The following is a 144,179-nucleotide window of genomic DNA, read 5'->3' as shown; positions in this document are numbered from 1 at the left end:
CATCCTCTTTGAATCTTTTTTTATTGGATGAGAAAATGAAAATGACTTACTTTCAACCTCAAAATCATGAATAAGAGAATCTTGCAAGGTCAAATCACCCCTGGTGTACCTATCCAAGAATGTAATCCACCCACCATGCACCTCTTTATCACTATCTTGTACTCTTCCTTGCCATACAAAATGCAATATGTATCCATAATGGAAATGGTGTGTGCATGCATCATATCCTGTCTGTCAATGCACTTTATATCTCTCATCCTTGCAGCATCAATGCCCTTCATGTTTTCAATTTTCTCAACCATGTGATCTATAATCATAAAAATGCCCCATGGTGGCTCCGTCCTAATCAACCAAACATGGAATAAACTTCCAAAACTAGCCTTGTCTCTTGCCAAAAGGATGCATCAAACACAATGCTCGAGACTCTCGAGGGGGTCACTATGTATAAATTGTGTATATCGTATGCGTTCAAAGACTATTTTTAAAACTCCTTAGCTGTAAATTGTTGACAAATAAAATACACCCGTTTCCTATTCTATCTGTAAAAAAAATCTCCAAGTCCATTTTATGGTACCCTTTTGTATGTGAAAATGTGAGAAAAACCCCTTGTGATGCACTGTCACCACATAATTAATAAGTGACCCCCCTACTCGCGACCTCAAAAGTTTTAATAGTCTTGGGTGTCTTTGTCTTCATGATTTTTCATCATCCATGAGCTTGTGCACACCTTGCATGCATCTTTCATCCACGAGATTGGCCAACATAAGGAAGTAGTAGGAAGTAGTACAAAAATCGTGTGGCTATCAGCTTCCTCAAATCCTTCTTGAATCTGGCTAAAAATTGCCAACACAACGGAATTTCTTGTAACAAAATTGACAACCTCTATTGCATTCTCAAGCACCTTATCAATTCAACCAATTTTAAAAAATAACCTTATGTAATGCGTTCTGTAATAAAAAATAACCCTTCTGTATCTATATTTTTACTATTTCAATTTAAAATTTCCTTATGTTTGTATAGTTTAACTTTACATGGAACAATTAACCCTTACGTTGAGCTCACTTGCTATCTTACATATTTTTTAGTGAACCCCCCACCCACCAAACCAAAGGCCAAAGGCCAAGGGCTAGCTTGAATCGAGCTCGAGGGTGTGTATATAAAGGGTAGAGGTTGGGTGGAGAGATAGGTTCTAGACTCCTTCTGGTCTCACAACAGCATCAAAGCTAATTTGGAAAAAGCAAGCCATGGAGCTATTTTGGGGAAGGGGCATGCATGAACGATGTCCATCTTTGGCTCTCAATGAGGAGGAAGATGTAGACATGGTCACTTAGACAGAGGCGGAGCAATAGGTCGACCACAAACATATCGCAAGGGGGTGGTCCCATTGCGTTTACACTTGGGAGGAAACCAACTTTTGACATAGTTGCTCCTTCTCTAAAGCTTTGTGGTGAGCATGACAAGGAGTCTCTTTCTTGCTGCATTGTTGACTAGGCACCATCGTTGGAGATCTTTGTTTTCTCATGCGGGCACCCAACATTGGTCGCCCTTTGATTTCAAAAATTGCCTAAGGGAGGGTGTTCATGTCCCCTCTCTTTTCATCTCCTCTTTTCTTGCAAGCGAGGTACCAATCACCCAGTTGAAGGTTGTAAGCACAATCGCAACCAAGCTTCGCATTTGAATTTCTAAGAAGCTCAAAAAATTCCAAAATTTTGAGAATTTTGAAAAGTACACATCTTTTTTATATTCTTCATTTTGAGACGCTTTTGATTAGAAAAATAGCATCAACCATGGGTTGCGCCATATAAAGCCAGTCATTTCTAGTAAAACCTTTTTGGCGTCTACAAGTTGACGATTTCTAGTCATCAGATTAGACACAGCCCTTTTCGACAAGATTTCCAGTAACGGCAAAGATTGCGATTGGGCAGTGGTTTCTAAAGTTTGCAATCAACATCGATGATTGACTACGACTTAAGGGTATCGAATTAACAAGACTAATCGATTTTGGTGCGATTGTTCATAAACAGCTCCCTCGATCTAGTTTTGATAGGCAATTTCCCTCTAATGAACATCTTTTCTCTAGCTACCACAACACGTTATGCCATAGATTCGAATATTGACATGCAACATACATTTGATTCTGAAAATCTTGCACCAATTTTGCTACTGCCCCGCGGTCAGCTACTCTCATGAAGGGTGTCCACCCGGCAACAGGGCCAGATGATAGCATTGAATTTCTTGATATCCAAGAGTCTAGAGCACTGTAAACAAGCATCACTATTTTAGAGTCTACTTTTGCACATTTGAATGCAAATGTCACCAAAATGTCTGATATGCTCAATTCATGCAATAGTTAGCCAAGGGCCAAGTTAATGAGAAGACTAGGGTTTTTGTGACACCCAAGCCTAGCCAGAGCACCCCTAGTCTGCACGAGCAAGACTCCAATCTAGAGGGGTTGCACCGTCTCTCTCAAAAAGAGGTAGATGACTTTTTAAAGAATACCAAGTCACCAATTTTTAGAGGAGAGGAAAGCGAGCACAACAAAGATACTGTGAATATATTTTTGAGCAAATGGATCGGATTCATGATCTTAAATGCACTCTAGACACAGTCAAGTCACTGCAACAAGTCTGACACTAGAGGGATGGGATGGGATTCATGATCTTAAACGCACTCTAGACACAATCAAGGCACTGCAAACAAGTCTGACACTCGAGGATAAGCCCTACAAATGGTGGATTTTTCTCAATGAGAAGGGTATCATACCATAACCTTGATCAGCCTTCAAGAATGTGTTCAAATTTGAATTTCTATCCACAAATAAAGTGGATAGGATTTGAACATGAAAAGGACGTGTGATACCCTTTAATATCCAACGTTACATCCATCACTTGAGTATTTCACACCTTGGCATCATGGCCATTAAACATTACTCCCTTGTAATGGTGGAAACTTGGAGTCTGGGGCAAATTAAGTCGTTTCACTAACTTACAGTTCATGAAATTGTGGAAAGCACCATTGTCTACCAAGATTCTCACCTTGTGACCTTGGATAAACCCATGCATATGCACCAATTTATGTGGACCAAAGGTGGGTTTTTACATTGAGACTATGATACAACACTCATGCACTACTTTGGTGTGTGTTACTTTGACATTGGAAAAACAAGAGGAGGACTTTAGAGGTAGCAATTGCACCATGTGCACCGTTTTCCCCTTACCTTGGGTAGCAAACAAGGGGAAATCCTTTTTGCCATGTCCACTCCGTAAACATGTAAAAAATAACTTTTCCTTCTTAGCCTTCTCCAACTCTTCACTAGAGAGATGGGCTCTAGGTCCCTTGGATTTCTTGGATGCGTCACAATGTAGCTACTATGAATGTTCTCTTATTATGATCATGATGTGTTCATGTATTTGCATGTGCAGTTTCAAACACGGTAGTGTTATGCAATACTTTTTCATAAGGATTGTCATGTATAGGCACTTGCACTATAGCCTCCTCAAGTTTTTTGGGGTCCTAGTTTTAATATGCTTCTTAAGTTCTGGTGTCAACCCACAAATGAACCCATGCACTTGGATTTCTTGGATGCGTCACAATGTAGCTACTATGAATGTTCTCTTATTATGATCATGATGTGTTCATGTATTTGCATGTGTAGTGTCAAACACGGTAGTGTTATGCAATGCTTTTTCATCAGGATTGTCATGTATAGGCACTTGCACTATAGCCTCCTCAAGTTTCTTAGGGTCCCAGGTTTTAATATGCTTCTTAAGTTCTGGTGTCAACCCACAAATGAACCCATGCACTTGTTGAAAACGTATCTAGAATTTCCAACTTGAGAATCACATCATAATAGTGCAAGATATACTCTAATAGTGTCTTTATGTTTATGCATACAGTACTTATCCCATGTAGACCAATTATCACTTTGAAGAAGTACGCAACGTCTCTAGGAAAGCATCGTGCCTCTGATTGTGAGAATTCATAGAGAAGTCAAGTGAATCATAGATGAGTTGAAGCAAAAGACACACAAAGAAGAATAAAACTCTAGCTGAGAAAGTCTCATCCAAAAAAAAAAAAACAAGATCAAGTCAAAACTCTTGGGTGTGTGACGATTATGTATAGCCTCGCTCCCAATTACACAGATACAATACTCATTCTTCATGTTAAAAACCCTAATCATTTACTTCAATTCTTTGTTGAGACCATTTCATGGAAGATCAGGAACTTCATCGGAATTTCTTAAATGCTTATTTGAAGAGGGAAAACCCTAATTGGTGGCCTCATAGCCTTGAACATGGGATGAAAGTAGCACAGGATTGTCCTAGCACCTCCACTAGAAATGTTGTATCTTCTTTAGGTGGCCAAAATGAGATGATTTTTGCCTCTATCAGCACCCTCAAATTGAGCAACAATGGCACCGTCATTGATGTGATATTTTGAGTCATTTTTTAATTTGGGATATTTTTTACCATTTTATGGTAATTTTTAACTAGAAAGTGTTTTTTGTCGTAACAAGCCCAAAAAAGCTGGAAAAAAAACCGAAATTCATGGAAACGAACACGGCTTGGAGAAAACGAAGAAAGCTCAAGGCACATAATAGAGAGTGTGTTACTTAGTGTGCAATAGAAAAATAGATAGCCCTAGAGTGATGGGCGTATATACAATGCACGGGGGAAAAAACCTCCTAAAGAGGGAATGTAATGGAATTAGCCTATTCAACTTGAGAATAGCGGAAATTAATGAGAATACTTTCGAGAAATAACTTTGTGAGCATAGCGGGTAGACATAATTGAAGATAGCCACATAATCATAGCAATTAGTTAACTTGGCCTGAACAATACTTTTGCAAGAGAGAGAATTTAGAGAACATGACAACAGTTGAGGACCGGATTTATGTGGAGCCGGTCCCCCCTCCAATAGGCATTTGTATTATGATTTCTCCCATTAAGAGAGACTTGTTACAATACATTCTTTGTGTTCCTTGTGACCTAGGTGATGCAATGAAGATGGAAAGCTTCATGCATCACAATCATAGCATAACATGAACTTGAAGAAAGCTTTAATTTTCCCAAGACCTCAAACACCTTCGAAGGTGGAGAGAGCTAGCAGGGAATGAGGGTAAGGAAAAGGAAGAAGAAACATTTCACAGGAGAAAGAACTAGTTCCTCACTTATCATACTCTTGTTGCTAGCATACATAATAGCATAGTAATGAAGAAGAAGGAGATGTCAAGCTTAAGCATTGAAGCATGGCTCTTGGTTGGATTTGCACTCCATAGCCAAGAGTGTTGGTGTAGGCTCTCAACCTCTACTTGCTTGGAGAAGGAGAGGGAGCTCTTGCACTTTTCATAGTACACAATGAGAGTGATTGTGAGTGTGTGTGGGTGAGTATACCCCTCAAGCAAGCCCCTAGCTAGCTTGGGTCGACCCCCCCTTGTAGCTCATGCTTGAAGCTCATTGGACCCTCCCAGGCCTAGCCAATCATGAGCAGGAGGCATTACAAGCAGTAGGGGTAGCCTTGAGACAAGTGTCCCCCTTTCCTTTTTGAGAGAGAGGGCTAGATAAATGCTAAAACAATTAGATAATTCATGTAATTTATCATTGGACCCCTTTGAAGCTTAGCCAATAGGCTTCAAGAAACACATGAAGGTAACATGGGTAGGGGCCTGACATGTGTCCTTGCTGCCTCTTCAAGTTGGGCTTCCCTTGTGTGTGTGAGTGGGTGTTCTCTCTCTAGCCCCTAGGAAAAGGGCTCGCCTCCCCTCTTGTAGGAATGCTTTTGACTTTAGGTGATCAAGCACCTTACTCACCAAGCATGACAAAGCACTTGAACTAGGGGGTGTTCCCACAAGCATCTCAGGCAAGCTTCTCAAGGCACCTCAAGTACCTTAATCATGCAGCAAGTCAAGCACCTCAAGCATGGAGCCAGTCAAGCACCTCAAGCATGGAGCCAGTCAAGCACCTCAAGCATGACAAACACCTCAAGCAGGACAAACACATCGAGCTTGGGCCGGGTTCCCACCTCAAGCTCAGTCCTAGCTTACCTAAGGTCAAAGGACTTTTACACACATTTATTGGAGGTCTTCAATGAATCTAACCCGGTCTTATGCTCCATTGGTTAGCCTTTCTCTTTGATAGACCATCTCCCTTTTGGGCCCCTTTACCATTGGCCCCATGTTGAAATAGATCTATAAGCACATATCTATATCTTAACACTTGTTCCCGTTTATTCTCCCACATTAAGTGATCAATTTAATATGAGAAAATCATTTGGGTTGGTTTGATATTAGATTTTATGACATTACCTCTCTCTTGAAATCATAGTCGTCCTCGACTATGAGGTAGAAGAGATAAAGTCTTAGTCATTAGTCAATCGTACTTAGCGGGTAAAGGATCCCTTTTTACCCTATGACATCTTTCCAAGATGGATGACTAATCCATTTGGTTCTTGGGAGACATAGCTGCCGCAAGAATGTCTGCTCTTTAGTCCATTTCATTCTCCCAAAGTAGAGTGACAAATTCTACTTGGTGTTTGAGAGACGTCGTCATCACAAACATGATTCTAAGCATGCATACTAGTTAAATTTGTGCACAATTAAAAAGAGGACTAGTCATATAAGACAAAAACATGAGTCATTTAAAAGAATTTTGTACATTTGCTTACTCTAATGTAGCATTGTAAGCATTGACAAGGTTCATACTATCCTTAAGTTGTACTCCTTGCATCCATTTAGCATCTTCAAAAGGATAATTTTTGAACTTAATAAGATACCGTCGGATTATCTTACCATGTCGTAGTACCTTGTCTTCATGCCGAAGGACAGCTTCGGGTTGTAGCACCTCTTCTTGGTCTTCGACTTCGGGAGGGTCTTCAATAATTGGTTCAATTAGTGGCTCTCCTTTGTAGGGCTTAAGTAAGCTTACATGAAAGGCATTGTGTATAAGCCAATGGTTGGGCAACTTGAGTTGATAAGCCGTCTCATTGATAGGCTTTAAGATTTGGAAAGGACCATAGTATCTTTTTGCTAGTTTAGCATAATACTTTTGATGGCCCGTAGGATTTTTGCCCGTCGTTTGCCTTAATCGAGCCTTAGGAAACTTGAGTAAGACCCAATCATTTTCTTTGAACATTAAGGCTCTTCTGTGCTTATCAGCAGCAGCTTTTTGCCTTTTTTGAGGGATGGCTATAGCCTCCCTAATCTTTTGAAAAGATTCTTGTAGGTCACGGCTATACTCATCGGCTGCGAAGATCTTCCCATGTACTTTCAGTAGCAAGGGACTTTAGGTCTTCCCTCTATGATCTCGAAAGGTGCTTTCCCCGTAGAAGTATGTACAGTATTATTGTAGGCATACTCTACTAACGGTAAATACTTTTCCCATTGTGAGCGTTGATCTACTTCGGTAACATAAGTTTTGAGTAGATCGAGTATCGTAAGATTGGCTATCTCACTTTGGCCATCCGTTTGTGGGTGATAGGCCGAAGAGAAATTCAATCTTGTTTCTAGATTTTCAAAGAGACCTTTCCAGAAATTACTGGTCATTCTAGGATCTCTATCTGACACGATGGATGTGGGTAATCCATGGTGCTTGAAAATTTGAGATATGAAGAGAGTTGCCATTTGGTGTGCCTTAATAGTCTTTTTGACAAGAATGAAATGTGCTTGCTTGCTAAACCTATCGATTATTGTCCATATTCTTGTATTCCCATGGATAGACTTGGGCAATCCAAAGATGAAATCCATGGATATACTCTCCCATGGTGAATTTGGAATAGGCAATGGCTGAAGTAATCCAGGTTGCTTCCCTCTATCATACTTGGTCTTTTGGCATACGACACATTTTGAAACATACTCTTATATGTCCACTTTCATGGTAGGCCAATAGAAATACGTCTCTACTCTTCGGAGAGTAGGTTGAATACCTCTATGCCCTGCATATGGAGGAGCATGGGATTCATACATAACCTTCTCATGAAGGGAATGAGTAACACATAACCTATTGCCGTGGAGAAGATAACCATCCTGCAAGGTGAATGGTTCCTCTTTCTTCCCCAAAGCAAGGGCTGACATTATGTCTCTAAAGTCAGGGTCAGTAGCATACTCATCTATCATAGAGGATAGATCATTGTGAGTAGCTATAGACACCGCATTAACTTTTGGTCGTCGTGAAAGTGCATCGGCAACTTGATTGTGCTTACCAGCTATGTGAGCAATATGGAAATTAAATTGCGAAAGAAAATTTGCCCACCTCATTTGTTTGTCGGAAAGCTTGGTTTGCGTCATGAAATACTTGAGACTTTGGTGGTCGGTTCGTAGGATAAATGGAGTCCCCAATAGGTAGTGCTTCCATGTGTCTAGGGCATGTAGAACAGCTAAAAGCTCTTTCTCATAAATGCCCAAGACTCGTTCATCACCATTGAGCCTTCGGCTCTCATATGCTATGGCATGCCTTCTTGAAGCATAACCGCTCCAAGGCAATCACCACAAGCATCACATTGGACCTCAAATGGCTTTGAGAGATCTGGAAGCAAGAGGACTGGTTGGGAAGTAAGCTTCTCTTTGAGTTTTTCAAAAGCATTTTGCTCCTTAGCAGTCCATACAAACTTAACATTCTTCTTAGTTAAGTCGTGTAGTGGTCTTGCTACTTGAGAGAATTTTGCTATGAAGCGTCTATAGTATGCACACATACCAATAAAGCTTCTTAGCTCATGTAGATTTCTTGGGTTAGGCCATGCTTTTATTACCTCTAACTTTGATGGATCCATACGAATACCATCGTGAGAGATAATATGACCTAGATATTGAATCTCTTGAAGGAAGAATTCACTTTTCTTTTGGTTGAGATAAAGCTTGTTCTCCCTCAATGCTTGAAAAATCACTTGGAGATGCTGCTTATGTTCCTCCAAAGACTTGGAGTAGATGATGATATCATCAAAGAACACTCCAGTGAATTTTCGATATGGTCTAAAAATTTTCTCCATCAAACGATTGAACGTAGCTGGTGCATTAGTCAAGCCAAAAGGCATGACTAGATATTCATAAAGACCAAACGTTGTGCGAAACGCGGTCTTTAAGATATCTTCATCCACTATCCTTATTTGATGATAGCCACTCTTAAGGTCAATCCTACTGAAGTAGGTAGAGCCTTGTAGCTTATCAAACAGATCTTCTACCCGAGGTACGGGAAATCTGTTTTTGATAGTGATATGGTTTAGTGCTCGATAGTCCACACACATACGGTATGTACCATCTTTCTTTTGCACTAAAAGGACTGGAGAACAAAAGGGAGAGGAACTAGGCCTCACCATCCCTTTGTCTACCAGCTCTTGTACTTGCCTCATGATCTCCTCTTGTTGAGCTTGTGAGACTCGATAAGGAGGCTTGTTAGGTGGTGAGCTTCCAGGAAGGAGCTCAATACGATGGTCATCATCCCCTCGTTTTGGAGGTAAGTCCATAGGGATATCATCGATGAACACATCTTGGAATCCTTTTAGAAAATTAGACAAGTCTAACTCTTCTTGATTCCTATCATTTACATTTGATGAAACATTAGTATCTTTTGGAGACTCTTTGACAAAAATCATGTACGCAGAAACTGAGCTCTTCATTGACTTATCAAAAGAAAGTGGATTTACAAGTGGAATAGTGCGACCACGCTCACTAGCATCTATATACATGTTCTTTCCCCTGTAAGTGAAGTAAATTCTCCTTTCAGGGAACTTCATGTTGGCAGCCATGCGATCAAACCATGGTGCCCCTAGGATAACATCCTGATGTTGGAGAGGAGAGATGAAGAAGTCTTCTTTGTCGACATAGCTTTGGACATGAAGCCTCAACTTCCCAATCAAGGGAGTAACGGAGGCTTGTTGTCCCTTGAAAGCTGCATCAGCTATTACTATATCTCCCATCTCAAAAGCTTGAATTCCCAACTTGGTGGCCAACTTTATTGATCTGAAGTTGAGAGTAGAGCCAGGGTCAAACAAGATGAAGGCATCATGCTCTCTTACCTTTCCCCAAGCATAGGAGAGTGATGATCCTTTGCAATGAGCATCCTCTTTTGGAGCTTCGATGGTGGAAGCTCTAGGAGTCTCATTGCGAGTATTCTTCTTGGGGCAAGAACGATAGCCATGTCCTTGCTCTCCACACTTGAAACACTTATGGTCCTTGCGAAAAGCTTCAAGCTCTTCAGGAGAGAGTTTGTTTTTACCTTTGTAAACTCCCTTCTCCTTGGACCGATTGTTGTTGTTGTTGTTGTTGTTGGAAGTGCCTTGGGAGTTATTTTGAGCATTGGATTTCCCCTTTGCATCATTTTTATCCTTGTTTTCCATGGGCTTGACATTACGTCTAGCCCTTTGATGGAAATTGATGCGTGAAGCAACCATGGTGTGGTGGATTACTTCGGTAATAGTACCGGGCCGTTGAGAGTTGATGTATTCGGCCATCTCTTCAGGTAATCCCGCACAGAATTGCTGTCTTTGCTCGGCAAAGTCTATCTTTTGAAAGACAGTAGCTTTGAGATGTAAATCCCAAAACTTGTCTACATACTTGTTGATAGACTCATGAGAGAGAAGCTTCAAGCCGCGCCATTCGGTAAGAACTTTATCTTTAGTATCGCTTGGCAGAAATTGGTTCATGATGGAAACTCGTAGAGTTTTCCATGTCTTTGGGGCTTCTCCATTGCCACGAAGGCTAGCCCACCATTGACGAGCTGATTTTTGGAAGTGCATAGCTACATGGCGTAGCTTGGAGGACTCTGTGAAGCCCTCGTCCCCAAAGGCCGCATCAAATTGCTGGATGAAGGCCAACACTTTGTCGGTAGCACCAAAGGTGCCATCGTAGGTGAGAAAAGAGATACTCTTTCCTCCCTCCTTGAACTTCTTTAGCTTTTGTGACCTTCGCCATGCAAGAAATGATTTGTGATGTCCTCCCCTCTTGTATTCTCTAGGAGAATAGCCATAACTTTCATCAGAAGAGGAGGAAGGTGAAGAAGAAGGAGAAGAGGGTGACCTCTTCCTAGCCCTTTTCTTCCTTTGTTTCCTCTCTTGCCTTTCAGAGTGATGAGGAGAAGGACTATGGGTTGCTCTTTTCCTCTTGGGAGGAGTAGGCGATCGTCTAGACCACCTTCTTCGTGGAGCCACATCTTCAGAAGAACTTAGACTTTCATTGCTTTCTTTCTCTTTGGATTCCTCCTCTCGAATGGGAGAGAGTCTTCTTTTGGGGGTCCCTTCAAGAGGCCTCCTAAGCTCTCTCTCCTCTTGGAGAGGAAGGGAAATTCCATAGGCACGAAGTTGTTGAGTACCTTCGGCTTGCAAGGTAGGGTTGCCCATAGCTTGTTGCAACCTAGTCACAAGATAATTCACAAACATGGGAGCATCATCATTAGCACCTTCATGTGCAAAATCAAAGCTATCAATGTTCATTCTACTCTCTTGATTATTGTCAGCCATTTTAACAAAATTTTATGTATGTACTTAGTGTATGCTTTGGCAATTCAAAACCTTAGTTGCCACTCCTCTTAGCCTTTGAAAATTGGCTCTTAAGTATCTACACCCACGGCTCAAAGTGGTTAATTATAGAGAGTAGAGAAGTAGGTCTAACATAGCAGAGTTGCTAAGGGCTAGCTCCTTTCGGACTTCTTATGGCTCAATAATGGTAAAGCTGTAGGCAAGTCTAAAAAGTCTCCATTATTAAGTCCAAAGCTCCCGAGGTGTGCACCATCCCCCACATAGTGGGCTTAACAAAACCGATATTAGATCCCAGTTCCACTTACCCTATTATAATTAACAACATCAACCATTTATAGGCTACTTAAGGACCTCTCTTCTTAAGCAAGAAAAGAGAAACCAAATGCTCTGATACCAATGTAATGGAATTAGCCTATTCAACTTGAGAATAGCGGAAATTAATGAGAATACTTTCGAGAAATAACTTTGTGAGCATAGCGGGTAGACATAATTGAAGATAGCCACATAATCATAGCAATTAGTTAACTTGGCCTGAACAATACTTTTGCAAGAGAGAGAATTTAGAGAACATGACAACAGTTGAGGACCGGATTTATGTGGAGCCGGTCCCCCCTCCAATAGGCATTTGTATTATGATTTCTCCCATTAAGAGAGACTTGTTACAATACATTCTTTGTGTTCCTTGTGACCTAGGTGATGCAATGAAGATGGAAAGCTTCATGCATCACAATCATAGCATAACATGAACTTGAAGAAAGCTTTAATTTTCCCAAGACCTCAAACACCTTCGAAGGTGGAGAGAGCTAGCAGGGAATGAGGGTAGGGAAAAGGAAGAAGAAACATTTCACAGGAGAAAGAACTAGTTCCTCACTTATCATACTCTTGTTGCTAGCATACATAATAGCATAGTAATGAAGAAGAAGGAGATGTCAAGCTTAAGCATTGAAGCATGGCTCTTGGTTGGATTTGCACTCCATAGCCAAGAGTGTTGGTGTAGGCTCTCAACCTCTACTTGCTTGGAGAAGGAGAGGGAGATCTTGCACTTTGCATAGTACACAATGAGAGTGATTGTGAGTGTGTGTGGGTGAGTATACCCCTCAAGCAAGCCCCTAGCTAGCTTGGGTCGACCCCCCCTTGTAGCTCATGCTTGAAGCTCATTGGACCCTCCCAGGCCTAGCCAATCATGAGCAGTAGGGGTAGCCTTGAGACAAGTGTCCCCCTTTCCTTTTTGAGAGAGAGGGCTAGATAAATGCTAAAACAATTAGATAATTCATGTAATTTATCATTGGACCCCTTTGAAGCTTAGCCAATAGGCTTCAAGAAACACATGAAGGTAACATGGGTAGGGGCCTGACATGTGTCCTTGCTGCCTCTTCAAGTTGGGCTTCCCTTGTGTGTGTGAGTGGGTGTTCTCTCTCTAGCCCCTAGGAAAAGGGCTCGCCCCCCCTCTTGTAGGAATTCTTTTGACTTTAGGTGATCAAGCACCTTACTCACCAAGCATGACAAAGCACTTGAACTAGGGGGTGTTCCCACAAGCATCTCAGGCAAGCTTCTCAAGGCACCTCAAGTACCTTAATCATGCAGCAAGTCAAGCACCTCAAGCATGGAGCCAGTCAAGCACCTCAAGCATGAAAAACACCTCAAGCAGAACAAGCACCTCGAGCTTGGGCCGGGTTCCCACCTCAAGCTCATCCCTAGCTTACCTAAGGTCAAAGGACTTTTACACACATTTATTGGAGGTCTTCAATGAAGCTAACCCTAAGGTCTTATGCTCCATTGGTTAGCCTTGCTCTTTGATAGACCATCTCCCTTTTGGGCCCCTTTACCATTGGCCCCATGTTGAGATAGATCTATAAGCACATATCTATATCTTAACACTTGTTTCCGTTTATTCTCCCACATTAAGTGATCAATTTAATATGAGAAAATCATTTGGGTTGGTTAGATATTAGATTTTATGACAGGGAAAAAATGCCCCGGTGGTCCTAGAGTGTTCACACACATAACTACCACATGTATATGATAACAAATCCCCCGTAAGTGATGCAGTGAACAAGAGCTGGCACATGAGTAAACGGAAGTGCCATGCCCTAAGGACATGATCAGTCCACAAAGGGGAGTAAGCCCAAAGGTTTGCGAAAATCTTTGAGCTTCTCATGAGTGAATGCCTTTGTGAAAAGATCTACAAGGTTATCCTGTGTTGGCACATAAGCCAAGCTGATCTCTCCTGCTGAGAGCCTCTCCCTGACATAGTGGTAATGCACCTCAATGTGCTTTGTGAGAGCATGAAAAACTGGCTAATGCGCTTTGACTGTCATTATAGATAGTGTTGGTAGTGTCCTGTTCAACACCCAAATCAGCCATAAGGCATCTGAGCCATACACACTCAACCGTAGCTGTGAAGACTGCCCTGTACTCAGCCTCACAACTCGAAGTTGCCACAGTAGGTTGCTTCTTGCTCAACCATGATATACATGAGATGCCAAGCATGAAACAAAAACCACTTGTGGACAAGTGTGAAACAAAAACCACTTGTGGACACTTGCGTGTCAAAACAACCAACCCAATTTGAGTCCAAAAAAGCATGTAAGTCTGCAGCAATGATCCCCCCTTGGGATAAAACAAGCCAAGATGTAATGTTCCACTAAGATAGCAGAAAATCCTCTTGACAACCTGCCAATGCTTAGACCGTGGGCTATGTATAAATCTGCTGACCTGTGAGACTACAAACTGAATATCTGGCCTCGTGATGCATACATAAATGAGGTAGCCAACAGCAGTTTGGTAAAGAGTGACATCATCAAGATCGCCAGCATCATGTAGACTCAACTTCAAGCCTGTTTCCATGGGAGTGGCAATAGGTTTGCAATCCTCAAGTCCAAACTTACATAGCAAAGTTTCTATGTAACTTTTTTGACACAAGGCAATACCACCATCACACTGCTTAAAATGTAAGCCCAAATAATGATACAACAGCCCCAAATCTTTCATCTTGAAAGTAGCATTCAAATCAGCCTTAAATTCAGTGATATGTCTCTCATTTGGTCCAGTGATCAGCAAATCATCTACATAAAGAACCACAATGAGAAGTACGTCACCCTCATGCTTTACATACAATGTGCTTTCTGTTGGACTGTTACGAAAGCCTCGTTTGACCAAATGAGTGTCAGCTTTATCATACCATGCACAAGGAGATTGCTTCAACCCATACAAAGCCTTCTTACATCTGCACACTTTGTCCTCTTGTCCTTTTATGACAAAACCGCGAGGCTGCGTTACATAAACTTCCTCAAAAATGTACCATTCAAGAAAGTAGTAACAATGTCTGATTGATGTACATCCCAACCAAAATGAGGTGCCAATGCACATAGAAAATGAACAGTAGTCATACGACAAGTGGGAGCAAAAGTTTCTTCATAATCTATGCCTTTTTGTTGCGCATAGCCTTTTGCAACAAGTCGAGCCTTATGGCGATCAACTCACCATCCAGCTTGCGTTTCAACTTGTAAACCCACTTTGTACCAATGGCCTTTTTGCCAGAGGCAAATCACATAAAGTCCATGTGTCATTTTCTATAAGTGCATCATATTCTGATTGCATGGCAGCCATCCAATTTTTTGAATTCTATGCTTCATCAAAAGAGAGAGGTTCCTCAACATCATGTAAGATAGACACAGCCAAAGCATAACAATCTGATCCATAAGATGCATGGCAAGAGCCTGAACAAGTACGACTAGACAAAGGTGCATCCAATTTACTGTCATGCAATGTATGCACCAGCCATTTTGGCATACCTCTAGCCTGCTCATTTTCAGCCCTTTCCTCATCAAGTACATCATGTACATCTGCATCAGTAATAGGCTGATCTGTAACATTTTCGGAAACCCCCATAGGCTGTACATTTGCCTCATTGGAATTTACATTTGAACTTCCACCACTGAAAAGAGGCAACAAAGTGTCATAAATGTCCTGTGAGCTTACATTATTGTCTCTAGTACATGATAGCAAGGGTGAAACAGAATCTTCCACAAACACTACACCTCGTGAAACCAAAATATGCTTTGTTTGCGGATCATACAATCTGTAACCTTTGCTTTCAACACTATAACCAACAAAAATACATTTGACAGCCTTATCATCCAATTTTTTGAGTTGCACTTGTGGCACTAAACCATAAGCCAAACAACCAAAAACACGTATGCGCTCAATAGATGGCTTTCTATCATGCCATGCTTCATATGGAGTCATAGACTGCAACGCTTTCGTAGGACACATGTTAAGTACATAAGTGGCACACATGACAACCTCAAGCCAAAACGAATGTGGTAAAGCTTGACTCTTGACCATACATCGTGCCATTTTCGTATGTGACCTATTTTTCGTATGTGACCTATTTTTCCTCTTAACTATACCATTTTGTTCAAGCGTATAAGGCACTGTACATTCCTGTTTTATCCCACGAGTAGCCAGAAATGCATTAAATTCATGAGACATATACTCCCCCCCTCGATCGGAATGGAGGGTGCCCATAGTTCATTTCAAGATATTTTCAGCCATAGCCAGAAATTGTTTGAAGCACATAAAAACTTCGGACTTTGCTTTAAGCGGAAATACCCATGCATGCCTGGAGTAATCATCAATGAAAGTCACAAAGTACAGGTAATTGCCCAAGGACGGAGTTTGCATGGGCCCACAAACATCACTATGCACAAGCTGCAACCTACCTGTGGCCCTAACTGAACCATCCTTTGGAAACTTCAAACGCTGCATCTTACCAAAAATTCAGCCTTCACAACAAACATGTTTGACAGGTGCTTCAAGAGGCGGTAAAGAAGCAACCATATCAGATTTCTACAAACGTAGCAAACTGACAAAATTCAGATGCCCAAAACGTGCATGCCAAAGTTTTGCATCTAAAGTAGCCCTTGAATCTGCAGCTACATTTGCAAAATTTTGTCTACACTTTTCATACAAAGTGAGCTTATACAGCCCATGACACAAAAGGCCAAATGCAACAATTTCATCACCAAAACTGAGATCATGAACTGTACATCTGTCATCCACAAATTTGACTACAAGTCCAAGTCTAGCAAGTGCAAATACAAACAAAAGATTCTTCTTGATCCCAGGTACATAAAGTGCATCAACAAGTGTGAAAGAACTGCCATTTGCAGCAGTAAGCACAATCTTTCCAACTCCCTGAACCGGATAAGAGGCATTGTTGGCACAAGTGACTGAATTCCCGTGAGGGACAGACTCGAGAGAGGTGAACAATTCACGATGTGAGGTAATGTGCTTTGTAGCACCACTGTCAAAATACCACACATGTGAATCTGCAGCAACTGAGAAGCATGCATCATGGACAGGAGGATTGTAAGTGCACTCTACGCTAAAAGCCCATTCTGCATCAACAGCAGCATCATAGTCTCCTTTCACAGAAGACTCAACAATGGCTGCATTTGTAGTGGAACCACCCTCTTTCTTCTTAGCCTCTTTGGCCTTCAACTTAGGATACTACTTGACAAGTGATCATTAGCTTTACAATAATGGCAATGCATCTTTTTTTTGCCCTTATCACCAAAATTGACAGACGAAGTGCTGCCAGCAGAAGCATTGGGAACAGAAGTTTTGCCACTCGCAGCAGAACCATAAGAAGTGGTTGCATTACTGCTACCACCCTTTCTTTGAGAAGCAATAAAAGCCTCTTCAACTACATGTTGTCTAGTCTTGTTTTTTCTGGTACGTGACTCTTGCAACAGCAATGTGCATAATGCATCAAACTTGACAACTTCTGGATTTCCTTGGGTCATAAGTCTCCAAGTACTAGCAAAAATCTGGTAAGGCATCAAGAACAGTCTGCACAAGAGAACTGTCTGAAATGACTTCACCTGCAGAAATAAGTTGCTCCTTAATATCCTTGACACCAGCAAGAAAAGTGTCCATATCATCTTCCTCCTGCATAATCTTCGACTCCAGCTCTTTACGCAGCAAAGAAATTTTAGCCTCATTGCGGCTTGCATAAAGACCTGCTAGAATACCCCAAGCCTGTTTTGCTGAACAAATGTGAGGAACAATGGTGCGCTTCATAGACAACACAATCATTGCATGAGCCTGCGCATCCTTTACATCCCAACGAGCTTGTTCTGTTGTAGGCAAAACAACTCTAATAGCAGTAATCCTTGCAGCAAGACCTGCAACATCCTCAACATCGCCTACATCCTCAGAACCAGGGCGTACATCAATGCCCTGCACAATATTCCAGACGCCCTTTGATACAAGAACATGTTGCATCATATTATCCCACATAGGGTAATTGTCCCCATCCAACCTATCCTCAGCAGCAAACATCTTGAACACATCTATATTGGTGTCAGCCATGGTAAATGCTGCACCTAATGTGAAAACTGCCCGAAAAGAGGAGAAACGAAGCGGGAACAACACGTGCTATATAGCACAAATCGTAGAAGTCTGTAAGGCACCTGTTATGCAAAAAATGGCACTGACAAAAATTTTGCACGAAATGACAAAATTGCATGTGCAGACCTGCCTGTAGTGGAAACGAAGGCCGAAATGAGCCTGAATCAGAAATCTGAGCAGACTGACCTCTACAAGCTTTCCCAAAATGTTTGTCAACCTGCGAACACTCGCCAAACCTCACTAAAATCGGAGAAAGTGAGCAGGCGTGTGCTGGAGCAGCTGGCGACTAAGCCCGGGAGGACGCAACCTGCTCTGATACCAATTGTTGGAATTAGGGTTGCAAGGAATCGCACACAGCTTTGGAGAAGATGAAGGAAGCTCAAGGCACATAATAGAGAGTGTGTTACTTAGTGTGCAATAGAAAAATAGATAGCCCTAGAGTGATGGGCGTATATACAATGCACGGGGGAAAAAACCTCCTAAAAAGGGAAAAAATGCCCCGTCGTTCCTAGTATGTTCACACACATAACTACCACATGTATATGGTAACAATATTCCCTTGGAATTAAACTACATTTTCCACTTGCTAAGCACAAGTTGGACATGTCTTTTATGGATATGTTTATGGGTATGCTATGAAAAAGTTGGATTGTGTCTCTCAAGAAGGCTCTATAAGACCTTACCTCTTTGTAGCACTTCGAGTAGCCTTCACTTTGCTAGTTTCTAGTACCTTATATTCCATGTGCAAGCAACAGAAGAGAAATGTATGGAGAACTTTTTGGCTTTCTCAAACACGCCAAAGAGAAGAAAGGAGGCAGACATACATGTTTGTGTGAGTTCTTTTAAGTTTGTAAATGGGTCCCTTCATTTAAGGCCTCGTGTCGCTTCCTCTTATTTTATTTGTTTTAGATAGAATGTCTTACATGAGCCTTCACCTTGTTAAGGTTTTCAACCACCTCTTATAACATTGTCCACAAGTCTTGAGTCACTTTGGGTTTAGCGGTTGCTCAATGGTTTATCTCAAGCAAGACAAGCAAACCAGGGGTCTAGAAAGATGCAGTCATAAGATGTCAAGCTTTTACATATGGCCATTCATTGTTTCAAATATGGTTCGAGACATGGTAAGCAGTGGTACTAGATTAATTAAGGTATTTCCAAAAGTGGTGATGAAACTTTATTTACCCAATCACTTAAGAAATATTAAGAGGCCAGTAAATAATAGAGTTGCATGCTGTTAAGAATGTGTATAAAGCCAACACTACGGAGCAGAACGACATAGAAGCAGGTTGAAGGACAGAGAGGGGACCTTTTAACCTTGCTTTTGAAATCTCTTAAGGTCTACATGAAATTTAGAGATGATTCATTGCTACCCCTTAGCTTCCCTTTCTTCCCATTTAAGCTCTACGTTACACTAATCTAAGATCCCCCAATTCATAGCCTACTATGCATGTCATCTCCCCCTGTTTCAAAGTTTTATTTTGAAGAAAGGTGGGTTTTCTTTGAAGCATGCAAAGAGCTATGTGCTTGAAGAAAAATTCAAACCTAATTAATCATCTCTTAAACCTTTCATTTCTCAAACTCAATGGGTCATTGAAAATTCAATCCATATAGATGCAAAAGAGAGACATTTCTACGTAAAAGATCAACACTTTTAAAAGACAAAGCAAGAAATCGATTTGTTCACAATATGACCAGAATGCCCATGGCAGCAAACAAACACTACTACACTAAATTCATTATACACCGAGATGAATCTAGGATATGCCCAGACTCGCCTTTAAAGGAAAATGCAACGTATAGGATCATGGTAGTAATCCACAAGTCAATATCCCCACTAATGTCATCCGCGCCTAATAGTGGGTGTAGAACTAGGTACTAATATATATTCTCTCTCTCTCTCTCTCTCTCTCTCACACACACACACACACACACACACACACACACACACACACACGAGCATACATCAATATGAAGATCTTTGTACTAAGTTTCCATCATAACTCTAGTCTCAATCAATGAAGTAAAACAGGCAATAAATTCAAAAAACATTTGCACAAACTAAATATAATACTAAATCCACCATCCGCTACTAACATCTATCGAGTGTGCTTTAAAAAAGAACATGCACGACTACTACCAATAAAACTAAAGCAAGTTTTGGAATGATTCTCTGCTTAAATTTGAAATTGAAAGAGTTGCCATTAAAAGAGCTTGGTTTAAAGCAAAGTGTTTCTATTTGTTGAAAGCACATTCTTAAACAGACATTTTAAAAATTGGTTATTAATGCTATTGTGAAAACCACGAAGTCGCCTTCTGTCTGTATCATAGTTTTTCCTACAAAAACATTGTGGTGTTGTTCTTATACGCTTCTAAAGTTTGAACTTCCTATAAAACTAGTAGAGTAGTAAAAAACATCAACAGCTTGTAGATCGGGCCCGGCCAAGGAAGCCTAAAGTTTTCCCTGCGCGTGCGCTGCAAAGCCGTGCTACCTCGACTGTTAGCATCTTGCAAAATTTTGTACAGCTCGTCAGGGTTTTTGGTTAAGGTTTGTGGTGTGGTGTGTGTGTGTGTGTGTGTGTGTGTGTGTGTGTGTGAGAAGAGAGAGCATCTGCTAAACTCTCCAGTTTACTCGCATTTTGTTTTCACTAAGAAGGCTTGTATATAGAAATTTCTTTTCTAGTACAGTACTGTCGGCAGTGTACAGAGCTTCCTTTCTTTGAATTCCTAGGCTGAATTGATAACAGGTAGTGAGAATACATAAACGCCAACTTCCACTGTATGTCAGATTTCGGTGCATCTTTTATCAGCTCATACAAACGCAGAAAATATATGGCACCCAACTCTTTGGAAATGGGTGAAATCCGAGCTTGTTTGTTAGAGGATTTTGACGGTGCACAAAATGCTTGGGATGGGGAGGAACCCGCTACTCAAGTGCTCATTCATGTTCAAGCTTTGATGGACCTAGTGGTGCAATATGCTCTAAAAGCAATTATTCTTCTCTTCTCGGGCAAGATCCCTACAGTGCAAGACATTGGTAAGTGGGTAGACTTCCTTCTTAAACGCCAGGCAATTTGAGGCATTTACTTTGGTGCTAGAGGATTCTATGAAGTTTTGCTAGCAGACATTAATGCCTGTAATATGTTGCTTGAGTTGTCTCCTTTGTTTTTTGGTACTCAGAGGACACATGTATTGCCATGGTCCCTTACCAAGGACTATCAAAGCCTAATCCATCATAAGTGCCCAGTATGGGTGGAAATCCTTGATTTTCCACGCACTGGGCACACTTTCTTCCTATGCTTGCCTCTTATTTGGAAAAAGTGATTTGTCCTCCCAATTTTGATGCCAATACAAATCGCTTTTGTATGCTTTGGGATACGGGTGTTCTCGCCCTTGAAGGTATTACTGTCAATTTGGGGACCCACTCTTTGGGAAACGCCCTTTCGAGCTCAAATGGAAAAAATTTCAAATACACATTTTTTATATGGGAAATTTGGACATATGTAGTTTGAATGTTCTGAGCGTCGTTTGCAACCCCCTCCTTCAGATGTCCTAGGCTTGCAGTTTCTATTGAGACAGAATTCCCTAATCCTAGATCTATCGTTGTTGCGGTTTTAGTATTGCCTGATACTTTACCTGTGGATAAAGGCAAGGTCAAACCAACTGCTTCCCCAAATCCTCCGGGTAAAGGAAAGTTTATATCTCCTCCTGAAACCAAAAATAACGGGAAAGAATGTGGACTCGGCGGAAGGATCTCCTTGGGTGACCCCCAAGAAGACTGTTAAAATGCGTTCACAGCTCTCTTCTCGCAATTATGTACCTCATGAAGTGAAATTTGCGGGAAAAAAACCTCTTCCTTGTAATGATAATTGCACTCTTGCAGATGCATGGAATAAGGTGGTGCACTCTTATAGAGATGCAGTGGTCCATGGGACTTCTCAATCACCTACAAGCTTTGTTGCTTCTGAGATACGCATGCAGAATATTGTGGGTGAGTGGCGAGCTGTTGATGTTGATGTGCTTATTCGGTATGTCAACTTAGTCCCTTCCTTACTTTACCTCTGTACATATCTCGTGAATGCATAGTTTTGTTAAATGCATTTCATACAATGTGTGTGGGTTATGTAACCCTGAGAAGTGGACATTGACTCAGCACTACGTACATACATGTAAGGCAGACATTGTGGTTTTACAAGAGCATAATCAGTGTAAATATGTTGAGCAATGCTCATATTTTGCGGAATATCCTCGTTTGTTGGGCTTTTCACACCCACTTTTGGCGTATAATGATCCAGCGAGTTGTTGGATGGTGGTCCAATGCATGATCAATGGCCAGATTTCTGAATTTGGTGGTGTCTATGCACATACGGCCTCGAGACAACGAGCTGTATTGTGGCATGATATATCTTCTTATCCATGGCTTTCCAATGCGCTGCTTTGTGGTGATTTTAAAAATGCACTTGCTTTATCAGATAACACCACAGGACATTCGCACACGCTGAGCATAAAATTGCAGGTTGGTCGTTGCATGCACACAGATCTTTGCGGACCCTATTGCATCCCAATGTTTCGAAGTACACATTTCAACATAAAGCTCTCTTTGCATATCGTGCAAGATTAGATTGGTGGTATGTCCTCAACATGCAACAATTTGACAAGTTTGTATGTGAAATGAGCATAGACCGTTCTTTGCTTTTATTTGATCATGCTCCCGTTGTGATGTTGTGCTTTGGGCAAGTACACTATGATCAGCCTCTTTCTAAGAAACGTCTGTTGCACATCAACAATGTGTATCTTTTGCACGAAGCATTCCGTGAGATGATTTATGATGTTATTCCCCCTCTAGTTTCCCAAATGTATCTTGATCCTAAAATTATTTGGGTTTGCTTTGTTGTGCGTGTGCGGTGTGTAATTCAGGATTATGGTAAGCATTACATGTTTCAACTACATGGTGATGTTGAGGATGCCATGCATGTGTATCAACAGCTCCAACTTTTAGTTGACACACGTTTGTTGTTGGAAAGCAAATCAACAGCCCTTTGTCGGGTCCAAGTGTGTTTGCAGCATAATGATAAACGAAAATTGAAAAAATGGCAGACTCGTGCTCGCCATCGAGCGTTTGTGGACAAGGGATGTGCATCAAAACAGCTTTTTTAAGCACTTGCATCATTTAAGGGCTTCTCAAATTATTAAGCAATTTATGCTCCGACCAAAGAGCCTGGACAGCCTTAAAGCGTGAGCTTACAAATGCCATGGTGTTGTTAGTTTTAATGGCCATGTGGCCGATCGCCCATCATTAACTGCCACTAACACCAAGTACAATGTGTATTGTGCCTTAGTGCATAAGATAAGAGAAGAAAGAAAGGGGGCATACAGTACATTGGCTCTCCCCCTTCAACATGTGTGTGGCTATCGTTGTGTGCGTGTGAGTGTGTGCGTGTGTATTCTTCTTCCATTGTGCTCTGAGCTCCTCCCCATCATCTGGTATCAGAGCGGTTTTATTCCCGAAAACATTTCCGTGCACGTGCGCACTTTCAAGAGTGCAAACAGGATTCCGATTTTTCTATTGGCAAGTTCACCTTTCCGAGAGCGTTTTCAGCAGGTGTCCTGCGGTTTTACTCCCCTTTCGGAGATTCGAGCCATCAGAAACCCCATTCGAGCTACGGTTCATGAGCTGAAATTTTCAGCCCTCTTGTGGTAGTTTGTGCTGCAGTGCTTCCATAGCCAATTACAGGTACCTTTGTTGGAGTCTCTTCCATCTACGAAAGCCCACGGCTCATTCGGGAGTGTGTATCCTCTTTCGGAGTGGCCTCATACACACACATAGAGTGGGAGCTTGACAGCATTGTCTTCTTTGACTACAGGTACAGGTACAGGCTACAGGTTTCAGTGCTTGCGATATTATGGTTCCAGTGGGAGCATTTGTTTATGTGTACATGCATATGTTGACACTTTTGACAGTGTTTGAGCTCTTTTGAGAGCGAATTGACTCCCCGCAGGAATGTTTAGTTGCAGGCACATGCTTTTGACGCCTGTTTGAGCGTCTTGACAGACTTGTACGTCTTTGTGGATACTGCCATTGTACGCTTTTGTGGAGCCATCTTTTGGCTAGTACAGCAGTCCCGACCATTTCTGAGACTTGGTCCGCAAGATAGCCATTTCTGAGACTTGGCTATACATTTTTTGCTGCATAACCTACGTTGTTGAGCGTCGATAGCGTGAGGTTTTCATTGAGCTGGGGTATTCTCAAATGTGGAGATACCTTCAATGATACAGGTAGCTGGAGCATCCATTACGAGGCCTCGTCGTAGGATATATATAGAGTGGTATAGGTGCTTTTGACACCGAGTTGGCGGTCTATGGTCAGTTTGATTGTTTATGCACCTCAGTTGGTCTTTATGCAGTGTGCTTTTGAGAGGCATTGCTCTGTTCTATGCTTTGTGAGTGACATACTTGGTCATTTTGTCTCGTATTTTGATTGACATAGTCCCAAATACAAAGGAGACTCTGTCGAAATTTTCTCAGAATCTTTTGGTAGTTTTGTCACCATGTCTACTAGCAAATACCGTGACATTTATGACATAAAGAAGTTTGATGGCACTAATTTTCAGCTTTGAAAGAATCAAATGCAAGATGTGCTTGTCCAAAATAAACAGAAATTGCCTATTATTTATGCAACACGGACTGAAGAGATGAATTTGACTCAGTTTCAGTGAGAGGAGCTTGATGAGCTATGCAGATATACTATTAGATTGCACCTTGCTGAGTCAGTGTACTTTCCAGTGCTAGAATGTGAATCTGCCTATGCTTTATGGCAAAAGTTATGCAACACTTATGAAAAGGATACGGCAAGTAATAAGGTTTTCATGATGCGAAAACTGTTTAACCTTCGCATGAAGAAGTCAGCCAGCGTTGCCAGTCATATTAATGACTTTGATTCTCAATTTGCCCAGATTCGTGCACAACGGATCAATATTGATGACGAGATGAAAGAAATCTTGTTACTTTTTTCGTTGCCACCCTCATGGGATATCTTTTGCACAGCTGTCAGTAACTCTGCTCCTAATGGTACGCTAGTGTAATGTCACTAGTTCTATTTTCTCAGAGGAAATACGCCGCAAGGCTATGGATAGCTCGCATCATGGCGAAGCTCATTATGTGCAAAAGGATGGAAAACAGCGTAAAGGTCGTTCTTGGAATCGTGAATCCAAGAAAAAGGGCAATAGAGATGCTTCAAAGGGTAGATCAAAGTCTCATGTTCGTCGCAATGTTCAATGCCATTATTGTGATAAGTTTGGTCACATAAAGAAGGATTGTTATGCTTGGAGGCGTGACAAAAGTAAAGGCAAAGGCAAAGACAATGATGATAAAGAGGAGAAACCAAAGATTTCGGTTAAGATTGAAGAACTGAACATAGTGCAAGATGATTGTGATACACAAGACATCAATATATTGACTGAAAATAATGATGTATTATATGATGCACAACAAACTCTATCTTTGCAGAGTTCTATGCGAGCAGAACTACTTGTTAGTGGTGAAGTGTCCCATACATGGATTCTTGATTCGGACGCTTCGTTGCATGTCACACCTCATAGGCATTGGTTTACTACATATGAGGAAACCATTGGCACTGTTACGCTAGGTGGCAGCTACTCTTGTGACATTGTGGGCATAGGTGATATTGCTATGGTTATGGTAAATGGGGTGAGGTTTATCATACATAATGTGCATCATGTTCCAGCTTTGACACGAAATTTGATTTCGGTTGGACGTCTTGATGACTTGGGTTACAAAGTCACTTTTCATCAGCAATCTTGGCGTATTGCGAAAGGTCATCTTATTTTAGCCCATGGTTCTAAAGTTGGTACACTTTATCCTCTTTATGTATCTGACAAGAACAGTGTTCTTTCTGTAACCGAGCTGCCAGCTGTTGCTTTGTGGCATAGCCGGTTAGGTCATATGTCAAAGAAGGGAATGGAAACTCTTTCTCGTTTGGGCTACTTACCGTCTTTATCATTTTCTGATTATCTCTTTTGTGAACACTGTCAATATGGTAAGCAAACACGAGCACATCGTACACAGTCTTTTGACAAAGAAGAAATCCCTTAGAGCTTGTGCATAGTGATTTATGTGGGCCTATGCCTTCTAAATCCCATGGTGGTGCGTCTTATTATGTTACGTTCATTGACGATGCAATACGACATGTTTGGGTTTATGCCATGAAGTCTAAAGATAGACTTTTTCTTGTTTCAAAAATTTCTTATCTAGTGTGGAAACTCAATCTAAACATAAGTTGAAAGCTTTACGCTCAGACAATGGTGGAGAATATGTCTCCAAAGAGTTTGCAGACTTCTGTTCAAGTAGGGGAATTAAGCGCAAGTTTACAGCTCCTTATACCCTTGCACAAAATGGTGTTGCCGAACGAATGAATATGACCATCCAAGAGAGGATTATTTCTATGCTATCACAGGTTAATTTACCACAAGCGTTTTGGGCTGAAGCATTATACACTATTGTGTATTTGATCAATAGATCACCACATGCTTCATTACAGTTTCGTGTACCTTTGGAGTTATGGTCAGGACATAAGTTGTCTTATGAAAAACTCCATACATTTGGCTGCGAAGCTTATGCACATGTACCCAAGGAGTTGCGTGCTAAGCTTGATCCTAAGTTCAGGAAATGTATCTTTATTAGCTATGGTGTAGATGGTCAATTTGACTATCGTTTATGGGATCCGGAAAGTTGATCAGTAATCCCTAGCAGTGATGTTGTCTTCAATGAGACCAAGATGCATAGGCAGCCAACAAAAGAGGTTGAATTCCGGAAAGTTGATCAGTAATCCCTAGCAGTGATGTTGTCTTCAATGAGACCAAGATGCATAGGCAGCCAACAAAAGAGGTTGAATTCCGGAAAGTGACGTTTTCCGATGTATCACCTCCTGCACAGATAGCTCCATAGCCAACTACTACACATGCTAGTACAAGCTCTGATCAGCCGAGGAGATCTCAACGAGTCTCACATCCACCAGAACGGTTTGTTCCAGGCGTGGACTTTGTGTTGCTGACAGATAGTGGTGAGCCTTCTTGTTACAAAGAGGTTATGCTAGCCAATGATAAGATTCAGTGGGAACATGCTATGAAGAGGGAGCTATCCAGTATTGCAAAGAACAAAACATGGGAACTTGTTCCATTGCCAAAAGGTAGGAAAGCTTTGCCTTGTAAATGGGTTTACAAGAAGAAGATTGCATCCAATGTTGAGAATTACAAAGCTCGTTTAGTGGCCAAAAGTTTCAAGCAAGAATATGGTGTAGATTTCCAGGAAATCTTTTCTCTAGTGGTCAAGATGATGACACTAAGAATGTTGCTTGCTTTGGTTGCCACTGAAGATATGGAGCTTGATCAAATGGATGTCATTACAACTTTCTTACATGGTGATCTTGAGGAAGAGATTTATATGCAACAACTTGAAGGGTTTGTGCTCAAGGATAAGGAACATTTGGTCTGTAAGCTTCTGAAAAGTCTCTATGGCTTGAAGCAATCGTCCAGACAATGGTATCAAAAGTTTGATGCATTTATGCATTCCCTAGGCTATAAGCGCAGTAATGAGGATCCATATCTTTACATGAAAAGACAACCAAATGGACAGCTTATTATGCTTATCCCTTATGTAGATGACATGCTTATTGCTGGTCATTCTAAGAAGGACATTGCTGACTTGAAAACCAAGCTGAAAAGTCAATTCGACATGACAGATTTGATTGAAGCCAATCACATTTTGGGTATGCGCATTACTCGTGATCGTAAGAAGAGGTTGTTGTACCGTTCTCAAAAAGAGTATGTGCACAAGGTTCTTGATAGTTTCAAAATGTAGAAGGGGAAGGCCTTGAGTACTCCATTTCCTGCATATTTGAAACTTAGCAAGCGATTGTCCCAAATCTGCTGAGGAAAAAGCTGCGATGGCTAAAATTCCTTATGCTTCAGCTTGTGGTAGTCACATGTATGCCATGGTGACTACAAGACCTGACATTTCACATGCAATGGAAGTTGTCAGCAGATTTATGTCTAACCCTGGTAAAAAGCATTGGGATGTTGTCAAGTCGATTCTCAGATACTTGAGTGGCACTGCAGATAGATAGTTATGCTATGGTTGTGGAGAGTCATCCATTCAGGGATTTGTAGACAGTGACTATGCATGCTGTGTTGACAGTCGTAACATGTTAGATTTACACATTTGCTGGTTCTGCTATTTCTTGTAGATCTGTTCTTCAAGATTATACATCCATTTCTACCACAGAGGCAGAGTATGTTGCATTGAGTGAAGCATGCAAAGGAGCTATTCGGCTTGCTCACCTAGTGAAAGATCTTGGATTGGAGCAGTGCACACCAGTTCTTCATTGTGACAGTCAAAGTGCTATTGCCTTGGCTAACAATCCAGTGTTTCATTCCAGAATGAAACACATTGATGTGCGCTATCACTTCAGTCGTGAATGCCTGGCGAACAAGAGCCTTGATTTAGTGAAGATTCTTACATTAGAGAACACAGCGGCTGCACTCACTAAGAGTCTCTCCAGCCATCAGTTTCAACACTGTCGTGAGTTGATGGGCATTGGGTGAAGAGTGGTGCTCTTCCATTTTTATAGTCTCCCACATTGGCCATCAAGTAAGAGAATGTTAGGTTTAATGGCCATGTGGCCGACCGCCCATCACTAACTGCCACTAACCCTAAGTGTACAGCTATACACTTTTGTGAGCCACTAACACTAAGTACAATGTGTATTGTGCCTTAGTGCATAAGATAAGAGAAGAAAGAAAGGGGGCATACAGTACGTTGGCTCTCCCCCTTCAACCTGTGTGTGGATATGGTGGTGTGTGTGTGTGTGCGTGCGTATTCTTCTTCCGTTGTGCTCCCAGCTCCTCCCCATGTCCCATTTAGGAATGGTTTTGCCGCTCCCCCTATGGCATCCGTTGAAGTTATTTGTGCTCAACCATTTTTGTTATCTACAATGCATTCAATTGTCATGCCTCAAGATGCTTTGGCCATGGAGGCAGATTTTACAGAAAGTGACTTTCACTTAGCATTGCTTGCTCTCGAAAGATGGCGTTTGCCTGTTGGGATGGGCTCACTGGAATTTTTTATCTCCTTTTGGGAGCCTCCGAAAGAACCTTTACATGATGAATGTTGTGTGGGCGAAACAGAATTTGCCAATTTCTTGAAAAGGGGGTTTGTTGAAGTTGTTGCCTAAACCAGCGCTTTGTGAGTAGTTCTCGCATTGACGGTCGATTACTCTTATGCCGATTATCTATAAAATCTTGGCCAAAATCATTGTGAACAATATCAAGGAACCTCTTATGGCAGATATCCATTCCACGCAGTCTGGATTCATTCCTCGTTGCCAAATCTTGGATAATCTGGATAATGTATTGATTGGAATGGAATATGTCAAGTATACCCAACTAGATCTTCTCATAATGCAGATAGATATTGAAAAGGCTTTTGATACGATACAATGGGATCTCATTGCCGCTAAAATGCGGGCCCTTGGATTCGGTCCAAAGTTGGTCAATGTTGTATACTTCTTGTATGCTCACAGTACATCTTCAGGCCTCCTTGATGGGGAGATGACAGAACCTTGGCCTCTTGGATGCTATGTCAGACAGGGTTTCCCACTCAGCACCTTCTTGTATGCCATTGCCACTCCCCCTTTGTTATTGTATTTGGATCACTTGATTTCGCTCGGTCATCTTCACGGGCTGAAATTACCCAATGGAAAAGACTTCGTAGGGCAGGCCTATGTTGATGATTCGTTGTTCATGCCCCGCAATAACCTGGATGATGTGCATGAGATTATGCAAGCATTCGACACATTTGGCTTGGTAGCAGGCCTTAAGGTTAACTTTTGAAAATCCAAACTCTTGCATCTTGGTGTTTGTGATTGGCATCATCTTCAGTGGCCTAGTGAGATTCTCAATCTGCATGTGGTGGTCAAACACTTAGGATATCCTATTGGTTGGCAGGTAACTAATAGCCAGCAAATTGGTTGGGTTATGCAATGATTGAATGACAAATTGCACTATTGGAAATTGTCTACATGGCCGCTACATGTTCGACTTTGTACTGTGCAAAGTATCATAATGGCATATGTTCATTTTTATTTTCCGTTGTTCCACTGGCCTCGCTCTCGCCTCTCATTTCTTATGTCTAGTAGTGTATCTCACTTGTGGTGCACTAGCTCTCATACAAAAGGACTCCATTTGTTAGGAATGGAGAAACTTTGCACTCTGAAGCGTCTTGAGGGGCTGAATATTTTGGACCTTCGTCGCCATGCATTGGCAAGGAAGATTATGTTATTCCCTACTCTTACACGATAGTCTCAGCCATGGATAGTTATGATTGTTGATCTATGTCGGCACGTTACCACTCATGTCTTTGGTCATTGGCAAACTTCTCTTTGGGAGATTGTGTTTGGCAAGATGGTCGGTTATATTCCTAGTTGCTTGTTCACCTCTGGCTTGCTCTCTACTTGGGAAAGTTGTTACGAGTCATCTCTCTTGCCATGGCATACAGCAAGCATATGAGAATTCGTTCCGTTTGGAAAGCATTCACTGGAGTAGGGTTTTTCCTCTTACCCTGGTTGATCGTCACCTCATCAAGCTTACTTTCTCTCTGGTCGTGGCATATGCACGGTGGATGATGTGGTGGATTCATCTAGAAATTTGCTTACGTTTTCTCAGGCAGCAACACGCTTTGGGTTGGGCTTGCATTATCGTCAAATTTGGAGCCTGCTCCGTCGTTTGCCAATGGATATCATATACAGGATTGGAATTTATGGGACACTCCTTTGGATTCGATTTTTGCCCGCCATATGTATGCTTCTCTTATGAAGGACTCTTGGTTGGCTCATCCACTGTAATGCGCTCTCAGCTTTGCACAAATCTGATCAATGGTGGAGACAGACAAGCTCTTGCTACAATCTGGAAGTCCCATTTTTCTCTTAAGGAGCGTCTATTTCTTTGGTGTTGTTTGTTGGGAGTTCTTTCGGTTGGAACTCTCCTTGTGGCGCATCACATTAGCTCCTCTCATTGTGTCATTTGCTCCGCTGCTGATGAGATTGTCAGACATTCTCACTGCACCAAGGATTTCCTTTGCTGTGTTGTGCTTGTATGCACCTTCGATTTTTTCCACAAACGATTCTAGCTTTTTGGCATTCTTCCGACTTCCCTTCAACGATTTGCCATCTTCTTCACATGGGACAGATTTTGGTCGCTATGGCCTTTGTGGCACCATTGCAATTTTTGCATGTTACAACTGGCATGAGGCATATCCTTTTACCTCGTTTTAAGATTTCATTGAGGCAATCGTTGCATTTTGCCTTTGAAATTGGGGACATATCCTGAAAATCTTGCAAATTTTATAGTTTGCTTTTAGCGCTTTCACGTCGCAGAACACTTTTGTGTTCCTCCCTTATAACTGATCTTTTTGGTGGGTTTTCCTCGATTTGAGGTTTCCCACTAATGAATAAATCAAAACATATTTACTATGTAAAAAGTGTGTGTGTGTGTGTGTGTGTGTGTGTACGCGCGCGCGCGTGCGCATGTGCACGTGCTTGTGTGCTTGCGTTTTGTTAAGAATGTGTCTGAGAGAGAGAAATGAAATGATATTTTAAATTCTTCAAAATGCCAAAGAAGACAAATTTTTTAGAAACAGGTGAATTTGATACCATGTTTGAATGTACAAAAAAGAGATACTAAAATGAATAACTATGTCGGGTATGTGTGATCATTGATACAACGGGTGCCCAATTCAAGAGGTTGATATAATGGGTGATGAATTCATTCTCATATATACTCTGGATGTTGAGATAGTATGGCTCGGATCCTCTATTGTAGTCTTCGTCGATGTTGTGAAGCTCCTCTCCTTAGTCGTGGGCGTCTCGATCTTCCTAGCTCCAATGCTAAGTCAATGAGAGTACCATGGGTGTGAGTATGAGTTGAGCTTTGCTGTGGTGGTTGCTCCAATGTCTGGTGTGAACAAATTAGTAATCTGCCTATGGGATTGTCTCTCTCCAGATCTCCTCAGTAAAAAATCTCTATGTCTGTATAACTAAAGTAGAAACAATCCATCTCTGGTCTTGATAGCTCATGATTTTGGAGAAGGGTCTAAAGCCTTCTCTGAATAGACAGTGGAAGCAACCCCATATCTCGTAATACAATGTGCACGGACATATATAGTGCATCTCCGTATTGGGATCTGTATGGCATAGGCAGCATATCCTACTAGTTGTTGGTATCCCTTTGAATCTACCAGTCTCAATCTCAAGATGGTGTGAAGGTGTTCGTACCTGACCAATGGCACATTGTAAATGAGATAGATGTGTATCCATATGTTTGGGTCGAATCACAAACCCATCCCCTATGAGTTGGAGAAGATGCTCTAGACTCTCTATAGAAAGCCATCTTGGTGCCCAACTCGTGTGTTGGTTCTATCCATGTCCTCGTGGTGTCCAACTGGTCAGCCCTTGGCGAATGAGTCTAGTAATCTCCACCTGTGTAAGAGACAAGGATGATGCATCAAGGAAGTACTAGAAGGGAGGCAAGTTGTCCATGTTGAAGCCATGTATCTGGAACCATGATGACATATGTGCATACCAACATGATGTGTCTCCCTATAAAGCTAACTGTTTGGAGGACTCAAGGGCCAATTTGGGTCTTTGGTGGTAGTATCCCATAAGTTGTGCATAAAGGAGACTGATCTGGTAAGCATCTTTATCTCCATAGGGGGACTACTAACTCCGATTGAATGATCTTGTGTGACATGGAGGCCTTGGCTCTAATCAACCAAGAGATCATAGATACCAAGGACTTCTCCATACCTCTCCACCCATCCTGACCCACAGAGGGTCCCCAAACCTGAATCCATAGAGCAACCAAGATATCAAAAAGCCAGAGCTTTGTTCGAGGTTCCTGGAACTGAACCTGCGAACGCATCCTCTCCAATCATCCCAAGGCCGCATACGGTCACTTTAGTCTCTCCCGCTCTCTTCAAAGAAAACATTGGACCAATGAAGACTACTCCAAGATAAGTGTATGCATCTATGTACTCCACAGTCTTCTCATCATAATTGAATGTAGATGCTAATCTCCTTATCCATTGTGGTGTGGTGTTAAACATCATAACCTTGGTTTCACCAAGATTTACAGGCAATCCGCTCTCCTCCACAAAGTTGTGTAATGTATCCAAATGTCATTGTTGCCTAACCCTCAAGTCAGTCAGAGATCAACACAATATGGAATACATATCCCTGTCAGCCAGACAATTGTGTCACTATGTATGTCAATGTAATAAAAAACCTCATCAATATGCATATCAAATAGAGTAGGAGACAATGGACAACCTTGTTTCACTCCAATCAGGGATTTAATATTTACGTAATTACCACAAATTTTGTGTGATCACAAGGTCTTATTGACACATTTACATAATCACACTAAACATGATCACAAAGAAGTCGGGTTAGGGTAACCTGGAAACCCACAAAAAGTCTGCCAGGAATTTTAGTTTTCCCTATTGGCCCGCCGAGAAAACCAAGAAGCCCGGTAGGGCCGCAAAATAATATATATAGGGCCCCAATAACCGACTGGGTGTTTTCCTTGAGCCATCTTGAGAGAGAGAGAGAGAGAGAGAGAGAGAGAGAGAGAGAGAGAGACGACCGACTTTGCAAGTACATCGAGAGGAGAGAGGGAGAGAGGGGGTCGTGTGAAAGCATGCTCTGCATCGCAGTGCACGGCAACGGCGTACCTGACCACATGACCCGAGTACGTGTTGTGTGTGTGTATACGTTGTGTGATAGCGTGCCTTTTGTCGTATTGCACGGCAGTCATAAGGTACTTTATCACACAATGGGAGTGTATGCGTAAGTTGTTCTACGAAACACAACTTACCACGGGGGCATCACCTCAATGACGCGGGCAAGATGGTGTCCTTGTAGTAAGTATTGGCTTACTATCTGGGTACTACGTCGATAACGCGGCGAATCTAGTATCCTTATGATAAGTCAACTTCCCTTTCCCTTTTCAAAAAAATATATGGGTATCGATCGGTCACGCGGCTATATGATGCTCGTATGCAAACCATTATTTCTCCTTAGATTCGGACGGCATTCGATCAGTAACGTGGCTAATTGAGGGTCGTTTGTTAGAAGCATCTATTTTTGCATGAATGTGACATTCAAGTCGTTAATTCGACCATACGAACGTCATATAATTTGTATGTGCATGTGTAGTTCATTTTTTTAAGTATTTTAAGTATATGAAGTACCTAGTCGATAACGCGACCGTGAAGAGTATTTCATATACGAATGTTTGATTTGTTTGATATTGTTGTTTTTAAGGTTCCTATGAAAATATATACTAGCTAATCATATTCAAAAGAATGCTTTATTCATCACTCATATCGCTATTTTAAATGCTACATTTATATAAATTCTATGTAAGAAAGTATATGTACACAATTTGCATGTTAAATATTTATCTTTTTAAAGAGCAAGACGTTTTTTGCAATTTCCTAGCCCGGTTTATATACTTTCAATGTTTTAAATGAGCTAGAATAAAATTGATAATATGTACATTACAATGCATGTATCTTCCAAATGGCTTTATTTTTTAAGTGAATTGTAATAACATGTAAAATATAAACTCGGGTATTTTAATCTATCGAAAAATTTTGAATTGTTTTGAGTTTTTAACATGTTTTGTTAGATCTGGACAATTTTATTAGAAGTGACTTATTTTTATTGCATTTTACACAAGTAAACATACCATTTTAAAGTCAAAATGATTATCAATCTGAATAAATATAATCTTGCACAATTTTTTGAAGTCTTTAAGTCAGTGTATGCTTTATTTGAACTAGTGTGAGATTGCACGGTGAACTGTCAATTGCCTTTATGAATGTTTATCCCCTTAGAGAAACCAACATTACATTGATTAGTGGTCTTCTTTGAACATTTGACAAACCATCACTCATAATTGTAGATCCTAAAAGTGAAATATTCCCAAGTATTATTTTGCCAACACCCTCTTTGATTTCGATGTAACATTTGTCCAAGAGAACATTAGGTATTGTGTGATAAGAGGGAGCTAAAAATCCTGGGCCAAACTCATTGATTTTCTTCCAAGCAGCCTTTAATGATTGTTGTCTACCGTGACTAGAGCACTTCCGGTGAAGAATATTGCTTTGACGAGTGCAGTTTGTGCTTCTTCTAGAGATTGCATCCAAAAGCTTTGATACAATGATTTTTTACGCATTTGACAAGTCCACCTTCATTGTGACTTTTTAAAAAAACGTTGCTTGACATTTCCTCTCCTTGTGCAAGCTGTCCTCCAAGGTGAGTTGATGTAACCACACGATCAATAGAGTTAATATTTGGCTCTGATTGCTCTTGATTTGCATCCATAACAGAGCTATATATCTACTGTCTCTTGCGACCCATTTTTGGCAAGCTCTTCTCTCAAATGCTTTGCAATTCCAGGTGACTGAGAATGTTCACATTTCTTACAACTCTTTTTAAAGCTACCCAAAAAATGGTCCTTAATACGTGGTGCACCGCCTGATTTTGTTGTGAAGCAAAATTGACATTACCACCCCATATATCGACCGCATGTTGTGAGCATAATCCCACTCTTTGCCATGACCTTTTTATTCTTTGGCTTCTTTGTACCACTTGTGCCGACATTTCGCTTCATTGCTTTTAAATTAAAACCTAAGACAAAAGAACTAAATGTTCAGTTTTTAAAACAATTTTCTTCTTTTCAATATATATTAAATTTTTCATTCATTAGGAAAGTAATCAAATTTGTACGATATGCAAATCTCACGCAAGTCAATCCACATATCAATTGTTAAGTATGGAGCCTTGATTTACCCTTGTAATTTTCTGTGGTAAAAACGCACATTTGTAAGGCCCCCATTATGAGGAGAAACCATCGTGCATGAAGGAAAATCACTCACAGGAAACCAAAATTTTCACAATCAAAAATCAAGGGCAACTTTAAGGGCCTCGGAGACGGAAGCTCCCGAAACTTCTTTTTTCATCGCCGAAATATTCCTTTTCTCCGAAATATTATGACCGGACGACGACCGAAAAGTGGTCGGAAAACAACCGTCGGTTGGCCGGTGGCCGGAAGTCAATCGCCGGTGGGGCCGATGGCCGAATTCAATGACCGGTGGCTGAATTCAAAATCGGACTTGTCTTCTCAAAGACGGCCACACATGGACGGATTGGAGGGTCCGATTTGGACTTATTCACACAAGGGAGGCTACACATGGCTGCCTCTCATAAGAGAATGTGTAGCCTCTCATAAGAGAGGGCAACCCTTTTGGCTTATAAAAGGTCATTTCTACACGCATTTCATAGTGTGAAGTTGATGCAACAAGGTGAGTGTGAGGTGGTGAGAGTGAAGCAAGGCAGGAGCTCCATTAAGAGCATAATCCCTTTGTAAACTACTTCTTGTTTTGAAGTATTAAAGCCATTGAGTGGCTGCTTTTCCGTGGACGTAGCCCACATTGGGTGAACCACATATATCGTGTGTACTCTCTCTCTCTCTCTCTCTTTCTTTCTCTCTCTCTCTCTCTCTCTCTCTCTCTCTCTCTCTCTCTCTAATCTTGTGTATGTAAATTTGTCTCTCTCCATTAAGTAATCTACTCAATTATCTATTTAGCTACGTCTTATTTCCTAACATCAATCACGTACATTGTGAGCAAACATATATATTGTAATACACTTTCTGCACGACATAATAAATATAACAATGCTATAAATTTCTCAATGTTATTATTATTATGATGATTATTTATACATCATCTTTGATTTGCAAACAATAAGAAATATATAATTTCAAATGCTACAAAGAATAATCAACTTCTACACTAAACGATATCAATTGTTTACAAAAAACACACGAAAGCAATAAAATCTATGATTGTTTATGTCATACACTAATAATCTTTCATAATACATAATGCACTCTGTGTAAACCAATGCATGAAATAACACAGAAAAAAATTCAATATAATCACACAATTAAAGACTGCTTGTACCCAGTTAAAGATTGTAGCCCCGTTATACAACCAATTCAATACATAAAAGCTATTTTCAACCAATTAAAGATTATAGCTCTTATATTGTGCAGTGACAATGTATATCAACTCAAATCTATGATAGTGAAAAATGCAAGACTTCAAGGATCTTTATATACCCATTACACTAGTACAAGACATCCAACCCTTGACTATCAACTCGTCATTTGCATATGCTCACCTTCTAGAACCAATTACAACCCTCATTTGGACCAATGGCTTCGTCGGAATGAGCATCACTCTCCAAATTTTCAATTGTTTTGGTTTCGTACCTTTATATTCGGTAAAGGAATTAAATATTTTTAGAAGTCGTTACCAAACTCACGTTCAGCCCAAAAAAAAAAAAGGACCCGTGACTCTATAACCTTAGATCAATTTACAAAGAGATGACAATACCCGACACTCGGATACACTCCCTAAGGATTTGTTTAGTCCAAGCACCACGATAAGCACGTTGTTTACTTTATATAATTACGTCCGTCGGATTTTTTTATTTTTTCGATAGGTCCACCAGACATTGACTGTTATCCGACGAGCCCATCGAGAAAATAAAAAAACCCCGTAGACTCCGCAGGGAATATTCTTTACCCGACGGGCTAACCGGCTCTATGGGTTTTTGCAAACCATCATCAAAGCCACGTTAAGAATTAACGCGATCACGTATTTTTCTTGTGTAAATACTAGAGTTATTAATGTAATCACACGATTGTGATACCCGACACTCGGATACACTCCCTAAGGATTTGTTTAGTCCAAGCACCACGGTAAGCACGTTGTTTACTTTATATAATTACGTCCGTCGGATTTTTTTATTTTTTCAATAGGTCCACCAGACATTGACTGTTATCCGACGAGCCCATCGAGAAAATAAAAAAACCCCGTAGACTCCGCAGGGAATATTCTTTACCCGACGGGCTAACCGGCTCTATGGGTTTTTGCAAACCATCATCAAAGCCACATTAAGAATTAACGCGATCACGTATTTTTCTTGTGTAAATACTAGAGTTATTAACGTAATCACACGATTGTGATCACGTCAATGAAATCCCAGACTCCAATAGTGGAGTGAACTAAATCATATATCCCCTCTGGACTGTGTACATGTCCTACCACTAATCTATGTAGAGCCATGATCCCCCAAATCAACTCAATGAAATTCCACAAAGCTACAATAAATATGTCTTCCATGTGTCCTATCCTCCTCAATGATAGCTCTGAGTGTTAGAATATGGTCAAGAGTGGAGAAGCCTCTCCTGAAACCAGTATGTCCGTATACTCTCACTCCTTGCCTATCTACTCAATTGTTGCTCAAGAATAGATATATACAACCGTGCCAAATGTGTGTCCAATCATAATAGTAGGTTAGTTTCCAAGCCTGTAGGATCACTTGCCTTAAAGATAGGCACAATAGTAGACAATCTCCAAGTCTCAAGTAGACCCTCACACATGACACGATTGAACAAAACTGCAAGAACTTTTGCCAACATATCGCTAGCATGTATAAAGTGCTCTGCTATTGGACCATCGTATCATATGCCCTCTTGGTTCTCAACCTTTCAATGATCATCTTAGTGTTAAAGAAGGTACTCGTAGATGGGCATGGCTCAGGAGGATCTAAAAGGGTTGTCTGTCCAAGAACCGTATATAAGGATGTTAAATACTGACTCCACACATCAGAGGAAGTAATCACTAGGGGAGGGGACTGCTCATGAAAGAAACGCCATGCCTCTCTTGAGTATCTACTCAAGAACAACTAGTAGAAGTCTTGCTCCATTTGAGCTAGGAACGCTTGCTTCTTCTACCACACACGGTGTCGGCTATCCGAGATCGTCTGTGATTGATCACCCCTAGGAGAAGATCACGGTGTCGGCTATCCGAGACCGTTTGTGATTGATCACCCCTAGGAGAAGATCATCCCTTTGAAGATGTGCTCTTGTCTCTCTTCACTCCTCGTCATACCAACTATTCTCAGGCATGCTCCCAGAACAAGCATGCTCCCAGAATGGCATCTCTGATCAAGTTGAGTCTTTGGATATGCCTTTGTTGTTGCATCACGCAATGTCTCAGTCAATAAAGTGGTGCTCTCCTCCAGTGAGAGTCCTGGTGTGCTTACCGTTATACATAGACAACGATAGATTTCCTCTTAAAAAACAGACTTGGTCTCTTGTGTGAATGTATAGCAGGTATGTGTCCTCCTTCCTAACATGTGGGTTGTATTGTACTAAAAGGAGACGAAAAGTGTCAAGAGATCATGATCCACTACTATAGCCACTACTATGGATCCTATTGTGAAATTGTGAATGCTGGGGATAAAGCTCGTGTGCCATGACAGTCCACTATGCTGACCCCATGCATGTGCGGAAAGCATGGGAAACCGATTGCTCTAGGAAAACAACCCAGAAGCTATCCTCAAAGGCATCCACATCAAAGGCACCCACATCTAGCCCATTGGCACTTCTGAAAGAGAGAGAGACCGTACACGTGTGAGCAAGTGTGATTGTGTGTCTCAAGTGGCATGCGGGAATGGACATTCGAGAAGCATGGAAAGTTGCCTTTGCTCGACAAGCTGACCCCTTGGTTAAGGTAGGCCCTTGCTTAAGCTAACCCTAAAGCGTAAGCTTGGGCCTTGCTTCCTCAATAAACCAAGGAGCCCCCTTGCTTTTGAATAATCCTTACACATGGGAAGGGAGCCGGGGGTTTGGGGGGGCGGGGGGGCGAAATGGGAAGAGAACTGTCTTGATTTTCTAAATCTCAAGACTTGGGATTAAAGAACAATCAATGATTGAGGGTATCCGCTTATAAACAGCATTGCCTTTATCTCCAAAGCTAAAATAACCAACCAAACACTAAGGCCTTTGCCATTCGCAGCCCAAAAACTATGATCTGTACAATGTGTTTAACCACGACCCTTGAAACCACAAAACCACAGATTATGGCAAGATCATGTCCTTGTGAAGAGCTCACCATTTTGCCACCTACACCCATATGCCATCTGATGTGCAGCATTGCTGTACCATGTACCAATGTCAGGCCCCCTGCTTCTCCACCTTTCGAACGATTCACTACTCCTAATAGACCATTCATGGCCTTCCCTTTACCCGAAAAACAAAAAGAAAGATGGAGGGAAATCAAACCACGCATGATGCTAGCCATTGCTCCTCTTCGTTAAAGCATAGATACCTATATATAACAGGCCAAACCAAGCTATCATTATCTTTGTTTCTCACTTGAGTCACTCTGCAAGAATTCATTCAGAGATGGCACTAAAACAATCCTTTTTGTTACATCTCCCAAAAAGCAGCAGTGCTGAGTTGTTGCGTTAATTCCGACCAGCTCTTGAGCAAAGACACACTGCGACCCAGCAACAGCCTGCAAAATCAGTAATAAGTTAGCACTTTATAAAACTGCACCATGAAGCTGACAGAAAGGACTCACAAAAATTGAAAAAACAAGATGAGAGAAAAGATGCGCTGGTCGAGCACCAAGGCAGACGTTCCTCGGACATGAAATGTGATAGAGATGAATCAAGCATCTGATGCATAGTCACAAGAAACAAGAACTACTCTTTGAATAGGAAAGTCGAGCATAAATTCACTCAGTGATTCTCCCTATGATTCAAATAAGAAAAGAACTTCAAGGCATCTCACAAGAATTGAGGTATGCATTCTCTTTTTTACATTCTGAGGTGTCAGATCCGCATGGACAAGAAAATGAGAGCGGCACTCTCTTTCGAACGCAGTCTGTTTCAAAGAAAAAAAAAACACAGCACAGGTTGACGTACCTCAAAACTAGTACCTCCTAGCTGCAGCTTCACTGCTCCACTTCTGTAAACAAGAAGCTTTCCCATTTGTCCTGGCGGTAGGTCTTCCAACCAAGTAGACGGCCCACTGTAATCTGGTCTTGTAGAGTTTCTGCTTGCACCTTTCAAGTTGCTGTTCTCAGAGCCTTTTGCAGGAGCCCCTACATTGGGCTTTGCAAGGGGCAAAAGCGAGGGAAGTTGGAAAAAGAGATATCTGTCCTCGTCACTTTCTTGCTGCAAATCGGAGGTGAATGCATGTTAGCCTCTCCCTTATAAGCAAAAGAATATACCTAGCAGACCAGTGTAAAGAGAAAAACCATTAAAGCAAGCTCATCTGCAGTAGGAACAGAATCCTCCTCTAACTCTCCAGGCTGGTCTTCAGCATTCAGCTCTGAAAAATGCCAAACAAAAGAGAGGAGCCATAAGAGCCAAGAGCAAAACAACACAACTTTTGTTCTTTCTTCACTGGGATGTATGTGTTAAGTCCCACATTTGCATACCCAAAAAACAACAAGATCTTACCCACGCGCAGTTAGAGGCGGTTCACATGCAGTGGAAAGCTTATGTTGGGCTTATGCTTATGTTGAGGTACTAATGGGTTGTGCAATCAGAGGGTATGTTACTATTCTAAGTGCCTGGACATGCACGTCTTGCGTACAGGCTCACAAGGGTGCCAGAACACTTCCTAGGCTAACCTAAACCCTAGAAGTGAGAGTTACAGCTTGTCCACATGCACATATGCACGTGACAATCACAATTCCACAAAAGCAAGAAGATAGCTACCGTCTGGCCCTAGCTACGACAACTGCCTAGAATAGTGCAGCACTAAAGCTTGCTGGCTCTGGCCGCCAACATCATCTCCAAATCCCTCTTGTACGAACCGCTACCTACCTCTGTTGTCATCACCAGCAGCACCACCATTGACACTGGCTTGCTTGGATTGCTTGCTTGAATGCATGTTGATGAGCTGCAAAGGCCACAACACCACTGTAGAGCTTGTGCCTGCCAACATATCATCAAAGCCTCGTCTATTTGTGCTTGCGGCTGCCCTCGCTTATGCACCACTGACAGCTATGTGCTATAGTTGACCTCCGTCCCTATTGGCTCAAGTGGAGCACTGATGAATCCGTTCTGCTATATCTTTCTCGACCCTGCAGCTACCTTTGCTATCGACTTGAACCCTTGATATTATTGGCCACAAAAGGGCACAATCCTAATTCGATCAAGTTTTTCACAAGGTTCGAGTGTAGAGAGCTTGTGCACACACTCGAGCAAAACTTGTCAATGAATTTTGATCACAATAACACATCCCTCTTGTAAGAGTTATATGGTAAACTTGACAACCTTGATGCATTTATCTCAACACGCATGTTCAACACCACCAACTTCTTGAGTGTGTCCATAGCAAAACTCGCTACATATCAATGTTGATTGTAAGGAGTTCAGAAATTGCCCTAGCAAGTCATTGGTAAGACCACACAAAAATGCATGGTCACTTTTTCATTACAGTTTAAAAGGATAGACACTACCCAAGAAGCTACAAGTGCTCTTGTGGTAAGACCTCCTTCACCATTTTCACAGAGCATGCACAAGCCTTACAAAAGTGAGCACTCATAAATCATCAAAAGTTACAGATCCCAAAAAAAAGAGGAAAAATGGGATCAAAATTTAAATTCAACACGACAACATTCAAAGAAGCGGGAAAAATCAACATTAACATTAACAAAAGAAGCGGAGTTATGGTGGGAACTTTTTGGCCCAAAGGTAATTGGCATGGGAGGCGACAAGGAGCTAAGGATGAACTTTTAATCCCGACAATTGAAAGTGGTCCAACGCATGTGAAGCGAAGTTTTTTTTCAAAAAAAGAGGGCTGAAGTTAACCAAAATCAAAGATTATAGCATGCAAAAAAGTGGCCAAAAACAGAAGCAGAACAGGGGGGTTAATTGCAGGCATGAGCGAGATTGCTGGAGGATATTGGAGGCCACTATACTAATCCTCTGAGCGTCTGTCACACCCCATATCACTAAGGTATCATTAAAAAATTTCTAATGATTTCTTGTGCGGGTATTAAAGTCCCCCAAGAGAATGTCGTCACCAAAACTCCTGTATGTCCTCATCTAATGCCGAGAAAGGAGACTGTCCTCTAGGTGCGGCATACACTGATGTGCTCGGGGCAAAATAACATATAGCAATGTACAAGAATCTACTTATCTCAGCTCTCATCTCACCCACATGTATCTAGCCTGATCATCTCTCCGAATAATGTACACAAGCGGCTGTAACTTCTCTCTGAATAGGACTCCTACTCCCCCTGACCCTCTGCCTCTGTGCTCTGATATCGTCTCTGCTCGACAAGCTGTTTCCCGCCTATATCCAATCACATGTGGCATAAGCTGTCCCGATGCCCGGTGCGCCTCTGCGATGTCTCTCTTCATATATCTATCCTCAAATGCCCCTACATCAAGACGAAGTGACCCATACAGCTCCATGCTGCCATCTTTAGTGTGGTCCCACACGTCTTGCACCATCATGCGGAGCGTCGCCCCAATATCACCACCCTTCCATCTCTGTATAAAGCAATCTTACCTTTTTCCCTTGCCGCTCGAATATCCGGCATTACCTCCTGCATATAAGCAATCTGCGAGAGCGTGAGGTCATCTCCAAGAAAGATGCCCGTCTTCTTAAGATTTGGTCTCTTCTTCAAAAAGTTCTTCTTTGCTTCCATGGAGGGGAAACGAAGGGTAAGTGCCCTTTCCTTCAAGGTTTCCCTATTGCTTCCATTTTTTTTAGTGCCAACTCTCCAAGCTCTCGTATACGTCGGCTCATTAACCCTCATCATAGTCATGAGTTCTTTTACCTCTTCATCCACATTATCTATCTTTGAGGCCACAAATTCCCACATGTAAGGCACGCACCCGTCTCCTTTGCTCCTCTTCTAGTGTCAAGTTGACAATGGTGGGTGTGGGTGTGGGTGTTGTTTCTTTGCCTTTTCCTTTCTTAAGCCTCAATCTATTCTCGGTCTCGTCCGCTTTCTGTTGAGTCTTTGTATAACACCCACCCAGGAAGTCGTCATTTCTTTGTGTTGCTCCTCCCGAGCTCCTACCCCTCTTTGATGGCCTGCACTTGCTCTTTAATCGTGTCGAGTGTTTTTCATGACAAAAGTGTGTGTTTCGTAATCGCATTTTGCAAGCTCCTTCTTGAGTAATGCAAGGTTGTTTCCAATCCATACCGTACAGCCATACTGTACGGATCCGTAGGGTACGGATCGATCTGTATAAGTCAATTTTTTTAGGAGATAAGGCCATCGAGTGATTCGTGAGGGTTTCCGAGCCATTCCGTACACGTTTGGTTTTATTTATGACATTTGTACGCTCTATGATGAGCCTTTTGTAATAGCATGTAGGCTATCACCTATGGTACTTTGATGTTTTTTGTATTGGTGTGTTATTTTAGATCCATTTGAACTTTGATATGCCTGTTCAGTGTTCAATGCTCAATGTATCTAAAGTCTCTTGCAATAGTTACATATTATGACAGTATGTGGATGTCTTGTAAAACATGTCTTTGAATGTCTCTAAAAGTTGATGCATGTAATATTGTTTTTAATTGGAATGTCCTAGAAAGTTCGATAAATTGAAGGTTTTTTACAAGAGTACGTATTTTTACGTGCATAAAAATATTTTTTGTATGGAACAACGTACAATACGTACAGATCTACCACGTACAGTATGTTTGGAACCACCTTGGAGTAACACAATCTCCTCATCTTGAGCCATCACACGATCTTCAAGTGTGTTTATCTTGCTTTCCTAAGCCAACACGCGTTCTTCAAGTGTCTTTTTACAAGAGTACGTATTTTTACGTACATAAAAATATTTTCTATACAGAAAACATACAATACGTACAGATCTACCACGTACAGTATGTTTGGAACCACCTTGGAGTAACACAATCTCCTCATCTTGAGCCATCACACGATCTTCAAGTGTGTTTATCTTGCTTTCCTAAGCCAACACGCGTTCTTCAAGTGTCTTTATTGTGCCTAGGAAATTGCGATTAATCTTGCTAATGGTCTCGCACATTTCTTCCTTGCATTTTTGAATGGCCTACTCTAGTGGGTCGTCCTTGTCAATATGCTTCTTCATGTTTGAAGAACCGCAATAGGAGAGGGAGAGGTAGAAAGAGAAAGAGAGAAAGTCCTTGAGAGATAGAGAAAACCATACTATGTAAATAGGTGTTTCCACAATATGCATACATGCTTATTCCACATTTGTGTACAATCTCTGCAATCTTGAACCAATAGGTGTTCCCAGAACACGCATACATGTTTATTCCACACCTCTCTACAATATGTGAAATTTTGAGAATTTTGAAGCTTCTGAAAATTCTGAAAATTTCTGCATTGCTGAATTTCTGAGTTTCTGCTGAAATTTCTGGATTTTCTGAATTTATGCAAGGGGAGAGGGGCCGAGGAGCGCAACGGCAGGAAAACTGAATTTCTGAGTTTCTGCAGGACCAACTTTCTCCGCGGGAGGGGGTTTTTTTTGGGGGGGGGGGGGGGGGGGGGGGGGGGGGCGCACAGAGAGAGAGAGAGAGAGAGAGAGAGAGAGATTTGGAAAGGCTCTTCATGTTGATAACAAAGCTGCATATAAAAATGCCCAAGGGTGGCCCAGCAAAGACGTGACATACCCTCGAGGGAAAGACCCCTGACGCAAAAGATTGCTGCTGCTACTGACATCTGCTCCTGCACACAAGACGTCAGACTTGGCCTCAACATGGGCATCAACCCTAGCATGCTCTTAAAGCAAAGCTCTGGTGCATCTCCTCCTGGCAAGACAACAGACCGAAGGGAGAGAGAAGTGGCTCAAAGCTGCTCCTGTGTGGATGCCCTCTAGAGAACATGGAACCTCTCCTCCCCAAGGTCTGCACCTTGTACGAGATGCTCTGCATCTAGATGATCACATCCCTCTGTGTAGATGCCCTAGGGAGTAAAATGCAAGGAGGATCTCCCTGCTGCCCATCACCATTACACTGGTGCTTCTCAGTAGCCCGTGACTGATGAGCGTGACCAGCTACCCAAAATGCAAGGAAGGGCTGCACCCTTAAAACGCTAGGGTCTGCCCACCCACCTCACTAGGGCTGCCCCCAGGTGCGCCCGCGCCCTGCAGGCTGAGCATGTATACACACATCCAAGGACCAAGATGCCTCCTCCTAACATCAGAAAAGCTGTCTGACCCACTCTTCCAGCCCCCAGAACATGGAAATAGGGAAAAATAATAGGAGAAAAGTGCAAAGAGGGACTGAAACAGCCCCTAGGGCTTTGGGGAAGCATATGGCAAGGCTCAGAATTCCTCCACACCTGCAGGAGACTAAATAACCATGGACGGATCCAAAACTCTGGGCTACACATGGCTGGAAATGCCCCACATAAGAAGATTACCTCTCCCCGGCCGGGCACAGCCACAAAACAGCCCTCACCCCGTATCACCTATCCCTAAGAGATACCAGGCCCAACTGGACAAATCTAGAGAGATGCAGAACTACGTCCTTTGAACAAGCAAATAAGAGACTAGATGCAAAGAAGACCGCTCAACCTTGCTGCGACGAACCCATTTATGGGTCAGTTACAATGCCCCTTATAACATGAGACTCCTTGTTGCTTAAGACTTGCAAAAAGATAGAAGTCAGGGCAGCTAGGAGTATAAACGGGGAGGAGTTGGTTACTAGAGCTGGACTGAATGGTTTTGCTACACCGTCAGAGATGGACAAAGCTTTTGGCAGATTTGTGCAGACTTCTCGAAGCAAATTTGAGCTTCTATACATCCTGATGATTGATGTATCCTATCGTTGATATACCCTGAGGTTGTATGGGCGTTTTTCCCCTTGATGTCACTGTATATCTCTCAGGGTCGAAATTTATGTAATGCAAAGGGTAAAAGCCCCACTTTTGTGCACAGAGAGAGAGAGAGAGAGAGAGAGAGAGAGAGAGAGAGAGAGAGAGAGAGAGAGAGAGAGAGAGAGAGAGAGAGAGAGAGAGAGATTTTAGAATACCTATGCTGCCAGGTTTCCGCAACGGAAGAGTGATTGGATAGTACTTGGAGAGATCCTGCACAAACATTCAAAAGACTGAAGAACTTCAAATCCCCCCTAATTTACATGCTTAAGTTAACCACTACCTGGGTTTTCAGTCATTGCTTTCAGACGTGGCTATGGCAAGGTACATATAAGGAGACAACTCACATAAAGTTGGTAACAGCCATAACATCACAAACTCTTTACAACATAAACATGATCAGATGACTGTTAACAGAAAGGTGAGCACCAAAAAATAAAATGCCGTACATTAGCTTTCTGCCCTCTATTCTGGGAAGTTTGATTACACTTTATGGTCAATCTTCGCCCACCTACAACTAGACTCTATGGTCAATTAGTAACTGTGGCCTTGCAATCTCAAGGGAAGGCCACGCCTTCTTAAAAGAAAACTCCTAGATTTTAACATCAACATATTTAAGGTAATAGCACATACCCAAGTTTGGCTGAGACTAGATTTTATCTTCTCGTCTTTCTCATCGAGTATCATTCCATCCTTTATGCTCCCTGCAGAAAAAAAATTGATCGCAAGTAATGAGCTCAAACACTGCAGCTTTTCCACTACAAAACGTTAAAAATACAGTTCATAACCAGAAAGTATCATACTGACATAGACACATAGATGCTGGTCATATAGTGGGGCAGCCCAAAGAGTGTACCTTGTAGCATATGTACCTCTGATGATACCAAAAGAGCTTGACTATCTACTATAACAGCAGTGAGATCTTTTACTATCTAGAAGAAATCTTGATGGAAGTGGCCAGCAACTAAAAAACATCCTTTTTTGCCATATTTTTGTTTCACTAGAGTCTCTAAAAATCACGTTGTGAGCATCGCGACACTCAAAACAAAATTTTCTTGTCGATATCCTCATCCACGGGCACACACACCTCGCCTTGCTTGAAAAGTAAACCACCTCTAATGGAAAACTTTTCCACTACCTTTCTCTCCATAGCCAACCAACGGGCATCCGGATTGCCATTGCTCTCCGGGCAACGTCCATTAAGAAAAAGATAGCAGTCACTCGAGATTTTTTCAATGAACGAAAGAACACTCACCTCCGAGATCCTACTAAGGGCCTTGGCCACTGCATTGGTAGCGCCGTTAGGATAGCGCATCTCAAAATCGAACTCTTGCATGAGTTCGGCCCACCTTGCCTTGCGATCGCAAAGGTCGGGCTGATCACAGAGATATTTCAATGAATGGTGGTCAGTCCATACCATGAAGCAGGCACAATAAAGGTAATGGCGCCAAATTTCTAAAGCATAGATGTGTTGCTAAAATGGCTATTTTCTTATTTTCAAAGTAATTTTTATTTAATGAAATTACGACTATTTATATTTGTGCACTTGAGAACTGTTAAGTTAGGAACTGTAGATCTACAAGAATTGAGAAAGCCAGTAAATTTAGCTTGTAAAACTAGGAATCTCACCTTGTAGAACCAGAAATTCAGCACTTAGATTATGGAGATATAAGACAGAGTAATTAGGAAAATTAGAGAGACTAACAAATAGAGATGGGATCGGGAGAAATAGAGAGGCGGAGTTCCTCCCCTACACGGTACCGGCCCTTGCATGGGCGACCCTTTCACTATTTGTTTTATTTATGTAAATTCAGCAGTACAAAGCTCGTGATAGGTATGGAACCCTCCTATTAGAGTAGGCACAGAGAGAGAGAGAGAGAGAGAGAGAGAGAGAGAGAGTACCAACAACACACCTTACAATTGGGTAAACCAACTCTTTAAACAGAGGTGTGTGTGTGTGTGTGTGTGTGTGTGTGTGTGTGTGCACGCGCGCGCACTTGCACGAAGATTTTGAGGATGCATGTAGGGCCTAGGAGGGTCGAGAACCTGAGAAAAAAGTTGTCATTCCTGTTCAGCAATTGATGGATCCTATTGCCCAGTACGCGTTAAATGTTGTTATATTTTGATATATACCTTCATAAGTTCAGAATGGTAAGAGGGAATAAAGCACTCATAAAACTATAAAAGCAAGGGACACAAGAAAAGAAAAGGGAAAAAAAACAAACTAAATCACTTTATTAGCTACAAAACAAAACTAGATAAAACTAAACAATATTAACTTAAAAATGTTTTTAGAAAAGGCATGCACAAAATAAGTTGACGCAGCTTACTTGGCTAAAACTTAAAACAAGCACTCAACTTCAAACAAAAAAGGATAAGACATCTTAAAAACTTAATCCTAAAAATCAAACTCACACAACAACTTCTAAAGGAACAAATTTGTAAGTCCTAATGTAAGTTGTTATACTTTTCTTTCCCTGGAAAAATGCCTACGGCATAGGCTGTGGGACAACGGGTGGATTTCATGCTGAAACGCTAGGCGGTTCGTGGGGTTTATTTTGGAGCTCGAGGATTTTACGAGGTTTTGTTGGCCAATAGTGAGGCCAGAGAGGGCCTGCTTGAAATGTCGTCGTTGTTCTTTAACATGCAAATGACCATGTATTGCCATGGGCTCTCACTAAGGACTATCAAAGTCTCATTCGACATAAATGCTTAGAATGGGTGGAGGTGGTGGACTTTCCTGTACATGGCGTCACTTTCTTCCGTTTTTGGCTACCCAGTTAGGAAAAGTGATTTGTCCTCCAAGGTTGGATGGGACTACTAATAGATTTTGCATCTTGTGGGATACAGATGTCCCTACACCAATAGGCATAATGATAAATTCAAGTGACCCATTAGTAGGGAAACGCCCTTTAAAGTTGAAATGGGGAAAATTTTCCAACTCTTGTTTTTTATGTGATAAGTTTGGTCACATGCAATCAGAATGTCCAGAACCCCAATTGTAGCTTCCTCCTTCGGCATTACCCCCTGCATAGCCTTCTCCACCCCCCAAAGTCCCCTCCGGAAGACACAGTGATGCTTCGAGTTCGCCAGCGCCCTCCTTTATGGATAAGGAGAAAGGGAAACAAGTGTTGATGCCCACTGCACCTCCTCCTACAATTTCAAAGAAAGGGAAAAAGAAAAGGAAAAAGAAAGAGAGATATGAAAGGGCAAAGACAAGAACACACTGAGGGATGCTTGGATCGTTCCCAAAAAGACGATTAAGGTTCGAGCTCCAGCCTCCTCTAAAATTATGTGCCCCCGTTGAAGACGGCATCTCAAATGAAGCCTGGGGAATGTTCTGATCTACCAACTAATTCCCTTTTTCCTTTCTTTCCTTGTGTCCTCGAACCTGTGGGTAGCGTCTTTCGCTTCTCCTGTCCATTGGCACGTCAGTGTCAACATTCGAATCCTAAGACGCACTGTCATCTGATTCCTCTTTCTCTGGAATCCTTTGATAAACTTGCATTTGATTCTCTTAGTTCGTCGGAACCCTCTGATTCTCTAAATGTGATGAGCTATCATCTGGTTCCCTTGATTCATTCTTTTCACTGGCAGACTCTTCCCTTTTTGAGGTGGATACTTTCCTGCACGTCGCACAAGTCAATGAGCCGGCATACATTGCTTAGTCATGTCCCATAAGTCTCTGGAGTCAGACTCCTGATTTAAAGCATAGTCTTGAATCTCTTTAGCAAAACACAGCAAAACCGCTCAATCTGGTCTTTCAAAGTAGTCTTCCGAAATGAAGATATTGGCAAACAAGTATCCCAAAATCTCCGGGAGTAGTCATCCAATGTATCTTTCTCAGTCATTTTCAAGTGATGCCAAGTCATGATGACATATTCATCTGTATCGTTCCTTTCAAGTACGATGCCACCTGTCGCTCCCTAGAATGTTCGGAGAACCGCTCTCCAGAGAAGGCAACATCAGACTGTTGTACAAACTCAAGGGCTTGATGGGTGCTCTGGTAGCCTGAAAAAAATGTATGAAACCTGACGGCCTGACTCCCTTCCTTGAACTCCTTGGTTTTCGTGTTGATCTGGTCATTGTCAAAAGAGGACGAGCTCTCCTCCTCTGAACTGCTAGGTGGCCTTCCATGCCTTCTAGACTTTTTTAAAAATCTGCTTCAAACAAAATCTTGTCTTATATGCTTAGAAATCGAAAAAGCTTCTTAGCACCCTCGAACACTTCAAATGCGTCTTCCCCGTGTGTCGTTGTAGGCAAACTCCACCAAGGGCAAATACTTTCCCATTTAGTCTTCTGATCCGAAGAAGAAGACTTCAACAAATTCAAAACCATTGAATTGGCTATTTCAAATTGCCAATCTGTCTGCGGCGGGTGGAACGAGGACAAGAACTGCAACCATGTGCCAATGTTCTCCCACATTGCCGTCCAAAACAGCTAGTAGACCGGGGATCTTTGTCCGAAACAATGGACTCAAACATGCCATATATTCGAACAGTTTTGCCAATGGATCGGGCTTAACTATCTTCTTTACTGCAGAGCAGTGAGCCTGCTTACTGAATTTGTTGATGACCGTCCAAAGGCCATCATGCCCACTGTAACAGACTTGGACACTCCAAGTCAAGAATCAATCACCACAGCACCAAATAACCACTTCAAAACAATTCACAGATCACAATAGATTTGCAATGGCCCGGGGGAGTTCCGTCCCTAGAGATATTGGTCCCAAAGACTAGCGCCCCTTTCGGTATTTCTTTATGTATTAAAATCAATGTCAGAGTACAAAGAGCGGTTAGGGTTTCACTCTCAGACTCTGCGTCCAAATGCTCTGAGAAGTGAGGCCCTCACCGTGAATATAAAGATTACAAGAGATGCCCAAAAGCAAAGCCCCAAAAACTTCCAATCAAAAGCAGTTTCTCTCTCTCTCTCTCAATGAGAGCAAAATAAAGCAATTATGTCTTTCTCTCTCTCTATCTTCCAAAGCGTGGAGCAAAAGCTGCAAATTGCATCGCTCATGCTGATGCTTTTCACTTCCGCAAATCCCGGAAATCCGTACCTGCTGCCACGTGGCATTTCCCGCCTGATTAGGGTTTCCAGCCAACAGTTAGGGTTAGGGTTTCTAGAAATTAGGGTTTCTGAAAATTAGTGTTTCTGACATAAATTAGGGTTTGCAAGATTTTTAGGGTTTTTGGCAGAAATTTGGGTTTCTACTGTCGGTAGCCACGTCATCACTTTGTGACATACCCCCCTCTTGAAAGCATTGTAATCGACTGTGATTAAGCCTGCAAAACCGACAGAAGCCATAAACCGTCTTAGCAGACACTGACTGTTAGTACCTACGTACTAGGAACACACATCTAGCACATGTACCAAATCGACAGTCACATCACACGATATCACAGGACATCACATGACATTCAACATTCATTCGGATCTTAGACCATGATTTACTGGCAATGTAGCTAGCAATCGCATCTAGGTCCAATCGGGACCTCATCGATGTCCAATTGACTAACCCCTATTGCAACCATGTCTATTCGAGATCAATCAGACCAAAATGCTGCAGTCATTTCGTCTATCAATTCCTGCACTTAAGAGAAGTCAAGAACAAATCAGTATCATAATCAAGAATTCCATTTTATTAAAGCCATACAGCAGAATACTGTCAGCTTTCAGTATCCCTGAAGCTCAAAGAGACATCAGTGACTCTAGTATCTAAATCAAGGCATCTGTTGACAAAGGAGCGGAGTGACTCCCATCTTGTGTATCCCACTGCACCAGATCTCCGGCCTAGCTGAATTATGGGTGCCATTTGGAGTAGACTAAGCTAAACCAAAAGCATCGAGGTAAAGTTTCACAATCTGAGGAGTATCTGCTAGGTCCTACTCCTCCATCCACTTCGCATCCAATGCAGGATAGTACTTGAACTTAACCAAGAACCGCCTTCAGACTTTACCTTTAGTCTTCATATCCTTATGTGCCAAAATCTGTTCAGGAACAAGGATCTCCTCGTTTTCTTCCACTTCGGGTTGCTCATCAGGCTCCCCATCATCAGGCACATCACCCTTAAAAGGTTTCAAAAGACTCACATGGAAGTATCAGGCAGTTTCAATCGGAAGGAGACATCATTTATGTTTTCAGTGATCTGGAAAGGTCCGTAGCATCGCATACTTAGCTTTGGAAAAAGCCTCTCCTTTCCCTTTTTCTTTCGTAGGCGTGCCTTCTCAAAACGTAAGAGCACCCAATCATCCTCCTTCAATTTCAAGTCGCGACGATGGGGATTCGCTGTCTTTTTCTGTCGTTCTTGAGACTTCTGCAAAGTCTCGAGAACCTTAGCAAAAGCCGTATCCAAATCTCGCGTATAATCATCCGCTTCAAAGACCTTATCTTTCATGCTTAGAAAGGGTGGAAGCTTCGCAGCACCTTCAACGATCTCAAATGGCGCCTTCCCTGTCGAAGAGTGTAGCCTGTTATTGTAGGCAAATTCCACCAAAGGTAAGTACTTTTCCCATTGAGTCTTCTGATCAGAGATATAAGACTTCAATAAATCTAGAACCGCTGAATTTGCAATCTCAGATTGCCCATCAGTCTGAGGATGGAATGACGACGATAACTGCACCCGCGTGCTAATGTTCTCCCAAATTGCCTTCCAAAACAAACTCGTAAATCTGGGGTCTCTCTCGGAGACAATCGTCTCAGGCATGCCATGTAATTTGAAGATCTGGGCCACAAACAGTCTCGCTAAATGATCCGGCTTGACTGTTTTCTTCACTGGAATGAAATGAGAATGTTTGCTAAATCTGTCAATAACAGTCCAGATACCATCGTGACCACTCTGTGTTCTCGGGAGATCAAAAATGAAGTCCATCGCTATACTTCCCAGGGGCAAGTGGGTATGGGTAAAGGCTGTAACAATCCCTGTGCCTTATGCCTGTCAAACTTGACCTTCTGGCATACTAAGCAGCTGCGCACAAACTCTTCCACATCCTTTTTGAGTCTCAACCAAAAGAGGATCTCTCTACCCCCTTCATGGTGGTAGCAATGCCACGATGACCCATAAAAGGTGGACAGTGGCATTCAGTCATAACCTTTTCCCTCAATGGCTGTGTAACGCACAACATGGTTTCTCTCATCAAGTAGCCTTCCCGAATGGAGTATCCTGCTACTGTCTCCCTATTCCGTATCCGCGTGAAAATATTTGCAAAATCTGTATATGTGGTATACTCATCGACCATATCCTCGAAGCTACTATGATGTATCCCAGAAATAGCCAAAACCAACGGCTTCCGAGACAAAGCATCTGCCACCACATTCTTCTGTCCCTGCACATGGACAATCAGGAAGTGAAACTGTGACAAGATGTTCGCCCACCGCATCTGCTTTTCCGAAAGCTGCTTCTGTGACAAGAAGTAGCGCAAACTCTAATGGTCTTTAAAGACAGTAAATCCGCTCCGAGTAGGTAATGTCGCCACTGAGTAAGAGCATGGATAACCGCCAAAAGCTTTCTCATAAATCAGTGTTGTCATCTCCGGCCTAGAGAACAATCGGCTCTCGTAAGCAATGACATGGCCTTCTTGCATCAAGACCGCACCCAGACTACGACCACAAGCATCACAATATACTTGAATGACTTCTACAAATCCGGGAAAGTCAAAACTGGTCCCGTAGTGAATTTCTCTTTCAATGTCTGAAAGGCAGTCACCTCTGTGGATCCCCACGAGAAAGGGACTCCTTTCTATGTCAAGATATGCAAAGGGGAAGCAACATCTGCAAACTTTCGTATGAACCGCCTGTAGTACGAACACAGTCCCAAGAAGCTTCTAACTTCATGGACATTCTTCAAATTGGGCCAATCACGTATAGTCTCTATCTTGGCCGGATCCATTTGCACTCCTGCTGCTGAGACAATGTGTCCCAAAAAGTGTATCTCTGGTAGGAAAAAATTCACTTTTCTTTGCATTAATCACTAACTTGTGATCTCGTAATGCCTGAAAGACCTGAAGCAGATGATCTTTGTGTTCTGCCTCATTCTTGGAGAAAACAATGATGTCGTCAAAGAAAGTGCCAACAAATAGCCTGTACTCTCGAAAAATCATGTCCATCATCCGGTTAAATGTCGCAGGAGCATTGGTTAGGCCAAAAGGCATCACCAAAAACTCAAATAACCCAAAAGTAGTCCGAAAGGCTCTCTTGTAGACGTCTCTCGACGCGATTCGGACCTGATGATATCCACTCATCAGGTCAATCCTGCTAAAGCACGAGGATCCCTGTCACCTGTCAAGTATATCATCGACCCTAGGAATCGGAAATCTGTTCTTGATGGTGATTTTGTTGAGAGCTCTGTAATCGATGCACATTCTCCAGGATCCGTCTTTCTTCAAAACCAACAACACTGGAGAGCAATACGGTGAAGTACTAGGCTAGACAAGACCCTTTTCCAAGAGGTCTTTCACTTGGTTCATAATCTCTTCATTCTGTGCTCGGCTCACACGGTAAGGTGGCCGGTTTGGTGGTGTGCTTCCAGGTATCAGATCAATGGTATGATCTTCAGGACGAGCAGGTGGTAACTCGCCTGGTAGGCCCTCTGAGAAGCAATCGGCATGAGAGTGGAGAAAATCTTGGCGTTCTTTATCAAGTTTAGACATATTTGTTCTATCCTTATCGCTCAATTCTTTCAAAAAGATCTAGTAAACAAACAGACTGGATTTCATTAATTTTAAAATGGACGAAGCCGATACAATAGGGACAGACTCGCCCTTCAGTTTAATACCAAGTACAATTGTTCTGCCCTTCTCTATAGTCAAAGTCGCTTTTCTCACCCGATAATCGACCACGGCGTTGTTCTTGTGGTACAAGGGAATCCCTAAGAGAACATCACAACCCTCCAAAGGCATTATGAACAAGTCCTCATGCCCCAAATACCCCTGACAATGCAACCGAAGTTTGCCAATGACAAGTGTAATGGCTACGTCCTTGATCTTAATGCCTTAAGAGTTAGATGGCTACGGATATCCCATAATTCCCGATTATGGGCCATCCAAAGGACTTTTGTATGAATTGAGGTCTTCTATGAGAGGCTCAAACTTTAGAAACATTCAAGTTACTAGAGATAAAAGTGGCTCTGACCTTGAAAATGCGATAGCTTTTCAAAAGACTTTCATGAAGCATATCATTGAGAAGTTGAAGGAGAGATTTGAGGATACTTCTATTTTGAGCCATTTTCAACTTTTGTCCCCTTGTTGTTATCCTCCTACAAAAGATTTTCGAAAGGATCTTAAAAATTTTGGGGGCGATGCAATTGAGGAGATTATAAAGTTTTATGGACAAACCAAAAATTTGAAAGGGGGGATATTTGTTGAGCGTTTAGTTGATTCATTTTTGTTGAGAAAGGAACTTCAAGTCGAGTGCCGCTAGAACTGCCTCCGCAAGTGGTCCCATCCGATCGGGAGTGATCTTGAGCCGCGCCAATTCCGGTGAAATGAAGTTGGCCTTGGCTCCTCCATCAAAGAAGATTAAGGTCTCTTGATCTTTCGCTCTGCCCCAAGCTCGACAAAGTTCTGTACTCTCGTCCATGGTGTGTTGATCAGTACCCACACAATTTGGAACCAGTCCTGTTTTCATCTGCCTTTTCGTCCACGTTCCTCGGCTGCTCTCAAACTCTCAGGCCTGTCGTCGTCCTTATCATTCTGTTCTTTCTGTGCCTTTTTAGGGCAGTTTGCGGAGATGTGTCCATGTTCCCCGCATCCAAAGCACTTCCCCTCCTTGATGAATCGATCTTGCTCCTGAGGAGTAAGCTTGGGTCGTGCATCCTTTTTCTCTGGGTTGCTCTTTCTCTTTCTACTTTCATTCCCAAAAGTCTGTTCGACTCGTCGTGTCGTGGCCTCATCTGTGGGGTAGGTCAGATTGCCAGAGTGAATGGCAAAGCCCCGCTTCGCATGACTCATCAACTCTTGAATAGAAGCTGACTTCTGCTCCAAGCAGTGATCTCGGATCTCTGTAGGTAGACCCAAGGTGAACCACTCAATCTGTTCTCTGAACGAGATCTTCTTGAATGAAGAGGCGGGTAGAAAAGAGCTCCAGAATCTTTCACAGTAAGCATTGATTGTATCTTTCTTGGTCATCCGAAGATGGTTCGAAGCAGCTCGTATATCTCGTTCATACTCTTGCGTCAACCAAGAAGAAATAAAAAGCTTCTTAAATTTCAGCCATTTAACTGGCGCAGCCTTGTTTAGAAGAAGAGTGGACCACCCAGTACGAGCATTCCCCTTAAAGTAAGAGGCAGCTCTCCGAATCTTGGAGTGGTTTGAGTAGCGTCCTCCCGCGAAAGCGATGTCAAACTGCTGTATAAAAGACAAAGCCTTCGAAGCATCTGAGTATCCTGAAAAAGTATCAAATTTGATTGAGTGGCACCTTCCTTAAACTCTCGGACTTTCTTGCTTTTATCTTTGAGAAAGTCATACTGGTTGGCTTTGTAAAAATTCTTCTTGTTTGCATAAAAGTTTCCGTCATTGGAATCTGAGCTGTCTGTAGCCGAGTCCTCAGTAGAACTGTCAGTCTCTGGGCGAGATTTAGCCTTCTTTGCCTTTTTCTTGCCCTTTCCGAAGCTTTGTTTCTTGCTTCGCTTTTTACCTTTTCTATCTTCTTCGCTCGAATCTGAAGAGCTAGAAGAACTGTCAGAAGAAGAAGAAGAAGAAGAAGAACTGGGTACTCCTTCAAATCGAACACGCGTCTTCTGTTTCTTTGCCTTGTCAAATGTCGACTGACGACCCAAATATCCCGGGAAGTCAGTGCCTTTCTTCTGCTTTTTGCCGTGCTTTTTGGCTTTCTTTTGCGCGTCAAAAAGCTGAGCAATCCATGCATCAACCACCTCTTGTAATTCCTTCTCGGAATACTCAGGGGTGGTGTAGTGGTTTTCAGCCACTGTGCATGCACTTCCTGGAAAGAAGTCTCACTCATATATTTGCCAATTTCAGATCCTTCGCAAAACTGAGCATCATCTTTGTTGCATCGCCGATCAATTGACGACGCTTCATCTCTCTTTGCTCCGCCTGAGTAGGCCGAGGCGGGCCACTCTCTCTGCCGGAATCTTCGTTGTGATCCCTGCTCGCATCTCCAGATGCAGAGGGAGTCGACTGATCCTTGCGTGAAGCGGGCATCTCCAGATGCAGAGGGAGTCGATTGATCCTTGCGTGAAGCCATAGGTGCCGCGGAAAAAAAATTGGGGATCGGATTTCCCGTAGAAGAGAAATCGGCCGTGCTCTGATACCACTGTAACAGACTTGGACACTCCAAGTCAAGAATCAATCACCAAAGCACCAAATAACCACTTCAAAACAATTCACAGATCACAATAGATTTGCACTGGCGCGGCGGAGTTCCGTGCCTAGAGATATTGGCCCCAAAGACTGGCGCCCCTTTCGGTATTTCTTTATGTATTAAAATCAATGTCAGAGTACAAAGACCGGTTAGGGTTTCACTCTCAGACTCTGTGTCCAAATGCTCTGAGAAGTGAGGCCTCACCGCGAATATAAAGATTACAAGGGATGCCCAAAAGCAAAGCCCCAAAAGCTTTCAGTCAAAAGCAGTTTCTCTCTCTCTCTCTCTCTCTCTCTCTCTCTCTCTCTCTCTCTCTCTCTCTCTCTCTCTCTCTCTCTCTCTCTCTCTCTCTCTCTCTCTCTCTCTCTCTCTCTCTCTCTCTCTCTCTCTCCCCAGGATGATTCGCAGATTATTATGATCTCCAGGATGATTCGCAGCAAGCCATCAGTTCCACACGACATTATTAGAGCTGAGCTGGCTGCACCACCGATGTTGGTAGAGGCACTCTTTCAGACTGTTTGCCTTCTTCGCAGATTCAAAGATATGGATCCAGATAGGATCTCTCATAGAGCCTTCATTGCATCTAGAGAGATGGCACAGGCAGGGGACACTAGCTCATGGTATGCCCAGACAAGAGATTGGCTAGCTCAGCACGGTTTTGATATTGATAGACTACCACCACTCCAGTATGACACCCAGGCCCCGATCTATACCCTCTCACGCTCTGAGCGGAATAGGGTCATCAGACAGGAGATATGGCATACATATATTCAGAGGACATGGTGCAGGCCCACAGACACCCTACCTCCTAAAATGCTATATTACTATGAGCATTTTCTGAGGTTCTCAGAGCAGGGATTCATTGAGATTCCATCATACATGCAAGAGTACATGCCACACCGACTTCAGGTCAACATTGGCCAGCTACGAGTGTCATCACATCAGCTAGAGATTGAGAGTGGCAGAGCCAGAGGCATACCACGAGAGGAGCGTACATGCCGGATTTGCCAGACGGAGGTGGAGAGTGAGGAGCATTTTGTCATGAGATGCCCAGCATATACAGAGCTGAGAGAGAGATATGGCATTGGAGACTCATTACAGCAGCATATGATAGGCCGAGAGCAGAGGAGGTTTGGCCAGTTCCTGGTTGCGGCTTTAGAGGTTCGAGAGCAGTTGTTACAGCCACGCCAGAGTCAGGATAGCAGGACACAGACTACCATCACACAGTTTTTCCGACGAGCAGGACCAGACCCCCCCCCACACTACCTACACAGAGTAGAGGGCTTACCCTTCTGCAGGCAGAGTCTCAGAGGGCACGTCGGAGACCGAGGCTCCCAGGATACAGGACACATGGGTGTCACCAGAGGGAGATCTCGAGGATACTAACCTTACACCATCAGTATCTAGAGCAGAGTCATGTACCAGCACCAGGAGATCCAGCATTCCAGAGATACCTGAGCAGGCCACCACCGATGTACCACATTCTCTACCCTACATATGTTGCTTGTTTTTAGATACCCTCCCTATCATCTCATGGTGGTATCACCTTGCAGCCCCTAGTTGAGCCTGATGATGCGTGAGCACACCTCGACATGAGGACCCACACTATACATTGTACACCACATGCACCACCCTACCACACCCTCTTGCATAGTATAGGCTCATTTCAGTTTGTACCCTTTTTTTATTTTCCGATGCCTAGAGCATCAACACATGTATATGATATTGTCTCATAGGTCGAGTTCGGCCTTTCGAAGACGTTAATAAAGCTTTCTTTTCTTTCTTCTTTCTCCATGAGAGCAAAATAAAGCAATTATGCCTTTCTCTCTCTCTATCTTCCAAAGCGTGGAGCAAAAGCTACAAATTGCGTCGCTCATGCTGATGCTTTTCACTTCCACAAATCCCGGAAATCCGTACCTGCTGCCACGTGGCATTTCCCGCCTGATTAGGGTTTCCAGCCAACAGCTAGGGTTAGGGTTTCCAAAAATTAGGGTTTCTGCTGCTGTCGGTAGCCATGTCGTCACTTTGTGACACCCACTCTAGGTCTTCGGGAGATCAATTAAAATCCATTGCAATACTTTCCCAAGGGTGGGTGGGAATGGGTAAAGGCTGTAGTAATCGCTGTGCCTTAGGCCTGTCAAACTTGACCTTCTGGCATACTAAACAACTGCGAACAAAGTCGTCCACATCCTTCTTGAGTCTCGGCCAAAAGAAATAATGCTCCACACCTCTCAAAGTGGTGTCGATGCTGCGGTGACCCGTAAAAGGTGGACAAATGGCACTCAGTCAAAAACCTTTTCCCTCAACGGTTGTGTGACGCACAACATCGTTTTCTTCATCAAGTAGCCATCCCGTATGGAATATCCTATTACTACCTCCCCATTTTGTATTCAAGTGAATACATCAGAAAAATCCGGATCGGTGGCGTACTGATCAACTATATCCTCGAAGCTTCTATGATGAATCACGGAAATAGCCAAGACTAGGGGCTTCCAAGACAATGCATCTGCCACCAAGTTTTTTCTATCCCTGCACATGGACAATCTGGAAGTAAAACTGTGACAAGATGTTAGCCCACCGCATCTCCTTTTCCGAAAGCTGCTTCTGTGACAAGAAGTAGCGTAAACTCTGATGATCAGTAAAGACCATGAAATCGGCTCCGAGTAGGTAATGTCACCATTGAGTAAGAGCATGGATCACTACCAATAGCTCTTTCTCATAAATCTGTGCTGTCAATTCTGGCCTTGAAAACAATCGCTTTCATAGGCAATCACATGGCCTTCTTCCATTAAGACCGTTCCCAGACTACCACCACAGGCATCACAATATACTTATACTTCGAATGACTTTTGCAAGTCTGACAAAGCCAACACTGGTCCAGTAGTCAGTTTTTCTTTAAGTGTCGTAAAGGCAGTCACCTCTGTCGGTTCCCACGAGAAAGGGACTCCTTTCTAAGTCAATGTGCAAAGGGGAAGCTACCTCTGCAAACTTCCGAATGAACCTCCGGTAGTAAGAACACAAGGCCAAAAGCTTCTAACTTCATGAACATTCTTCAAGTCAGGCCAATAGCGGATAGTGTCACTTTTGGCCAGATCCATCTGTACACTTTCTGTTGAGGCGATGTATCCAAAAAATGTATCTTAGGCAAGAAAACTCGTTCTTTTTCAAATTTATAAGCAATTTATGCTTCCTCAGTGTTTGGAAAACCCACAAATGATCGGTATTCTATAAAAATCCAAAAAAGTCATCCTGAAAGCTGTCTTGTAGACGTCTCCAGATCTCATAATGTGGCCACTAGAATTATGAAGTCTGTCGAGTATATCATCATCGATCCTCGTAATGTAAAATCTGTTCTGGATCATTCTTTCTTTATCTAGGCCTCAGCTAACTCTATAAGGTGGCATGTTCGGTGGTGTACCACCACGAATCAATCATGTGATCTTCACGCCGTAAAGGAGGTAACTCGCTTTGTACGCCTTCAGAGAAACATTCAACCTCTATTGCAGAAAATTTTGTCGTTCCTTTTCGAGGTCAAACATATTCGACCTTCAATCATCATTCAATTCTCTCAAGAAAAGTCGAGTAAAGAAACTGAATTACATCAAGTACAATCTCTTTGCCCTTCATTTGTCAAAGTCGCTTTCTTAGCCCGATAGTCAACCACGGCCTTGCTCTTGTGGTACCAAGGGATTCCTCGGAGGACATCACACCCTTCCAAAGGCATGATATAGCAGTCCTCGTGCCCTAAACACCCCTGACATTGCAAACGAAGTTTGCCAATGATCGGTGTAATGGCAACATCCCGTCCAGGTGCGGGTAGAACTGCTCCGCCTTTGGCCTCAGCCTGTCGGGCGTAATTCCAAGTCGAGCCGTCGATTCAAGAGAAAAGAAGTTGGCTTGGCTCCTCGATCAAAGAAAATGAGGGCTTCCTGATCTTTCACTTTGCCCCAAGTGCGGCAAAGTTTTGTACTTTCATTCATCTGATTCAAGTCGGGCCCCACGCAATGTGGTACCAATTCTGCTTTCATCTTTCCTTTTCTTCTGCACTCGACTGCTGCTCTAAAACTCTCAAGTTTATCTTCTGGTGGTCCTTTGGTTCATCGACGTTTCAAGAGTTCTTGTCCATATCGTTCTGCGAGTACAATTTTTGCTTTTCTGCACTCTTGTCCTTTCAACATTCCTCCCTACCTGAGAGGAGAAGCAATGGCCACACGCCATCTCAAGTAAATCGTATCAATCGGGTAATCCTTTAGGTGTTTCGTCAATCTCGGGTTCCTGGAGTACTTAATCAATCTGTTCACACATATGCCAATCAGCAGTTGACGTTTGTACTCCTTTCTAGCAAACTTGTCCATCGAAAAAAAAATTGCCCAAATCTTCATTCCTTTCTTCAGTTCCCGCGCCGGATTTTCAACTTTTTTTGCCTTTCCACTAAGAGGTGTCATCTCTTTCAAATTCTTCACGAGAACCCATGTGTAATCTGGGATTCTTTATGGCTTTATATCCTGTAAGACAGAGCGATGAGGACGGGAGCACGCCCGATGCACGATGTATGAAGGGTGAAAGTGGCTAATAAGTCCGGGGTCGAGCCATGAAGATTCTTTCGCAAAAACTGTGCACGCTGCAAAAAGAATCGGATCCTCCGTAGAAGAAGAATCTTTCTGTACTCTAAGACCACTAACCGGCTTGGACACTCCAAGTCAAGATTCTACCACGACACAGCAAAGATTCACTTCAAATTAATTCACAAATCACAAGAGAGTCGACACGGCCCGGCGTAGTTCCGTGCCAAGAGATATTGGCCCCAAAGACTGGCGCCCCTTACCCCCCCCCCTCCTGCTCCAGTTCCACAGTCGACTCAGGAGACTTGTCCCTCGCCGGCGGCTAGGAGATCTCTTGGCAGCACCTTTGCCACGAGTCGCCTAGCAAAAGAGGGCCAGCCCTTCTTGCGGCCCCCTCTGCAGATTCAGACATCTTCCCTTGCAGCTATCCGTCGTGGTCTGACGAGCATTGACCTCCGACGCCGCTGGGATTTCTTCGACTACGGGTTCACTCGCTTTCTCGGCGATTCCGCAGCAGACCACGAGGCAGCCTGCTTCAGGGTCCATGCTTTGTTCCTCGCTGCTAGGGGAACAGAGGCCTTGGACTCGGCAGTTGGTTTCTCCTTCCCCCTCTGTGGTAGGACCGAGACAGAGTGGTCCCTCGACTCAGTGGTGGGATGGTTGCATACACAGATTCTCGAGTTCTCTCACCACATGGGAGAACTTAGAGTTACAAATTTACTGCAGACGTTGTGGCCACTGGCCAAGTTTGCGGTGACACCCCCAGACTCAGCAGGATGTAGGCACATTGTGGTGTACTTTTTTGCTGATACGCAGTGTTTGCCTTGCTATGTATACATTCATGAGGACTCCTGGACCGAGGAGGTTGCTTTACGCATGGCTCGCTCTGCTTGGGCTTGGACTAGGCACTCACTACAGTCTCGCCTATCTAGAGGACGCTCGGATGCGGATTACTCCCCATCCAAGCCAGTCTCGAAGATAGCCCGTCTTGCTGCTGCGGCAGCATCTGTTCTCTCTCGCTCCCCATGAGGATCGTCTCGTGGAACGTGCAGGGACTAGGTGGGCCCCAGTTTCAGCGACAGCAGGGCCGATTGCGTCAGGAGCTTCAGCGTTGCCTTGTGGGAGGAGAGATTGATCTCCTTATGCTACAGGAGCACCATCTGTCTGAGAGCCGCATTCGGCGATGTGGTCAGATTTTGCGTGGACGATATGATACCTTTTGGTCAGCTGCTTTTGGACCTGGAGGCATCTAGGGTGGGGTATGTATGACTATTGCGGACTCATTGCAGCAAGCCATTGTGGGCAAAGGGATTATTGTGCCAGGCAGGGCTCAGTGGATTACTATGCAGGTTCAGGGTGGCCTTGTGGGCTTCCTAAAAATCTATGCGCCCAATGTGGCGAGTGCTCGTGCAGAGTTTTGGTCACAGATTGTTGAGTCTTTGCCACAGGCTGACCATTGGTGTGTAGGGGGGGGACTTCAACATGTTGGAGGACCCTTCTGACAGGATTGGAGGCAGCCATGCTACTGTGCATGGAGTCGAGTTAGCAGCTTGGGAGAGGTTGTGTATGACTTTGAGGGTCTCGGATACATGGCAGCACTCTGGCTTTGTGAGGCCTCCAGAGAGTCTTGCCTTCTCTAGGTCGGACCGTAGAGTGGGTGGAGTGAATCTATCGCGGATAGATCGCTTCTACACTAGTGACCACTTCAGTGACTTGGGGGGATCAGTGGGCATCCACGCAGGGACATCCTTCTCGAACCATGCACCAGTGATCCTCACAGTGCCAGACAGGCAGAGGAGTGGGAGCACGATGCTTCGCATCCCAGAGCGGGTCTTGTTGGACTCAGCACTTAGAGAGAGGGTAGAGGCTCTTTGGACAGAGGGCATGGACAGCCAGGCTCTACCTGCAGACAGAGTGGCCTTAGGCCTAGCTCAGCTTAGCCACTTTTTTCTCCAAGAGTCTCTGGCTCGACGGGCTGCAGCAAGAGAGGAGGAGCAGCGTCTCAGACGAGGCATTGCTTCACTACAAAGGATGCAGGAGCAGCATCCAGACAGTCCATGGTTGGAGGAGCAGTTACAGCAGGCTCGACAGAAGCTTGCTTGCATAGAGGAGAGGCGTCATGAGTTTGCCTTTCACCGGCAAGCATCTCAGTGGACTCAGGTGGGTGACAGAGTGACAAGTGTTTTTTTTGAGACAGTGGGACCTCAGCACTCGCATGCCAGGGTCAATCGGTTGAGGAGACCCGATGGGTCAGTTGTTTGTGAGCCAAAGGATATGCGTGCAGTGCTACTGACTTTTACCGTGAGTTACTGTCGGCTGAGCCCCAGTCAGAGCGACAGGATGCATGCAGAGAGCAGGTTTGGGCACAGATGCCTTGTCTTGTGACTGAGGAGATGCGCCAGAGACTAGAGATGCCTCTTCAACTTGAGGAGCTGCACACGGCTCTTAGGGCCCTACCTCGTGGTAGCTGTCCAGGTGAGGATGGGTTGACTCCCAGTTTCTTCTTGGAGTACTGGGACCTGCTTGGCCTAGATCTTTGTAGTGCCTTTCAGTACATTCTGCACACAGGAGTGATGCCAGATAGCATGAGTGAGGGCTTGATTTACCTCATTCCAAAGGAGGGTGGCTCCTTGGATGAGATTCGACAGTGGCGCCCCATCACCATCCTCAACTCAGCCTACAAAATTCTTGCCAAGGCTCTGAGTTTGAGGATTCAGCCACTTTTGGAGAGCCATATACATGGGACTCAGACAGGTTTTGTCAAGGAACGCAGTATCCTTGACAACATCTTCACTTTCTGGGAGGCTTCTGCCCTGGCACGGCTCCTTCGGGAGGACCTTGTGATTCTTCTTCTCGATTTTGAGAAGGCATACGACAGAGTTGACTGGGACTTTCTAGAGGGCACTCTACACAGGATGGGTTTCTCAGATGCTTGGATCAGAGGGGTGTCAGCTTTGTACAGACAGGCTCACAGTCAGGTGCTTTTGGCAGGAGGTAGAGGTGAGCGCTTCATGCTCACACGATCTGTCAGACAGGGTTGCCCTCCTGCCCCCTTTCTCTTTCTGTTCTATGCGGAGGCGATGAGCAGATTTTTGGTGTCACGGCAGGTTGGTCTGAGGGGCTTAGCACTCCCTAAACGGGGAGATGAGCTTCTGGACGCTGAGTTTGCCGACGACTCAGCCTTGTACTTAGAGGGCCAGGAGGCCAATCTACACAGATGTGAGCAGGCTTTGGAGACCTTCTGCTGTGCATCGGGCGCACTGATCAACTGGAGAAAGACAGTGGCTTTCTCGGTTGGCAGTGCTCCTGTGCCAGATTGGATGCCAGGAGAGGGTTTCAAGTGGATTCCTCCAGGGACTGCAGTTCGGTACTTGGGTTGTCAGGTTGGTTTGGACTTGTGCCCCGAGCAGCAGATTGCTCCTCTTCTCTTGTCCATCAGGAGAAAGCTGTTACATTGGAGCTCAGCACGACTTTCGTTGGCTGGTAGAGTAGTAGTTGCCAACCAGGTGTTGTTGGCGACTATGTGGTACATCACTTCTTGCTAGATCTTCTCGAGTTCTTGTATCAGCCAGGTAGAGAGGCTGATTAGGAACTTCCTTTGGTCAGGTCGTGACACTCGGATTGCCCGAGCCAAGGTGGCTTGGTCGGTCATCACACTTCCTTGTTCTCAGGGAGGGCTTGGGATCATTGATCCAGCACAGCAGAGCAGAGCCCTTCTTGGGAAGTTCGTCGTCAGAGGACTTCTTCCAGGCGAGGAGCCCTGGAAGGAGTTCTTGCTACAGAGGCTTCGTGCTAGGGTGCCTCAGTCAGGAGGCCCTTGGCAACCTTCGACCAGATGGATCTTTACAGAGTTGCGCCAAGTTGGTTTGAGCAGAAGACTGGAGGGCCGATTCGCTGTGAGTCTGCTTTGATCTTGGAAGCTCTTACGGCGTGGCCTAGAGCAAAGACAGCCGACGTGCACGGAGGAGCGCCTACGGCAGCCCCTCGTCTGGAACCCCATGGTTAGCACTCAGAGAGGCCACTTGGTTGGGAGTCGGCCTCATGTTTCTTGGGGTCCCATGGCAGCAAGTCCAGCGCGTTCTCTAGGTGACTGGCTTGAGTTCACAGGTTTGTCTGAGGAGGTGCAGGGTGTCCAGCTACAGGGCATGAGAGGGGTGCAGAGCATGTGTCAGGACATCTAAGAGTCAGTTCCAGCTGAGTGGCTCATGCCTCTCGAGCCAGTAGCACCCCGGTGGATGGGAGCCTTCACACGACTGGAGGTTCTCATTTTAGTCAGGGCCTGCTCAGAGACTGTCCCAGCCCTGTTCTTCGAGCTTCAGGGTGGGGGACGATTATAGCGAGTTGCAGTAGAGGCCCCGCAGGTAGCAGAGTGCTGTTTCCAGAGGATCCGAGTTGTGGGCATCTGTGGGAGGACTTGCGTCATAGACCCTGACCCAGCAGCTCTTGAGACTAGACACTGGAGGCTATGGGCTTGGGAGTGTTGTCCACTGGCACGAGTACAGTGGGATCCTGGTGAGTGGCTATGGAGGGACCCTTTCTCTTCTACAGACCGCCCAGGAGTCCCCTTCTTTCAGTACACTGTTCGGCCTGGACGTCATATACTTGCCGCACAGAGAGAGGCCCGCCCCGCTGTAGCACATCATTGGCAGGAGGAGGGCCTCACAGTTGAGTTCTTGGCAGCCTTTTGGCAGAGGCTGTGGGACTCCAGACAGCCAAGGCGCGTCACTTTGTTCCAGTGGCTGGTTGCACACACAGCCACAGCAGTAGGGAGCTGGCTTGTGCATAGTGGTCTCTCGGCCGCATGTGCAGCCTGTGACCAGTTGGTGGAGAGTCAGCGTCACTGTCTTTGGGACTGTCCCTCGGCCCAGCAGGTGTGGCTACGAGTTCTTCGGCTGATGCCTGCCCTCTCCACAGCTCGACAGTACACTTGGGGGGCAGCGACTCGGTCCACCCTCACGGGCCCGGCACTTCAGTTTGAGCTATCTTCCACCAGCAGGATGATAGTGATGCAAGGGAGGCGACCTACACTCCAGCCTGCTACAGAGCTTACTCCACAGGAGTGGTGCAGTGAGAGAGAGGAGTGTTGGGAGCTCATCAGTGGCCTAGCTCTCTGGTTCATCGGGCGGGCCCGCTGTTTCCGCATCTTTGAGGCTCACCCTATGCCACCAGCAGAGACTGTTCGTGACTTTTGGCTAGAGCTGATCCATACTCTCAGAGGACAGCTTGAGGGACTACAAGGCAGCTCCGACCGCATGCGGGAGCGCCGCGAGGCTTTCCTTCGACTCTGGCGCCCTGGGCCTTTCTACACCATAGTCCAGGGGGTGCCCAGATGGCACTACTGTCCACCTGTGTGGCTCTTCCCTCCTCCCATCTCTTGATTTAGCCTCATTGTATATATGCTGTTTTTTCATTGGGAGAGTCTCCCCATCATGCTTGTTGTAGCCCTCTCTTGCAGAGGTGGATGTAGCCCTATGAGCAGTTTTCAGTAACTAATAGAAGGATCTTTTTCTCGGAAAAAAAAAAAAAGTAAATTTCTTTTAATCTTCTCTTAAAGGTGTGTGTGCAAGGGCACGTTCACACACACTCTCGGTGTAGAGCGAAGTGCCGGCTTTCGTGATTGCAAAGTTTTGGCAACTCACAATTGATACAAAAGAGGAAAGAGAGAGCAAGAGAGAGAGCTTCAAAACTCTCTTGGTCGCGGCGAAACGAGCGACGGCACATGCACTCTCAGCGCGCGCGTGCATGGGTACCACGTGTGAGCGTCAACGAGTGAGTCCGGGCATGGGTACCGCGCGTGAGCATCAACGAGTAAGCCCAGGCATCGAATCAGCTCTCCTTCGCAACAGCGCAGCTTCAACGTTTTTTCTCAGCATCAGCGATCGCTTCCGTCCAGTGGCGGCAGACGGCATCGACCAGGTCTTTTTTTTTTTGGCATTGTTTGACAGCTCGGCATCAGCTCGGCGCATCGGTTTCGACACCGATTTAGGTAGCTACAGCACTAGCGCTTCCGTCTGCCAGCAGCAGAAGGCTGCATCGAGCACTTTCCTGGCCTCGAGCGCAAGCAGTTGGGCTCTCCTCCGGCATCGCCTCGCCATCGGCTTTCTTTCCTCGACCATTCCGGAGCAGATTTGCTCTGACGGACATTCCCCGGCACCACAGCTTCCCGACCTCGACACAGCAAGAGACAGACGAGCGAGAGCGGCATTGGCTCTCCTCTAGCCCGCATCCGGAGCGGCACTGCTAGGCAACGTCTCCTTGGCGCCCCCCTCCCCCTCTACGTCATTTGGGCTTCGACGGATCCCCAGCTTTCAGCTTCAATAGCACACACCAACACATAGTGGCTCTGACGGACCATTCCGGAACAGTTTTCCCCGCGAGTTGGGCTCTCGGACGGCGATTTCGACCAAAGGCAGCTAGTTCATCGTGCTTTGTGTTGGGTTTCTGATCGATGTGCTTTCCGATCGACGAGGTAGTGCGTCAGTTTCCAAGGGGTTTGCTCATAGTTTGCGCATTGTGCTCATGTATTGTCACGATTGTGACTATGTTACAGTATTACATCTACTCCTAGTTGCAGATACGCAAAGTGCCATGCCAAGGAGAACCCTTACGCTTGGATGGTCACGACCCTTCGCTCAAGAGACATGCCTCTTCGCCAAAAGCCACACTCCTTCGACGACTGGTCACACCCCTTCGCTCTAACGTTGCGACTCTTCGTCCAATGGTTGCAGCTCTTCGCCGAAAGGATTTGTCTTTATGTCTAAAGTTGCGTCTCTTCACCATGAGACGTGTCTTTTCATTTGTGTCTTTTCGTCTCCTATATAAGAAGTCGATTGTACTCAGTTTTCAGGCATTCGTTCAATCAATCAAACACACATTCAGTCTATTGAGTCTCAGTTTGATCTTAAGTATGAAGTTTTAAGTCTTAATTATAGGACTAGCACCACTAATCCTCACAATGGTATCAGAGCAAAAAACTTTTCCCGGGACCCGAAGGTTGTGAGCCTCTCACCCTCGCCGCAACCCTCTCCGGAGTTGTATGGAAGCAAAAGAAAGATAGAATTCAACTTCTTCGTCGCTGGTATGAGGTGACTGATTTAATTCTACGCATATAAAAGCAACATAAACAGAACGGGACAGCACTTCTCCTGCGAATCTTTTCCCAAGGCGATGTGCCCCTTCGCAGCTGATTGCTGAATTTAGCGCGAGCTGATTTGGTGGGCTGAATTGTATCTCTCTCTTGCTCGTACCCCTTCAGCCAGCCACTTCTTCAAGTCTGGAGTTTTTTTTTACCCCAAGCATCAGCAACGCTCAATTTAATTAAACATCCTAAAGCTTTTATGCCTAGTGGCTGGCCACACTTGGCTGGACTTCCCCAATTTTTTAAAACCCATGTGAACTCACTCACTTGATCAATTAAAACCCCCAAATAAAATAACTTAACCAAAAAAAAAAAAAAAAAACCCACCAGATCAAAATAAACTCCAGCATTCAGCAACGTCACCCTCTCTTCCACTCTCCCGCACAAGCCTTGTGTGCACTTTGCGCGCGCGAGACTTTTTGCCATCATAGCCGGCGGCGACTTCCATATTCCGGTCCCATTTCTCTGGTATGTAGACGGGATTCCAAACACTGTTCTCCCAGAAAAACCCCTTGCATCCAAAGTGGTCATAATTCCCGAATTATCAGAGCCGGATGTAATAATTATTCCCAATTCCCCAACTCCAGAGCGCAAACTTATTCCAAAAGGATTTTTCGCTCTCGGAGCACCCGTCCCGGAACCTGTTCCCGACCCCGAGAACCTGGACCTGTTCGTTATTCCCTTTGAGGCGTAACCATGCCGAATTCTCAGGACGGAGGTGGTCAATCTGACGATGCTCTTACTCTCATCAAGGAGCAGATGGCCACACTTTCCACAAGCCTGGCATCACTTCACAGTCGTTGGGATCAGATGCAGACGCAAAACACTTCTCGAAGTCATCCTACTACTTCTCGGACTACACATGCAGCATCTTCCACACCTTCTTCCAAAGCTTCAGTGGACGAACCAAAACAAACCAACTGAGGAGGTAAACAATCGCGAACTTCAATTACTTTATAAGATTTTTAATGTTGCACAGAAGAAGAAGCTTGATGTTAAACTGCCGGAACCGTATAATGATTGCCTCGACAAGCACGTGCTGGACCAATGGCTATTCAAAATGGAGGTCTACTTGTCCAACACACAGATTTAATCGAAAGTAAAAAAGTTGCACTTGCTAGTTCTCTGCTCAAGGACACATCATTTCTTTGGTGGCAAAGACAGGTTGCTGATGGTAAACACACACCTTCTTGGGATAAATTCCGACGTCCTATTCGCAAGGCGTTCGAACCTGCCAATGCATGCCCGGTCCTCTCTTCGTTGCCTGAGCCAAACAGGTTTCTTGGTCGCGTACATCGCAGAGTTCCAAAGGCTAACTCTGGAGAGATAGACTCTTTAGCCTCTCTAATAAACTTCATAGCTTTATCGACCGACTCGAACCCAATCTGAAGGACGATGTGCATAAATACAATCCTACCACCTTGGATGCCGCAGTGGCCTATGTGGAGCGTCTTGGCAATAATCGACGCCCTACACGGAATTTTCTCCCTGGTGATAGATCTTCAAATAGTGCTCGCTTTTCACAGTGCAATCACAGAGACAAATATAGCCAAAGTCAGCAACATCAGTCTCAGTTCAGACAGCAAGCCACAGAGCCTTATTCAACTTCAAGGTTCTATTCTCAAGATCAACAATCTCAGAGCAGGTCTTCTTCAAATGCTCCACTTCATCATGGTAGAGGACGTGATTTTTCTCAAGATCGACGTTCTAATACTCAGCAAGGCTCTTCGTCAAATGCATCTTCGACTTCAAAGAAGGAAGGTTTGTGTACAATTTGCGGTGGTGACCATAGATGGTATCAATGTCAAAAGAAACCAAATCCGTCTAATTTGAATAGAAATTCCAACACGGAAACATCATCGAATGCTGAACAACCAACTTCTACTAAGGATAAAGGAAAATCTGTGATCAATACAATTCGTGTCTCAAAGGACACGAATTCTTGGCAAAGTACAATGTTTGAGAGTCCTCTCTCTGCTCAATGCTCCCAAGCCAATCTGAAAGAGAATGAGGCCCTGGCACTCCTTATAAAGGCTCTTGGCCTACCAAAGGCAGTCCGGCAGGACATGCCACGTCATCACTTTCTGACAGTTCCCCTAGCGTATTCTATTTTTCAGCCATTGGCCTTGCAGATCCAAGAACCTACAACAAGCTCAATGTTCGGGAAAAATGTGTCTCAGCTTTATATCGTGCCGTTTTCAATTTCAAAAATGCCACTTGGGAAAAAGAGGAAAAGGAGAAATTCAGTCTCAAAATAGAGAAAGATAGTGTAAAAGCTTGGCAAATAAATCTAATTTTTGAAAATTTCCTCTTGCCAAATTTAAGAAAAAGAATTTTATACGTTTGGAAAAATGATTTTTCCCAAACAATGAACAAGATCCCATGAGCAAGGTTGCATCCGTACGGAACCATACCATATAGTACAACCGTACGGTACAGTACCGTACGTACCGTATGGTGTTGTACGGTCATAAGAGAAAAATTGGAAGAAAAATAGCGTGCATCTTGGCGGACGATTATCACGAGCCCTTCTGTGTCGTCTACAGAGCAAATCGAAGAGTGTGCCAAGGGTTTCTTCAACTTACGATTTCCAGAGAGCAAGTTTCTAGAGAGAGCTTCACAGACAGTCACACAGAGGCTTCTATCTGAGACTTTCTTGCGTAGAGAGGTAACCTCCACTCTCCCGTATGCTCCTTGCACTCTTTTTTCCTACGTTGCACGTCTCTTCGCGACCCCCCTCCCTCTCTAAGAATTTTTCCTCCTCTCGCATTCCTCATGTATTTGCACTCTTCGCAAGAATCATCATGCCGCGCAAGACCAACCCCAACTGGTCGCTCCACACTAATGTGTTGAGCATAATCACGACCGCTTCCCAGCAAGGTTCCGGCACACGCTTATGGCAATGCAAGTATTGCGGGGACCAATACACTAGTACCATAACGCGAGTCAAGAAGCACTTGATCGGCAAGTGCACTGATCATATTGGAGCATGTGACAAAATACCACAGCCTTTTGAGGGAGCCGCTCATTGAGGAGTATTTTCCGGGTGGTGCACCTATTGTGTGATGTGTGTCCTAACATGCAGGATACTTTACACGATGCTTTTGTTGGAGAGATGGAGAGTCTAGGTACGCAGACATAGGTGGGAGAAGGTTCGGCAACCACGCAATCCCCTACTAGCACAAAGAGGGCACATGTTGGCGACCAAGATGATGACCTCTTGCCACGTGATAGAGGTACATCTGAGACACCAAAGGATACCACTTTGCCTAGTCGCATCTCTTCGCAGTCTTGGGTCAAAGAGCGTCAGAGGGTGGTAGACATGGAGATAAGTCGCACGCTTATTGAGTGCAACATATCTTTCAATGTTTTGCGCACATATCAGTGGAAAAGAATGGTAAAAGCGATTACACATATGGGGCCTACTGAGACATGGACCGGTCTTGGTTACACCAAGATGCGGACCACCATGTTAGCCAAGCAAAAGGCCTTAATTGAAAAGGCACTTACCCCTCTGAAAGCAGGACGGAGGGAGTTCGTATGCACCATTATCTCAGATGGGTGGGCCGACATTCGCAAACGGCACATAATTAATATTCTTGTGTCCTTTTGTTTGGGCACTTATTTCTTGCGTGTTGTGGATGTAAGGAAAGCAAGGGAGAAGATCACAGCTGAGTTTATATTTGGTCACATCAAAGCAGCAATAGAGGGGGTTGGCAAGGAGAATGTTGTGCAGGTGGTGACAGATAATACAGCTAATTGCAAGGAAATGGGAATGGTGTTTGAGGAAAAGTTTCCCGGCATAGTGTGGACTCCATGTGCTGCACATTCTTTTGGATTTGCATATGGAGGATATTGGGAAACTTTCATGGGTGCAACCCGTAGTTGCAAATGCTACAAAGGTCACCATGTTCTTCCGCAAAAAGCATGAGGCTCTTGTTATCTTCCACAGCCATAGCACTTTGGATATGGTACGACCTTCCAAAACCAAGTTTGCGTCATTTACTTGGTTTTGCAGAGGCTCAACTTCTTATTGGAATCATCAGCAACAAAAGCAGTAACATGAAGCTTCCAAAGGATCTCATCTTAAAACGAAATCAACCATATCAAGGTGGGCTTGCTTAGTGACACATATATCTGATCCTAGTCAAGTACTCGGTCGTGAACCAAATAAGACATTTTTTGAGATCGCTCGCTCGCTGCTGCTGCCGATCCCCCCCCTCGCAACTGCACTCCCCTAGCGCCCCCCCGCCCCCCGGTCGCCTGCTCCTCTTGCGCGTGCCCTCAGCCCCCACTGCCCACTACGCTGCCCTGCCCCTGGCCGCCCGCCCTCAGCCCCCGCTGCCCACTGCGCTGCCCCTGCCCGCCCGCCCTAGGCCCTCGCAGCCCGCTGCCCCCCTTTTCGCTGCCCTCTCCCTCGCCACGCTGCGCTCCCTGTCCCGCCCTCCCCCACCTGTCTTCACTCACTGAAACCCCTCCCCTCCCCCCCCCCCCAACCCCCCCGTCCGTGGCTCATTTCGTTCTACCTTTTCTCACGCCGTGGTTCTTCTGTCGATTGGCTTTGGCAGTGCTGGTTCTTCGACAGTGCTTGCCGGGGTCCCTTTGCAAAAAAAATTCTTTACCCACTCTTTCTCCGCCACAGCAGTAGACACAGATGGAGGCTCAAGCTCCGCCACAGAAGGACTCCACTGAAGCCCCTTCGCCCGACCCCACTGAGCCCACCATTCGACTTGCTCTATCACCGACAGAGCAGCAAGCCTAGCCGCAGAGGTAGAGCGCCTACAGGCGACTTCTGTCATCTGCAAGATTCTCGGTACCATACCGAGCAGAGGAGAGCTGCGTAATCTTCTCCACGCCCGCCTTCTCGCAGAGGTGGGCAAGATCTTGGACGTTCAGATCCTCGGACGAGGCTACTACCGGATCGAGTTCGAGACCCCGAGATGGCGTCCAAGGTCATCGCCATGAGTCCATTGACCATCCGAGCAGCTAGAGCCCACTTTCGACAGTGGAGACATGGTTTTGACCCTGCTTCAAATGTTCTGTTAGAGGAGACAGACATCCCCATCTCCGTCAGCTTTCCTGGTTTACGGAGGGAGTACCTACCACTTTTGTCCAGGATAGGCTCAACGATTGGGTCTGTCCTGGAGACACCTCGCACGGCAGCCTCAGTAGCTGCCAAGACGGCCGGCATTCCCTCAGTTCGCGTTCTGGTTAGGGACACTCACACTCTCCCAAAGGTCATTCTTCTACCTCGGGTGAGTGGAGGTTGGTTTAGACAGAGCGTCGAGTATTCGGGCCTCCCGAACCAGTGCTTCATTTGTTGACAGATGGGCCATCTTGCGAAGGCCTGTCCACGGAGGAGGCCTCGACCTACACCACAGACTCAGCCCCACCCTGCAAGGGCTGGCCAGCCAGCAGCCAACACAGGCAGAGACACAGAGCACTCATGCAAAGCCACCCTCCGAGCCTAGGGTTCCAACGGAGGAGGGATGGCACCAGATTCGTGGTTGACTACGGCAGGGGCCACAGCGACAGCCTGGCACTCAGAGTGGTCCTCAGGCGACTGCCCAACAGCAGTGGGTTCCCACGGGGAACCGTTTCGGTCCTCTTGAGCAGGAGGAGGTCCCTGCTCCAACCCCCACCTCACCTTCACCCTCGCTAGCCTCTCCTCCCCCAAAGTTCCCCTCCTCCTCATCATCCCTCCCCCCCCCGCCTCCTGCTCCCGCCGCCTCTTCCCCTCGCCCCTCTACCTCTGCCGCTCCCCTCCGCCCCTCTTCTCCCCCTCTTCCCCCTGCTCCTACAACCCCCCCTCCCGCTCCAGTTCCACAGTCGACCCAGGGGGCAGGGCCATCTCCGGCTGCTAGGAGATCTCTTGGCAGCGCCTTTGCCACGAGTCGCTTGGCGAGAGAGCGACAGTCTTTCTTGCGACCCCCTCTACAGGTACAGACATCTCCCTTTGCAGCAGTCCCTCGTGGTCTAACGAGCTTCGACATTCGGCGCCGATGGGACTTCTTCGACTACGCCTTTACACGTTTTCTCGGCGACCCCTCAGCAGACCACGAGCCAGCCTGCTTCGGGGTTCATGTTATGTTCCTTGCAGCTAGGGGGATAGAGGCCTTGGACTCGGCGGTTGGCTTCTCTTTTCCCCTTTGCGGCAGGGACCAGACTGAGTGGACTCTCGACTCAGTGTTGGAGTGGTTTCATACACAGGTCCTAGAGTTCTCTCACCACACGGGAGACCTAGGAGTTACAGACATGCTTCAGACTTTGTGGCCATTGGCCAAGTTTGCGGTGACCCCTCCAGATACAACAGGATGTAGACACATTGTGGTTCACTTCTTTGCTGATACGCAGTGCTTGCCATGCTATGTACACATTCATGAGGACTCCTGGACAGAGGAGGTTGCTTTACGTACGACTCGCTCTACTTGGGCTTGGGCCAGGCACTCGTTGTAGTCAAGCCTATCTAGAGGACGCTCGGATGCGGATTACTCCCCATCTAAGCCAGCCTCGAAGATAGCACGTTTAGCTGCTACGGCAGCATCTGTTCTCTCTCGCTCCCCATGAGGATCGTCTCATGAAACGTACAGGGACTTGGTGGGCCCCAGTTTCAGCGTCAGCGGAGCCGACTGCGTCAGGAGCTTCAGCATTGCCTTGTGGGAGCAGAGATTGATCTCCTTATGCTACAAGAGCATCATCTGTGTGAGAGCCGCATTAGACGTTGTGGTCAACTCTTGCGTGGACGATATGATACTTTTTGGTCAGCTGCTTTTAGACCTGGAGGCATCCAGGGTGGGGACTATTGTCGATTCTTTGCAACAAGCCATTGTGGCAGAGGGATTATTGTGCCAAGCAGGGCTCAGTGGATCACTATGCAGGTTCAGGGTTGCCTTGTGGGCTTCCTAAACATATATGCGTCCAATGTGGCGAGTGCACGAGCAGAGTTTTGGTCACAAATTGTTGAGTCTCTGCCGCAGACAAAACATTGGTGCATAGGGGGTGACTTCAACATGTTGGAGGACCCTTCTGACAGGATTGGTGGTAGCCATGCTACTGTTCATGGAGTTGAGCTGGGAGTTTGGGAGAGGTTTTGTACGACTCTGAGGGTTTCGGATGTGTGGCAACACTCTAGTTTTGTGAGGCCCCCAGACAGCCTGGCCTTCTCTCATTCAGACCGCAGAGTGGGAGGAGTGAATCTATCGCGGATAGATCGCTTCTACACTAGTGACCATTTCAGTGACTTGGGTGGGACAGTTGGCATTCTGGCAGGGACTTCCTTCTCGAACCATGCACCAGTGATCCTCACAGTGGCAAACAAACAGAGAAGGGGGAGCACGATGCTTCGCATCCCTGAGAGGGTCTTGCTGGACTCTGCACTCAGGGAGCGAGTAGAGGCGCCCCATCACCATCCTCAACTCAGCCTACAAAATTCTCTGAGTTTGAGGATCCAACCACTTCTAGAGAGCCTTATACATGGGATTCAGACAGGTTTTGTCAAGGAGCGCAGTATCCTTGACAACATCTTTACCTTTTGGGAGGCTTCTACCCTTGCGCGGCTCCGTGGTGAGGATCTAGTGATACTCCTCCTCAATTTTGAGAAGGCCTACAACAGAGTTGACTGGGACTTTCTAGAGGGCACTCTACGCAGGATGGGCTTCTCAAATGCTTGGATCAGAGGGGTGTCAGCTTTGTACAGACGGGCACACAGTCAGGTACTTTTGTCAGGAGGTAGAGGTGATTGTTTCATGCTCACACGTTCCGTCAGACAAGGCTGCCCTCTTGCCCCCTTTCTCTTTCTGTTCTATGCCGAGGCAATGAGCAGGTTTTTATTGTCGCAGCAGGTTGGTTTACGGGGCTTAGCACTACCTATTCGGGGAGATGAGCCACTGGACGCTGAGTTTGCTGATGACTCAGCCTTGTACTTGGATGGCCAGGAGGCCAACCTTCACAGGTGTGAGCAGGCTCTTGAGACCTTCTGTTGTGCATCTGGTGCACTAATCAACTGGAGAAAGACAGTGGCTTTCTCGGTTGGTAGTGCTCCTGTGCGGGGACTGGATACCAGGCAAGGGTTTCAAGTGGATTCCCCCAGGGACTACAATTTGGTACTTGGGCTGTCAGGTTGGTTTGGACTTGTCTCCCGAGTAGTAGATTGCTCCCCTCCTCCTATGTATCAGGAGGAAGTTGTTACATTGGAGCTCCGCACGACTTTCTTTGGCTGGCAGAGTTGTAGTGGCCAACCAGGTGTTGTTGGCTACTATGTGGTACATCACTTCTTGTTGGATCTTCTGGAGTTCTTGTATTAGCCAGGTAGAGCGGTTGATCAGGAATTTCCTTTGGTTAGGGCGAGACACTCTGACAGCCCGGGCCAAAGTGGCTTGACAGGTCATCATTCTTCCTTGTTTCCAAGGAGGGCTTGGGATCATAGACCCAGCACAGTAGAGCAGAGCCCTTCTTGGGAAGTTCATCATCCGAGGTCTTCTTCCAGGTGAGGAGCCTTGGAAGGAGTTCTTGTTACAGCGGCTTCGTCAGGCAGGAGGCCACTGGCAACCTTCGACCAGATGGATCTTCACAGAGATGCGTAGAGTTGGTTTGAGCAGGAGACTGGAGGATCGCTTCGCTGTGGGGTTGCTACGATCTTGGGAGCACTTGCGGCGAGGCCTGGAGCAGCGTCAGCCTACTTGCACGGAGGAGCGCCTACTACGACAGCCCCTTGTTTGGAACCCCATGGTTAGCACTCAGAGAGGTCACTTGGTTGGTAGTCGGCCTCATGTTTCCTGGGGTTCCATGGCAGCGGGTCCAGCATGCTCTTTAGGTGACTGGTTACAGTTTTCAGGCTTGTCAGAGGAGCTACAGGGCTTTCAGCTACTACAGGGCATGAGGGGGGTGCAAAGCATGTGCCAGAACATCTCAAAGGCAGTACCAGCTGAGTGGCTCACGCCTCTCGAGTCAGCGCCCAGATGGATGGGAGCCTTCCCGTGACTGGAGGTTCTCATCTCTATTCGTGCTTGCTGAGAGACTGTTCCCTCCCTGTTTTTCGAGCTACAGGGTGAGGGACGCTTACAGCGAGTTGCAGGAGAGGCCCCGCAGGTGGCAGAGTGTTGTTTTCGGAGGATCCGAGTGGTGGGCATCTGTGGGAGGACTTGTGTCATCGATCCTGACCCAGCTGCTCTTGCGACTGGACACTAGAGACTGTGGGCTTGGGAGTGTTGTCCACTGGCACGACTACAGTGGGATCCTGGAAAGTGGCTTTGGAGGGACCCCTTCTCTTCTGTAGACCACCAAGGTGTCCCTTTCTTTCAGTACACTGTTCGATTGGGACGTCACATACTGGTAGCACAGAGAGAGGCTCGCCTTGCTGCAGCACCTCATTGGCAGGAGGAGGGTCTCACAGCTGCGTTCTTGGCAGCTTTTTGGGAGAGGTTGTGAGACTCCAGACTGCCGAGGCGAGTCACTTTGTTTCAGTGGCTGGTCGCACACAGAGCTACAGCAGTTGGGAGCTGGCTGGTGCATAGTGGCCTCTCGTCCGCATGCACAGCTTGTGACCATCTTGTAGAGAGTCAGCGTCACTGTCTTTGGGATTGTCCCTTGGCACAGCAGGTGTGGCTTTGTGTTCTTCGGCTAATGCCCGCTCTTTCCACGGCTCGGCAGTACACAGGTGCTTGGTCCACTCTCACGGGCCTGGCACTTCAGTTTGAGCTATCATCCACCAGCAGGATGATAGTGATGCAAGGGGGCGACCTACACTCCAGCCTGCCCACAGAGCTTACTCCACAAGAGTGGTGCAGTTAGAGAGAGGTGTGTTGGGAGCTCATCAGTGGCCTAACACTCTAGCTCATCTGGCGGGCACGTTGCTTCCACATCTTCAAGGCTCGCCCTATATCACCAGCAGAGACTGTTCGGGATCTTTGGCTTGAGCTGGTTCATACTCTCAGAGGACAGTTCGAGAGACTCAAGGGCAGTTCTGACCGCATGCAGGAGCGTAGAGAGGCTTTCCTTCAACTTTGGCGTCCTGGGCCATTCTTCACCATGATCCAAGGTGTGCTCCGATGGCACTACCGTCCACCTATGTGGCTCTTCCCTCCTCCCATCCCTTGATCTAGCCTCATTGTACATATGTTGTTTTTTCATTGGGAGAGTCTCCCCATCATGATTGTTGTCGTCCTCTCTTGTAGAGGAGGTTGTAGCCCTATGGGCAGTTTCATTAACTAATAGGACCTTTTTCTCGGAAAAAAAGAAGTACTCGATCGTGAACGCCGCGACATTGGACAAGTTCCCCTCCGTGAGCCATGCCCTACATCTAAGTCTTTCTTGTCTGATGGTGGTAAAGTTGAAGATTTACTAGTCTTTCCTTGTGCAAAAGGATCCTTCGGAGGTCTAAAAGGCCACATTTGCCTCAACCTCAACTAGCAGCCTTAATATCCGCTGAGAAAGCTGAAGATTCAAAAGATTCGGGTTCTTCGGTGACAACCAACAAGCACATAACCCCTTCTTTGGCCGTGTTCCACGCTAAAAATTCGCCTCGTCACCGCCTTGGAGAATGAAGTCTTTGTCTCTAAGCAGATACCCGATGCAACGGTGAATGATAATTCTTCTTCAAACTTGAAGACTCGGGTCCTTACCTTCAACAATGAAAAGGATAATCAAATGCAGACTCTTGCAGCATGACTTTAGTTGCTGCAATTAAATCTTTAAACACAACTTGTTCCACTGATAAACCTTTACACGTAGATGTACCTACTCTATCTCAGTCTACGACATCCCTTCAGGAGAATTTTGTTGTTCTAGACAAAGCAATGGAATAGCTTGTAGATTCCCAATGCAAAGATAATCAAATGCAGACTCTTACAGCATGACTTTAGTCGCTGCAATTAAATCTTTAAACACAACTTGTTCCACTGATAAACCTGTACACATGGATGTACCTATTCTATCTCAGTGTACGATATCCCTTCAGGAGAATTTTGTTGTTCTAGACAAAGCAATGGAATACCTTGTAGATTCCCAACGAGTGGTCGTCGCTCGATAGAAAACTTAAGTTAGTTTACCAATAGTTTCACTCAAAGCACATTAAAATTCGATGTGATACTCATACTTTTGACAAAGATGAGACAAGCTGTAGATATGATCAGTTTTCAGTTTGGCAAAATAGTTATGGTCAAGAATAATGCTATGACATGGGATTTAACAACTAGAGCTTCGGATGCAAAAGCCCTATAGCAATACAATTTCCTTCTCCCGGAGTTTCTACAACTACCCCTGGGTTTTATTTTAAATGGGAGGGAATGTCACGATTGTGACTTAGTTGCATCATACACTTTCTCATGGTTGCACATACGGAAGTGACATGCCAAGGAGGACCCTACACTTGGATGGTCACGCCTCTTCACTCTAGAGACATGCCTCTTCGCCAAAAGCCACACTCCTTCGACAACAGGCTACACCCCTTCACCCAATGGTTGCAGCTCTTCGTCCAAAGGATGTGTCTTTACGTCTACAATCATGTCTCTTCACCATGAGACGTATCTTTTCATTTGTGACTCTTTGTCTCCTATATAAGGAGCCTATTGTACTCAGTTTTCAATCAATCAATCAAATATCTGTGCTCAAGTCTCTCAAGTCTCCTTGCCAGCTTTCAATCTTAAGAGCACATAGCTCAATAGGATGAAATGCTAAGTAGTAAAAGTAATCCTCACACTGTAGATTCTCAAGAGGTTTCTACAAAAATCAACAAGCATATCAAATGCATTAAATTCAGCCCTATGGGAAAATCTATGACACTTTGGTGTAGAGTTGCCACGGTTAGACGACGACGGGCCACTCCCTGGTACGACCAAAGTGTTGTCGTAGTTCTTCGCAAACTTGTAGATGTCTTAAGTGATGCAACAAGACTGTGTATTACCTCATTTTGGTACGCTAGCAGCAATCAAATAGATAAAGCATTTGTAGAATGACTTTTGGCTCCTCCAAGGCCTTTGTTTTGTGGACAAGGTCCTTGAATTCCTGTGAGTAAGCATCCAAAGCCTTCTCTCCCTATCTCCAACTTGAACGGTTTTTTGTAGCAGCTGATCTTGTTCACTTGCACGAAGCGAGGGCGAAAGGCCAATTGAAACTTTGTTGAGGTCGTCAGCTGAGATCCTAAGCCAACCCACCACATATAAGCCTTGCCTACAACATAATTTGAAATTGATCGATGCCCTAGGCATCAATAAAACAAGACATATCAAAGTAGGTTGTCCATTTCCCTAGCCAGGTGTCAGTGGCAGTCTCTTCGCACTCCTGCCACTCCCCTTTGAAGGGGTCGGGATGGAATTGAAGAGGCAAAGTGCTCAAGGCAGAGGCGAAAACTAGACCGAGGTGGTGCGCAACTCCGTGAGTTGCCGTTGCATCTCTTGCAATTGGCATTGAAGCACTGCAACGAGAGATGCATCAATGGTAGATGGAGAAGGAGAACCCTCAGCACAATGCCATGCGAGTGTGTGGAATCGGGAGGAGAGAGCAGTGTTGCCTCCATGGATTGTTGCGTGCTAGCGGCGCCATTCTCATGCGGAGAAGCATTGTGTGACGCCATGGCGTGTAGCTGTAGTAGACAAGAGTACGTAATAACTATGCACTTGGGGAATACGCCCAAGTATGTAGATAAGTAAGCAAAAGAAAGCCTACATAAGAGAGAGAATTTTTCATATTAAAGGGAGGTGTATGTGTACGAGAAGAGAAACGCGGAGATAAGAGAAGCCACTGCCTTTCTTGCCATTGCGAATATATTGGAGAACAGGGAGTGTTGATTGTTGATATAATTGGTAGTGTCACCATTGATGATGTCACAAAGTGATGACGTGGCGGACAGCAGAAACCCTAATTTCTGCCAGAAACCCTAAAATTCCTGCAAACCCTAATTTCTGACAGAAACCCTAATTTCTGAAAATCGCGGAGGCTGGAAAAAAAAAATTATAATGACCAGCGACGCGAATCTTGCTTTTTTCTCTACGCCATGAGAAAGAGAGAGAACTTGCTTTTTTTTTTAAAAAGAGAGACTCTCTGAGAGAGAGAGAGAGAGAGAGAGAGAGAGAGAGAGAGAGAGAGAGAGAGAGAGAGAGAGAGAGAGAACTGATGCTTTTTATTTTTAGAAGCTTTTGGGGCTCTACTTTTGGGCATCCCTTGTAACCTTTAAATTAGTGGTGAGGGCCTCACTTCTCAGAGCATCTGGACACAGAGTCTGAGAGTGAAACCCTAGCCACTCTCTTGTACTTTGAACTGATTAATATAAAAAGAAATACCGAAAGGGGCGTCAGTCTTTGGGGCCAATATCTCTAGGCACGGAACTCCGCCGGGCCAGTGCAAATCTATTGTGATCTGTGAATTGTTTTGAAGTGGTTATTTGGTGCTATCGCGATTGATTTTTGACTTGGAGTGTCCAAGTCTGTTTTACAATGGTATCAGAACACGACCAATTTCTCTTCTACGGGAAATCCGATCCCTGAATTTTTTTTCCGCGGCACCTATGGCTTCAGGCAATGATCAGTTGACTCCCTCTGCATCTGGAGATGGGGGCAGGGATCACAACGAAGATTCCGGCAGAGTATGGCCCGCCTTGGCCTACTTGGGCGGAGCGGCGAGAGATGGAGCGTCGCCAGTTGATCGGCGATGCAACAAAGATGATGCTCAATTTTGCCAAGGACCCAATTATGGCAAAATATATGAACCAGACCTATTTGGAAGAGGTACAGATGGAGTGGCAGAGAACCACAACACCACTCCCGAAACCCGCTCTCAAGAAACCTTCTGCCTCCAAGAAAATATACGGAGAAGGAACTGGAGAACGTGGTAGATGCACGGATTGCTTAGCTTTTTGACGCGCAAAAGAAAGCCAAAAAGCACGGCAAAAAGTAGAAGAAAAGCACTGACTTTCCAGGTTATTTGGGTCGTCAGTCAACTTTTGACAAGGCAAAGAAACAGAAGAAGCGTGTTCGATTTGAAGGAGTACCCAGTTCTTCTTCTTCTTCTTCCTCTTCTGATAGTTCTTCTAGCTCCTCGGATTCGAGCAAAGAAAACAGAAAAGGTAAAAAGCGAAGCAAGAAACAAAGCTTCGGAAAGGGCCAAAAAAAGGCAAAGAAGGCTACATCTCGCCCAAAGACTGACAGTTCTACTGAGGACTCGTCTACAGACAGCTCACATTCCGATGACAGAAAGTTTTATGCGAACAAGAAGAATTTTTACAAAGCCAACCAGTATGACTTTCTCGAAGATAAAAGCAAGAAAGTCCGAGAGTTTAAGGAAGGTGGCCACTCGATCAAGTTTGATACTTTTCAGGATACTCAGATGCTTCGAAGGCTTTGTCTTTTATACAGCAGTTTGACATCGCTTTCGCGGGAGGACGCTATTCAGAGCACTCCAAGATTCGGAGAGCTACCTCTTACCTTAAGGGGAATGCTCGTACTTGGTGGTCCACGCTTCTTTTAACAAGAGTGCGCCAGTTAAATGACTGAAATTTAAGAAGCTTTTAATTTCTTCTTGGTTGACGCAAGAATATGAACGAGATGTACGAGCTGCTTGGAACCATCTTCGGATGACCTAGAAAGATACAATCAATGCTTATTGTGAAAGATTTCGGAGCTCTTTTCTACCCGCCTCTTCATTCAAGAAGATCTCGTTCAGAGAACAGATTGAGCGGTTTACCTTGGGTCTACCTGCAGAGATCCGAGATCATTGCTTGGAACAGAAGTCAGCTTCTATTCAGGAGTTGATGAGTCATGCCAAGCGGGGCTTTGCCATTCACTCTGACAGGCTGACCTACCCCACAGATGAGGCCATGACACAACGAGCCGAACAGACTTCTGGGAATGAAGGTAGAAAGAAAAAGAGCAACCCAGAGAAAAATGATGCACGACCCAATCTTACTCCTGAGGAGAGAGCTCGCTTCATCAGAGAGGGGAATTGCTTTGGATGCGGGGAACAGGGACATATCTCCGCGAAGTGCCCTAATAAGGCAAAGAAAGAACAGAATGATAAAGACGACGACAGGTCTGAGAGTTCGAGAGCAGCTGAGGAATGTGGCAGAAAAGGCAGATACAAAAGCAGAACTGGTACCACATGGCTTGGGACCTGCACCGAATCTAATGAATGAAAGTACAAACTTTGCCGCTTTTGGGGCAAAGTGAAGGATCAGGAAGCTCTTTTGAAGGAGCCAAGGCCAACTTCTTTTCACTTGGAATTGGCGGCTCGATTTCGAATTACACCGAACAGACTGACGCCACAGGCAAAGGTAGTTCGATTGGCACTCGGATGGGATGTTGCCATTACACCGAGCATTGGCAAACTTTATTTGCAATGACAGGGGTGTTCAAGGCACGCGAGTGACGTTCTACTCAGGATCCCTTGGTACCGCAAGAACTACGCCGTGGTTGACTACCGGGCCGAGAAAGCGCCTTTGATAAATGAAGGGCTTAGAGATTGTACTTGATGAACTTCAGTTTCTTACTCATTCTTTTCGGAGAGAGCTGAACGCTGGATAAAGGTTGAATATGTTTTGACCTGATCAAAAGAACGCCTAGATTTTTCTCCACACCCATGCCGATTGCTTTTCAGAGGGCCTGATGATCAAACCATTGATCTGATACCTGGAAGCACGCCACCGAATCGGCCACCTTATCGTGTGAGCCGAGTACAGAATGAAAAGATTATGAACCTAGTGAAAGACCTCTTGGAAAAGGGTCTTGTCCAGCCTAGTACTTCACCGTATTGCTCTCCAGTGTTGTTGGTTTTGAAGAAAGATGGATCTTGGAGAATGTGCATCGATTATAGCGCTCTCAACAAAATCACCATCAAGAACAGATTTCCAATTCCTAGGATCGATGATATACTTGACAGGTTACAGGGATCCTCGTGCTTTAGCAGGATTGACTTGAAGAGTGGATATCATCAGATCAGGATAGCGCCAGGAGATGTCTACAAGACAGCTTTTCACATGACTTTTGGGTTATTTGAGTTTTTGGTGATGCCTTTAGGCTTAACCAATGCTCCTGCGACATTTAACCGGATGATGGACAGGATTTTTCGAGAGTACAGGCTATTTGTTGGCACTTTCTTTGACGACATCATTGTTTTCTCCAAGAATGAGGCAGAACACAGAGATCATCTGCTTCAAGTCTTTCAAGCATTACGAGATCACACGTTCGTGATTAATGCAAAGAAAAGTGAATTTTTCCTACCAGAGATACACTTTTTGGGACACATTGTGTCAACAGCAACAAGAGTGCAAATGGACCCGGCCAAGATAGAGACTATCCGTGATTGGCCCGATTTGAGGAATGTCAATGAAGTTAGAAGCTTCTTGGGACTGTGTTCGTACTACAAGCGGTTCATAGGAAAGTTTGGCATACCTTGACACAGAAAGGAGTACCTTTTTCGTGGGGACCCACAGAGGTGACTGCCTTTTGGACATTGAAAGAGAAATTGACTACGGGACCTATTTTGACTTTGCCGGACTTACAGAAGTCATTTGAAGTATATTGTGATGCTTGTGGTCGTAGTCTGGGTGCGGTCTTGATGCAAGAAGGCCATGTCATAGCTTACGAGAGCCGTTTGTTCTCTAGGCCGGAGATGACAGCACAGATCTATGAGAAAGAGCTTTTGGCGGTTATCCATGCTCTTACTCAGTGGCGGAATTACCTACTCGGAGCGGATTTTACTGTCTTTACAGACTGTCAGAGTTTGCGCTACTTCTTGTCACAGAAGCAGCTTTCGGAAAAGCAGATGCGGTGGGGAAACATCTTGTCACCAATCCACTTCCAGATTGTCCATGTGCAAGGACAGAAGAATGTGGTGGCAGATGCTTTGTCTCGGAAACCGTTGGTTCTGGCTGTTTCCGCGATATATCATAGGAGCTTCGAGGATATGGTCGATCAGTATGCCATAGATACAGATTTTGCAGATATTTTTACACGGATACGGGATGGGGAGACAGTAGCTGGATACTCCCTTCAAGAAGGCTACTTGATGAAAAAGACTATGTTGTGCGTTACACAGCCGTTGAGGGATAAGGTTATGACTGAATGCCACTGTCCACCATTTACGAGTCACCGCGGCATTGCTACCACCATGAAGGGGGTAGAGAGATACTTCTTTGGGCCAAGACTCAAAAAGGATGTGGAAGAGTTTATGCGCAGTTGCTTGGTATGCCAGAAGGTCAAGTTTGACAGGCATAAGGCCCAGGGATTGTTACAGCCTTTACCCATACCCACCCACCCCTGGGAAAGTATTGCAATGGAATTCATTTTTGATCTCCCAAGAACACAGAATGATCACGATGATTTTCCGATTACATGGCACGTCTGAGACGATTGTCTCCGACAGAGACCCCAGATTTATGAGTTTGTTTTGGAAGGCAATTTGGGAGAACATTGGCACGCAGTTGTAGTTCTCCTCATCGTTCCACTTGCAGACTGACTGACGAGCAATTTGAGATTGTCAATTCAGTGATTTTAGATTTATTGAAGTCTTGTATCTCGGATCAGAAGACTCAATGGGAAAAGAACTTACCTTTGATGGAATTTGCCTACAATAACACGATACACTCTTCGACCGGGAAGACGCCATGTGAGATTTTTGAAAGTGCTGCGAAGGTTCCATCCTTCTTGAGCACGAAAGATTAGATATTTGAAGCGGATGAATATTCGCGAGATTTGGATACGGCTTTTGCCAAGGTTCGCGAGACTTTGCAAGAGTCTCAAGAACGACAGAAAAAGGCAGCGGATCGCCATCGTCGCGACTTGAAATTGAAGGAGGATTGATTGGCTGCTCTTACTTTTGAGAAGGCACGCCTAAGAAAGAAAAAGGGAAAGGAGAGGCTTTTTCCAAGGCTTAGTATGCGATACTACGGACCTTTCCAGATCACTGACAAGATAAATGATGTCTCCTTCCGATTGAAACTGCCAAATAATTGGAGGATTCATAATGCATTGCATGTGAGTCTCTTGAACCTTGTTAAGGGTGATGTGCCTGATGATGGGGAGCCTGATGAGCAACCCGAAGTGGAAGAAAACGAGGAGATCCTTGTTCCTGAATAGATTTTGGCACATAACGATACGAAGAAAGGTAAAGTCCGAAGGCGGTTCTTGGTTTAGTTCAAGAACTTTCCCTCATTTGATGCGAAGTGGATGGAGGAGGAGGACCTAGCAGATACTCCTCGGATTGTGAAACTTTACCTCGATGTTTTGGTTTAGCATAGTCTACTCCAAACGGAACCCAGAAACTCAACTTGGCCGAAGATCTGGTGCAATGGGATGCACAAGAGGGGAGTTACTCCGCTCCTTTGTCAACAGATGCCTTGATTTAGATACTAGAGTCACTGATATCTCTTTGAGCTTCAGGGATACTGATAGCTGACAGTATTCTGCTGGATGACTTTATGAAATGGAATTCCTGATAATGATACTGATTTGTTCTTGACTTCTTTTGAGTGCAAGAACTGATAGCCGAAATGACTGCAGCATTTTGGTCTGATTGATCTCGAATAGACATGGTTGCAATAGGGGTTAGTCAATCGGACATCGATGAGGTCCCGATTGGACCTAGATGTGATTGCTAGCTACATTGCCGATAAATCATGGTCTAAGATCCGAATGAATGTTGAATGTCATGTGATGTCCTATGATGTCTGGTGATGTCCTGTGATGTTGTGTGATGTGACTATCGATTTTGTATATGTGCTAGATGTGTGTTCCTAGTACGTAGGTACTAACAGTCAGTGTCTGCTAAGACGGTTTATGGCTTTTGTCGGTTTTGCAGGCGTAATCGCGGTCGATTACAATGCTTTCAAGAGGGGGGTATGTCACAAAGTGATGACGTGGCGGACATCAGAAACTCTAATTTCTGCCAGAAACCCTAAAATTCCTGCAAACCCTAATTTCTGCCAGAAACCTTAATTTCCGAAAATCGTGGAGGCTAAAAATATATATATATATATATATTTATAATGACGAGCGACGCGAATCTTGCTTTTTTCTCTACGCCATGAGAAAGAGAGAGAACTTGCTTTTTTTTTTAAAAGAGACTCTCTAAGAGAGAGAGAGAGAGAGAGAGAGAGAGAGAGAGAGAGAGAGAGAGAGAGAACTGATGCTTTTTATTTTTAGAAGCTTTTGGGGCTCTGCTTTTGGGCATCCCTTGTAACCTTTAAATTAGTGGTGAGGGCCTCACTTCTCAGAGCATCTGGACACAGAGTCTGAGAGTGAAACCCTAGCCACTCTCTTGTACTTTGAACTGATTAATATAAAAAGAAATACCGAAAGGGGCGCCAGTCTTTGGGGCCAATATCTCTAGGCACGGAGCTCCGCTGTTACAAATGAGCCTATGAACTTTGCAGAGCTTCGGGACAAGTAAAAGGAGAAAAAGCCTTGATTACCTTTGATATTGGAGCTACATAGAATTTCCTTTTTGATAACTTTGCAGAAACCCTTGGCATTGCCTATCCCCAACTTGGAAAATAATATTCAGGTTGAAATGGCTTCTGGTGACATACATCCGTTACTCCTTTGATTGGTTCAAGCGCAAGACTACTCTTGACCTGTTCATTTTCACATCATGAAGCTACCACAATCTAAAGTCCTTTTGGGCATGCCTTGGTTCTATAAGAATTTTGTTATTCTTGATTCTAGAAGGAAAGCCATCACTCTATCGCAGAGGAGCCAGACAATCTCCTTCGATGTGAAATGGAAGGAGCATGTTTGCTCTTGACTCAACATTTGATTGTTATTTTTCTTTCTTTTTAATATTGATAATTTAAGGCTTATACAAACCAAGTGTGGATTTATGTATTGACATAAACCGCGAGAAGACATAGCGTGATAGGTATATGTGTTGGATAAACAATGGGGCTACATAAGAGAAAAGGTACAAACCAGCACTTGATTGATGTATTAGACTACGGTGCGATCAGACATGGCTAGATTTACGACGTGATCAGACATGGTTTACGAGGGTATGCTTCGTTGGGCATGCTATGGAACCATATATGACGTTAGTAGAAACAAACACCATATTGATTTGTCGTGCAAGGTCACTTGAGCACTTCTTGCATTGTACACAAGAACACCTGATATAAAAGATCATTGGATTTGATGTATCACCTCCTTGATCTATGTTTTGTGATTAATGTGATGTCAGTATTTGTGTCAGAGATGAACAACTACAAAAGTCTCTCTAAATCACGTGATGTGTGGCAATAATTGTGCACAATGTTGTGTGAGTTTCGTGTATGCAAGTGTAATCGTGCACGATTACTCTTCTTTAAGAGGAGGGTATGGGACAACTCCATGACGTGGCACATGGAGCAACAAAGGTAGCCAGCACTGGGAAAACATTGGAGCCATGTGCAACTACTGCAGCCCACGCTTCACACCACAAAACTCCAATTGTAGGAACAGTGATGACGAGGCAGATTTACGTATAGGACAGTTTTTGGAGCGTCAATCCGTTTGGGATTTGACGTTGGAGTTTTTAGGAGTAAAAGCAGAAGTTTTCTAGAGCCTATTTTTAAAGTGGTTTGCTTTTGTGATTGGCCAAGTGTCTTTAACTAGAAGGCCTAGCCTAAGTTATAACCCCGTGAGCGCGTCACTGCACAGGTTTACGTAAAATACTCTTGATTAATAAATAAAAAAATATTGCCAAGGACGCTCAGCTTGAGGGCCAATAATCTCTAGAGGGGAATTTGCCGCTATTGTTGTCTTTAAAGTGCAAGTGTGATCATTTAAGTTTTGTTCAAGTCTTTTAGTCGCATGTCACGTGCACATCTAACCCGATGTGCATGTGGACAAGCTATCCCAGTTCTAGGATTCAAGTTAGCCTAGGAAGTGTTATGGCACCCTTGTGAGCCTGTGCGCAGGCCGTGCATGTCCAGGCACTTAGAATAGTTGTATACCCTCTGATTGCAAACAACATGATCATTAGCACGACATTCAACACCCATCATGAGCATTTTCCAGAGCATAGAACCCTTTTTGCCAAAGTACACATTTTTCACTTATTTATTAATAAGTGACTTTTGTTGGAAAAGTTAAGGGCAATTTGCCAAAGATCTATAAAAGAAACCCATTAAGCACTCAATAGAGGCAAAAGAAGCAGGGACACAAGGAGGCAGGCATCCAGCAGTCATGCAGCACCTCAGTAGGAGCGCTAGGTTTTCTCAAGAAGAAGAAGATCAGCGTTTTCAGCCACTACCACCAGCGTTTTCAGATTTCAACCTGATCAGCCAGCGTTTTTGCATTTCAGCCCTAGTCCGGCGAAGCAAATGCAGTTCAAGCCGCAGTACTGCCATTGTAGCAGATCCCCAGTAGAGCATCTAGCGTGTCTAGTTTTCATCCTTGACGCCATCGTCATCAACACCATCGTCGCCATCGACATCGTCATCGTCATCGCAGTCCCTATCTTGACAACGACACCTTCGTCATCGTCATCGTCATCGTCATCGCAGATCCCTATCTTGACGACGACACCTTCGCCGTCATCGTCGCAAATCCCGGACTTGACAACAACACCATCATCATAGTCTCCATCGTCGTCGTCGACATAGTCATCATCAAGTACCACAGCATCTAGACCATTGTACAAGATTTGTGCAATCTATAGCATAGACCTCTCTCGCCATAGAGATGAGGGCCCTTGGAGGGGGGTTTGAGAACCATCTAGTGTCGTCTCTCTCTCTCTCTCTCTCTCTCTCTCTCTCTCTCTCTCTCTCTCTCTCTCTCTCTCTCTCTCTCTCATAACAGGTCTTGAGTTCAACTCCTTGTCGGCTAGATCTTTAAGGTCTCTTGGGATAGTTTCCTACAATGTTAAAACTCTCTTCTACTTCTTCTTCTTCTTCTTCTTCTCTCTCTCTCTCTCTCTCTCTCTCTCTCTCTCTCTCTCTCTCTCTCTCTCTCTCTCTCATTCACAGTAGCATTCACTTTGTTTGTAATCATTGCACTTGCACTCTCTCTCTCTAAGAAGAACCGAAAGCTCTCCCTTCCGTAAGTAAAAGAAACCCTTGAGCACAGTTCGGAGCACTCATCCGGAGCACTATCAACATTCACTTCTGCTGCACCTTACATTGGTATCAGAGCTTTGGCAGTGTTCTATAACACTCAAGGACAGAACCATAGAAAATTTTTTGCTTGTTGCAGTCGCACGTAACCCAAGTCCACTTGGACGTGTCGATTCCTAATCGTGTTTTTGAAGAGTGGCAGGTAACCCAAGAAAGAAGGACTTGTCCAACCTCCCCTTGTTCCTCTTTTCACTCATTGAGAGCGGACCGTGCACTTAGCGGCCAGCCAATTGACGTGAGGTGGGAAAAAGCAACCTAGGTATGAGCGCAAGGCCGCCAAGGGCAGGGAAGAGTCGAGCTCGGGTAAGAGAAAAGCCTTCTCAAACACCGATTGCAAGCTAAGAACTCAAGAACCTCAAGAACCCAAGTACCCAAGATCTGTGTATGGTCATCACCCAAAGCAGAATGGATACTTTGCGAAGGTGTTGAGAGTGGAGTTGGAGAAGAAGTTTCTACACCAGGAGGATTGTTCCCCGATCCTCCCCCATCCCCATCTACACCACGGACTGCATCAAATCCTATGGAGGCTTTGGTCAAGATGATGATGGACATGATGCTACAACAAGAGGCGCAACGCGCCACCATGGATCGCGACCGCAAAGAAAGAAAGGCAGCCTTGGAGCGTGAGCGTGAGCAAGCGCGCTTGGTGGCCGAGCAAGCACGCAAAGCTCTACGCATAGCGGCCAAAGAGAATCGAGCGGCTATGGAATTAAAGTGTGAGGCGCAAAGAGACCAACGCATGCAAGAGTTGGTCCTACAAGTACTTGCCTCGAAATCCGAGCCAATCAAGGACGTTGGCACTTCATCAGGTAGCACCAACCCAATCACTGAGAAGTTGACGTTCAGTAAGTATGACGGTAAGATGAATGCTAATGTTATTTGTTCTTGGTTGCATCAATTTAATGCTTACTTTGCGACAACTAAGAAAATAGGGAATAGCAAAGTTTTGACGGCAACCATGTATCTTGCTGGTGATGTCATTAATTGGTATCAAGCGTAGCAAAAGGCACAGTTGGCAGCGCGCCTAAAGGAATCCGAGGAAGGCGTCCCCCTTTCTTTCAATTGGGCCGACTTCCAAGACAAGCTCAAGGCGCGGTTCATGCCACCTCAGTACGTAGCACGGTTGAAAGAAGATTGGCGCAATCTCAAGCAAAATGGTATGCCAGCTCTGTCTTTTTCTAACCGTGTTTTGCAGCTCGGCACCAAATTACGCAAATAGGATAAAGAGCGAAAAGAGGCATTCTTTTTTGGGTTGGACGAGTATATTAAGTTCAATGTCGAAATCCTCGACCCAATAGATCTCAACAAGGCAGTAGCGATTGCTCTCGCACAGGAGATGAAGCACAATAAAGGTAAGCCTAAGGAGAACAAGTCTTCTCAAAGTACCCCTCAGAATTCTCAGAACCTGCACAATGGTAAGAACGATAAGAACAACGGTAGTTCTCCTAATCAATCTTCCTCTATTTCTCAAGCATAGAATTCTCACAATGAACCTAAGGGAAAAGGAAAAGCTAACAGTCAAGAAAATCCTAAGTTGACGCCTGATGAAAAATCTACTCAAGGAATTTTAGGAGGTTGGTTAACTCTTGAAGAACGAGCCAAATATGCACGAGACCGAAGATGTTTTGAATGTCACACTAAAGGTCATATGAAAAGAGATTGTCCTAAGAAAGCATCCAACGAACCTAAAGAACCCACAGCACCAACAGCTACCACAAGCACTTTAGTGAACCACACTAATTCTCCACATGTATCTGACACACACATTGATGAGTCTCTCTTTAAATGTTATGGTCATGTGAAGGGTCAACGTTTTGTCATATTGTTTGATTCAGGCAGTATGCATGATATGATTGGTGATGCTCTTGTAGAAAGAGCCTGCTTGGAGGTTAGCCAAACAACAACTCTCGAGGTTCGGGCTTCGCTCCCAGTATGGACTCTCTCATTACACGAGAGTGCGTTGCTGTGTTGTTCACTGTTCAGCAAGCTTCCTTCCGTAGAAGATTTTTCGTGTCTCCTCTCTCAGAATGTGGTATGATTTTGGGCATTCGATTGTTTCGTGAACATAACCCTCTCATTGATTGGGCAGACAATACGCTCACTCTAAATGCCAAAAGTGACTCTCCCATAATCATTCGTGGTGAGGAGGGTCTTCATTCTTTACCTCCATTTCTCATATGCAGGCGAAGAAAAGAAACATGAGAAGGAGACTCTCTCAGTCCTTTCTTCTCCAAAGCATGACATGCATTTTTTGCATGATAGATATGTGATTGTTCGCAAGGATGATGGTTTAGAAGATGATTTTTCTAGCGAAGCTAACCTCATTGCAGATGCGATCAATCACGCAAGACCAATCTTGATTAGTCAGCACGCATTGTTCGAGTTTCTCATTCGTGACGGTTTCTTGTATTTTCGTCACTGTCTTTATATGTGTTCCCTTTTCACAGGCATGCCGTATTGTACGATGCATATGATTCACTCACGGATGAGCACGGATGTACGCGGATCACTCTCGAAAGAAAAAAAGTTTGCATTCATGGAATTCACATTGTTTCCCGATTGTCCGTTTTGTCAATCGCTTTTACATGTTTCTTCCTTGGCATGACACAGTCTCAGAAAGAGCATGAGCAAGATTGTCCATCAAGCATCGGTATTTCCGTTGTGATTTGCCACAATGATAGGTTCAGGTCAAAAAGTCAAGTTTCGATCCCACTTTTTACGTGTGTTTGGTGAACAGTTTGGCACTCCGTCACTTTGTTCATCTGCATGGCATGCACAGTCATTTAGGGAGAATAGTATTTTTCTAGTTACTCTACATGGAATGGGTATGTTTATGATTTTATGTTGGAAGTGGTTTCAGGAATTTTCCTCCTCGGGGATTCTTGAAGAAGGTGGATCCACGACCATAGATGAAGTTGAAGCATTGAAGCCGCAACAGATCACTTTGTCGCTTTCCGCACGGCCCAAAGAAGCAAGCATTGCAGACCTTCATGAAGTTCAAGTACTGCACAACCCACGCATCAGAGTGGGCCGGCGAAGAGTTCTTCGCAGGATTCCAAGAGTTGTTGGCGCACTCCCTCAACACCATATAGCTCAGTACCAATACCTCGTGTAACAAACTTGGACACTGTAACAAACTTGGACACTCCAAGTCAAGAATCAACCGCGACAGCACCAAATAACCACTTCAAAACAATTCACAGATCACAATAGATTTGCACTGGCCCGGCGGAGTTCCGTGCCTAGAGATATTGGCCCCAAAGACTGGCGCCCCTTTCGGTATTTCTTTTTATATTATTCAATCATCAAAGTACAAGAGAGCGGTTAGGGTTTCACTCTCAGACTCTGCCTCCAGATGCCCTGAGAAGTGAGGCCCTCACCACTAATTTAAAGGTTACAAGGGATGCCCAAAAGCAGAGCCCCAAAAGCTTTTAAAATCAAAAGCATCAGTTCTCTCTCTCTCTTAGAGAGTCTTCTCTTTTTTTTTATAAAAAAAAGCAAAAGCAAAATTCGCGTCGCTCATCATTTTCCAAATTAAAAAAAAAAAAAAAAAAATTAATAATCCGTCTCCGCGATTTCCGGAATTTAGGGTTTTTGGCAAAAAATTAGGGTTTGCAGGAATTTTAGGGTTTCTGGCAAAAATTAGGGTTTTTGTTGTCCACCACGTCATCACTTTGTGACATACCCCCCTCTTGAAAGCACTGTAATCGACCGCGATTACGCCTGCAAAACCGACAAAAGCCATAAACCGTCTTAGCAGACACTGACTGTTAGTACCTACGTACTAGGAACACACATCTAGCACATGTACAAAATCGACAGTCACATCACACGACATCACAGGACATCACCAGACATCACAGGACATCACATGACATTCAACATTCATTCGGATCTTAGACCATGATTTATCGGCAATGTAGCTAGCAATCACATCTAGGTCCAATCGGGACCTCATCGATGTCCGATTGACTAACCCCTATTGCAACCATGTCTATTCGAGATCAATCAGACCAAAATGCTGCAGTCATTTCGGCTATCAGTTCCTGCACTCACAAGAAGTCAAGAACAAATCAGTATCATAATCAGGAATTCCATTTCATAAAGTCATCCAGCAGAATACTGTCAGCTCTCAGTATCCCTGAAGCTCAAAGAGACATCAGTGACTTTAGTATCAAAACCGAGGCATCTGTTGACAAAGGAGTGGAGCGACTCCCCTCTTGTGCATCCCACTGCACCAGATCTTCGGCCAAGCTGAGTTTCTGGGTTCCGTTTGGAGTAGACTATGCTAAACCAAAACATCGAGGTAAAGTTTCACAATCCGAGGAGTATCTGCTAGGTCCTCCTCCTCCATCCACTTCGCATCAAATGCAGGAAAGTTCTTGAACTTAACCAAGAACCGCCTTCGGACTTTACCTTTCTTCGTATCATTATGTGCCAAAATCTGTTCAGGAACAAGGATCTCCTCGTTTTCTTCCACTTCGGGTTGCTCATCAGGCTCCCCATCATCAGGCACATCACCCTTAACAGGGTTCAAGAGACTCACATGCAATGCATTATGAATCCTCCAAGTATCTGGCAGTTCCAATCGGAAGGAGACATCATTTATCTTGTCAGTAATCTGGAAAGGTCCGTAGTATCACATACTAAGCTTTGGAAAAAGCCTCTCCTTTCCCTTTTTTTTTCTTAGGCGTGCCTTCTCAAAAGTAAGAGCACCCAATCATCCTCCTTCAGTTTACAGTCGCGACGATGGCGATCCGCTGCCTTTTTCTGTCGTTCTTGAGACTTCTGTAAAGTCTCGTGAACCTTGGCAAAAGCCGTATCCAAATCTCGCGAATATTCATCCGCTTCAAATTTCTAATCTTTCGTGCTCAGGAAGGATGGAACCTTCGCAGCAGTTTCAACAATCTCTCATGGCGTCTTCCCCGTCGAAGAGTGTATCGTGTTATTGTAGGCAAATTCCACCAAAGGTAAGTTCTTTTCCCATTGAGTCTTCTGATCCGAGATACAAGACTTCAATAAATCTAAAATCACTGAATTGGCAATCTCAGATTGCCCGTCAATCTGCAAGTGGAACGATGACGAGAACTGCAACCGCGTCCCAATGTTCTCCCAAATTGCCTTCCAAAACAAACTCATAAATCTGGGGTCTCTGTCGGAGAGAATCGTCTCAGACGTGCCATGTAATCGGAAAATCATCATGATCATTCTGTATTCTCGGGAGATCAAAAAAAATGAAATCCATTTCAATATTTTCCCAGGGGTGGGTGGGTATGGGTAAAGGCTGTAACAATTCCTGTGCCTTATGCCTGTCAAACTTGACCTTCTGGCATACCAAGCAACTGCGCACAAATTCTTCCACATCCTTCTTCAGTCTCCGCCAAAAGAAATCTCTCTCTACCCCTTTCATGGTGGTAGCAATGCCGCGGTGACCCGTAAAAGGTGGACAGTGGCAATCAGTCATAACCTTTTCCCTCAACGGGTGTGTAACGCACAACAGAGTCTTTTTCATCAAGTAGCCTTCCCGAAGAGAGTATCCCGCTACTGTCTCCCCATCCCGTATCCGTGTAAAAATATCTGCAAAATCTGTATCTGTGGCATACTGATCGACCATATCCTCGAAGCTCCTATGATGTATCGCGGAAATAGCCAGAACCAACGGTTTCCGAGACAAAGCATCTGCCACCACATTCTTCTGTCCCTGCACATGGACAATCTGGAAGTGAAACTGTGACAAGATTTTCACCCACCGCATCTGCTTTTCCGAAAGCTGCTTCTGTGACAAGAAGTAGCGCAAACTCTGATGGTCTGTAAAGACAGTAAAATCCGCTCCGAGTAGGTAATGCCGCCACTGAGTAAGAGCATGGATAACCGCCAAAAGCTCTTTCTCATAAATCTGTGCTGTCATCTCCGGCCTAGAGAACAAACGGCTCTCGTAAGCTATGACATGGGCTTCTTGCATCAAGACCGCACCCAGACTACGACCACAAGCATCACAAAATACTTCAAATGACTTCTGCAAGTCCGGCAAAGTCAAATCTGGTCCTGTAGTGAATTTCTCTTTCAATGTCTGAAAGGCAGTCACCTCTGTGGGTCCCCACGAAAAGGGTACTCCTTTCTGTGTCAAGATATGCAAAAGGGGAAGCAACCTCTGCAAACTTTCGTATGAACCGCCTGTAGTACAAACACAGTCCCAAGAAGCTTCTAGCTTCATGGACATTCCTCAAATCGGGCCAATCACGGATAGTCTCTATCTTGGCCGGGTCCATTTGCACTCGTGTTGTGCTGCTGACACAATGTGTCCCAAAAAGTGTATCCATGGTAGGAAAAAAAATTCACTTTTCTTTGCATTAATCACTAGCGTGTGATCTCGTAATGCTTGAAAGACTTGAAGCAGATGATCTCTGTGTTCTGCCTCATTCTTCGAGAAAACAACGATGTCGTCAAAGAAAGTGCCAACAAATAGCCTGTACTCTCGAAAAATCCTGTCCATCATCCGGTTAAATGTCGCAGGAGCATTGGTTAAGCCAAAAGGCATCACCAAAAACTCAAATAACCCAAAAGTCGTCTGAAAAGCTGTCTTGTAGATATCTCCTGGTGCTATCCTGATCTGATGATATCCACTCTTCAAGTCAATCCTGCTAAAGCACGAGGATCCCTGTAACCTGTCGAGTATATCATCGATCCTAGGAATCGGAAATCTGTTCTTGATGGTGATTTCGTTGAGAGTGCTATAATCGATGCACATTCTCCAAGATCCGTCTTTCTTCAAAACCAACAACACTGGAGAGCAATACGGTGAAGTACTAGGCTGGACAAGACCCTTTTCCAAGAGGTCTTTCACTGAGTTCATAATCTTTTCATTCTGTACTCGGCTCACACGATAAGGTGGCCGATTCGGTGGCGTGCTTCCAGATATCAGATCAATGGTATGATCTTCAGGCCCTCTCAAAAGCAATCGGCATGAGCGTGGAGAAAAAAAATCTTGGCGTTCTTTTCTTCAGGTCAAAACATATTCAACCTTTATCCATCGTTCAGTTCTCCCAAAAGAATGAGTAAGAAAACTGAAGTTCATCAAGTACAATCTCTAAGCCCTTCATTTATCAAAGTCGCTTTCTCGGCCCGGTGGTCAACCACGGCGTAGTTCTTGTGGTACCAAGGGATCCCGAGTAGAACGTCACTCGCGTGCCCTGAACACCCCTGTCATTGCAAACAAAGTTTGCCAATGCTCGGTGTAATGGCAACATCCCATCCGGGTGCCAGTCGAACTACCTCCGCCTGTGGCGTCAGTCTGTCGGGCGTAGTTCCAAATCGAGCCGCCAATTCCAAATGAAAAGAAGTTGGCCTTGGCTCCTTCAAAAGAGCTTCCTGATCCTTCGCTTTGCCTCGAAAGCGGCAAAGTTTGTACTTTCATTCATTAGATTCGGTGCAGGTCCCACACCATGTGGTACCAGTTCTGCTTTTCTATCTGCCTTTTCTGCCACATTCCTCAGCTGCTCTCGAACTCTCAGACCTGTCGTCGTCTTTATCATTCTGTGCCTTATCAGGGCACTTTGCGGAAATATGTCCATGTTCCCCGCATCCAAAGCACTTCCCCTCTCTGATGAAGCGAGCTCTCTCCTCAGGAGAAAGCTTGGGTCGTGCATCCTTTTTTTTCTCTGGGTTGCTCTTTTTTATTCTACTTTCATTCCCAGAAGTCTGTTCGGCTCGTTGTGTCATGGCCTCATCTGTGGGGTAGGTCAGACTGCATGACTCATCAACTCCTGAATAGAAGCCTGACTTCTGTTCCAAGCAGTGATCTTGGATCTCTGTAGGTAGACCCAAGGTAAACCGCTCAATCTGTTCTCTGAACGAGATCTTCTTGAATGAAGAGGTGGGTAGAAAAGAGCTCCAGAATCTTTCATAATAAGAATTCACTGTATCGCTCTTGGTCATCCGGAGATGGTTCCAAGAAGCTCGTATATCTCGCTCAAACTCTTGAGTCAACCAAGAAGAAATAAAAAGCCTCTTGAATTTCAGCCATGTAACTGGCACAGTCTTGCTTAATAGAAGCGTGGACCACCAAGTACGGGCATTCCCCTTAAAGTAAGAGGCAGCTCTCCGAATCTTGGAGTGCTCTGAATAGCGTCCTCCCGCGAAAGCGATGTCAAACTGCTGTATAAAAGACAAAGCCTTCGAAGCATCTGAGTATCCTCAAAAGTATCAAACTTGATCGAGTGGCCACCTTCCTTAAACTCTCGGACTTTCTTGCTTTTATCTTCGAGAAAGTCATACTGGTTGGCTTTGTAAAAAAAAAAATTCTTCTTGTTCGCATAAAACTTTCCGTCATCGGAGTCTGAGCTGTAAGTAGACGAGTCCTCAGTAGAACTGTCAATCTCTGGGCGAGATGTAGCCTTCTTTGCCTTTTTCTTGCCCTTTCCGAAGCTTTGTGTCTTGCTTCGCTTTTTGCTTTTTTCTGTCTTCTTCGCTCTAATCCGAGGAGCTAGAAGAATTGTCAGAAGAAGAAGAAGAAGAACTGGGTACTCCTTCAAATCGAACACGCTTCTTCCGTTTCTTTGCTTTGTCGAATGTCGACTGACGACCCAAATATCCCGGGAAGTCAGTACCTTTGTTCTGCTTTTTGCCGTGCTTTTTGCCTTTCTTTTGCACGTCGAAAAGCTGAGCAATCCGTGCATCAACCACGTTCTCCAGTTCCTTCTCCGTATATTTCTTGGAGGCAGAAGGTTTCTTGGGAGCGGGTTTCGGGAGTGGTGTTGTGGTTCTCTGCCACTCCATCTGTACCTCTTTCAAAGAGGTCTGGTTCATATATTTTACCATCTTCGGGTCCTTGGCAAAATTGAGCATCATCTTTGTTGCATCGCCAATCAATTGACGACGCTCCATCTCTCTTTGCTCCGCCTGAGTAGGCCGAGGCGGGCCATACTCTCTGTCTGAATCTTCGTTGTGATCCCAGCCCGCATCTCCAGATGCAGAGGGAGTCGACTGATCATTGCCTGAAGCCATAGGTGCCGCGGAAAAAAAATTTCGGGGATCGGATTTCCCGTAAAAGAGAAATCGGCCATGCTCTGATACCACTGTAACAAACTTGGACACTGTAACAAACTTGGACACTGTAACAAACTTGGACACTCCAAGTCAAGAATCAACCGCGACAGCACCAAATAACCACTTCAAAACAATTCACAGATCACAATAGATTTGAACTAGCCCGGCGGAGTTCCGTGCCTAGAGATATTGGCCCCAAAGACTGGCGCCCCTTTCGGTATTTCTTTTTATATTAATCAATCATCAAAGTACAAGAGAGCGGTTAGGGTTTCACTCTCAGACTCTGCGTCCAGATGCCCTGAGAAGTGAGGCCCTCACCACTAATTTAAAGGTTACAAGGGATGCCCAAAAGCAGAGCCCCTAAAGCTTTTAAAATCAAAAGCATCAGTTCTCTCTCTCTCTTAGAGAGTCTTTTCTCTTTTTTTTTATAAAAAAAAAGCAAAAGCAAAATTCGCGTCGCTCATCATTTTCCAAAAAATAATAATAATAATAATAATAATCCGCCTCCGCGATTTCCGGAATTTAGGGTTTTTGGCAAAAATTAGGGTTTGCAGGAATTTTAGGGTTTCTGGCAGAAATTAGGGTTTTTGTTGTCCGCCACGTCATCACTTTGTGACACCTCGCTTTAAAAAGGAGGGGATATCACGTGCACATCTAACCCTATGTACATGTGGACAAGCTATCCCAGTTCTAGGGTTCAGGTTAGCCTAGGAAGTGTTCTGGCACCCTTGTGAGCCAATGCGCAGGCCATGCATGTCCAGGCACTTGGAATAGTTACATACCCTCTGATTGCAAACAGCATGATCATTCACCCGACATTCAGTACCCATCATGAGCATTTTCCAAAGTATAGAATCCTTTTTGCCAAAGTACACATTTTTCACTTATTTATTAATAAGTGACTTTTGTTGAAAAAGTAAGTAGGGCAGTTTGCTAAAGATCTACAAAAGAAACCCATTGGGCCCTCAGTAGAGGCAAAAGAAGCAGGGACACAAGGAGGCAAGCACCCAGCAGTCAGGCAGCACCTCGGCAGGAGCCCTAGCGTTTTCTCAAGAAGAAGAAGATCAGCGTTTTCTTCCAAATCCTCAACACATAAAGGGTGACAAATGATATGTATCCAAAGAATCTTTTGTAAATACTAAAGATAAATCTTATGGTTGGACCCCAAGCTCCGGCACTATCCATAGACCCAAACCAAGGGGAGGCATGGGTACAAAAATTGTTTCCAAGGCTAGGCTCCAATAAACAATCCGAGTACCATGAGCTTGGCAAGCAATGCATTGCTCTGGATCTCTGGATAAAGAATCCCCAAGCCTCTCTCCTCTCTAGGCAATATAACTATGTCCCAATGAACGTTGGGCCATGTGTCAGTAGATCCATCTAAGCCATCCCACAGTAAGTTGCGCACTAGGCGTCGCAAATGTGCCATGATGCTAGAGTGAAAAGTAATGCAGGATGTAGTGAACCGAGCCGTCACAAGAACTTGATTCACACAAGGGCTCTGCTAGTAGTCAAAGACAAATGCAATGAAGACCAATGGCAGAATTTCCTCCTGATAGACTGTAAAACTGGCTCAAACAGCTGCTCAACTGACACGTCAATGCCAACATGAAAACCCAAATATTGCAAGTCTGTCCTCTAGGTAGCAAAGTGAAATTATGTTGCATACCCCACTGACAGTCCTCATCAACTCCTACAAGACTTGTGTCAATTGATGAGAGAACCAATGCCAAGCAAAAGGTAGCGAGAGCCTCCCGTAAACTGTTGAAAGTGTGTGTGTCATATGTGTGTCATAGGGTACAAAGAGCACCCCATAGACTATCCAAATTGTGTATCATAGAGCATGGTGTCATACACATACTCCTAATCCAACAAATCTAGCGAGCCATCCAAAGGCATAGCAAGACCTCGCAATTGTGGTGTCCTGCGCTGAAAGAAGAGTGGCATGGCTTCAGCCAAAAACGAAAAGAAGCTAGGAAGGGACATCCTTGTCGGACTGAACAAAACAAAGGAAAACTGCATCCAATGTGGCCTAGGAGTAGTACAATATATTGTTGCCACACCTCTGATCCACTGTAAGGGAAAATCCATCCTTTATATATTGCCCTCTAGGAAACCCCAATCTACTCTATCGTAAGCCTTCTCAAAATCAAGAAGCATGACAGTTGTTGGTTGTCCCGACTGGCGGCCTCATAGAATGTGAAGATGTCCAAAATGCATGTCATGCACGGACCCTATATGAGAAGCATGGATGAGATCGGGCAAAGAAGGTCTCGAATGCATAGTAATCATATCTTATACACGGAAGACATGAGAGTGATCAGCCTCCACTGTCGAAGGGACGATGCATCTTCGCCATCCGGTATAAGAGAAATGAGTCCCAAATACATAGATGCAGACATATTTCCTGTGTCAAAAATGAATTGTCAGCCAGAAAGAATAACGAGACTGAGTACATCCCAAAACTGCAAGAAAAACTACCAAATTAACCCCTCCCCTCCAGGACAAGATGCACCATCACGATAAACCACTACATCACACATCTCTCGCAAAGTGAAAGGGGCCATTAAACTCCGACACACGACCTCTATAACCACAAACTGAACATGAGACTCGAAAAGCATCATACATGAAAAGCACAGAAGCTCTCAATCAAAAATTGGCACCCAAAAGCAATTCCGTAAATTGCGGAAAGCAACCATGGTTTAGTGGGCCCTCGACCGATTGTCCATAATTTGGAGGCCTTTAGTGGCCCTAAACCCCTAGGGTTTGCCATGTCACCAAACTTGTGACATACCCCCCTCTTGAAAGAAAGAGTAATCGTTCGCGATTAGACCTCCAAAACTCAATCTGATTCTTTAGCAGACATTGCCTTTATGAATACATGCCAAGGCCCATGAGTACCAGACAGCACATTCTCTAGCATGCATTACACCATACAGTTCCACAATCAAATTTTGATCCAGTCATCTCATCCGCATCGGAGCTCTTGATATTCCGTCGTAGCAATGTTAGCCATCACACCCAGACCGCACTAGTCCTGTCAAGGGGCATCTAGATGCACTAAGAACACATACCCAAGCAATCTCATCCCAATTGGAACTATTGATGCACTAGATTCATGTGCTTCACAAAATGCTTTTCAAATGACACAAAATTCACATGTGTAAACACATAGCATAAAAACATCCAGATTCAACCAAACGCTTCCCAAAGTGAAGTCTGCGTCGTTCAGAGGGTTTTAGATACAACCAAATGCTCCCCAAACCGCAACCTACATCGCTCAAAGGTTTCTAGTTCCAACTAAAAGCTCCCCAAACCAAGGCCTACATCGTTTAGAAGTTCCAAGTAGTGTGTATCGTAAGAGGTTATCCAACAGTATTGGAACCAGAATCAAACAAATTCAATCAGCACCAAGACAAGTTCAAAACAGATATGCAAACAATATTGTCAAACAGTATTCAAAATCCCACTCAAAACTCAAACAAGTGATTCTTCTTGTTGGTTTTCAATCTCCCATGGTTGTAACTCCATGTTTCTCCATCTTGCTTCTTGTTGTTTGCAAAAAGCACCCGAAATATAATTTTGACACATGCTGCAGAAACCCTAACTTGTTGAAAACCCTAATTTGTTCAAAATTGTCCAGAACAAAATCCGTTCACGTCAATGTGTTCTCCATAGCTTGTCATTGTAGGTTCATGTAGGACCGGTTTGCTTGTCAAAACAGAAAATGACAACGCTCTGATACCACTGTAACAAAAGGGCACCATGTGCCAACTGAAAAGGACAAACTAGAACAAACTTTTAGTATCACGTGCACACCTAACCCTATGTGCATGTGGACAAGCTATATCCTACTTCTAGGGTTTAGGACAGCCTAGGAAGTGTTCTCGCACCCTTGTGAGCCTGAACACAAGACGTGCATGCCTAGGCACTTTAGCGTAGTTACATACCCTTTGATTGCACATGAGCATAGCCAATGTCTGCTAGGTGTATACACTGGGGGAGTGTTCCCATGCAATATTGTTAGTACCCAACCTAGGTAGTAGGTAGTTGCCACATACGAAGCACCTCTTATTAAGGGTTCATCAACTTATTAACAAGTGACATATAGCAGCCTTTTATAAAGTCGTGGGGTATTTTATGAGGTTCCTACTTGACCTAGCTTAAAATACCTATAAAGTTGACCCCCAGGGTCATCATTAGAGACATAAGTCAGTACACTTAGTACAAGCACCAAGTACCTGCAATACCTCAGCATGCTGGCATTTTCCATATCGTTTCCATCAGACTTGCAGATCAGCCCTGTTGCAGATATGCCATGGCGTTTTTGCACCAATCAGCATCTCGTTAGCAGATCAGCCCTAGCGACAGCACCTTCAAATCCAGCCCAAATTAGACAGCGTTTTCAGATTTCAGCCCATTTTCACCATCATCATCAGCACCCTCCACATCAACTATACTAGATCAGCCCATAGCCTCGTCAAGTTGCAGATACTCATCAGTTCCACTAGCATTTTCTATTTTCAGCCATTAACCTCACAGATCCAAGCACCTACACCAAGATCCCATCAGCATCTCAGCATCTAGGACCATTGTATCAACATTTGTGCAATCTAAAGCAAATACCTCTCTAGCGATAAGAGAGGGGGGCCCTTGGAGGGGGGTTTGGGACCCATCCGGGGTTAGTCTTCTTCTCTCTCTATGACTCACATTCTACTTGTCCAAATCCCCGGTAAGTAGCTTGCCCCAAAGAGTGCTGATCCCAAGCATCTCCGTGGCTTGTACTGACAAAGGAGAGTGACATTATTCTGTATTTTACTTTGGAATGTGATAGACCCAATGGCAGGTTCATAAAAAATTGTCCTTGCTGCTTTTTGAGGGCCACAAAACTATCTATCTATCTTGTCAACTCTCATAATCATAAGCATTTCAACTCTGCAAGTTAGTACTGTTTTCTGTCCAACTTTGGAACAAAAGACCATTACCTTCATCTATTTTATGATTATGTTGTCATCAGAACAAGAAGTCCAACCAAAGTTTGCATTTGGGATGTATTCCAACAGAACCCAAACCTTGTAAAAGGAAAAATCAAAACATCATTTAAAACAGCATGCATGGAGCCTGTTCTGGAATGGCATCTTCATATGGCAAGGAACGAGCACTCGAAAAAAAGATATAAAGCTCTTCAAAGTCACATGCAGCTCTCCAGGCACTTATAAAAGAGACAATTCAAATACATTCTTCAAATAATGGCCATACTCTGACTGGTAATAAACTCAATCCCCCTTCTCTTCTAGTGGCTAGACTATAAGATTTTAAACATCCTAAATGAAGATATTGAACAAATCACCTTCTAGAGATTTGGAACTTTTCCTGTCTCCACTACTGCCACCACCCCCGCCACCACTGCCACCACCTTTACTGAATGCTGCAACCGCTCTTCCAGCGACAGAGGTCCCAGATCCAAAAGCAACTCGTGTGGGAGCTGTTAAGGATGAGGGTTAGCCATAACCATGATGGTAAGCACAAATCATGTTGAGCTGCATGAGCCATTGCACTTTTGTGTATTGCCAAATATTAATACCCTCCCCCACATGCAGAAAGCAAATTCCAAGGTTGCTAACCTCTAATATCAGATCGTCTAGCACTTCGAGCTGCAGCATCGTCTTGTGATTGCTAAAAGGACAAAATTCAAAACATCAGTTAGCAGTTCTTGTAGAAAAAGGTATCATTAGAAACACTTGCCTTGACCAGTTTCATCAATTCGCTGGAAATATCCATCTCGCTAGCCGCTCCTGTCTCACTAGCACCAATAGAAGCAATGAGAAACTGGCAATACATACAGATCGGACAAATGAAAAACAGTCCAAGAGTTCTCTAAGACCAATGCTCAGCCCAACCTCTTCACCGCAACAGCCTTTTTTAGCCTCCTTGTTGGTACTTTGGGTTCAAATTTTGTCTACATGTTTCGAAGAAAATTGCACAGAATCAGTAAGTAATTATTCATGCACAATAATCTCTCAAATTTTGTTGAAGCAGCATTCTTTCCGCTACATGAAAAAGAAAGATTGGAAAGCATAGAAACATACATTTGAACTGGGGTCTTGCAAGAGTGTCAACAAAAGACAAAAATTGATCAGCACAAAGCATAGTTTCACCCCACAGATAATTATAAAGAGAAGTTTGAGAAAGTGGCCACATTTGATGATTTAGGGTAACCAACTTCCATAAGTGAAAGTAAGGCATGCAGAATGCTAAATCTGGTTACTTTTCTTTGACAAAAGAAACATTGTGATGAGTCGGTCTAGGTCACTCCAATGGTCATCAATTTAGATTTCAGATGAGTTAACACCACAACTTTAAAACAAGAAACTCACATGAACAGAAAACTACAATTTGGATTGTGCTACAGTCAAGGAAGCAAGAACATAAGGTTAATAGGCGTTGTACAAAAGAGGAAAAGTAGCAATCAGAGAATTCAAGCATCGAAAAGGGATAAGCAGCTGTAGCACATGACGTCATTAATCCATCCACTCAAGTTATATATCAAACTTTATTGTAACCCCAACTTCTCATATCTCTTAAGAGTTTTTTCTCAATTCAGTTGTTTGTGACAAACCGCTGACGTTGGTGAACCAGAACGCACTCACACAACCCTGGATAGAGGATCTCTCTCCCCTTGTCTGAGTTCTACCACCCGGACAACACAGCGCAGGTTTGTGCTGACAACTGTACAGATTGATGGTAGCGTGGCAGGTAGTACAAACTCTAAAGACGTGGTAGTACAGGCACTACTAGTGTGGCCAATTTTGACATTGACGAAGCTTCTGGACTAAAGTTATTGAAAGCAGATGATTTAAGTACTTATACGCACCACCTTTTTAGCAAGATGTTTTGAAGTTGCTTTTGAGACTAAAGGCCTATATATTGGAGCTTAATGCCACTTGTAAAACTATCATCAAAGTGTGTGGTCGCACTAGACTAGATAGGCTGATTTGGATGCTGCCTTCCCTTGACTTTGAAGACCACTAACAAATCCTGATACTTGCAATCAACCTCTTCATGTTTCCAATGCATGTCTGCAACCATGTGATCTGTCATGTCAGAAGTTATGACTACAAATATCCATGCAAGACCTCATTATGTCAAGGTGGTCTAGCACTCACACCAATGCAATTACCCTCTCGCAGGCGCACCACAATTGTGACCCTTGGCATACAGTGTTTGCGTTCGCTACGCTCAAGGCACACAGTCCTACATGCAATGGTAGGTCTTGCAACTCCTTGAGTGAGAGAAGGGCCCTTGGGCAAAACGCTAAAACAGACACTCCAACGCAAGGGAAAAAAAATATCAAGGATAAAGAGGATTAGTGTGAAATCAAAGCTCTAATATCATTGTCAAATGCAGGGGAATTGAACGAAAAGGTCCTTTTAGATACTTGAAATGGACATGCTACAGACGGAATACGTAGCGTCCCAGCAAAATACCTCGAATAGCATGATGGAAACAACAAAACACCGCACATACGCATACCTGACAAAGCCTGTGAGCATATAATCAAGTCGTACACGAACAGAGAGAGATAGAGAGCGGGAGAGAGCGAAAGAACACGTGCAGGCACACCTCCTAGAGCGGAGTGCTACGCCGGCACGGCGAGAGAGAAGAGAGGAGAGGAGAGAACAAGACACAAGCACTGGGTACAATCTCCCCCCGTGCAAGAGTGACCATTTCCCTCTTGCACGTATTTCATTTATAGATTTCTTAAATGGTCAAATTGAGTACAAACTGGTCGGCCGGTCATAAATGGCCAAAGCTCATAAAAGAGCACTTGAATAATAAAATGTACAATGTATATACTTTCATTCGCATAGGCCTAGCTCGGTTCCAGACTTTTTCCACCTGTCAGCTGCAACAAATAATAAAATATCAATTCCATAACAGGACATGTAGAGAGAGAGAGAGAGAGAGAGAGAGAGAGAGAGAGAGAGAGGACACACCCATGGGGTCCCAACCAATCCTCTAAAGGGCCCCCCACACCATTACTATCCACCGATGTGGTATTTGCTTTAGATTGCGTAAATGGGAATGTACACAGAAGTAAAACCTCAATGCAAGACTCTACTCGACCACTGAATGATGTTCCATCGGTAACTCTTCAAGATGAAGCACCTCCAGCCAGGGAGAAAGCGCCAAAGGAGAGTGGATGAGGGCGATGGCTCTCAAAAACGCTAAGAAAATGCACACACAGAGTGCCCTTGGAATCTTATGTCAAATGATGAGGGAAGTGGTCGTTTTATAGAGAAATGAGTGGCCTCAAGTTCCGATGAACTGTCATCCAATAAATGAGTACGATCTAGTAAGTGCATTGTGCACACATACGATTTTTGGCAATACTGCGAAAGTATCTCAAAGACATGTGATGCATTTGACCTAGGACTTGAACCTAGATCTTACAGGCGGGAGGACAGCAATTACAGATCACAAACTTTTTTCTAACGCCCTCCCCCCCCCCCCAAAAAAAAAAACCAGATGTCACGTGACACATCCAACCCTATGTGTCCGTGGACAAGCTACAGCATGACGAGGGTTCGGTTCAGTCAAGTCAGTCTAGAATAGAAAGTGATCTGGCACCTTTGTGAGTCTGTTCACAGACCGTGCATGTCCAGGCACTTAGATTAGATGGATATCCTTTGGTTGCACACAGCATGATCGTCAGATTTCCATCAGAACCCATCAAGAGCATTTTTACATTGCATAGACCTATTTTCCCTATTTTTGACATTTTTCACTTGTTATTTTCTAATGACTTTTGTTGGAAAGTAGGTAGGGCAAATTGACTAAGTTTGTATAAGTAGAAACCTAGCGCTAGCACTTTCTGGCAGAAGAGGCAGCAGGAGCAGGAGCACTCGCCCAACAGGCAACTTCTCAGCAGAACCCCCAGATGCCCTAGCGTTTTTGCATCACAACAGAAGGCTAGCGTTTTTGGACCAGATCAGCTAGCGTTTTTGCTTTGACAACAGCCTGGCGACAGCAAGAAGCAGCAGACTCCCCAGCGTTAGCAGATTTCCACCGCAAGGACAAAGATCAGCCCTAGCGTTTTTGCATCTGCAAGGCACTTCAGCGTTTTTGCAGATCTTCGTGACGGAATCCCCACAAGCATCAGCGTTTTCAGTTTTCAGCAGTCAAACTCCACAGTAGAACCCCCGAACCTCGCAGATCTCACCTTCCCGCAGCAAATTCTCGCCGCACGGTCAGATCCTGTGTAGTTTGCAGATTCAGCCCGGAAAACGCAGATTTCAGCATCTGCGTTTTCAGCGCGTCGTTGTCGTACCGTCGTCATCGACATAGTCACCGACATAGAGTCAGAATTCAGCAGATAAAGATTTTCAGATTTCAACCCTTAGCAATTTCAGATTTCAGCCCGTCTCGTCGTCGTCCTCATCGTCATTGACATCGTCGGTAAGTCCAAGCATTGTAGAGATTTGTGCAATCATTGTAGAGATTTGTGCAACCATAAGTAGACCACTCTCGCCATAGAGAGTGGGGCCCTTGGAGGAGGGTTTGGCAACTTCCGGTGTCGTATTCTCTTCTCTGTCTATCTATCAGTCTCATGCACTTCCATTCACAGTGTCCATTCACTTTGTTTGTGTCCATTGCACTCTCTCACTAAAGGAACGGAAGGCTCTCCCTTCCGTAAGTAAAAGGAACCCTTGAGCACAGTTTGGAGCACTCAACTTGAGCAAAGTTCAACATTCACTTCCGCTGCACCTTACATTGGTATCAGAGCTTTGGCAATGTTCTGTATCACTCAAGGAAAGAACCACAAGAACCACAGAATTTTTTTGCTTATTGCGGTCACACGTAACCCAAGTCCTCTTGGGCGTGTTGATTCCTAATCGTGTTTTTGAAGAGTGACAGGAAACCCAAGAAAGAAGGGCTTGTCCAGCCTCTCCTTGTACCTCTTTTCACTCATTGAGAGCGGACCGTGCACTTAGCGGCCGGCCAATCGACGTGAGGTCGGAAAAAGCAACCTTGGTGTGAGCGCAAGGCCGCCAAAGGGGTGCACCCGCGGAAAAGAGCAGAACTCAGGTGAAGAGAAGATCCCTCTCTAACACAGATTGCAGGCGAAAGAAGAACCGCAAGAACCTCAAGAACCCCAAGAACCAAGACCCCCAAGAACCAAGACCCCTAAGAACCCAAGTTCCTCGTGAACTTAAGAACCCAAGACCACAAGAACGCACGACTTCACTGGATGGTCATCACTCGAAGCGGAATGGATACTTCGCATGGAGGTGATGAGCATGAGAGAGGCGAAGATGAGTTTTCCCCACCAGGAGGTTTTTCCGACCCTCCACCTTCCCCATCTACGCCAAGGATTGCATTAACTCCTATGGAGGAGTTGAAGCAATTGCTTATGGAAAGGAAGTTAGAACGCGAAGAAAGAAAAGCAGAAAGAAAGGCCTACGAAGAAAGAAGGGCAACCATAGATCGTGAATACGAAGAAAGCGTGGCAGCCATAGAGCGTGAAGCACAATTGGAAGCCAAAGAAAGACAAGCAGGATTTGATCGCGAGAACAAAGCAAGAAAAAACAAGAGCGACCAACACATGGAAGAGTTCTTGAGACTCTTTTCAATTGTGGAGGCACCGTTTGCACAGAATTCGGAAAAGGAGACTCTCTCCGTCTCTTCTCGCAAGCATGACACACATGATTTGCATGATAATGATGAGCATGATGATTTGAATGATGATGATAAGCATGATGATTTGAATGATAATGACAAGCATGATGAATTGCATGATAATGACAAGCATGATGATTTGCATGATCAAGATGTGATTTCTCACAAGCATGATGATTTGCATGAAGATTATGTGATTGTTCACAAGGATGATGTGTTAGTTGATACTTTCTCTAGTGAAGCTACCCTCATTGCAGATTCGATCAATCACGAAGAACCGATCTTGGCTCTCGAGTTGAGGTCCAAAGACGCCCCTCAGGAAGAGCCCCCTCAGAAAGAACCCCCTCAGGAAGAACCGATCTTGGCCCTCGAGCCTAGGTCTCAAGAAACCCCACAGGAAGTATTATGTGTTCGAGTGATTCGTCAGCACGCATTGTACGAGTGCTTCATTCGTGATCGTTTCCTGTATTTTAGTCAGCGTCTTTATGTGATCCCTTTTCCTAGGCATGACATATTGTACGTTGAGCGCGTCTCACTCATGAATGAGCATGGATGTATGCGGATTTCTCATGAAAAGCTGAAAAGTATACATTCAAGGAAGTCATCTGCCATGTCTCTCCCTTGGCATGACACAATCGTAGAAAGAGCACAAGAAAGATTCAGCATCAAGCATCGGCATTTCCATTGTGTTTTGCCACAGTTGATTGATTTAGATCAGAAAGGTGAGTTTGGATTCCATTTTTGCATGTGTTTGATGAATGGTTTGGCACTTCGTCTCTTCTTTCATCTACATTGCATGCACAGTCCTTTAGGAAGATTAGATTTTTTCCAGTCACTTTACATGGACTAGGTATGTTCATGCTTTTGTGTTGGAAGTGGTTTCAGGAATTTTAAGCCTCTGAGATTCTTGAAGAAGATGGACCTACGTCCATAGACGAAGTTGAAGCATTGAAGGAGCTACAGATGATTTTGTGTCGCTTTCGGCGTGGCCCAAAAAAGCAAGCGTTGCAAACCTTTATGAAGTTCAAGTATCGCACGACCCACACCTCAGAGTGGGCCGGCAAAGAGTCCTTTCAAGAATTCCGGATGTTGTTGGCGATCTCCGTGGACTCCATACAGTTCGGTACCAGTACCTCACTTTGAAAAGGAGGGGATGTCACATGACACATCCAACTCTATGTGTCCGTGGACAAGCTACAGCATGACCAGGGTTTAATTCAGTCAAGTCAGTCTAGAATAGGAAGTGATACGGCACCTTTGTGAGTCTGTTCGCAGACCGTGCATGTGCAGACACTTAGATTAGATGCATATCCTCTGGTTGCACACAGCATGATCATCAGATTTCCATCAGAACCTATCAGGAGCATTTTTACAGTGCATGGACCTATTTTCCCTATTTTTTGACATTTTTCACTTATTATTTTTAAGTGACTTTTGTTGGAAAGTACATAGACCTATTTTCCCTATTTTTGACATTTTTCACTTCTTATTTTTAAGTGACTTTTGTTGGAAAGTAGGTAGGGCAAATTGACTAAGTTTGTATAAGTAGAAACCTAGCACTAGCACTTTCTGGCAGAAGAGGCAGCACGAGCACTCGCCCAACAAGCAACTTCTCAGCAGAATCCCCAGATGCCCTAGAAATAGGTTTACACTCGATCATACCAAATGCTTCCAGCAACTCTTGGACATACCGCTGCTAAAGAGAGAAAGATGTCCCCCTTTATCTGCCATATCTCCAATCCACAAACGTAATGAAGCAAGCCGAGATATGTCATCTCAAACTCCTTAGCCAAGGTCTCAATAGTCCTGCGGATGTGCTCAATATGGCTACCTGTAATCACAAGATCGTCCACAGAGAGAATAAATAAGTGTCACCAATCCACCCTCACCGTAAATATACAAATCCGGGTCTGCAGAAGAACGACAAAAAGAACGTCGTAGGAAGCAAAAGCCTATCCTTTGGTACCACACTTGAGAGGCTTGTCTCAAGCCATAGAGAGTCTTCCACAACCTGCAAACCATATCATTGAAATCTGAATCCAAGAACCCTGGAGGTTACTTCACATACACCTCCTCCTATAAGTTGCTTTTGAGGAAAGCCGAGACGACATCTATTTGATAACGGGCCACCCAAAAAAGGCAAGGGCAAAAATTGTCTGAATGGTCGCCATCCTCGCAATAGATGCAAACGTCTCATTGTAGTCCACACCATATCTCTAAGAGAAGACCTTGGCAACAAGTTGTGTCTTCTGCTTATCCAAAGAGCCATTAGATTTGTACTTGAGCCTTGTTGACCATTTGTCACCAATCACCTTCCGCTTGGCATGCCACAAAACCAAATCCCAAGTGTTATTCTTCTTGATGGAATCATGTAAGGTGCAGCGGAATGAATGTTGTATTTTCTCAAGATTAGTGATCTTTATTGCTCAAGGTTCCTTTTAGTTCTTAGGGAAAGAGAGACCTTTCCATCTTGTAGAGTGCTATGATCACGAACAAGGTGAGTGGATATTGTGCGTGCAAGTGAATGAGACAGAGAAGGAGAGAGAAGAGATACGACACCCGAGAGGTTGTAAAACCCTCCTCCGAAGGCCCCACTCTCGTCGGCGAGAGTGGTCTAACTTGATTGCACAAAGGTGTACAATGCGAATGCAATGGATTGATGCAACTTGGACTATGCTGATGACGACGACGGTGGTGACGACGACGACTCGATGGCTGAAATCTGTAGTCTTCTATCTGTTGTTTTTCGGGACTGTTTCGGTGGCTGAAAATGACTGTTTTGGCTGCGTTTTTATGGCTGAAAATGGGGGAGCATCTGCAACCGATCTGGGGCTGATCTGCTACTGTGTCTAGGGCTGAAAACTGTGTGTATCTGCTGCGGCAAGGGGCTGAAAGTCAAAACGCTGGCTGAATCTGCATCTTGCCAAAAACGCTACTGCTGGTTTGGTGTTGCAAGCAAAAACGCTGAAGTCTTTGATGCATGGGATGATAATCTACTACAAAACGCTGATCAATGCTGGCTGCCTAGTGTTAGTGAAAACGCTAATGGCTGGGCTGAGCCTGTCACAGGAAAAGCGCCAAGAATTGGAGGCTTCTGGCGATGGCTGGCTGTAGGGAGAAAAACACCAAGGGAGGGTGGTGATGGTGATGGTGATGGTCTAATGCTAAGGCAGGGTACTGCTGAGAAGTTGCCTGTTGAGCGGGAAGCTCCTGCTGCCTCTTCTGCCAGAAAGTGCTAACTTGGGTTTGCTTATATATTAACTTAGCGAAATTGCCCTACCTACTTTTGTTGGAAAGTCACTTAAAAATAATAAGTGAAAATAACCAAAAATAGGAAAATAGGCTAAATGCACTGGAAAATTCCCCTAACTGATGCTAATGGATTCTGATGGGAATTCCGATGATCATGCTGTGTGCAACCGGGATATGCATCTATGCTAAGTGACTGGGCATGCACGGTCTACGAATAGACTCACAAAAGTGCCAGATCACTGCTAATCTAGACTTGACTGAACTGACTGAACCCTGCTGTGGTGTAGCTTGTCCACGGACACATAGGGTTGGGATGTGTCACGTGACATCCCCTCCTTTTCAAAGTGAGGTATTGGTACCGAACTGTATGGCGTCGAGGGAGATCGCCAACAGCATCCGGAATCTTGGAAGGGACTCTTCGCCGGCCCACGCTGATGTGTGGGTCGTGCGGTACTTGAACTTCATAAAGGTCTGCAACGCTTGCTTCTTTGGGCCGCGCCGAAAGCGACTCAAAGTCTTCTGTGGCCTCTTTGATGCTTCAACTTCGTCGAGTATCCTGCTTCTTTCGTCTTCAAGAATTTCCATGGCTGAAAATTCCTGAAACCATCTCCAACACAAAACCATGAACATACCTATTCCATATAAAGTGAAGGAAAAAAATCTTGTCTTTCTCAAAGACTGTGTATGCAATGTAGATGAACAAATAGACGGAGTGACAACCCGTTCATCAAACACATGCAAACAATGAGGTCGAATCTTTTCTATGTGATCGAAATCAATCAACTGTGGCAAATCACACTGGAAATGCCCATGGTTGGTGCTCATACTATCATGTGATCTTTCGGAAACTGTGTCATGCCAAGGAAGGGACAGGGAATGTGATTTCCTGACATACAAACTTTTCACCTTTTCATGAACAATCCGCATACATTCGTGCTCATCCATGAGAGAAACGTGCTCAACATACAGTATGTCATGCCTAGGAAAAGGGATCACATAACAATGCTGACTAAAATACAGGAAACCTTCACGAATGAAACACTCGAACAATGCGTGCGTATCAATCATGCGAACACATAATACTTCCTGTGAGGGTTCTTTGGACCAAGGCTCGAGAGGCAAGATGGGTTCGTCCTGAATGATCGAATCGTCTTGTGAAGGTTCTTTGGACCTCGACTCAAAAGCCAAGATCGATTCTTGGTGATTGATCGAATCTACAACGAGGTTAGCTCCGCTAGAAAAAGCATCTACTAACATATCATCCTTGTGAACAATCACATCATCTTCATGCAACTCATCATGCTTGTGAGAAATCACATCTTGATTATGCAAATCATCATACTTGTTATTGTCATCCAAATCATCATGCAAATCATTGGCATCCAAATCATCATGCTTAGCAATATCATTCAAATCATTGTGCTTATCATTGTCAATCAAATCATTATCATGCTTCACACAATCATGCAAATCCTCTGTGTCTTGCTTTGGAGAAGAAAGACTGCGAGAGTCTCCTTTTCCCGAATCTCGTGCATCGGTGCTTGCACTTGAGAAAAGAGTCGCAACATCTCTTGCAGTCGTACTTTGTTCTCGCGATAAAATTCTGCTTGTCTTGCTTGGTTCTCTGCTTGTCTGCGTTCCATTTCTGCTTTTCTTTCTTTGAATTCACGATCCAATGTGGCTTGTCGTTCTTTGAATTCACGATCCAATGTGGCTTGTCGTTCTTTGGCTTCCAAGCGTGCTTGCTCACGCTCACGCGCTATGCCTGCCATTCTTGCGGCATTTCTTGCTTTGCGTTGTAAATTCTGTTCCATAAAGAACAATTCCAACTCCTCCGTTGAAGTTAGTGCAATCAGTGTCGTAGATGGAGAAGGGTCAGAAAAACCTCCCGATGGGGAAAATTCTTCTTCACCTCTCTCATGCTCATCACCTCCAAGCGAAGTATCGAGTCCGCTTTGAGTGATGATCATTCTGAAGTCGTGGGTTCTTGTGGATTCTTGTGGATCTTGGGTTCTTAAGTTCACGAGGAACTTGGGTTCTTGAGGGTCTTGGGGTTTGAAGTTCACGAGGAACGTGGGTTCTTGAGCGTCTTAGTTCTTGAGGTCCTTGATTCGTGAGAATCTTGGGTTCTTGAGGTTTTCTTTTGCTTGTAAATCGCGTTGGAGAAGGATCTTCTCTTCACCCGAGTTCTACCCTTTTCTGCGAGCGCACCCCTTGGCGGCCTTGCGGTCACACCAAGGTTGCTTTTTCTCACCTCAATGCCAAGGTGGTAAGGTACGTAAGGTACGGTACGTATTCGGTACGACCTGTACGTAGTACCGAATGGATAGAGTTGTTAGGTACGTAAAATTCGTAGGTTTTTTTTTTAAATGCCAAAAACCTACAATACGGTCTGTACTTGATAAAAAATTCATAAGTATCACTCCAAGGATGTTAGTTCACTATTCTGTAAACCAAGGCAAAGCTTTCATACAAGTTCCTAATCGTGCTTGCCCTCCTATATTCACCACCGCAATGACGTTCGTGTGTGCTCTACAAATGCAAGTTGTATCGAAATGTCTACAAAACTAGGTGTTGGGATAAGGCTAAAGAAGGGCAAACCAAAAATTCCTGCCACAATAAGGTTTAATTCCACACATTACCCACAGCACTCCACCCACCCAAAAAAAAAAAAAAAAAACGTACGGTACGGTACCGTACGGTACGAACGTACCATACCGTGCAGATCCGTACGTACGTACGGATCCTACCTTGCACCTCACGTCGATTGGCCGGCCGCTAAGTGCACGGTCCACTCTCAATGAGTGAAAAGAGACACAAGGGGAGGCTGGACAAGCCCTTCTTTCTTGGGATTCCTGTCACTCTTCAACAAAACACGAATAGGAATCGACACGCCCAAGCGAACTTGGGTTCGTGCGACCGCAACAAGCAAAAAAAATCCTTGTGGTTTCCTTGAGTAATGCAGAACACTTCCAAAGCTCTGATACCAATGTAAGGTGCAGCGGAATGAATGTTGTATTTTCTCAAGATTAGTGATCTTTATTGCTCAAGGTTCCTTTTAGTTCTTAGGGAAAGAGAGAGCTTTCCGTCTTGTAGAGTGCTATGATCACGAACAAGGTGAGTGGATATTGTGCGTGCAAGTGAATGAGACTGAGAGAAGGAGAGAGAAGAGATACGACACCCGAGAGGTTGTAAAACCCTCCTCCGAAGGCCCCACTCTCGTCGGCGAGAGTGGTCTAACTTGATTGCACAAAGGTGTACAATGCGAATGCAATGGATTGATGCAACTTGGACTATGCTGATGACGACGACGGTGGTGACGACGACGACTCGATGGCTGAAATCTGTAGTCTTCTATCTGTTGTTTTTCGGGACTGTTTCGGTGGCTGAAAATGACTGTTTTGGCTGCGTTTTTATGGCTGAAAATGGGGGAGCATCTGCAACCGATCTGGGGCTGATCTGCTACTATGTCTAGGGCTGAAAACTGTGTGTATCTGCTGCGGCAAGGGGCTGAAAGTCAAAACGCTGGCTGAATCTGCATCTTGCCAAAAACGCTACTGCTGGTTTGGTGTTGCAAGCAAAAACGCTGAAGTCTTTGATGCATGGGATGATAATCTACTACAAAACGCTGATCAATGCTGGCTGCCTAGTGTTAGTGAAAACGCTAATGGCTGGGCTGAGCCTGTCACAGGAAAAGCGCCAAGAATTGGAGGCTTCTGGCGATGGCTGGCTGTAGGGAGAAAAACACCAAGGGAGGGTGGTGATGGTGATGGTGATGGTCTAATGCTAAGGCAGGGTACTGCTGAGAAGTTGCCTGTTGAGCGGGAAGCTCCTGCTGCCTCTTCTGCCAGAAAGTGCTAACTTGGATTTGCTTATATATTAACTTAGCAAAATTGCCTTACCTACTTTTGTTGGAAAGTCACTTAAAAATAATAAGTGAAAATAACCAAAAATAGGAAAATAGGCTAAATGCACTGGAAAATTCCCCTAACTGATGCTAATGGATTCTGATGGGAATTCCGATGATCATGCTATGTGCAACCAGAGGATATGCATCTATGCTAAGTGACTGGGCATGCACGGTCTACGAATAGACTCACAAAAGTGCCAGATCACTGCTAATCTAGACTTGACTGAACTGACTGAACCCTGCTGTGGTGTAGCTTGTCCACGGACACATAGGGTTGGGATGTGTCACGTGATGGCCAACTTCCACTTTGATTGTGAAAGACTAAAGTGCCTCCTCAGCTGTCAGAGGATCTCTATGTCTGATCACTGTAGATATCAAAGCATAGTTTACCTGCAATAAAGTCCCATTTGTCTTGGCAATCCGAAGTCCCTGAGAATGTCACGTCGTACTAGCATCACACCAATCTAGTGGAAAATCTAAAGTAGCTACATCTCGCAAAGTCTCCAATAGTATCATCATTGAGATCTCCAAGTATCGACACATTTGGGGTTGTCGTGGAAGACTTGGGAGCAGGAGCGAAAGCCCTCTCTGAAGGAATGTGCTCGTCAAAGACCACATCGTAGCTAAGTACAACGTCCTTCTTCACTAGTGTGAATTGCCGTCACAATTGTCTCTGCCCACAAAGACTTCGGCACATCTCTATGCTCGAGCATAAACCGAACCATCTCAACCATTGTCCTATTCTTCCGCTCCACAACTCCATGCTCTGAGGACGATCCGGTATTTGCAAGCTCCGCTTCATGTCATTGTCCACACAAAACTAAATAACTTGTTGCTGAATTTTCGTAAATTGCACTTACATGCTGACGTGGTAGGTTGTACGAATTTCCGTGATTTGCATTGGCACATTTTGCGCATATTTTTGGTGCAGATACTTTGGAAATCATTGCTTTTGGATGAACTGCTTTTGGAGCTCTACTTTTAGGCATCCCTTGTACCGTTTATAAATGCCCAGAGGGCCAGTCTCTAGAGACAATCTGAATGCAATCTCTAGGAGAGCTTGACCCTCAAGGAGTAGTACCTTTGCGAAGCATTAATAAAGAAATATCAGAAGGGACACCAGTCACTAGGGCAATGCACATGGGGATGTAACTCTGCCATTCCATGTCTATTCAAGTTTATTTTAGTTATTTGCGGTTTCTGTTCGTGTGTTGCTGTTGATTTCTCGCCTAGAGTGTCCAACCCTATAACAACCTCCAAAGCAACCCACTTTATCAAAGAAAATCATATAAGGACGAAAGCCGATCCCAAACTTGCTTCGTGTCCTTCATCAATCGGATGTGACCAATGACCGAAGGTGTACAGTTGAGGATGATAAATGATTGGATTCGAGCATCGACACACTTTCATAGCTTCGCTCTGCACGATCCTTTGGCTTTTGAAAGTTACTGTTGACAAAACCTCCAAGCTCATAAGAGTCGAGGGCCGTAGTCATGGTCACTTTGCAAATGGCATAATTCTTGCAAATCAATTGCCAAGATCCAAAGGAAAGGTAGGAAGGGTAGGTATCTTGATTGGTTGATCACCTATGCTGAAGTAGAACTAGGACCAATCTTCCCACTCGTCATTGACAACAAGGCGGAAAAAAAAAAACCTTAAAAAACGTTGTGCAGTATAGATACTCATTACCAGTACAAAAAAAAAAAAACCTTAAAAAACGTTGTGCAGTATAGATACTCACTACCAGTACAAAAAATGTAAGGTGGAGCGGAAGTGAATGTTGAACTTTGCTCAAGACGAGTACTCCGAACTGTGCTCAAGGGTTCCTTTTACTTACGGAAGGGAGAGCCTTCCGTTCCTTTAGTGAGAGTGGAAATGATCACAAACAAAGTGGTAAACAATGTGAAAGAAGGTGTTGAGACTGAGAGATAGAGAGAGAAGAATACGACACCAGAATGTTGTCAAACCCTCTGTTGGGTTAAAGCCCCAAATGGCCCCCTTTGTGTATAGTTTTAAAGGTTATTAACCTTTGGCCAAGTTCACATTGAACTTGGCCACTAACTTTAAATTAGTCCTATACTTTTAATAAAGGGAATGTGAGTCAATTTACTCACTAAGTCATTCCCCTCAAGAATTGTGTAGCCCTCCCTCTCTCTCTCTCTTCGTTCTCTAGCGCTCCCCCTTCTGCACGCAGTCGCCCCTCTCCAAGGCACAAGCCCTGCACATCTCCGCCTGCTCTATCACTTGCACAGACTGCTGCGCTCATCAACTGGTATCAGAGCAAAATTAGGATTTGCTCCCAAACCTACAAAGGCTGATTTTCAGCCAAGGAGGTCAACTTTCGCGAAAGATTTTGCAATTTCATCGCCAAAGGACTCGTCCCCGGACACTAGAGGGCTCCCGGCAAGTCAAATTAACCTAAAACATGCTGAAATTAGGTCAAAATCAGCAAATTACAGGTTATGACAGCAAAATAATCCTGCAAATCATGTATTAAGGTGTGGGAACATCTTTGCTAGGTCCCCACTACCCGAAAACAAAGAAATTGCCGAAAAACAGGTCCCAAAACAGGTGTTTTCAGCAAATTTCATATTTACGCAGGTTTTTGCAAGTGTATTTTTGATGCGTCTACATAAGGGAAAGTGCAAATTGATGCAATCTACGCACATTTGACAAGTTTTGGCTATGGATGACCATTTGTGGCTCGTTTTTGTGCAATTTGATGCTACAAATTGGGGCTTTTGCTCATACATGCTTCTAAAGGCTGTGCATTAGCCTTATGTATGTTCTGTGAGGCTAAAAACAACTAAAATTGTTGTTTTTGAGCACAAATTCACTCGCTGAAATTTTCTGCGCATAAATTTCGGAAATTGTTTTTTGTGCCTAAATCAACCCATTTTGCCCCAAATTGCTCCTGTGACCATTTGGAGCTGTAGTGCATACTTATGTGCTCCGGTTTTTGTGCATTTTGTCCAAAAATTAAACATATTAGCTGAAACCGGCCTGTTCAATCCAAAAAGGGCGGTAGACCTTAGACTTAAACCTTATTTGCTTTCACCCATTGAATTTGTCGCCCACTTTACCTGTACTTTCAAGACACAACAAAGGGGAAAGGGATACAGGCTGCTAGATTGCACCTGTATGAGTAGACCGACACCAGATTGGCCCCTAACTTAGGCGCCCCTTTCGGTATTTCTTTATTGTTTAAAAGAGGGAATAAACATTGTGGTTCCCTACAAGCTGCCCTGCACAAACTTGGCTGAATTTCAACTGTTCCGGCCCGATTTCGGCAACATAACTGCACTAGGACCCTTCACAGTCAATATTCCCACGCATTGAATGACTTTCCCGACCCATACGGGCACTTTGCAAAACCTGGTGAGAATCTGCAACACGCTGAATTCTCTTTTTTCAGCCCCGAAAATGTGCCAGATCACCTATACAGCGGTCCCCTTGTGTCCCCAAACCTCCTGGGGGTATTAGGGACCGTTTAGGGCCAAAACCCTAAACCTGCAAAAATACACAGCAGGCTGTAATTTACTGTTTCGGACTCCGTTTCACATGCCGGTCGCATCCGTAGCAAGTCCTCGAGCTCCCGCACCTGTAGGGCAACTTGCCCTTTGAATCGGACGAGAAGTCTGGCGTGAAACCTCTCCGAATTCACCTGTACCTGCGGGGGATTAGCCGCTAGATAATCCAGTACCTGTACAAGAGGCTCTTGCCTCGGCAATCGCACATGAACCCACACGACTGTACATTGGTCAATTGAAAATCCCACTAGAGGGACATAACATACTGCCATAGGGGAGAGAGAGGGCAGTGCGTAGCGTGCAGGGCATCACTCCTGGCACCACACTGTACATAGGAGGGAAAGGAAGCACTCCATAGCTCTTAACCTGTGACAAAATCTGCAAATGAGCCTCTTTCCCCTTCAAATTCAGCGCCACCTTCTCTTGCATGAGGAAAGTGCACAGAAATGTGCCGCTTGGCACATTTACAAGTCATTTCCCGTTTTGGGGTTGTCGCCTAAAAATCTCCCAACCGGTTGCCCAGTTGACTTCACGGCAGAGTAAGAAAATGTTCCCCTCGTCATTCCGGAGGTAATGACGCAAACACATTTTTAAGTCCCAAAATAGCAATTCCCTAAATTTTAGGAGATGCTGCCATTGTATCTTTCTAGGTCATCTGACCCCCTTTGTACACTGCAGCCACACCCAGAATTGAAATGTAGCCTCTGTAGCAAAGGATTCCACTTTGGCTAGTCAATGACCCCACTTTGGCTAACCATAGTCCTTGTCCAACCTTAGTGCTCTCTTGCCCTCAGGCCTGGACTCCCTCTGGACAGTTCCACACTAGCTATACAATGCAGGGCACTTAGATTTCCCGAGGGGTGTTTCCAAAAAGTGAAAGTAAATAAATAATAAGAAAGAAATCAACAAAAAGGATAGATAGTAGTCACACGCTGGTGACATACCCCCCTCTTGAAATCTCAAACGTCCTCGTTTGCATCTATGTCGTATATGCTCACAGTCAACACTGATGTATTCAACACTTGTCGACACATGTACGACACATACATGCTCATTGTCAACCCTGGTGTATTCAACACCTCGTCGACACATGTATTGCCTGCATGTAAACCCTGTCCCAATGACAGTGGTAGCTTCGCACTCTGCCATTGCTTTGAGTCACTAACTTTCCAATGACAAAATGATAGCCACACATTTTGCCACTGTCTTATAGTACACGTTGGGCCCAGTAACACTTTCGAGCATACCCAAACCGACAGTTTAAGAATGAAGTTACACATGTACCCTTTAATAGAAGCAATTACTGTATCCTTGACAATGTCACAAAAATACGGAAGCGAAAACTGACTGTTAAATGCAATTTATATACTCAAGAGACTTTGGAGAGAAAGAGAGAAAGCTTGACACATCATTGGGGACCAGAAGATGGGCTGGTCCCCCCCCATAAAGATAATATCTTTATTACTAAGGGAGAATTCTTTACAAGCACAGGAACGGGGCGAAAGCCTGTCCTCTATTCTTTCTTGTCCTTCTTCTTCTTCTCACTGAGAGAGTAGAAGAACTGCTCTCCTGACTACTAAGAGGATCTTTCCTCTTCTGTGAGATTTTGGGAAGCTCTCGTAGATGAGAGTCTATCTTCCACAAAACTCATCGGAAGCTCTCAAAAATAAGAGTCTATCTTCCGCTAACTATGTTTCTTCGGACATAATCATTCCTGCAGTCAACCCACGAAGGAAACATGCAAAACACACGCACACACGCTTGCTGTAATTTTCTGCACATAACCAGAAATTGTTACCTGAGCGCGTTCCAATGCCGAAACGGAGGTCCTTTTCGCGACGGAAATGCTCCAAACTTTGTGTGTGTGTATAGTAGGTAGAGAGGAATAGTTTCCTACTAAAGCTTTGCTGAAATTCACCCTAATACAGGTGATTAGGGGCTGAAAACAGAGAATTTGCAGCAGCTAGTAGAGAGAGAAAAAGAGTTTTCTACTACTTTACGCGATGAAACTTCTCCCACAGCTGCCTATGACCATGAGAGGCCTTGTTCTAGGTGATGGGTGCACAGAGGCTCCACATACACCACAAGATGCTGCTCTCAAGCTTCAATGGAGAGCTTCACTGCGTAGAGGACGTTCAACTTAGGGGGGGTAGTGCACTGCCAACCTGGCAAGAGGGGGAGGGGCTGCTCTCTTATAGCCTCCCAGAAGAGGGGGCGCTAGCATGAAGAGAGAGAGAGAGAGAGAGAGAGAGAGAGAGAGAGATTGCATGGGAAAGTGTGCCAAGTGACACACTTACTTTAAAATTTAAAAACCATTCAACTTTTGACTTTAAAAATCCTATGCTAGTTAATGAAATGTGCAATTAAGTGTACAACTCTACACATAGATGCAACCAATTAAATTGTTAACTGCTCCTCAACGCAATGCCGTACCGACACTGCTCTCGCATTACCTGTTCGCACTTGTCCGGCCATTTGGTCCAGCGCAAATCGTTTAAGAATACTTCTAAGGCCGTAAAATAATCAGGCCTTAGGGTTATTATTCTAAGGACCCCATCTCATTCCTGTGCTTGCACTAGCGCGCGTAATTTTCTGAGCCTGAAATCTGAGGCTACTATCTACCCCTTCATTGAAGACCCGATTTCCCAATCGCTAGGGCTTCAAGGTATTTTCTGCTAGGGTCTCCCTGAGGTGCATTGGCCCAAACTTGGGCGCACCTGAGGCCCCAAAACTGCTAAATCTATTCTGATGTGCACACAACTAATTAGATAATTCTTTTCTCGTAAATAAATTAATTATTTACCAAGTCTGACTTAGTTGCAGAAAAACTGACAAGAAATACTCACTTCTATAGCACTAACCAAACTTTTGGACATTCCATAAGAGCAATTGCCAAACTGACAATCTGTACAGCTCTAACATTGATGTAACATGTACTTGATTTGAGCTCACTTTAGATACGATGTACATCATTTGTTTCAGAAGCCATTGTCACACTGACAATCCATGTAGCTTTGAAACTCAAGGGGTCAAAGTAGGTTGCAAATCGAAGGCTTCAAGGTAAAGTGATAACACAGTTGGTGACTCTGCAAGTTCACCTTCTTCCATCTACTTAGCATCCATTGGTGGATAGTTTCTGAACTTTACCAAGTAACGCCTAGCAACCTTGCCTTTCACTTTTCTTTCTTTATGTGCCAAAATCTGTTCCGGGACCAAGATCTCGTCAAATTCCTCGACTTCCGACTGATCTTCAGATGGCATATCTTCTGGCACATCACCCACATAGGGTCTGAGAAGACTCACATGAAACGCATTGTGAATCTTCCAACTGTCAGGCAATTTCAGCCTATAAGCAACATCACTGATTATGTCGCACACTTGAAAAGGCCCATAGTAACGCATGCTGAGCTTTGGAAACAGTCTTTCCTTGCCCTTCATCTTCTTTAACCTTGCCTTTTCGAAGCGTAGAAGCACCAAATCACCAAGTGAAAATAGCACTTCACGACGGTGACAATCAACTGCCTTCTTTTGCTTTGCCTGAGTCCTTTCCAAGGCCACTTTGACCTTCTTGTACATTTCATCCATGTCCTGAACATACTTATCTGCTTCAAATATCTTGTCCTTTGTATGCAGTATGGGAGGAACTTTCTTGCCACCTTCAACTATCTCGAAAGGTGCCTTGCCAGTTGATGAGTGCACTGTATTATTGTATGCATACTCCACCAATGCCCTCTTATTCGTGCAACTATGGCCTCATCTTCTTCGGATGTGAAGAATCTCTTTGAAATTAGGAGGTTCGATGGAACAAGTTTCGACCTTTGGAAAGACAGGAACCAAGGAATCCTATTTCTTAAGGATTGCGAAGGGGCACTTGAACAGGTAAAGCCACAGAATATGACGGATGAAGCATAGGTTAGCCTGAACAGGAAGGCAGTTACATACATCAAAATGGCCATGACCGATGAGACAGTCATTGATTTGAAAGGTCTCACAACTGCTTTTGATGTGTGGAAGAAGGGATGTATGAGAATACAACGCCTGTCAACCAAGTGCATTTGATGCGAAAACTTGTTGGCATGCAACTAGATGAGTCCAAGAGCGCTGCAGAGCACTTGTCGTTGTTCCCAGGTACTTTGTCGCAGTTATAGGATTCAGGTTTGCCTCCTTTTGATGATAAGCTGAAAGCTATCTTCTTGCTTATGACCTTACCTGATTCATGGGAAACATTGGTGGTTTCATTGTCAAATAACCTCAATTTGACCTTTGATGGTGTTAGAGGTTCTATCTTGAATGAGAAAATCAGGAGAAAAACAAATGGAGAGGGAGGCAGCTCTGCCAACATGGTTAGAGGCAAGACAGAGAAGAAGAATGTCTATGCACAAAGGAGTAAGAGTAAAAGTAAGGAAAGGGGAAATGCCAACAAAGGCAAGGGTGATATAACTTGCTATCAGTGTGGCAAGAAAGGTCACAAGAAACCCGAATGCAGGTACTACAAAGCCGAGTTAGAACAGAAAAAGAATGGCGGAGACAAAAAGAAAGAGAAGAAGGAAGTCAAGACAGATGCACAGGATAGCTCAAAGGACAAAGAGAAGGCCAATGTGGCTTCTAATGTTGTGATTGAGGAGCTATCAGATGTAGAGGACATCTTGTGTACCACTTTGTCAGATGATGATGCTTATGACCTTGATGCCTCTCTCAATGTTCATTCACAGGACATGCAGATCACCAAGAGTGATCTTATTGATGCTTTGTTGACTGTCAATGATGCATTATCCCAGACTTGGATAGTTGATTCCGGTGCTTCATTTCATGTGACTCTTATCAAGGAGTGTTTCTCTACTTTTGATGCAGGCAAGCATGGCCATGTACACCTTGGAAACAATCATGCATGTTCCATTGAGGGTAATGGGACTGTGCATCTCTCCATAGATGGCACAAATGAGCTTGTTTTGCATGATGTTAGATATGTACCGGAATCAAGAAGAGTCTGCTTCCTGTTGGTCAGATGGATATGCATGGTTACAGCATCTTGTTTGAGAGAGGATCATGGAAATTGACTAAAGGCTCAAGGCTGATTGTAAAGGGCACAAAGAAAGGGACACTTTACTGCATGCATGGAAAGGCCGTGTTGGGCAAGTTTGTTGCATTGGCTGAAATTAACTCTCAGATGGAGTTGTGGCACAAGAAGCTTGGCCATTTGAGCCAAAAGGGCCTTTCTAAGCTTTGTACTTTGAACAAGCTTGATGCTAAAGGCACAAAGCTTGACTTTTGTAATGAATGTTAATATGGCAAGCAAGTAAAGCGTTCTTATTACTCCGGTGTCTCTCATAAATCTTGTGTGCTTGATCTTGTACAATCTGATGTATGTAGCATGCCTACTAAGTCTATGGGAGGTGCATGCTATTTTGTCTCCTTTGTTGATGATCATTCTAGGAAAATTTGGGTTTATTTGCTTAAATCTAAGGCTGAAGCTTTTGCTGCGTTTAAGAAATTTCATGCATTTGTGACCACCCAAACAGGAAGAAAGCTAAAATGCTTGCGTACGGACAATGGGGGGGAGTTCACAAGTACTGAATTTAACAAATTTTGTGAAAATTTGGGCATTAAGAGGGAGCTTACTGTGCCATACAACCCCTCTTCTAATGGTGTGGCTGAAAGATTCAATAGGACACTTTGTGAGAGGGTGAGATGCATGTTGTCCACTAATCTCTCTCATGGATTTTGGGAAGAAGCTTTGAAAACTGCAGTCCATATATGCAATCGATCCCCTCACATGTCTTTGAAAGGTGACATCCCTGAAGAGGTTTGGTCTGGCAAGCCTGCTTCATATGATCACTTACGCATTTTTGGTTGCGAGGCTTTTGTGCATGTTAGACCTGAGTTGAGGAGTAAACTAGATGCCAAGTCCATTAAAGGCCTTTTCATGGAATATAGTGAAGAAGGCGAAATGGTTTACAGGATTTGGTTACCTCAGCTCAAAAGGGTTATACGTAGCCGGGATGTTGTTTTTAATGAGGCAAGGCTGCTTCAAAACAATTGTGCCTCAAAGCATGATCATAAAAGGGTCGAATTTCAGCATGACCAGCCACCTATTAGGCCTACTCTTGACCCTCAGGATGCACCACATATGGCAGATGATCCAGTGGTGTTTGAGCCAGAAGATGTTGGGCAGCAAATTGAGGCTCCTGAAGGGCATTTGCAGCCACGAAACAATGCTGAAAATGATGTACAGCAACCCATTGTTGATGATTTTCTCATGCCACCTAATGTAAACCCATTGCTGGATAATGTGGATCATTGGGTGAGGCAGTCTACTCGTCCAAGACGGCCCGTGAGTAGATATGATCCCTCTTTGCATTACGTTATGTTGACACATGAGGGAGAGCCTCTTACGTATAAAGAGGCAAAGACATGTGAGCACAGCGACAAGTGGGAGCTTGCCATGCAGGAAGAGATTAAAGCTTTGCATGCTAATCATACTTGGGATTTGGTGGAATTGCCCAAAGGAAGGAAGGCTATTCCTAACAAATAGGTGTATAAAATCAAGACAGTTGATGCAAAACCCAAGTATAAGGCAAGGCTAGTTGCAAAGGGATATGTTCAAACCAAGGGCATAAACTTTCAGAAAGTGTTCTCTCCTGTTGTGAAGATGACCACTTTGCGTGTATTGTTTGCCATAGTGGCCGCTCTTGATTTGGAAATGGACCAAATGGATGTACATACCGCTTTCTTGCATGGTGATGTGGAGGAAGAGCTTTACACGAAGCAACCCGAGGGTTTTGTTATTCCTGGCAAGGAACATTTGGTATGTATGCTCAATAGAAGCTTGTAGGGGCTGAAACAATCATATAGACAATAGTACAAGAAGTTTGATCGCTTCATGCTTAAACATGGTTACAAAAGAAGCCATGTAGACCATTGTTTGTATACCAAATGTGATGAGGATAGCAGCCCTATCATTCTTGTGCTCTATGTGGATGATATGTTGATAGCTGCAAAGAAAAGAAGCACTGTTGATGCTCTTAAAGGGTAGCTGAAATCTGTATTTTCAATGAAAGACCTTGGGGTAGCTGAACATATACTTGGAGTGCGTGTTACAAGGCAAAGGAACTAGCGCATATTGTATTTGTCACAAGAAAAGTACATTGAAAAGGTGTTGGACAGAATTAACATAGCTGAAGCAAAGCCTCTTGGTGTGCCATTACAGCCATATGTCAAAATCTCAAAGGATGATTGCCCAAGTCAAAGGAAGAAGCCAATGACATGCAAAGTGTGCCTTACGCTTCAGCTTGTGGTTCACTTATGTATGCTATGGTTGCTACTAGGCCTGACATAGCCCATAAAGTGGGAGTTGTGAGCCGGTTTATGGCTAATCCAGGCAGGTTGCATTGGGATGCAGTGAAGTCCATTATGAGGTACTTGAAAGGGACTAAAAACAAATGCCTCTGCTATGGTAAAGGACCATTACAGTTGAAGGGATTTTGTGACTCTGACATGGCTAGTGATGTGGATACACGGAAATCCACAAGTGGCTATGTGTTTACTCTTGCAGGAGATACTGTTTCATGGTGTTCTAGATTGCAAAAGATCGTTGCATTGTCTACGACAGAGGCTGAATATATTTCAGCCACTGAAGCTTCCAAAGAAGCCATTTGGTTAGCACGTCTATGCAGCAAGTTTGGTTTGCCTGCCAAGGCACCTATGCTTGGTTGTGATAGCCAGAGTGCCATATGTCTGGCAAAGAATGCCATGTTTCATGCACGCACAAAGCATATTGATGTGCGGTATCACTTCATTCGAGAAGTGCTTGAGGATGGCCTTATTACATTGGTTAAGGTCCATACATCACAAAATCCAGCAGATGCTCTCACTAAGTGCTTATCCAAAGCACAACTTCTGCTATGCATACAGATCATGAGAGTCGCGTAGCTTAAAGGCGCCATTTATGCCTTTAAGTGGGAGGTTGTTGGGTTAAATGCCCAAATGGCCCTCTTTGTGTATAGTTTTAAAGGTTATTAACCTTTGGTCAAGTTCACATTGAACTTGGCCACTAACTTTAAATTGGTCCTATACTTTTAATAAAGCGAATGTGAGTCAATTTACTCACTAAGTCGTTCCCCTCAAGAATTGTGTAGCGCTCCCTCTCTCTCTCTCTTCGTTCCTCTAGAGCTCCCCCTTCTGTAGGCAGTCGCCCCTCTCCAAGGCACAAGCCCTGCACATCTCCGCATGCTCTATCACTTATACACACTGCTACGCGCTTATCACCCTCCTCCAAGGGCCCCTCTCTTGATGGCGAGAGAAGTCTTTGCTATTGATTGCACAAATCTCTACAATGGTCTAAATGCAATGGTCTTGCCGACGATGTCGAAGATGATGATGGCGACGACGAGACCTGCTGAAAATTGAAAACGCTAGGGGCTGAAATCTGCAAATCTTGTATCTGCTGAATTCTGACTCTATGTCGGTGACGACGCTGATGACGACGATGCGACGACGACGTGCTGAGAACGCAGATGCTGAAATCTGCGAATAGCGGGCTGAATCTAAGAATAGATGGCTGATCTGACCTTGCAACGAGGATCTGCTACGGGAAGGTGAGATTTGCGAGGTTTGGGGATTGCGGTACGGAGTCTGACTCTTGAAAATGCAAAACGTTGATGCTAATGGGGTACTTGTCGCTGTGAATCTGCAAACGTTGATGGTACTCTGCAAATGCAAAAACGCTAGGCTGATCTGCTGTCTGTTGCAAAAAGACTAGGGGATCTGCTGTGAATATGCTAACACCAGGCTGATCTGCAATTGCAAAATGCTGGGGCTGATCTGCAATGGCTGAAAAACGCTGGCCTTTCTTGATGGCTGAAAACGCTAAGTTGTTCCGCCGAGGGTCTTGCTAAGAAGGTGCACTGCCGGACAACTGGGTCTCTACTGCCTCTTCTGCCAAAAAGTGCTAGCGCTAGCTTTTCTTATATACTTCCTTAGCCAAATTGCCCTACCCAGTTTCCCAACTAAGTCACTTATTAATAATAAGTGAAAAATGGCTAAAATAGAGAAAATAGGTTCTGTGCACTGTAAAATGCTCCCGATGGAATCTGATGGTAATGATGATGATCATGTTGTGTGCAACCAGAGGATATGCACTCTAAGTGCCTGAACATGCACGGCATGCGAACAGACTCACAAAAATACCAGAATACTTCCTAAGCTAACTGAACCCTTGTCATGAAGTAGCTTGTTCACATGCACATAGGATTAGATGTGCACGTGACATCCCCTCCTTTATAAAGTGAGGTATTGGTACCGATCTGCATGGCTTCCTTATAGGCTGCAAACAATTTGGGATAATCTTTAAAAAACTCTTCATCGACCCACACTGCATCGTGGGTTCCTCGATCCTTGAACTTCAAAAAGTACTGTCTCACTTGCTTCTTTGAACCATGGCGAAACTGATGCAACAACACTTGCTCCGGCTCCATGACTTCACCTTCATCGATGATCTCCGGTTCTTCTTCTTCTGAAATGTCCTTTAGAGGTGTTCCTTGAAACACTTTCAACCAAGAAATATGGAAAACGTTGTGCATTGACCATGAGTTAGGCAATTGTAATTTCATTGAAACCTCATTTATCTTTTTAATGACAGAAAATGGACCATACATTGTAAAAGACAACTTAGTATATTTCCAACTTGCTTAAGACGTTGCTTCATGATTCTTAAATACACCCAATCCCCTTCCTTGATCGAAGCATCCTAACGATGCTTGTTGGCCTATCGTGAGTAAGACTCTTAAGCCTTGCTTAGCCGAAGCTTCACACTCTCAGAAATCTCATCCAACGACTGACTTTCAGCATTCGCATCAGGCATTTGACTGACCGAGCGAATCAAAAGTGACTAGAATGGACAGCCAAAAGCTGCCTCATACGGAGTTCGACCAATGGCAGAGGAAAACGAGTCATTCAAAATAACCTGAACCAATGGGAGATAGAGCTCCCAATGAGACTGCTGAACATGCACATATGACTTTAAAACATCAAAAGCCAACTAATTGAAAATCTCTGTCTGACCATCTGACTATGGATGAAAAGCCGATGAAAAATTCAACTTAAGTGCCAAAATTTTCAAAGAGTGCGCACCAAAAATTGGATGTGAATTTAACATCCCGATCTAAAACAATCGATTTTGGCAAACCACAGAGAGGATACCAATGCTTAATGAACAACCGTGCTACATCTTGAGCGGTGACTGTGGCCTTACAAGGAATCAACATGCAAAACTTGCTAAAACGATCAACAATTGTCAAACATTGAGTATTCCTTGAATGCAAACTAGGTGGAAGGTTAGTCACAAAATCCATGGAAATATCTTGAAAAGGTCCATCGGGAATAGGCAACGGAAGCAAGAGGCCTTGCTGCCAACTCTGAAGAGCTTTTACATTTTGACAAATAGTGCACTGTGACACCTAGGATCACTTATATAGGGAATTAAAGCTAGATCGGACAATGCCACTAAAAATCCCACGATCTCTAAAAAAGTCACTTATATAAGAGTTAATGAACTCACTTATAATAGGTGCTTCACACGCAAATAAATACCTAGGCTGGGTACTAATGCAACTGTATGGGAACACTCCTCAGTGCCTACACCTAGCAAACAATGGTTGTGCTCATGTGCAATCAAAGGTTATGCAACTACTCTAAAGTGCTTGGACATACACGTCTTGCATACTTGCTCACAAGGGTGCCAGAACACTTGCTAGGCTTTCCTAAACCCCAGAAATTAGAGTTAGCTTGTCCACATGCACATAGGGTTAGATGTGCAAGTGACACTACCCACATTTTATGAGCACAACTATAAACACTAGAGACTCTGACCCCGAGAAACCCTAAGAACAGGGGTCCCACTTCATGCCAACAGCCAATCTATCGGGTGGGATGGGCAACACCGTGAAATGCACCACCGAGAAGTACAACGACCTCAGGTTGGCCAGGAGCAGCCACAAAACAGCCCTCACTCCCCAATCTGCTCCTTGGAGATATTGAAGCCACTATCGAACAGGAATCTAAAACTCTTCACAAACACAAGAGGGAGTCAAACTTCAAAGAGCAGCTGGTTTTTCAGGTTCTTCGATCCAGCAAAGGTCAGAGAATCCCAGGCTACAGGACAAGCAAACTCTACAATAGAGAGAGAGAGAGAGAGAGAGAGAGAGAGCAAAGATCCGAGCTAAGCACCATCAAGTGGGAGGGAAGATCAGATCAGCTCCATTTCAAATCAAAGCATTTTTTTCATTGCATCCCCCACATTGTTCACTTCTGCTTGATCAAAGAAGTGGAAGGGTGCATGTTGATAAGTTGACTACTTCATAGGTGCCAAGAAACTCGTTTCTTCAATCAATAAAACTTAGAAATTTTTAAGACGCCGAACCTTCTAGTAAACGTTTCAAACACGCAAGCTTTCTACTAGTGTTTAAGTCCATATGCTGCTTCAATTAAATTTTTCAGCTTCAAAGTGAGTTTTTGATTTACCTCGGCTTTTTATGTTGATTTGTGTGTACAATGTGTTATGAGAGTAAGCTCTAACTAGGGCTTGACAATCAAAGATTTCGACGAAACTTCTAATGTGGCGTTTCATAAAATAATAAAACCGTTTTGAAACTTATGGAACTCGTTTTATAGAAAAAGTTTCAAAACTTCCTGGCTACTATGGTCTACTTCCACACAAAGAGCTTGACAAGGTTCAGATTGATAAGATCATGAGAGGACCCATAGAGTAACTGTTCTACCTTACATTAATGTAATCAGGCAAACATGGCATGATGATGGTTGACTTGTTTATCTACAGCCGTCAGTAGATACTAAAACTCTCTCTCTCTCTCTCTCTCTCTCTCTCTCTCTCTCTCTCTCTCTCTCTCTCTCTCTCTCTCGCGCACACACACACACTCAAAAGCACAAAAGAAGGTTCAAGGAGACCTTTCTGACGCCACCATGAGTGAAATTCTCTGCCGCGAGAATGTTAGGGCCTTTAGCAGACGCATCCAGCTCCATAGGCTCTTCTTTAACCTTAGGAACGACATTCGTGTTGATTGATGAGGCTCTGCTGCCTGAAGCAGAGCCACCCTTCTTCGGCTTTGATGGAGCCTCTGCCATGGAAGGGCAGGTCGACGGACGGGATCGATCCCGGTCCGTTCTTACAACGTTATGATCGGATAACAACTGCCGGGTTTTGGATTTTACCTCTGAAATTAGAGTTCACCTTAGGAAAACCTGATAATAGTTTAGTATAAAGTTGCAAATTTCAGAAGGAAACTGTAAAGTTTCTTGAAACCCTATGCTTTTCATTAGTTCAATTTTTTCCATCTGTTTGATAAAATGTTCTCCACAAATATTGCTTAGTCCCCTAGTCCATATTAACACAGAGCCTAACAAAAGGGACTAACCATGGGAGTTTGAAACATAATTAGCTAGAATCTTAACGATTTATAATCGTCGCAATCATTGGGACTTGCAAATTACTCCATAATAATCACCTACATTCCTTGAAAGCTTCGTAGCTTCACCATTCGATTGATTCAAAGCTCAAATTGGACTTCAAAATTCTGTGGTCCTAACCTTTCTCTCAGAGCCATTGATCACACGAATGAGGTAGCACTACGGAGAGAGAGAGAGAGAGAGAGAGAGAGAGAGAGAGAGAGAGAGAGAGATGTGGAAGATAGGGAGACCTTGCTCGATATCTACTTGTGACATCAAAATCTATCTTTCAAAACATTCAAAACCAAAATTTTGATTCTTCTCATCATTCGCAACATCTAACACAATGGTCTGATTTTTCGTCTGAATTCACCAATCATTATAAATCAACATTTGTAAGCTCCTCCTACGTTCCTTTAGACAATTCCTCCTGTACGGATCTTTCTGGTGGAGACTCCTCTTAAACCGATATGTTTTCCATAGAGTTCTCCTTAGGAAATCTGATTTCTAGCAATTCCTTCTTTGCATTCATCTCACTATCCACCTCTTCAAGAGGGCTTTGAATAACATGAACAACATCATGATTATGTATGACATGTTGGGTAACAACATTTTCCATATGCAAACAACAGAAGTTTAAGCAACGTATATTCCTCTTCCACTCCATGAGTATACTCTAGTGGTAGGTTAGGGTATCTAGGGCTCTTCTATGCTCTTTTGGCCAACCTCCTTTTGCACCTTACATTGATGATCAATGGAAAGAGCTTGATGCTTGTGCTAGGGTGACTATTTTCTTGCACCTTCGTGAATCATATTCTTCACTATTAATGCGAACGATCTATGTGAGTCTTTATGCTCAACATGGGATGGGAAAAGTGCTTCGGACAAAGTGTTTCTTATGAAGAAATTTATGCATTTAAACATGAAAGAGGGTAGTAATGTCAGTTCACATTCGAATGAGTTCAACAACTTGTTTACAAAACTTACTTTGAAGGGACTCAATTTTTATGATGAGATGAAATCCATCTTCTTACTATGCTCTTTGCCATCGTCATGGGATACGTTTAGCACAACCATCAATAACTCTATAGTTGGCCATTAGTAACTTTGCAGCTGACATGAACTTGCATTCAATGATATTGCTAGCGCTTTGCTCACCGAAGAACTAATGGGCATGAAGATGTGTATATGGCTAGTGGTTGTTATCATAGGCAAAGAGGTTGTGCTCTCACTCATGGTCATTCTAAAGACCTCATGGTCGTTCTAAAGATCACAAGAATGGTTGTAGCAAGAGACATTGATATGACATGCATAATGTGTAATGCTACCATTGCCACAAGAAGGGTCATTTCAAGAACTATTTTCATATTTTGATTCGTAAGAAAGAGAAATCTATTGTGAAGTTTGATCCTCCAAAGAGCAGTGTGAAGATTCAGGAGCTTAATGTAGTTGAGTCTCCACTAACTGAGGTTGTTCTTCATGTGCCATAGCAATCATACGAGTTGACTTTTGCTACTGATTTGAATCCAAATGCATTGTTGGCTCTAGATGAGTATTATGTGTAAAGCTAGATCATTGACTCAAGGGCCAATTTTCATGTTACTTTGCATAGGGAGTGGTTCTCTAGTTATGCTCCCACAAATGGTTTGATTAAGCTTGGTGATTCCTATCAACTTGAGGTTTGTGGCATTGGAGATGTGAAACTGTGTATACATAACCGCATTGAGTTTATGCTTTGAGGTGTTAGACATGTGCCAAAGCTGACTAAAAGTTTGGTGTCAGCTAGATAACTTGATGACTTGGGCTACACTGTTGTTTTTGAAAATGGATCGTAGGATGATTTGCAAAGGAAGCTTGGTTATCTTGAAGGACCAAAAGTTTGGCTCATTGTAATCTTTGTATGTCTCTTCTATGAGAGAGAATTCCATATATGTTGTTGAGTTGCCTTCTACTAAGTTGTGGGATAGTTGTCTTGGTCATATGAGTTAGAAAGACATGAGACAACTTTAGCATTTGGGCTACTTACCTATGTTAAATTATTCAAATTTTAGTTTGTGTGCGAGAATTGTATATGTGGCAAGCACACTAAGCTCACTTCTTTGCCATTGAGTAAAGAGTTGAGGAACTCTTTAGATTTGGTACATAGTGATTTGTGTTGGCATATGTTGCATAAGTCTCTAGGGTGGGCACTATATTTCCTAACGTTCATAGATGACTCTACTAGGAACACTTTAGACTTGGTACATAGTGATTTGTGTGGGCCTTTACTGCATAAGTCTCTATATTTCCTAACATTCATAGATGACTCTACTAGGAAGGTGTGGGTCTACCTCTTAAAGAGGTAAGATGAAGTCTTTGCCGCTTTTCAAAAATTCCTTGCGTTGGTTGAGAAACCAATCAGGCAAGAAGCTTAAGGCTTTGCACACTAACAAGGGGAGAATAAGTCTCAACATAGTTCAAGGATTTTATGACAAATGAGACATAAGGTGGCAGTACATTATGCCACACACCTGCTCAAAATGGTGTAATGAGCATATGAATAGAACCATATGGTAGAGAGTCACAATAATGTTATCTACGGCAAACTTGCCCACATAGTTTTGGGGAGAGGATGTTCTTATAGCGGCTTACATTATCAATAGACCGCTTAGTATGCCATTGAATTACAAGATTTGAGAGGAGATATAGACTAGCAAGAAGCTAAATATATGATAGACTCCGTGTATTTGGGTGTGATGCATTCTCACTTGTGCCTAAAGACCTATGCAGAAAGTTAGACCCCAAATCACACAAATGCATCTTCATTGGTTATGATGTCAATGGGGAAATGGGATACCGTCTCTGGCATCCAGAATCTTGACGAGAAGTTCAAAGCTATGCACAAGAAACCTCCCAAAGAGATGGAATATCAAAAATTTAGACCCGAAGATGTAGCCTCAAATGAGATTAGGCTGACAACTCAATCTACTGGTGAAAACCTACCACTAGTAGTTCTTCAGAAAGAGTGGATTCCAAGCAGTCAGACCGTGAGGAGATCTGCAAGAGATTCTTGTGCATTTGAACGTTTTCAGCTAGGGTTATACTATCTATTATTCAGTAACTGTGGAGAGCCAACCTACTTCCAAAAGGCAATTAAGATGAAAGATAGTGTGAAGTGAGAGCAAGCTATGCAATCAGAATACAATTCAATTGTGGCAAATGAAATTTGGGAACTAACATAATTGCTAGATGGAAAACAAGCCTTGCCTTACAATGAGTGTATAAAAATAAATACATGGAAAAAGATCCCATGCCTAAGTATAAGGCTAAATTGGTTGCTAAGGAATTTAAGTATAAGAAAGGCGTGGATTTCGATGAGATTTTTTCTCCTTTAGTCAAGATGACTACATTACGGCTTATGCTTGGACTAGTAACCACTGAGGACATGGAACTTGTCCAAATGGATGTGAAGGTTCTTCACGGGGATTTGGAAGAGGATGTTTACATGAAACAACTAGAAGTATTTGAAGTTAAACTTGGCAAGCCTAGCAAGGCTCAAGGCTTAATTCAGTGGCACCAAAAATTCACAAGTACATGCAATCCCAAGGTTATGTGAGGAGCCAAGAAGACCACTACTTGTATACCTAGAAGCTGCACTAGTCATCTTAATACTTTATGTCGATGATATGCCATTACGAAGAAGTCTAAGGATGAGATTTCCATCCTAAAGAAATCATTTAGCACAGTTTTCTTTGAAGGATTTGGGAGATGCAAATCACTTTCTTGGTACGCATATCAAGAGAGACAGAAAGCCACAACGATGGGTTTCTCAACCACTTCCTCGATCCCCCTAGGGTACTTTAGCCGAAGTGCATGCAGGGCCTTTGGCCAAAGGGTTCATGGAGACACCCTGCTGCTCCTTGGCATCTTTGATGATGGAGACGACCTGAAGGTGTGGCAATCACACCTCCTCCAAATCGGGTTTCTCACTGACAAGGAAATAGCCAAGCAACAAAGGTACTCCACCCCGAATTTGCGCTTTGTCATGGCTAGCACCCCTGGGGCTTGCTCGTCCAAGACATAGCCTGCATCAACGGCAATTTCTTGGAACCATCTCAATTGCTTAAACAAAGAGCAATCTCCTTTGTGGATGTAGCACAGGAGATTGCAAAGGCACCCAGATCCTTGTATGTGGGGGGATAATCACGGCATATTTGATGATGTGCTCCTCCATGAATGCTTAAATCTTTGCAACCGCATCCATGTGGAGAAAATTGTGGTGTCAAGGTCAAGGAGACGAGCAAAAAAGGTGTGAAGATCCAACTTTCCCTTGTAGTTGGTGTCCTCAAGGAAGAGGGTGAAGTGTATAAAGGGGTGGATGTGGGCATAGAAATAGAGGCTATGGATGCATCCATATTTGGGACTGTCGATAGCAAGTGGAAGAGCTCAAGGGTTGCAAAAGTGAAAAGTGAGAGGAATCCCCCACTTTCATAATGGGGACAATTTTAAAAAAGGCACTTTTTCAAAAAATAGCTCCAAAAAATACATTTTTTATATGTGACATTCCAATCACGCTATGAAAATGGAGTTTCGCCTCATTGTGAGGTGTAGATTCAATAATACGCAAAAATTGAACTGAAACAAATTGTACACAAGACCGCTATTGTTGAATGAAAAATTATATTCAAAGTCCAAAATTTGTGAAAGCTAAGTAAATTGATTACAGAGGGGATTTTTCCCCAAAATGTAAGAGTTTCAAAGCTATAACACAACGATAGCATAGTTCCATCCATGCTCCAATTATCTTGGACCTTCCTTTTGTCTTCCATTCTGTTTCCAATCTATAAACATTCAACAGTAAGTGAGGCAATGAATGTCAAACTTTGATGGATCAAAACTTTGGTGAAAGGATCCCCACCTTGTGACCTTGGAGATGAAATTGAGCTTGTTGAAGGTCCTCAAAACCCATAATGGCTAAATGTTCTTGCACATTGCTAAGAGTCCAATGCTTGTTCACTTGGACAACTTCCAAAGAATCATTGGCATCCTCACTATAATGTCAAATCTTGCAATAGCTCTGTTTACACATTGTAAGGGAGTCCACACTCCAAGCTTGCACATCCAACGGTCATAGTGAAATCGTATGTACAAGGAGGTATCGGATTTTAAATAGTGTATCCCAATACCTGATGCTCCAACCTTACAACAATACCTATCTCCATTGTGAATACCCTCCACAAAATCCTAGTTCTCTTCTAAAAGCCTCCCTAAATCCTCATCATGCACATCTTTATATACAAGCATTGTGGTTGTCTTCGCAAATGCAAACTCTCTAAAGATATGCACAAAACGATGAATAAGCAAACACCAACTCAATACCATACCTTGAAGCTTTGGAGTATTTCAAGGAGTTTTGGACATCTATTACCATCTTTTTCTTGAAAGATGCTACCAACCATAAATCTGGCTGCGGCCAGTCCATAGAAGATACCTTGATGGGTTCAAGCTTCCCATAACCTTGTGTAGAAGTAGGTACAATATAGGAGTGAGAATAGAAGAAAAATATTTTTTGAAACAATTTGGCTACGCAAAGGTGTGAAAAAATTGTTGCTCCAATATCCGCATGTATAGCATTGAATGTGCTAGAGAGGCTATGAAGTGGCTACTCCTCCACCATGTAGATAAAAATATGACTGCAAAATCCAAACATAATTATAAAACCAAAAAAACATTTCATTGTGACTTCACACCTAACATTGTATTATCAAAACTTGTACTAAGTTTTACAATGTGCTGGGAATCGAGCTGGTTGTTGCAATTGCATGCTTGGCATTGAGAAAACATGTTGCACAATGGCTCCGATCCCCTTGTCCTTGCGATTCTTGAAGCCAAGGAGCTTTTCTTTCCAATGATGATCCAAGTTTGTAGGTTTGAAACACGGTGAGGGCCAATAGCAGATGGCTGCATGTATACCCGAGCACCTTTCGTGAACTATTGTGGCACCCACTCACCATCTATACCTCTTGTGTAGTGGCATGCAAGTGTTGTGACCTCATTCTTTGGCCGCCTTTGCAGAGTAGAGCTTGCCATGGGTGAGTAAAGGAAATTAGGAGAAGGAGGAGGACCTTGCTCGTTGCTACAATTTAGGTGGGAGAAAGGGAATGAGTTTGCTTGGTGTGCCAATGGGAGGTGGTAGTGGCGGAGAGCGGGAGGAGCATGGTTGGTACCACAATGGAGATAGGAGAAGGTGAATGAACCTTGCTTGGTGTGGCAATGGGAGATGGAAGGGGAGGAGAGAGAGGAGCTTCCTTGTTGTTGTAATGGAGATGGCAATAGAGAGATAGTGTTGGAGTAGAGGGTGAGTGTGATGGTTGCAACCAAGGAGGGCTTAGAAAAAGGGCTTTAGAGAGAGAGAAAATCCGTATGGAATAGTTTTTGGGGGGCTTTGGAGAGTAGAAAATGATGTTTCATTTTTTTTTGAAAAAAATGAATTGTAAGATTTTTTTAGTGCACGTTTTGACTTTGGGAGGTTAGAAAATTCTTTTTTGACCATAAAATAGCTTTATGGCGGTTAGAAGATAAGATTTGATTTTAAAAGTTTTTAAAATTTTCAAACTTTTGGGGTTTGGAGAGAAACCCCCCCCCCCCCCCCCCCCCCCCCCCCCCCCCCCCCCACCTTCTCTCTAGGTGGTAAGAGTCCATTAAGAAGTGTAAGACTACTTTGTCCCCCTAGTATTTTGAGGACATACTAGAGTGAGTCCACCATCCTCTTTCTATTGTCCGGCCTCTGTTTAACTTTAATCCCAAAGAGTCCCTAGAGGATTCATATCTTTCCTAAAGTTTTGATAATATGGTGTTCAACAAGGTGATACACTACCTGGAATCAACTCTATTGTGTGGCCTTCCAGTCTAAAAGGAGGTAATTTCGAAGGTAGATCTTCAAGGAAAAAATATATATATATATAATTTCTTAAGAAGGAGATAATTTGTGTTCACGTGTTTCAATTTCATTGATTACAGTCAACAACTGTTTGTTATCTTTTTAAGCTAACCTTTTAGCCTGGGCGTGACTAAGAAGAGGTTCTAGTTTTAAATTTTGGTTAGATTGTAATGTGAAAGATTTTTCATTATGTGTGACAATGAGTGTATGCTTATCATAGTCAATCTTGGATTAAACTAATGTCTCCAAAGCATATCCAAAATTAAATCTATTTTTTGCAGTGCCGTTACTATGAAATCTCGTGATTCAACAAAGTCTTCTAATTCATGTGTGTTTTCATCATCATGTAATAACTTACAAATATCATCACCAATCTTAACTTGTATACATAAAAGACTATGTAGCTGAGAAGTAGGAGTATCTGTGTGATCTTGATAGTTGAATTACCTTGAGGTTCTTGATTGTTATCTTTAAAAATATTAGCAATCCAGACATCCATCTCCATGTTGTGCACTTGATGATCATTATTGTAATGGAAATGGCATATGAACTTAGAGAATAGTGGAATGAAGAGAATTAGAGTGAGCAACTTTGAGAGCATAGAGGGTGAACTTAATTGGTAGTAGCAACTTAATCATAACACTTAATTAACTAGGCATGAGCAATACTTTTGCAAGAGAGAGAGTTTAGAGAATATGACAACAGTTGAGGACCGGATTTATGTGGAGCCGGTCCCCCCTCCAAAAGGCATTTGTAGTATAGATTCTCTCATTAAGAGAGATTTGGTACAATACAATCTTTGTGTTCGTTGAGACCTCTTTGGCGGTATGAAGATGGAAGCTTCATACACTAAGCTTTTACTTAATAGCAAAAAATCTTAGCTTGAAAACAATCAAGAAATTATGGGCATTATCAATCCTTGTGTTCCCTAAATCATTTGGGTGCATGAAGATGTAAAATTTATGCATCAACTTGTGTTTAAAGCAACAATTAATCTATCTTGCAATACAATTACTCTACTTGCATGAAGTAATTAATCTACTTGCAATAAACCATTAGCCTTCTTGCAATAAGCATAACATAAACTTGTGGAAAGAATTGACTATCCCAAGCCTCAATCCCAAGACCTCAAACACCTTCAAAGAAGGTGGAGAGAGCTAGCAGGGAATGAGGGTAGGGAAGAGGAAGAAGAAGTATTCCATAGGAGAAAGAAATAGTTCCTTACTTATCATCACTCTTTTTGCTCATCCATAATAGCATAGTAATGAAGATGGAGAAGATGGCAAGCTTAAGCATTGAAGCATAGCTCTTGGTTGGATTTCCATTCCATAGCCAAGAGTGTTGGTGTAGGCTCTCAACTTCTCAAGGAGCTTGGAGAAGGAGATGGAGCTCTTGCACCTTGCATAACACACCATGAGAGTGTTTGTGAGTGTGTGTGGGTGAGTATACCCCCTAAGCAACCCCCTAGCTTGCTTGCGACCCCCCCTTGTAGCTCATGCTTGAAGCTCATTGGACCCCTCCAAGCCTAGCCAATCATAAGTAGGAGGCATTACAAGCAGCAAGGGTAGCCTTGGGACAAGTGTCCCCCTTTCCCCTTTGAGAGAGAGGACTTGATAAATGCAAAATCAATCAATTAAATCTCCTAAATTATCATTGGACCCCTTGGGTGGCCAATCAATAGGCTTCAGGCACACCATGAGGGTAACATGAGGAGGAACTTGACAAGTGTCCCTTTTGCTTTCTTTGTACCATGCATGCCTCGTGTGAGTGTGTGGGCGTTCTCTCTCATCCCCTCTCATGTAGGGCTCGCCCCCTCCTTGTAGGGATTGAATATTTGACTTTTTGACACCTCAAGCCCCTCATGCATAGGCCCAGTTCCCACCACAAACTTGGCCCTTAAGCACTTTAAGCTTGGGCTGGGTTCTCACCTCAAGTACAACCCTAACATCTCAAGCATGTCAAGCACCTCAAGCATATCAATCATCAAGCACCTCAAGCATTTGCTAACAATTTTATTAAACTTACCAACAGATTGTGTGATCGGCCTTCTCTCCCAAGCCTCTCGCCCAAGTGAAGACCCCGCACAACAAACGAAGTAGTGTGCACTAATGAGGATGGAGTGGGCACATTAGAAGAGGGTGCCATATGGGGTATAGTGGTTGCCAAAGAGGACATGCCGGGCTCCACAGATGCACAATGGGAGGCATTAAAGAAGGAGTGGGTATCCTTGATGTACTTGGAGGCTCCATTTTCCCTTTACCCTTCTTCAGCACATTGCTTGCTAGTGGAGTACCTTGAGAGCCACTCTCAACGGTGTTTTGAGTAACTCCATCAGAAACGGGAGGGAGAGACTCTTCTTGTGTCTCCTCTGAGTACTCATCACTCTCATTTTGAAACCCTTCACTCAACAACCATATAGCACATTATCACATAAATTAGCACTAAAGTAAGACACATACATTCTCAAAAGAAAAGAGCCACAAGTGTTAAGGCACTCACTCTTGCGTAATTCAAACTCTTGCTTTGGAATAACTCCTAGTGGATAATCCAACCACCAAGGACAGACATTGGCTTCCCATG

At 44.0% G+C, this 144,179-nt stretch overlaps 1 protein-coding gene across 2 annotated transcripts; it reads right to left on the bottom strand.

The window, feature by feature from the left end:
• Positions 1-40,141: 40,141 nt before the first annotated feature.
• Positions 40,142-134,439, bottom strand: LOC147441295 (uncharacterized). 2 transcript variants are annotated; one of them, XM_086482981.1, is made up of 10 exons: positions 134,183-134,439; positions 106,750-106,808; positions 106,595-106,652; positions 106,474-106,525; positions 106,200-106,334; positions 47,344-47,414; positions 46,869-46,923; positions 41,134-41,207; positions 40,799-41,050; positions 40,142-40,386 (listed from the first exon to the last, which is right to left on the bottom strand). In XM_086482981.1, the coding sequence occupies exons 1-10, from the start codon at positions 134,357-134,359 to the stop codon at positions 40,228-40,230; spliced, it is 1,092 nt and encodes a 363-aa protein (XP_086339107.1). In that variant the 5' UTR covers positions 134,360-134,439; the 3' UTR covers positions 40,142-40,227. The 2 variants fall into 2 exon arrangements, with proteins under 2 accessions (XP_086339107.1, XP_086339108.1); XM_086482982.1 differs by having other exon boundaries at positions 106,595-106,644; positions 134,183-134,226.
• Between the last annotated feature and the right edge of the window lie 9,740 nt (positions 134,440-144,179).

Source organism: Adiantum capillus-veneris, chromosome 15 (assembly GCF_014529385.1).
Source record: "Adiantum capillus-veneris isolate H3 chromosome 15, ASM1452938v2, whole genome shotgun sequence".
In the NCBI taxonomy this organism is placed as follows: Eukaryota; Viridiplantae; Streptophyta; class Polypodiopsida; order Polypodiales; family Pteridaceae; genus Adiantum; species Adiantum capillus-veneris.
The sequence above is the reverse complement of the archived record's forward strand: the minus strand, read 5'-3'. Positions and strand labels throughout refer to the sequence as shown.

Excerpts from the sequence above, each read along its gene's own strand:
- LOC147441295 (XM_086482981.1), bottom strand. The coding sequence starts at position 134,359 with ATGGCAGAGGCTCCATCAAAGCCGAAGAAGGGTGGCTCTGCTTCAGGC. Across the intron at positions 106,335-106,473 it reads TAGACGATCTGATATTAGAG|CTCCCACACGAGTTGCTTTT; the intron begins GTTAGCAACCTT and ends CATCCTTAACAG. Across the intron at positions 41,051-41,133 it reads CAGATGAGCTTGCTTTAATG|CAAGAAAGTGACGAGGACAG; the intron begins GTTTTTCTCTTT and ends TCCGATTTGCAG.